The 144,179-nt window shown below is 44.1% G+C and overlaps 2 protein-coding genes across 5 annotated transcripts; one reads left to right on the top strand and one right to left on the bottom strand.

Annotated features, from left to right (window-relative positions):
• Nucleotides 1-26,919: 26,919 nt before the first annotated feature.
• TMEM182 (transmembrane protein 182) lies at nucleotides 26,920-55,287 on the bottom strand. Of its 2 annotated transcripts, none has more exons than XM_029604840.1 (5): nucleotides 54,964-55,287; nucleotides 52,852-52,957; nucleotides 51,061-51,162; nucleotides 39,584-39,721; nucleotides 26,920-27,906 (listed from the first exon to the last, which is right to left on the bottom strand). In XM_029604840.1, the coding sequence occupies exons 1-5, from the start codon at nucleotides 55,102-55,104 to the stop codon at nucleotides 27,683-27,685; spliced, it is 711 nt and encodes a 236-aa protein (XP_029460700.1). In that variant the 5' UTR covers nucleotides 55,105-55,287; the 3' UTR covers nucleotides 26,920-27,682. The 2 variants fall into 2 exon arrangements, with proteins under 2 accessions (XP_029460700.1, XP_029460701.1); XM_029604841.1 differs by lacking the exon at nucleotides 54,964-55,287 and adding an exon at nucleotides 54,775-54,929.
• Nucleotides 55,288-78,181: 22,894 nt separating this feature from the next.
• Nucleotides 78,182-143,779, top strand: MFSD9 (major facilitator superfamily domain containing 9). Of its 3 annotated transcripts, none has more exons than XM_029604837.1 (7): nucleotides 78,389-78,539; nucleotides 80,501-80,626; nucleotides 92,709-92,796; nucleotides 100,543-100,586; nucleotides 109,320-109,449; nucleotides 116,954-117,163; nucleotides 141,983-143,779. In XM_029604837.1, exons 3-7 carry the CDS (start codon nucleotides 92,727-92,729, stop codon nucleotides 142,786-142,788), a joined length of 1,260 nt encoding a protein of 419 aa, XP_029460697.1. In that variant the 5' UTR covers nucleotides 78,389-78,539; nucleotides 80,501-80,626; nucleotides 92,709-92,726; the 3' UTR covers nucleotides 142,789-143,779. The 3 variants fall into 3 exon arrangements, with proteins under 3 accessions (XP_029460696.1, XP_029460697.1, XP_029460695.1); XM_029604835.1 differs by having other exon boundaries at nucleotides 78,426-78,539; nucleotides 80,566-80,626; XM_029604836.1 differs by lacking the exon at nucleotides 80,501-80,626 and having other exon boundaries at nucleotides 78,182-78,539.
• The last annotated feature ends 400 nt before the right edge of the window (nucleotides 143,780-144,179 follow it).

The following is a 144,179-nucleotide window of genomic DNA, read 5'->3' as shown; positions in this document are numbered from 1 at the left end:
CTCTATAACACTGGTTTTACAGCTATGTATGTCATTCTTTTATATATATGTATTTTGGTGACATGTATGTATATGTTGTTTTTGTTGTAAGTACACCTATTTATGTAACACATGTATGTGTATCATAATTCAAATTTTAAATTGTAAAATTATATTTTTTGCCCTTAATAGCCCCTGAGGCAGCTCCTGTGGAGCAAAACTTGGCCAGAGTCGGGCTCATTCCAATAAAGGCTGTTTTATACCGATCACTTCGTGTCTCTTCGCTTATCAGCAATTTGGATCGGCTTCCGATTTGTTTTCTAGAAAAGTGCAAATATACTTGCAACAACGCGGGATATGGAAGCTGCCCCCCTGAATGGATGGTTCAAATACAGCTTATGCCAGGGCTTCTCAAACCTGTCCTGCTGGCCCCATAACCACTTAAATTTTCAGGATAACTCCATTAAATATACATGACATAAATTTGCATATCGCAGCTGGCGCGAACAAAAGTATGCTGGATTTTATAAGATACGCGCGATTTCGGAGCGGCCTCGGAGGGAACTTTCCTTCGCCCTCCCCCCACCTTTCCCTCCCTTCCCCTACCTAACCCACCCCCCGGCCCTATCTAAACCCCCCCCCCCTTACCTTTGTTGGCAGATTTATGCCTGCTGAAAGCAGACGTAAATCTGCGCGCACCAGCGCATTGCTGGCACGCCATCACCCGATCCAGGGGCTGGTCCGGAGGCCTCGACCACGCCCCGGGCCAGCACCACGCCCCCAGGCCGGCGCCACGCCCCTGGGCCCGCCCTCGAAATGCCGCATCACGCCCTGAAACGCCGCGTCATTCTGCAATGCCCCCCGACATGCCCCCGACATGACCCTTTTACAAAGCCCCGGGACTTATGCGCGTCCCGGGGCTCTGCGTGCGCTGGCGGCCTATGCAAAATAGGCGCGCCGGTGCGCGAGAGCCCTGCTCGCGTAAATCCGGCCGGATTTATGCTCGCAGGGCATTTAAAATCCGCCCCTCAGTATGCTAGTGCCTGCAATATTATCCTGCCTTGTGCAGTATTCAGTGATCATGCAGATTATGTCTTTATTTGTTGCCAACATTTCCTCTGATGATGCCTAGTATGATGATCTAATCAATATTTAATATAATTATGGGGGTTATTTTCCAAGCTAAGATAGACCCTTATGGTGGCGGTAAGATTTAAATTAAGGGGATGGGGAGGAGTCGGGGCAGAGTTAGGGAGGGAATTATGGTAATCGGCAGTGGCACCGCTGCCAGCGATAATGTTTTGAACATTATCGCCAACAATAGCATGGGGAATAGCACCACCTTTTACGGTGGCACTATGCCCACGATAGCTTGCAGCCGGCTGCACCGCGGCAGGTAAAACCGCACAGCTGTGGTGCAGCCAGCTGCAGGCTATCGCCCAACAACCCTCTGCTTCGCCCCACCCGCCCTTCTGTAGTGCAGGGTTCAACATTCAACCTGGAATGATGAATCCTAGCCTATGTTTGTTTGATAAGGTGGAACATCATTATATTACATTACTTTATGTCCACTCACAAGGATACATTTGGGAAAAGATTTTTAAACAACATCCATGCCTGATGTAAACTATTAACCTTTGCAGTTGTGCTTTCAGTTTTTTCTTAACCATTTTCCTTCTTTTTATCATAGCCTGCTCTTTGAAAGTTAAATGCTATCGCAGTAGATTTCCTTAGTGTCCTCCCTCCAGGTATCAAGTCAAGTTTGTTCACATTATGATCACTATTTTCCAAGTGGCCCCCAACACTGTTACCTCTTGCACCAAATCTAAAATAGCTCCCCCTCTTGTCAGTTCTTGTATCAGCTGCTCCATGAAGCAGTCATTTATTTCATTTAGAAACTTTATCTCCTTAGCATGTCCTGATGTGACAGTTACCTAGTCAATATTGGGCCAATTGATATCACCCATTATTAATATGTTGCTAATATTCTGCATCAAGCCATGGTAGTGCTCTAGCGTGCGTTAAACAGCATATGTTGCGCTCAGGGGTGGACCCTTGGCCTGGGGCAGGGATGGAATGGCTCCTGAAAGGGAACAGGAGGTAACTGGCCCCAGGGGGCGGAGCACTGGAGGAGACAGAGGCTAGGATGAGCTTCACCACTGGAAGCCCGAGGTCCCCCGGGAGGAGCCCATAGGGATCCGGGCCGCTTGGACTTAGGTGGGCCTCACAGAGTCTCCTAGGAGTATGGAAGTCCGGCGTGCCCACCGACAGAAGGAGCGCAGTCGGGTTCAAGCTGGAGCAGGGAGAACCAGTACAGAGTTGGTGATGTCAAGGCGAGGAACAGAGCCAGAATCTGGAGGCGAGGTCAGGCAGGCAAAAGGTCAAAGTCCATAGGTCAGTCCAAGGAGTGGTCAACGAGGCAAGGGTCAGATACCGGTCAGACGAAGTCAGAGGCAAACAGAGGTCTTGAGGTAGGCAGGCGAGCAGGTCAGGAGCAGGCTGAGGTCTTGAGGCAGGCGGCAGACAGAAGAGCGGGTCTGGAGCAAGCTGAGGTCTTGAGGCAGGTGGCAGACAGGCAAGTCAGCAACTAGATGAGGTCGTAGACAGGCGGCAGGCAGGCAGGTAGGTCAGGAACTAGCAGAGATCGTAGACAGGTAGGTCAGGCACTAGCTGAGGTTGTAGACAGGCAGCAGGCAGGCAGGCAGGTCAGAAGCAAGCCGAGGTCAGTACCAGAAAGTCAGTCCGAGGGTACTACCTGGGTAGACAGACAGACAGACGAACACAGGAACAGGCAAGACTCAGGAACGTGGATGCAGAAACAAGTCAGGAACGGAAATGGAACAGAAGGATCCTGGAACGAGACTAGTAACAAGCAGGAACAAGCGCAGAGACAATCTAGCAAACAAGCCGACCCGATTGCCAAGGCAAGGAAGTGGAGGCAGGAACTTCCTTATATTTTAGATCAATCAGGGCGTGCTGTGGAACTTGTAGGGCTCCCTCGGCCCTACAAGTGTCTAGGTGGTCCGCGCGCGCGTGTAGGGGCATGGCTAGCATGGCAGGAGACGCCAAACCTCGGTGTGAGGCCTGGCATGCAGAGGAAGGCCCGACGACCGCCGCCACGGGACGCCCGGGGCCTAGCTGGGCTAGAAACTACCGCGAGGGAGGTTGTCCCGGGACCCGCTGAGGAACTATGCAGGTGAGCGGTCCCGTGCACGGGACTTCCGCGGGCAGGGTGCGTAACAGCTTATATCGCACGAAATGCATGAAAGTTTGCACGTCCCTGCCCAGGTTCCCTCCTCTTCCTTGCATGCAATTTGCATGCATGAATAATGCAAATGCATGCAAAGAAGGTGAATACTTGGCAATAGTATACAAATATTTTATAACCAAGAAGATGTTCAGCCACAATAAAATACCTACACCTTTTTTAAAAGTGGTAAATAAATATGAGGCGGGAGGCCCAGGACCCTAATGCAGGTCTCGAGGCTCCCACCTCACATTTAAAGAACCGTTAAAATTTTTAAAAGGTGCGCAGCCAAATGGAGAGGTTGAGTGGTGATCAGGGCTGACCCCTGGCTCAACCTGGAGCCACCACTTGAGGGGGCCCTGACTTCCCCAAAGTGAAAAAAATACAAAAATGAGCTGCACGGTGACAGCCCGGGCCCGATCCTCAAGATCCAATATAAGACATTGATGGCCCCAGGTCCTTAACCCCCTTCCCCTGTAACCGTCTCTTTTTAGTCAGTAAGGAGGTCCAGACAACTGATCCGTAAAGATAGACTTTTATTGCCAGCAAGATGCAGCTAAGACAAAGGCTCAGTACAACTGCATGCCCCTCCCCTCCAGGAGCAGACTCTTATGCACTTTACAGTTCTTATCTTTTACACATGCGTTCTAAGCATTGCTGAGCAAGCATATTCCGGCTGAAGGGGCTACTGACCCCCTCCCTAGACACCCTGGAACTTTCGTGAAACTTCTGCCATGTTCTGCAGGAGAGGCTGCTGGGACTTGCAGTTCTGGAAAGGAATTTGCGAGTCTGCAGTAATACAGCCCATCACATAATACATCCATTGTTCTAATCTAGGTTACAGCAGTGAAAGCTTATCAGAGAATAAGAACAGCGAAGCCAAAAAAAAATGAAAATGTGCAATGTGCTGACAGAGTTTCTCAATGTCCTAATTACAGCTGTATTGCAGACTGTAAGTAAACCCGTCATGAAGCAGGGAATTCTGGTACATGAAGTCCTTTGTCAGGTTGAAGCGTTCAGACCCCTTCATTCCCCCCTTTGATACTTATCATTCTTTATGAAAAGTATCACACCATCACAACGCAACTGTGGAGCTGAAAGAAACAGAAACAAGAAAAATTAGCAATTTGAGTTCTCAGGGGGCCCTAATTTCCCAAACAGTCCGATGGTTTCTTCACGGGTTTGAGACGGATGGGCCCTATTGGCTCCACCCCCCTTTGTAGCCCGAACTTGTCATGTATGGGAAGATGGCCCAGGATAAAACATGAGGATGGTTAAACAGGTTCTATAGGCTCAGAGGAATACATGTACAGTGACAGGAGCTGCGTGGCTGTTTTGCGTTCAGCAATGTCCTTCATCACCTGACGAAGGCGGTTTGAGCAAGAAAGGAATAATTCAGGGTCCTAAAAGACAAAACAGAATTAAACTGGCTGGGATAACAAATAATCTCTTAAATCCACCGATCATGGAAAACCAACCACGGAATCCATTGGTCCAGTCCCAAGCACTATTCCACTGCTGGACAGGGACGTGTGCCATCTTGACCATGCGATCAGTGATGTCTTGGATAACCTTGTTTTGGTCATCTACCTGTAAACAACAATTGGAGAGGTTAAATGTTCCACAAACCCTCCTTCCTGGGCCAGAGGATAATCTAAAACCAATCTATTCTGGTACACTGCAGTCATAATTTTGGTATTTTGTTTTGCCCAGAGTTTAAGAGCGAAAGCAGTCGTTGGTGATGAGCTCCAGGACTGCCTGAAGCCTGATGATTCGATGCAATTAATACTGCTTGGAAGGGTTCCCGAGTTGCCCCTTTTTGCTGCTTCATCTGCTCTCTGATTTCCTTGACAATAGGGTTTGATTTCCTGGTGTGTGCTTTGCAATGCATTACAGCCACCTTGCGAGGTAGCCAAACTGCATCTAGTAATTCACGTACTTCTGATGCATTGTTCAATTTTTTTTCCCTCTATAATGCTCCATGCACTTGAATTGTAAGGAAGGCATATTTAGAGTCTGTATAGATATTTACAGTTTGTCCTTCTGCCAACTGCAGAGCTCGAGTAAGGGCAATTAGTTCAGCTTTTTGTGCAGACGTTCCTGGGGGAAGAGGTTGAGCCTCAACGATTTCATCTTCGGATACAACAGCATATCCAGCAGAACGTATCTCATAAATGATTTGGCTGCTCCCATCAGTGAATAAAGTCCAAGCTCCTTACCAGGGTTGATCCCTCAGGTCTGGTCTACTGGAATGTATTGTAGTCATGACTTCTTCACAATCATGGGCAACTGGTTCAGGTGCCGGCATAAGAGTGGCCGGGTTCAAGTTTTTGCTGTCTTGTATTTGAATTTCAGGAGTTTCACATAACAGAGCTTGATACTTTACAAGACGTGAATTAGTCATCCATTTTGGCCCATGAGTTTCTAGTAGTCCTTGGATAGTATGAGGAGTTGTTACTTGTAAAGTTTGTCCAAATGTTAGCTTAACAGCTTCGGGTATCAGTAGACATGCAGCAGCAATGCTTCGGAGGCATCCCGACCATCCTTTTGACACATTGTCCATTCCTTTTGACAGATATGCAACAGGTCGTTCCCATGAGCCTAAGGTTTGAGTCAATACCCCAATGGCCATTCCTTTCTTTTCATCGACGAATAGATGGAATGGTTTCATTACATCTGGCAATCCTAAAACAGGTGGTTCAATTAAGGCTTCTTTTAATTGACGTAAGCTTGCTAGCTCGTGTCCTTCCCATTGGAAGGGTTGAGATTCTGCCTCTTTACCCCGCAGTTTGTCGTACAGGGGTTGGGCAATAACTGCATAGTTAGCAATCCACAGCCTACAGTATCCTGCAGCTCCAAGGAACGCCCGGAGCTCTTTCTTGCAAGTGGGTACAGGTTGATCTCTTATAGAACTGGTGCGAGAAATCCCCAGACATCGGGTTCCTCCACGTATTTGGAAGCCTAAATACTCTACTTCCAATTCACAGATTTGCGCTTTCTTTTTACTTGCACGATACCCTTTTGAGTACAACGTCTTTAGCAGCTGAAGAGTGGATACCGCACATTCGAGGTACGTCTCTCGAAACAACAGAAGGTCATCCACTTATTGTATGACTGGCCCATACTTTACTTGATACATCTTTAAATCTTTTGCCAGTTGCTCACCGAACAGCGTAGGTGAGTGACTAAACCCTTGAGGCAACCGAGTCCATGTGTACTGCTGCTTTACTCCAGTATCTGCATCTTCCCATGTGAAAGCAAAAATCTTTTGACATTCCTCCGCCACCGGGACGGAGAAGAAGGCATCTTTGAGATCAATGACACTGTACCACTTTGATGCAGGAGAGACTTGAGCCAGGATTGAGTACGGATTTGGGACGAGGGCTACTAGATCTGCTACTTGACTATTCACTTTTCTTAAGTCTTGTACTGGTCGATAGTCATTTGATCCAGGCTTCTTTACTGGCAACAGAGGGGTGTTCCAAGCAGATCGGATTCGCCGGAGAATGCCCAAATCATACAGTCTCTGCAGATGTATCTGGATTCCTTGCCTGGCCATATATGGAATGGGGTATTGAGGTTGATTAATCACCTGTGCATTCTGTTTCATCTCTATCCATATGGGGGTAGTGTCGATAGCTATTCCTCCCGGGTTCTGTTCGGACCATACTTGGGGTACACTATCCATCAGTTGTCTTCGTTTTTGTTGAGGGGGGTGTTGTTTTCATATCGATGTTCGATGGTTCGTTCGACTATGGGAAGATGTAGTCTCCATTCTTCTTGGAGGGGACAGATGAGTATCACTGGATGGTCCCCGAAGGAGGCTTTAACTTCCCCTGTTGGTTGAAATCTCAATGTGGTCTGAGGCTTACACAGCAGGTTCCATCCGATAAGGGATACCATGGTCCCTCCTACTTGTATACTTCATTCTTTCTGCAGAGGGGCAGTGAGTACCTGACCTGAGGCACCCACTATAGAAACAGTCTCTTTCGTCGGGGGGGCCGATTGGTGCAGTCATGACAGATCGTTGGCCTCTGAGTCCAACAGGCCCCTGATTTTTGTTGTGTTACCTCGTGGATCTCCACCAGAGGGTCAGTGGGGATTCTTCCCTCCCGGTCTCTTCAGGCTGTATGCTCCTTGTCGCCTCCCCCGCCATCTGCCAGTGGGGGTTGTCCGATCTCCTTCCTCCTCGGCCCCTTTGTGTCGGTGCAGGTCCATTTTTGTCGTTAGTATTCACTGCAGGGCTCCCGTATTTCTTTTGCCATTCTTCACAGTCTCTCTTCCAATGGCCTTCATTTTTGCAGTACGCACACTGATTCTTTCCCAAAGGGGGGGGTCTTGTTCCCCCTCCTCTTCGCGGTCTGCCATTGTCTTGGCTCCTTCCCGTCCGCGTGTCCTCGAGAGCGGCGGCTAACAGTCACTTTCTCCTTCATGTCTCTACTTGCTTCTCTCTTTTCTCTTCCACTTCTCTATTTCCACATACCTGGTCTGCTATAGCTTTTAACTGGCTGAGGCTCATGCCCTCAAAGCCTTCGGCCTTCTGCAGCTTCTTTCAGATGTCGGGTCTCTATTATTAAGTTCCTGGTTGCAGGGACGGGCCCTTTTCTTCTCTTCCTGATCCCTGTTCCCATACATCTCAAAATACGATGAGTCATTAGTGAGAAGTTCCAACACTGCTTGTAGTCGGATAATACGATTTAACATATAGATTGGAGTTCTATATCCATAAGAACCATCTTCAGCCCAAGTGGCAGGGCCAGAAGCTGCAAAACATTGCTTCCTTCATACTTGTAAGTTTGGCATTGGGTTAATTCAATAAAGTCAACCTGGATCTGCAGGCAAGGATCCAGGGGGGGGCGCTTTAGGTGTGCAGGAGTGATGATCAAACCCTTGGAAGCCTTGTATCAATTACATTGCAAACACTAAGAACATATGGTAATAGCCAGAGCCCAGCCCCCACCAGTGGTCAAAGAACATAATTGCAATATATATATATATATATATATGTGTGTGTGTGTGTGTGTGTGGGCCACTACTTTATCATTTGGGCCGACTCATATTTGCTCTTGTTCCTAATCTTGCATAGTGGCCCCTTCTCTTGCCCACAACTTCCAATAATCCTTATCTTGCGCCTGCCACTGAATCAAAATTTTTAATATTAAGTCTTTGTTTTCTCCGGTTTTTTTTTTTTTTTTTTTTTTCCTCTGGCTCGATTCCCTCCTCTCTCCTGTAATTATCTCTGCCGTTAACCCTTAACTGCCATCAAGTTCTAAACTTCAACACCAGTAAATGCATTCTCCAGCAATCAAATCAGTATTTTAACTTAACACTGTACATTAATTTGTTGTATAGTAGTCTTGTGCAGCATCTGTAAACCAAAATCTCTTCTTATTAGGGTTTAAAACAATTAAAACAATTAAAAAAATCCCTGGTACATGTGCTTGCAATTCACAGATAGCAGTTACATACATTACAATCCTTAATTAATAATGGGGACTTCCAGTTCCCCATTTTGTGCGCCTGAGCCACCATTACGAGGGCGGCTCCCTCCACTAACTTCTTTGCCCACGACGGAGGATTCTCAATGACTGCAATCCAAGCAGTTATGTACGGTATATCCTCAGGGCAACCCGGATTCCCTTCTTCACTAACTATTTTCTGGACCCTCGTGGCCGTTTGGAAATCGAAAGTTCCTACTGGAGGCCAATTTACACACAAACTGGGCCACCTATGGGTGCATCGTTGAATCATTCCTGGTTTAGTACATTTATGTCTATCGAACACTTCAAATTAGGGTCCCAGGCCTCGTGGACTGGGTCTGATCCCTGGATCTTGCTCTAGTCACATGGCTGGGGCAAGTCAGGTTGGTGCCATTTTGGAAATTGGCACCAACCAGGCAGGATGTATCCCAGCCCTGACATGGGACCCTCTACAAATTATAAAGGTTTGGGGGATGTGGGAGGGGGTCAGGTGGTGAGGGTGGTGTGCTGGAGGCAGGAGTGAGGACCTAGACCCTCTAAATACCCCCCTGCAATAGTGGGATCCCTCCCGCCATTGTTAGCTTCCCTAATTTCTATTAGCATTTCATCGTCTTTCTGTTGTAGTTCATCCTCACTGCTATTCTATTCCCTTTTCACATGGAATTTCTATCCATAAAGATTCTACTGTGTATTTCCTTTTCTACAAAACTTTTATCCAGTTTGATTCTACCCGCATTTTGTTTGCATCCCTGCCCTAAAAAAGCCTCCTCGTTTTCATACCTCCAAAATGACATATATTGTAAAATGCCTGTATGTACTTACAGATGTTTTAAGGGGAGCAGTTTTCACCCAGGGCAGTGCCGATCCCTGTGACTTTCTTAATCAAAAAGGCAGGTAATAAATCCAAAAAGTAATAGCTACAAAAATAATGTAAGGATACTGGTACAGAAAGTGGAAGAGAATTTCTAAAGGTAAAGGATTCAGTGGGAACTTTCAGTTCTGCTTCTTTTGACAGGAATAATACTATCAGCTCCTGCAGAATAGAAATCCCTTTGTTCTACTGTTAAAAGCAGTAGTAGGAGTGTTGCAAGTTAATCCACATTATTTCTTTCCTTAAATGAAGCACTGATCTTGAAAAGTTATCTAATAGTGGTATTATCGTTTGGTTTGTTTGCTTGTTTTAAATCATCTTATTTCAAGGGCAGATTCTGAGGATTTCTGCCTTCTTTTGAGCCACCGTAGGCTCAGGCCTATTTGCCTCCTACGCTGTTAGGGCAAAATCAGAGGGAAGAGATAGGAAACAAAGCCATAGGTCATATGATAGCCAGTGGCAGCATTTGCAGACATTTCTCATAGCATCTGGCCCAGGAGATCAGTTCCCAGTCTTCTGTTTTGCAACTGTGTAATTGGGGCCTGCTAACTGTGAAATCTCAGCAGCAAAAGTGCCACATGAAAAGATAAGAGAGCATTTTTTTTTTAATGGGAAATTGCAGCTTGCTCGAAGTCTGCTTTTGATTGTTTGCCATGCCACTGAGATTTCTAAAGACCCATTAACTGACTGTACAGTAGCTCCGCTCTTTGAAAGGGCTTCCAGCACGAAGCTTCCCGAGGATATGAACCCCCTCTTGTGGTAGCAAAAAAATATGACAACATGTAAATTTGCTATTTCTTGAGATCTACTTATTGGAGCCTCTGCACATAAAGCATTGCACAAGGAATTCGTGCCAGCTTAAAAATGTAAATCAAAGTAAATAATACTCTTTTCTTTATTTCCATCCTCAAAATGGTATCACCACCTTTGCCGATAGGTCTGCAGGGTCTCCAGAATGATTTGAAGAGACTTACACTCTGTGGCGCTAGCTGCATGAATATAAATATCTTTATCTATGTAATTTGTGATGAATAATACATTATTATTTTATTTATATTTTTTCAGCATTGGCTGTAAAATTAAAAAAAAAAAAAATCATCATTTTTCAAGGCCTTGGGAGCCCTGCTTTTGTTCAAGTGAGCCTTTCACCTCAGGAAAAGGAGCCAGAGGATCCCCAACGGGTGCATCAACAAGAATGAGCCGCCCTCATGTGAGCTCTCAGAGCCTGCTTTTGGTTTTTTTACTACTGAAAGCCTGATCAAATTGCCAATTTCTGATGTGACTGCTTTAGCAAAGTCTTTTATTTCTTGAGCACCAATACTTTTGCATCAAGTGTCTCCTTAGTGCTAAATCATTAAAACACTTTGGGTCCTGAAGATAATTCTTTCCTCCTCTAGAGCAGTGGTTCTCAACAGGTGTGTCAGGACACACTGGTGTGTCGTGTGGTCCTGGGAGGTGCGTCGCAGACCCAGCAGAAGGCTGCTCTTTCCTCATCGGTCTGGACAGGAGTTGGCCGATTTCTCCTTTGTTGGGTATGAGAGGAAGCAGCTCTTGCTTCCTTATCCTCTTCCTGGCCCAGGGGGGAGATTATTCCCTTCTCTTTCACCCAGATCAGAGCGAGATACTTGCCAGGTTCTTATGGCCTGGATTGGCCCAGATTCTTATGGCCTGGATTGGCCCAGATCAGAGCGAGATACTTGCCAGGTTCTTATGGCCTGGATTGGCCACTGTTGGAAACAGGATGCTGGGCTTGATGGACCCTTGGTCTGACCCAGTATGGCATTTTCTTATGTTCTTATGTTCTTATGTTCTTATGAGATATCACCAACTCCTGTTCATACGAGTCCAGCCGGACACCAATTTTATCTTCCTCTGCCTGGCCTGGCAGTGAGGCTGCTGATGCTCTCTTCACCCCAGGGAGCCTGGACATGAAAGCAGGAGCATGAGGGAGAGAGGTGCCTGCTCTATAGATCCACTGCCAACTTCTGCTGCATCATCTTCTTCCTCTCATCAATGCTTCTTGCCCTCATCTTCTGCTGGTAAAGCGGGAGGGAGTCTGGATTGGACTGAAGCTTTTATGCTGGCTGGGAGCCAGGAGGAGGGGGAAATGTGCTGGGCAGAAAGGTGAGGGAAGACAGGGGGTCAGGAGTCTGCTGGGTAGCAAGAGGTGGGGGGTTGCTGGATAGGGAGATGTAGAGAAAGGAGGGGCTGGGAGCTGCTGGACAGGGAGAAGAGATGGAAGTGGAGAGATGGAGTTGGGCCTGCTGAGTTGGGGGAGAAGGGAGGTCAGGGATGATGAGCAGGAAGGGGTGGGAAAGAGATGGACAGAGGGATGCTTGGTAGGGAAAGGGAGAGGGAAGGACAGGGAGAGTTGAGCAGGGGAGAGAGGCAGCACAGGGAAGAGGATGCAGGGGTGGGGGGTGTCGGTAATGTTCGGGGATGTGAGCATGTGAAAGGATGACTGAGTAGTTGGGAGAAGTGAGGGTTGATGGGGGCATGGAGGGGAGTGACAGGGTACAAGGGCCAGACTATGTCAGTTTTGAGAATATGCATTTCTTCTCTCTTTGAACTTTGCTTAGTGTGGGAGGAAATATATTTCTGTTTCTAGTTCTCCAGGTTTACACTGCATGCAGAAGGTCTTGGGGTTTCCATTCCAGGTTTTGTTTCCACATTTGTAATTTGTGGTCTTTTATTCTATATTTGGTGAAGGCAGATCTGTCTCTATTCTCTGTGTATGTGACTGAGATGAAGTACTTTACTAGAGGTTTTGTTGCGCTGGAGGTGGACCCTTGGCCTGGTGCAGGATTGGTACGGCCCTCTGGTTGGACCCAGAGAGCGTCTGCCACCAGGAGGCGGAGCACACAAGGAGACAGAGACTAACTGGAGCTTCACCAATAACAGTCCGGGGTTTCTGCAGGTTGAGCCCTTGGGTACCCGGACCGCCTGGACTTAGTTGGGCCTCAGATGATCTCCCAGAAAGGAAGCAGAGAGGTGTGCCCACCACGAGCAAGGGTGCGTGACTAACGCAGATAGGCTGGACAAGACCCGAACTGGAAGCTCCGGAGATCTCAGGGAGGTCACAGTTCAGGAAGGTCCTCCGGGCAAAACAGGCAGCACCTGCGGGTCTAATCGGGTGGAAGCCGCGAGTGGATTCCCAGCAGGCTGGTCTGGTAGTCACAATAGGCCAGAAGAGAGTGTCCGAGTGAAGCGTAAGGGTCAGAGCCAGAGTATCAGTCCAGAAGTAGTCAGCCAAAGCAAGGGTCAATACCAAGGTCAGTCCGAGCGTAGTCAAGGCAAGCGAGGGTCAGTTCCAGGCAGGAGACAGGGGAATGGTCAGGCAGGCAGAGGTCAGTTCAAGGCAGCAGACAGGTGTTGCATCCGTCGGTCGCAGATGGTTGCGACTGCTCTGCCTTACCTCTTTTTCTCCCCTTTCATTCTCCTTGGGCAAGATGGCTGCCTCTGGTGCCAAGTGCTGAGGGCCTGGCGTTTCCAAACCAGCATGGGCGTCCCCATCCGCCATGTTCACTCCCGTAGCCTGCTAGGGCTCGAGCGCGCACATTTCCTATGCTCAAATACACATCATGGCAGGAACCTCGGGGGCGGCCCCACCACATGACGTCAGTGCCTCCGGGTATATCTAGCCTCCGCCTCCGCTACCACCTTGAGTTAGCAAAGACTTTGTTTCGCTACTCTGACTGCTCAAAGCTGCATGCTTAGATGCCGCTTTCACGCTAAGGGCCTCGCTCCTGTAAGAAGCTCTAGACACTCGCTCCTCAGGGGTCTCTGGCTTCCAACTTCCCTTCGGGGCTCCTCGCTCTCGGGGGTCTTCTCTCTCTATTCTACATTTCAAGATATTGGACCTTGGGTACTCGGTCCTCGAGGGCCTATCTACCTATTATCCTGCACCATGGACAGTCGGTCCCACCATTCTACCACCAGGAAGACGCCTTCATTCTGTGAGTACCTCTACGATCCGGCACTCCAACTCCACACACCAGCCGCGGCGTTACCCGCACTGCGGGCTCCACCTTTCATGAACATCTGGGTGAGACTATACTTCTGAGCCTGTTGAATGAACTGGCACTTCGTGGATCAGTGCAATATCTACCTGCTTTCACCATCTATCTACAGCAGTACAATAAAGACTCTAGCCATACTGTGTCTGCTATCTGAGTCAGCCTATTGCATTGGTTCCCCACGGGGCTCCTCCCCATGGGCGGAATCATCTCCATTGTGACCAAGGGTCCACAATGCCACAAGCACAACAACAGGAGAATGGTCAGGCAGGCAGAGGTCAGTTCCAGGCAGCAGGCAAAAGAATGGTCAGGCAGGCAGAGGTCAGTACCAGAGGTCAGTCTGAAGGGGTACTACCTGGGAAGGACGCAGGAACACACGGAGACTCAGAAACAGGAAGACGATGGAACGAGGAGAACCTGGAACAAGGAGATACTGGAACAAGGAACACTGGAACACCGAGTAGGCAAACAAATAACACCACTGTGTTGACCCGATTGCCAAGGCAAGGTCCTGGGGGACAGAGCCTTGCTTTTATATGAGGTTTACGTGACGTCATTGGCCTGTGCCGTGGAGCTGGTTCCCGCCCTTGGCCATTTAAAGGGCGGGCGGTCCGCACATGTGCGTCTAGGGGCGGGGCCAGTGCTGGAGAGGACGCCGCACCCTGGCATGGAGCTAGGCATGATGTGGAGGGCCTGGGAGATGCCACCGCAGAGCGCCGCGGACGGGAGGCACTTGCAGAGGCAGCGGGAGAGGACAGCCCGGGCCCCGACAGTGCAGGAGCAAAGTGAGCAGGCCCGGGCACGAGCTTAGTGCAGACGGGACATGCAACAGTACTCCCTCTTCTAGGCCTGGGTTTCTCAGGATGGTCGCGGTGGAAGTCCTGGAGTAATGTCTTGCCCAGAATGTGGTGGGAGGTCTCCCAGGACTTTTCTTCCAGTCCGAAGCCCTCCCACGACAGAAGGTACACCCAGTGGCCTCGTCAGTGATGTACATCCAGGACCTCCTTGACTTGCAGGGTATGCTCTGTTTCTGGTGCGTGTTGCATAGGTGGAGGAGGCTTTCGAGAAGGCCAGGACAGAACCAAGGGCTTAAGTAACGACACGTGGAATGTGTTGTGAATTCCCATGGATGCTGGAAGTTGAAGTTGATAGGTGACTGCTCCTATGCGTTGGACAATGGGGAAAGGTCCAATAACCTTGGGGGCTAGCCGTTGGGATGGCAATCGTAGCCGGATGTGCTTGGTACTGAGCCAGACTTTCTGACCCGGCTGGAACAGGGGTGTAGTCCGACAAAGTGTATCTGTGAAGTGTTTGGCCCGGTCAGTGGCTTGGCAGAGTCTCTCCCTTACTTGTTCCAGAGCTGGCGTATGGTTTGTGCTGTAGATTGGGCTGCAGGTAAGGGTACACTAAGTGAAACCGGCAGAGGTAGGCATGGTTGACGGCCGAAGACCACTGTAAAGGGTGAAACCTCCGTGGCAGAGGCAATGTGAGTATTATGGGATAGTTCTGCCCATGGCAGGAGGTCAGCCCAGTTATCTTGTTGGTCGTTGACATACGATCGTAGGAAGGTTTTCAAAGAGCGATTGGTCCTTTCGGCCTGGCCATTTGCTTGTGGATGGTAGGCTGATGTTAAGTTTAATGTTATATTGAACTTTTTACATAGAGACCTCCGATATTTAGCAGCAAATTGGGGACCACGATTGGAGATGATATCTTGTGGTAGTCCATGTAAGTGAAATACGTGGGTCAAGAAGAGTCGAGCTAACTCTGGAGCCGACGGAAGTAAGGGGACAAAGTGGCCCATTTTTGAAAAACGGTCAGTGATGACCAAGATTATAATATTTCCTTTTGAAGGAGGCAGATCCACGATGAAATCTGTGGAGAGACTTGACCAGGGTTCGGTGGGCGCAGGGGGTGGCTGGAGAAGCCCCCATGGGTGGCCAGTCAGGGGTTTTTGCTGTGCGCACACCAGACAGGAGTCCACATATTCACAGGAGTCCTTTACCATACCGGGCCACCAATAGTGCCTTCGGAGCATCTTGAGAGTCCGAGCTCGGCCGGGGTGGCCGGCTAGTTTGGAGTCGTGAGCCAGCAGAGCATATGTTTACGGAAACGGCGGGGGACCACCTTTTTTCCGGCTGGTACCGTGGTACTGTGGCCCTGTCCTGGGGGACAGGGCCTCGATTTTATATGAGGTTTACGTGATGTCATCAGGCTGCGCTGCGGAGCTAGTTCCCACCCTTGGCCTTTTAAAGGGCCCAGCAGTCCGCGCGCATGCGCCTAGGGGCAGGGCCGGCGCCGGAGAGGACGCTGCACCCCAGCGTGGAGCCAGGCCCAACATGAAGGGCCTGGGAGACGCCGCCGCAGAGTATCGGCGGACGGGAGGCACTTGCAGCAGCAGCAGGAGAGAACGGCTCGGGGCCCAACAGCGCAGGAGCAAGGTGAGCAGGCCCAGGCACGGGCCTAGCCTGGATGGGACTCACAACAGGTTTGTATCAGACTTATTTGTTGTACTTTCTCAATATTATATTGCACTGGTGATGAACTGCTACGTTTTCATGGGTAGGACTATTGCTGTTTTATTTCTTGGAGTTATTGCTGCTGAAGTATGGCAGATTTGATAAACATGGGCAGAGTGGGGTTTGTTTGTATTATTTTACAATACCAAAAACTCACAAAGCCCAACTTGTCCTCTCTTCAACAAATCAAAATATAACAAACAGAGGACACTATATTTTTTCTTCTTTATGTACACTGGTGTTCGATATTTTCCATTAGGCTAAACCATAAATTGGTGACAGCCTTACTAGTCAATATACTGTTTTTAATTTTTAATTTTTTTTATTTTACTTCAGTAATTTGAAATTCTCTAGTTTTGCTTATTGACCATCCGTAAATGGTATCCCTCAACCAATCACGTTTAAATGATATGCTTAAATCAGCTCTCTCTTATACGGTCTCCATCAATCACCTATGTTAACAATATTTTATACTTAGATATTTGAGTGGGAGGGTTTCCTCTCCTTGTAAAGTCCATTCAGTATTGCGAAATTGGAACCGTCAGCCCGACACTGGCAGTGTTTCAACCATCCCGTCTTCATCAGTGACTGAGAGAGAATTTTGTTGACTTGAACCCTTTCAAAACGCCATGTCTGGTACTGACCTCTGCCTGCCTGACCAATGGACATGGCGTTATGAAAGGGTTCAAGTCAACAAAAATCTCATCATCGCCAGCATTGTGTTGAGCCATTCGGACTGAATGAAAAAGTTGAATGGTATTCTCTAATTTGACAACATGGTAATGTCCTAACATTACAAAATGGCCCTTCTATGACGTATTTACCCATTTTTGGACATACGTACCTCCAGCATAGACATCACATCTGCCTGTCAATCTTGAAGGCCGGTGAAATTTCCCTTTATAAATGGCAGGGTTTTTCAGCGGCTGCTTGTCATTGACGGACCCATCTGATACAGCAGGTAGACTTTCCACACCGCGTATGTAAATCCAAGTCAAAGACTTTAGATAATAGCACAATTAATAACATCGTATAATATGTTATTTCAAGGCTATGGCTCTTTTCCTTTCTTTCTAGCATTAACGAAGCTCCGGTCTTTATGGTGTATTGACCGTTCCACATAGATCAAGTAAGTGTCTTTCCGAACCTCATGTGCCACCATACTAAGAAGTTATTTATTATTTAAAAGGTATTTGATGCACATTTTTATAGGTTGTCCACAAGTCTCATTTTGCCAGCATCAAGCGTTTTTGTTTCCCTGAAGAAGGAGCGTCCTCGGAAACATTGCAGTATCGGACAGAACAAGTCTTTTCATCATAAAGTCCGGCCCGACCTGATTGTGGACTGCGCATTGACTGTCAACATTAGGACTATTTAGTTCAACCAGAAGGTGGGCTCTAGCCTATTATACAGATAAGTGCACGATAGCTTCATATTGAAGAATCTTCAACTCTTATAGTGACCAATGATTAAAAAAACCCTAGTGCTTTCTAGAGTGTACAGCAAGGCATAAACCAGGGAATGGTTATTTACCCTTTCATACAACACTAGGCAATATGGCAGGAACAAATTTAGGATGTTGTCACTTCTAGGCACTATGGGTACATTCAATCCCCTCCTCTTCCTCCTTCCTTCCCCCTCCCACCTCACCAACCACCACCTAATGTAAGAGTAGGTGGTGGTTGGGGGAGGGGGGGGGGGTAGCAGAGGGCTGTTCTCTCCTGCACACAAGAAGGGAGTCACCTCACCGCCTGGGCCTCAGTCATGGTAATGCTGCCACATTTTGCACATCCTACACTAACCACCAGCCTAAAGAGAAAAGGCTGATCAGCACAGGGAACCTCCTCCTCCCTCCTTACTCCAAAACAAAATGGTACTTCAGGGACCTTGATCCACCCCACTTTTGCCCCTAAAACAAAACAGGCCTCTAAGCCCCTCATTTCCAAACCTGCCTCCATGAAACACCAACAGGCCTCCGGGTTCCTTTCTGCCTTACCCACCTCATAACACTTAGAATTAATAGGACAGCTGTAGAAAAAAAACAAAATAAGACAGTGATCCACCCTCTCTCCCAACAGCCAATATGAAAGAAAAGTGTCTTTGAGCTCTAATCTATTCTCCCTCCCACTTGACAGCCACAGGGTAAATGAACTTAAATATAGGGGAAAATAATTCATTTTGTTTTTTAATTTTGTTATGGGGGAAGGTTTCCAAGAATTAAGTTGTGTTTAATGTTTATTTAAAGGTTCTCCAATCTTTGCAAAAATGAAATGTCTTTTTTAAAATGTGGCACCCCCTGTGGGTTGATCACTAGATGTCAACCAGTCCCTATCTTAACAATTAGCTAGAAGGAATACCATGTTACAGCTACTCCTCTGTGAGGTAGCTGAGTGGGTGGACCCTGGATGTAACCAGAGACTAGGACAGTGATGGCAAACGCCAGTCCTTGAGTGCCACAAACAGGCCAGGTTTTCAGGATACCTACAATGAATATGCATGCAAAGCTATCTCATGTATGTGTTCACCATCACTGGACTAGGACTAGCTGAGGAGAGAGTAGGGAATTAGAGGACAGAGGGGACCTAGAGGAATGGGTCCCCTTTTAGTGAGGCCTACAGTTTTACCCAAAATACCTTTGGGGAAACACCTACCTGTGCACTCCCTGCCAGGTTAGGTATCAATATAGAGAAATCAAGAGACTTTAAAAAAAGTTGGACTGCATTAAGGTCTATTTTGTCTGGGTTACAGCCTGGAGCTTCGATGAAAGATTACCTCCCTGGATTCAGAGGCCAGGTCACTGAGCCTTGTTCAGGTCACTGAGCCTTGTTCAGGTCACTCCTCAAGAGCTAAGGAGGGGCTGCAGGGACAGTGGGATCTGGAGATATTTGAATTGACAGTGAAATACCCCATTTAAGGTGAGAGGAGGCTGTTGGCTACCTTTTCTCTCTTCTGGGAGGTTCAGAAGAAGAAGGAAAACCACAAATAAGAGACTGAAGAGCATCAGTGAAGACCCTCTACAGGATCTTCTAATGGGACCCAAGCACAGGTTGGGTCACTGTGTGAAATCTGCTGGATCCAGGTAGGACTGTGAAAATTCAAAGTGAATCTGCTGCAGTATGAGTCCCTTCAGGAGTAGGGGGCCACTAAACTCTTACTCAAAGGGAGTCAGGAATTTCCCAGGAACCCAAAGTTCAGCACTTGCACAGAGAGTGAAAGGAAGTTCATTCATCTGGACATTGATAACCTTTTACCAAAATCAGTCAACGTTATGTTTTGAACATCCAGCCCTGTGTCCCGCAGTTTTGTCCTATCCAGCATCAGAAATTACACTACCCAGCTGCACACAAGAAGGGAGTCACCTCACCACCTGGGCCACAAGCACCTGCTTTCCCCCCTAGACCCTAGACCCGTGGCAAAGGAAGATAGCCCTGAGAAATATAAACTTGTTTGTGTGCCCTTTGATGTGATGTCCCTCAAAAGAAAAGGGCTACATAAAATTCCTCAAAAATGGAATTAAAAAAAGAAATGGGGGCCTTCCAAGGTCTCTGTAAAGCCCATCCCTCCCACCCAAAAAAAATGCCGGGGCCAGGATCCTCACTAGTCCTCACTTACCCGGTCTGGAGAGAATCCAATGTCAATGCCTTGGCCTTACATAGGAAGAACAAAATGACTTCGGCCTAGGTCCCATGCTATGGCCCGGCTTGAAGGCCTGGTCTCCATGCTGAGGCCTTGGCCTAGGCCAGGCCCAACACCAGAACCCAACCCAGAGGTCCTAATAACTGGACCTCAGCCCTGACCTAGGCCCGATGCTGGGGATCGGGCTAAGCCCAAGCTCGAATCTGAAGGCAAGGCCTCGACACCTGGGCCTTAGCCTGAGGCCCAGGCCCAATGCCAGGGCCCAACCCCTGGGCTTCAGCCTATGCAGAGGCTCGACACTGGGTTTTAGCCCAGAGGCCTGATCCCAACAGTGGGGCCTTGGCCTCAGCCTAGGCCCAGGCCAGAGTCCAGACCATTAAGGTCCTCTTCCTTCTTTTTCTCTTCTTAAAATGACGTCGTCTGCTATTTTGTTTCCAACGAATGTACACCCCTAATAAGTGCACCCTAAGCACAGAACCAAGGCCTCTCTCCTGACAGATTTTATTTAAAACATACCCTCAAGCCTGATTCCGCCTCCTAAAATTCAAAACAATTGGATAGTTGATCCCCCTCCTCCTTGATTGAAAATCTATTGCTCCCCCCCCCCCCCCCCCGGCCCCCTCACCACCAGAATTCCTTACAATCTCAAGCTAAGCCAACAAGAAGAATCAGTTTTACCTCCAAATAGCTTGGCATCCAGCACCAGCATTGATTCGACAATGCCTAGTGTTTCTTGTATTTTCAGAGAATGCTGGATTGGCCACTGTTGGAAACAGGATGCTGGGCTTGATGGACCCTTGGTCTGACCCAGTATGGCATTTTCTTATGTTCTTAAATTTGCAGATGATACAAAATTATTTAGAGTAGTTAAATCACAAGCAGACTGTGATACATTGCAGGAGGACCTTGCAAGACTGGAAGATTGGGCATCCAAATGGCAGATGAAATTTAATGTGGACAAGTGCAAGGTGTTGCACATAGGGAAAAATAACCGTTGCTGTAGTTACACGATGTTAGGTTCAATATTAGGAGCTACCACCCAGGAAAAAGATCTCGGCATCATAGTGGATAATACTTTAAAATCGTTAGCTCAGTGTGCTGCAGCAGTCAAAAAAGCAAACAGAATGTTAGGAATCATTAGGAAGGGAATGGTTAATAAAACGGAAAATGTCATAATGCTTCTATGGCTCCATGCTGAGACCTCACCTTGAATACTGTGTACAATTCTGGTCGCCGCATCTCAAAAAAGATATAATTGCAATGGAGAAGGTACAGAGAAGAGCAACCAAAATGATAAAGGGGATGGAACAGCTTCCCTATGAGGATAGGCTGAAGAGATTAGGGCTGTTCAGCTTGGAGAAGAGACGGCTGAAAGGGGATATGATAGAGGTCTTTAAGATCATGAGAGGTCTTTAACGAGTAGATGTGACTCGGTTATTTTCACTTTCGAATAATAGAAGGACTAGGGGGCATTCCATTAAGTTAGCAAGTAGCACATTTAAGACTAATCGGAGAAAATTCTTTTTCACTCAACGCACAATAAAGCTCTGGAATTTGTTGCCAGAGAATGTGGTTAGTGCAGTTAGTGTAGCTGGGTTCAAAAAAGGTTTGGATAAGTTCTTGGAGGAGAAGTCCATTAATGGCTATTAATCAATTTTACTTAGGGAATAGCCACTGCTATTAATTACATCAGTAGCATGGGATCTTCTTAGTGTTTGGGTAATTGCCAGGTTCTTGTGGCCTGGTTTTGGCCTCTGTTGGAAACAGGATGCTGGGCTTGATGGACCCTTGGTCTGACCCAGCATGGCAATTTCTTATGTTCTTAAGATGTGTCCTTCTGCTGGTTCAGTATGAGAAGTTTAGAGGATTCTTGGGGTGAGAGTCTGGAGGGAGGGTATTGGAGGGGCAATATTTTTTAGATCAGAGGGAGAGAAGAGGATCAGCCATCCAGCTGTTTTTAAACTTTGGGAGAGCGGATTGGGCTTGGGTGGCACTTATACATGAAGAGACCCCCCTTAGGAGATTTAGAGCTAGGTGAGCTTGTAGGAGTGGAGCAAACCATTAGTTACAGCATCCCTGTGTGGTGACTGCTGTGCTAGGGCTCCTGCTTGCTAAGCACAGGCAAAGTGATAGATCAGTGTGGCATTTTGAGTTGGTAGCCTAAGGAAAAGGCACTGCTCTTTTTTTGTTGTTTCTCCTATTCCTGGTGGGCTAGGCCTCAATCCCTGGTGTCCCAGGATAGGAAAGAGGTAGTATTCTTCTCTCATCCACAACCAGGCTTGTGAGCTTACCTCATGCTTTTTGCAGTTTGTTTAAGAAATTTTAGATTTTTGTTTTTGTTGTTTTTATGTGTACTCTAGTCCTGGCTCAGGGACCGACATCCCCCTAAGCTCTGGGAAAGATTAAGATGAGAGATTTGCTGACCCCATGTCACACTCAGGGGATGGACAGTGGTGGCTCTGGTCTATTGCGGCAATGAAGACACATCAGGCAGTATTCATGGCAAGAAGGGAAGTGAAGAGAAGGGCTGACCACTCCCATGGGTCCCTTTTTATTGTACATACATCCATAGCATACAAATGTGCCATCACATCATTGGCTCCCCTCTCCATAGCATACAGACGTGTCATTACATCATTGGCTCCCCTCTCCATAGCATAGCATACAGGGGGTGTGTACAGATCATTTCATTGGCTGCTGAAGCTTATACCATATATGTGTCTGTCTTTTGCCTGCATCTGAATACGTGGCAGCTAGGTATCCTCTCCTTAGGCAGTGAGGGTTAATTATAAGCTAGAGATTTAAGATGAGCTAGTTTTGCTGCATTCAGTGCAAAGGTCAGAGAGAAGGGAAGTTAGAGTTAACCACTGACATGGCCTGCTGGCAAAGCTCATAATTCCCCACACTGGTCGGAGAGACTGAGTAGTTTTGTAAAAATTTCTTTGCTACCACCTTTCCTGCCCAAGAAAAAAGGGGAAAGGAGAAGAGTTCTATTCTAGTTGCAGTCTTTGAGCTGTCACCTGAAAAATCCCATTTTTACCATCTGGAAAGGAGAACTAAGAATAAGAAGTTTTTTCCCATTTGGAAACAGCCCCCCCCCCCCCCCCCCCCCCCTAGTCTCTGCCCTGGGAGAATTTTCATGAACATCTGAACCTAATGTACTGTTTAGGAAGGGAATTTCTACTACAACAAGGAGAATCCTGCCCACCCGGGATGCTTACCCAGATCATTTCACAATACCAATACTGAGGAACACTTTCACACATAGATATTTGGAGACAGATACTAAGCAGTTCTGAGAACTAGACACGGAGACAATGCAAGGACTGGACTCTGGTATAGGCAGGCCTGGAGATTGGAACAGACAGCAAAAAAGGCAGACTGGGGCAGGACTTAGACAATGGAAACACTGAACAAATAACACAGAAGCTCGAAGGCAGCATGGCTAGGAACAGACAGAATAGGCCCGAAGGCCCCAAGGCAGGATACAAGAGAAAATAGGCCAGTTGGCCTCAAGACAGGAAACAAGGCAGGATAGGCCCGAAGGCCTCAAGGCAAGTCACGGCAGAAGGACCATAGCCACAAGGCAAGGCATGACAAAAACAAGGGTCAGGTCACGGAGCCAGAAGTGACAGCATGAGAAGACAAGGAGCTTCTAGCAATGCAGGGTTACATAGGGCTGGGACTTGGGCATGGCAAGGGCAGTAAGGAGGACCCTGACAAGACTAGTGATGAGGCATACTAAGGGCCTCTGATGGTGGGGAGCCATCATGAAGGTAGGATAAGTCTGTATATCAGGCAAAATCCTAATATTAGGATTTCTATTGCAACACCTAGATTTGGATGACTAGCACCAAAAGTCAGTGCTAGCTGCCTAGTTTTCTTCCCCAACTCTAACCTCACCTTTAGGCCTGCCCAGAATATAAATGCCAAAATGTAGCCACCTGGTGAATTTTATGTGGTTCAATGTAGCCACTCAGCCTAGTACATTTTCAGAACCTTTCATCTAGCCAGCTAAGTCCTCACTCAGCTGGCTAGATTCCTTGGAAAAAAAAATCATCCTATAGAAGCTTTTAACCATGTGGGGGTTTTTGAATAGACAGAGATGACAACATTTTAGACTATTCTTGTTCTTTTTTGCCCTTGTGGGAAAAAGGCTATTGGTATATTGCAGTTCCAGACAAGCTGAAGGAAGAATGAAGAGAATCAGCAAATGCGCTTTAAATCTAAATGTATGACTGATGACACTTTAGTCACAGTTGTGGCACAAGCATGCGACAGAACGAATGCAACTAGATTAGGGCTAGGCATTCTTGTACAGCACCCTCACTGAAAGGAATTTAATGGGAACATTTGAACAAGTGCCTGCAAGAAGGTTAGATTGCAAATTTACACGAGCCATTGGATAATCACTAGTCAAAAGCATTATGAAGGAAATATTCAAATAGCCCAAGTAATTATTTCGGACCCACGGACCTTGTAGCTAATTTTCATAACAGAAACCAGGCAGGTAATTAACTTTTAAAAGCTGTCTGCAAGGTTCATGGGATAAATGAACAGGACTTTGCCCCTGTAATTTAGGCGGACAAAAGTCAGTTGTACAGTAACATACATAGATGATGTTTCTCTAAGCCTCCCTTCCCTGCCCTGGGGAATGCCTCTACTCAAACCAGATTAAAGTTACGTGCACTGTGAAAGCCCGGATAAAAAGACCCAGGCCGATTACTATTCACTGATAAATATCATGATGTGCTTCAGAAAATATTCCCTGTTCATACACTTTGTGACATTTATTGAAAGACAGCAGAAAATAATCTGACTGCAGTTATGTTTTATAAAAGGCCTGCTAAAAATAATAATTGTACATATTTTCTTTTTATTTGGAGGACTTGTAGGTTTCTAGGCCAGTTGAGGCCCGCTTCGACCTTATCCACTGCCATTTCTGTGCGCCTATGTTTCACGCAGATGAGAGCTTTGTATTCTCCTCACCTCCTTCAACTATAGCCTAGCACTACGGCAGCAACCTGACAGACATGAAGTGAGCCTCCCTTCAGAACCTGGCATATGGGTGCCCTTGATTTGGCCAGAATTTGACACTGTATTAGCCACAATGCTCCGTCAAAGTATTATCATTTTCCAGATTTTGGAAACATGCATGTAGAAGTCCACAATCAGCCTGATAAACCTATCTGGCTAACTTTGCCCATATCTTCAGCAGGGTGGAATAATATATCCGGCTATCTGAATGTTAGCCAGATAAGTTTATCCAGCTAACTTGATAACCCTGTGGTGCGACCAGCATTAGCCAAATAAGTTATCCAGAGAAGACCTCTGGCCCGCCCCTGGAATCCGGCTAGAATTTAGCCCGATAAGTGGCCAAATTTTCATTTAGCCACATAGCATTTTATGTTATTTTTTTCTTTAGTTATTAATGAAAGTTACATAATTGAATTAAATGTTAATTCTTAGTATTGCTATGACTGGAGCAGAGCTATCTGAAACAAAAATTCATGGAAACTTAATAAGGGAACAGGAAAGACCTTGGAAATCTTTCAATCCTATGAGCTGATGAACTTAATGGAACAGAAACTTGTATTCCCATTGTATCTTATAAACGTTCACTTTTCTCCTGGCTTTTTATTACTCAAAAAATTATAAAGCCTCTGTGCCCATTAAAACTGCTTTGGGGGCTGAAACCACCCAACCCATGAGAATGTTCACTCTTATTATAAGGAATCATCTTCTCCACATGCAAGAAACACAGGGGCGGATTTTAAGAGCCCTGCGCGCCGGTGCACCTATTTTACATAGGCCTACCGGCGCGCGCAGAGCCCCGGGACTCGCATAAGTCCCAGGGTTTCCCGAGGGGGGCGTGTCGGGGGCGTGTTGGGGGGCGGACCCGATCCACGCGGCATTTTCGGGGCGGGGCGTAGAGTTTCGGGGGCGGTCCGGGGGCGTGACAGGGGCTATCAGTGCCATTGGCCAGCCTCTGTCACATGGTAGGAGCAATGAATGGCCAGCACCATCTTAAAAATGGTGCAGGCCATCCATTGCTCCTACCATGTGACAGGGCTGACCAATGGCACCGATAGTCCCTGTCAAACGGTAAGGGCAAAGGGCCATCGGAGCCATTTTGATTAGTGGCAGCCGATGGCCTGAGAGGTAGAGATCGCTCCCAGGACCCCGCTGGACCACCAGGGTCTTTCGATAAGTCTTGGGGGGGGGGGGGTCGAGCAAGTCTTGGGGGGTCGGGGGGGGGGGGGGTTGCAATTAATTAAATTTGAAGGATTTGGGTGGGTTTGGGGGGTTTTTTTATGTGCCTTTTCTCCTCCCCCCCTGAAATACAATAAGAAAACTACACAAAATGTCATGGGTTTTCTTATCGTTTTGTTGCCCCCCAAAACACAACAAAATAGGAAATATCGTCTCTATTTCCTATTTCATTGCAAACAAATGCACATCCCTATTAATTAGGTGGAAAGTCTGGGTGAACTGGAGATGGGGAAGTTCAGGGTGAAGAGCTAGGAGGGTCTCGATGACCTGGAGAAGGACTGGGTGAACTGGTGGAAGTAGCGGCAAAATTGGTGATTTCAGCTACACATGCATGTTGTAAAATATATTGACTTCAGTGTATAAATCAGGGTTTTACATGAGCTTGTTATATTTTTTTGCGTGTAAAATATACGTGCACATGTTTATAAAATAGGTAGGAAAGGTACATACTTTCAATGCATTGCAGGTATTCTTGCATAACCAATCATATGTGTTTATGTTGGGGTGGGGGGGGTAGATATACATGTATTTTATAACTTGTGCTTACCTGAAACACCAGGGCCTGATTTACATGCTTAAAATTGGGGTTTCCATGTGTAAATGCTCTTTACCCAAGTAAGTGGGCTTTTGAAAATTGCTACGATAGTATCTTACATTTACACACATGTCCTTTGAAAATTACACTCACAGGTTATAAAATACTCTAGTAGATCTCTGTGCAGCTATATACGCGCATGTATGGGGACATGCAGAATTCTAGGAAAGTTATCCTCAAAGTCCTTGGATTTTCTTTCCAGACTTTGAGAGCTGCTGTTGGTTCCAGAAGAGTCGGCAAGGATAGTCTCTAAAATATTTTCAATGCACAATAAATGTGTATAAAATGTGTTTACATAGGAAATCAATCAAAACATATTTATTTCCTGATAAGTTCTAGGATTTGAGATTGGAAATCACACACCAGCTCGAAACTTGATCATAATGTTGCTTGTTAGGTATGCTGTTGCAGATCACAGACTTGTCAGCAGGTAACAAGTAAATACAGTGCAGCACAATCTGTTTCCATAATCTGCCCAATTTGCAAGTAATAACATGGAAGATATATGCAAGTAAAGAAGCTATTGCATAAAAAACCATTTTCACTGAATCAGTAGTCATGGACTCATCTTCCATAGTGTTCTGTTCCTGAATTGACATAAGATATGACATGAACAACTGTGGTCTATTTATAAGCTCAGAAGCTAAGGCAAGAGGTGCTCTGAGGGAGAGAACCGGCATAGGGAGAGAATGAATTGCTCTTGGCTGCTTGGCTTCCTCCGGCAACAATGATCATCCTCCACAAAATATACAAAATATAAATAGGCTTTAAACATTTTGACCAATGTTATAGATAAGGGTGAAGAGGACTGGGAAGACAGATTACTGCGCATTCTGTTCATATACAGATATATGCCAATGATTCAAAAAATAAGTGAAAGAATTTGATAGGAGAGAATGCCTCCCTTTTCCCAAGAAGTTACTGTGCCCTGTACAACTTTTTCCATCTACGGTCATTCGAAGAAAATATCAATTCTAGAATTATACAGAAAATATGCCGCAGTTGCAGTGTACAAAAAAATTCTGTCCCAAATAATATATTTTAAATATAGGAGCGGCTTTTGTGCTTAGCTAGTGTAAATCTGAATGGTACGTCCCACTAGCAGGAAAAGCATCCCTGCAAACAAAGAGAAAAATATTCCGATGGGAGCGAGTATGAAGGACCAGCCATAGCGGACGTACACAGTAAAGTCTGGGCAATCTTCTTTTCTGGAATTCATGTAGTTGTCCAGATCAGCCATTCCCTGGACCCAAATGACATACATCACTACCACCAGCGAGTACAAGATGCCTGAATGAAAAAGAAGATATCAGTTAGCTTTCTGGCAAGGCTTTTAAATCCGCTTTTCAATTGGCTATACCTTCGTTTCATTAGAAAACCGTTGTGGTGCAGGGTACTTTGTAAAATAATTTAATATCACGACATATTTATATGAGGTTCCATATTCCAAATACGACTTTTTTTGCCTTTGTGTGGTTTTTTGGATTGGGTTCTTTAGTCCCTTGCTAATATTATTTATCTCGTACAGCACTGTGATAGGGTGCAGTAACATAGGAAAGACAACGAATAACCAAGTTAGACTGCTTTCTTTTATTAACTCAGCTTAGGGCCTCCTCCTCCTTCACTCAGTGCTAAAGCCAGAAAGTTTACAGATTCAAATCTTGAAATTTCTCAATGGAAAAATGAACTGCGGTATCGCTGAAGTAATAGAAGATCCTCATTTTTGCCTTCTGTTTCCCGACACAATTGTGTCATGTGCCAATCTGCTCTTACTTTGTCACATTTCACACGTAAATTGTATAATCTGACTTTCCCCAGTTTATCTGGGTTAGTTGAGAACTGTTTAGACTCATTTGTGCAACATTGTTAATGAAAGTGCCCCTTTAAAATCTCATATTCCAAAAGCTAACAAGAAAACCCCATGTTTCTCTGAAGCAGTTAGAGATCTGAGGCAATCCAACAAGAAATTAGAAACATGTTTGAGCAAATTGCACTTGGTTGCAGATAGGGATATTTATAAACAACAATTAGTTTCTTATAATAAGAAAAGAAGAGAGCTGAAAAGATCTTGTTTATTCAACCAAGTTGTCCGGTTCAATCAACAGGTCATATGAACTTTTTCAGATTGTTAAATTTCTCAGATTCATCTAAAAGTAAACCCAGAGAGCTTTCTTCTGCGGTACATGAACTTTCAAAGGTCAATTCTTTCACTCTCTACCCTGATTCTAAGATTGATTCAATTAAAAGTTCATTTTCTGCAATTTCTAATATTCAGCCTGGATACAGAGAAAATCAAACAGTGGTAGATCCTTTTGAAGGAATCGTCCTCCAATGGTCTTTCCACCTTTAAGGAGGAAGGACATACCCTGATGTCAACATCCTTCTCTTTCTGTCTCCCTCTCAGTCCGATGCAATACCGTGCACTCATGCTAGCGCACAGGTTAACCCACGGTTGGACGTGTGTTTTGGACGTGCGTCCATAACCCTTGATGCAATAAGGGAATCAGCGCATCCAAAATGCTTGCCCAAACCAGGGCATATCTAATAGCGTTCATCGCTTGTAAATGCCTTGTTGATGAGGTTATGAGCTAATACCCCCGATGTTAAAAATAACCGTGTACCCGACGTACACATTTTAACCCTCAAAAATTAATGCCAGCCCCGGAACTGGCATCAAGTTTTGAGGAGGCCCAAAAGTTGAAAAGAAAAGCAGAAAATACTGCTTTTCTGTAGTTCCTCTGACTTAACATATTAAGTCGGAGGAACCACAGAAAGTAGCAACTTGAAAAAAATTTTTAAAACAATGTCGTGACAGTGGTCGGGTTAGGGAAACAGACATTCATAAACTTGAACCCCTGTTTTCCAAACCCACACACAGCCATTTTTCCTGGGCTCCTGATGCCCAGGAGGTGCTAGGGACACACAATTTCCCCTAGTGCCTCCTTTTTAATGCAGCGGCTCATTTGCCTACTGCATCGCATACCTGGGAGAGAGGGATAGGCGCATGTTAGGAAAGTGGGCGCCTAATTTTGAGTGCCCGTTTTTCCTGCACAGATATTGCATCGGCCTGTCTATCTTTGAAAGATTTACCAAATTTACTTTCCTCTACTTTCAAATGACTCCCCCCTGTATTAATTAAAGGACAGTGGGCATTTTAGCTTCACATTTATGATCTGTTATCAATTTCTCCTTAGAGGAAGACGTTTTTCCCTCACAATTAAAGGAGGCAGTGGTGGCTCCAATCTTGACAAGAGGCTACTCAGACTATTCTGGCTTCTCTGGTCTATCTCCCATCTTCCTTTTGTGGGTAAACTAATTAAGAAGATAGCTCATTGATCAACTGGATAATTCAGAAGCAAACTGGATTTCGCACCAGGTATAGTATAGAAAATGCCTTAGTAGTTATTATGAACTACATTTAAAAAAATCATGATCTAGGACAAGACCGTATAGTAATCTCTTTAGATTTGTCATCTGCTTTTTATACCATAGATCAAGATATCCTGTTCTCTTGCTTAAAGGCCATTGATGTAGAAGACATTGTATATTCTCGATTTACCTATTTTCTTCAAGGGAGAACACAAGTTCGTTGGGGCAATAGTTTTTCCCTACTTTGGAACCTGATGTCTCGTGTTCCACAAGGATCTTCCCTATTTCCTGTACTGGACAATATTTATATGTTGCCCTTGACATACATAATTGGAAAAATAGGCCCGCACTTTTCAATGTATGCAGATGATATCCAGATTTCTTGCTTACTGGGGGCAAACCATGATGAGACTGTGTCCAACCTAAATAACTGTCTTCAAAAAAAGCAATCATTGGTTAACTGGAAATATGCTGAAATTAAGCCATGACAAAGGCTGTTATAAGGTTGTGGCGCCTAACTATGTTATAGTTGTGCTCTCAAATTCTAATTGGATCTCATGCCATTTCTCTAAAAGACATAGTAAACATTTAGGGAGTCTGGTTGGATACGAATATAACAATGGAAAGACATATTAATAATATTAAAAAATCTTACCTATTTCATCTCTAGAATATTTGTAATATGCACCCATATTTGGAAAAAGAAAATTTGCATATGCTAGTGCAAGCAGTGATTTCTTCTTGACTTGCGTGAGAGCAAGCAATGAATTCTTTACTGGTAGTGTTGTCTATATCCCAGATTCATAGATTGCAGCAAGTTTTGTTTGAGGGACTAATCTTTATAATAATGGCCAACCTGTACAAGTTCTCCTCCCTGGCTTCCAAGCTCTTATAGAATAAATTTTAAGGGCTTGATTATTATTTACATGCTTAAAACTGGGTTTTACATGTGTAAATGTACTTTACCCATGTTAAGTGTCTTTTGAAAATTGCTACAGTATATGCTATTGAATTGTCAAAAAGGGGTAGATTTTAAAAGGTGCGCGCACGCGTCCATGTGCACATGGTTCCTGGCGCATGCACATGGACGCGTGGATTTTATAACATGTGCCCCCACACATGCATGTTATAAAATCCTGGGCTGCATGCACATGCGCGCTGGATTTTATAATCCACGCACGCATGAGCGGGTGGCATGCGCAGGGGGGTGGATTTCAGCAAATTACGCACGGCGATGCAATTGGGCCTCCCCCAGTTCCCTCCCAGTCCGTTCCAATTAAGGAACGAACTGGGAGGGAACTTCCTACCTTCCTGCCTAATCTTCCTTCCCTTTCCCCTCTTCATCCCGACCCCTACCACTTACCTAACAAAGAATTTTTTAATTTTTTTACTTACTGCTCCGTCAGCGCAGAAGCAACTTGAGGGCCAGATTTTAAAAGCTCTATGCACGTAAATCCAGTGAATTTACGCTCGTAGAGTGCCTTTCGCGTGCCGGGCCTATTTTCAAAAGGCACAGCAACGCGTGTAAAGCCCCGGGACGTGTGTATGTCCCGGGACTTTCCTAAAGGGGCAGTCCAGGGGTGGGGTGAGGGCAGGGCCAGAGGCCTCTGACACAGCGGCCATTTGCCGCTGTGTCGGAGGATCGCATGCTGGCAGGCTGCCGGTGCGCGTAACCTGCGCTTGCCTCCAGGCAGGCGCAAAAGGTATGATACAAATTTGGGGGGGTTAGAGTAGGGCTGGGGGAGGAAAGGTTAGGGGAAGGGGTGGGAAATTTAGGTTAGGAGGACTAGAAGTTCCCTCACAGGCTGCTCCGATTTCGGAGTTGCCTGGGAGGGAATGGGGGAAAGCAACGCGGCTCAGCGCGCGCAAGGTGCACAATTGTGCACCCCTTGCGCACGCCGACCCCCAATTTTATAACATGCTCGCTCCTGCACACGCATATTATAAAATCGGGCGTGCATGTGTGCGTGCCAGGTAGCGCGTGCACATGTACGCTCGCACGCAGCTTTTAAAGTCTACCCGTGAGCGCGCTAGCCGGCTGCCGGCTCACGCTCCCCTGAACAACGGCTAATGGACGCAGCCCCAGCTGGCCTCCGTCCCACCCTGCCCCACTCCTTCCCACCCAGAACATGCCCCCGGCTGACTCTTTTTTCAGGGCCTGGCACTTGTGTGTGTATTGGCACTTACACGCAAGGCTGGGCACTTTTGAAAATGCACACGGCACATGCAGGGGCTGGCCACGCACATAAGTGCTGATTTTAATGCCATGGCCATTTTAAAATTCGACCATTAATGAGGGGTTAATGGCTTTTGGAAATTGCTAGAATAGTATGATATATTTATGCGCGTAACTCCTTTCAAAATTTACCTGTAAGGTTCTATGTTTGATTTTTTTGTACTTTCCATATACCTGCCGTGCCTTATCTTTCAGCATGTGTTCATTATTACCGATCTTCAAGGGCTTTTTTCCTCTCAAATGCTTAAATATGGTTGACCCTTCAGTCGTCACTAGATGGCCCTAGGTCTCTTACCGTCAGGACTAATAACAACTTAGTGGAAATCTCCATTCCTTTTCAGTCTCACCAATGAGCTGACTGAGATTGGCTATCCCAAGGGCATAAGGTGGAGCTAAAGGTACAGAGAACGCTGTCATTTTGGTTTGGTTCTAGAAGATTTAGGATCTATTTCTCCTTTCACCCTGCTGAATTTGGGCCTACTAACCCAACTTGGTATTTTTCCTGTGTTCAGAGGAGATTCCTCATCAAACACTCCCTGTCTGAAAGGGTCTGCCTCATGTTTGGAAGACAAAGAGATTTTTGGAACCTTTTAATCAAATTATAGAATGGTTTTCTCGTTCTGGGGAACATCCTATGCTTTGGGAGAGAGACAAGTCCCAATCCTGAGGAACAGGGGCTAGAGACCTGTGAACTATCCCTCATCTCCCTAGAGAAAGCAAAGCAGTGACAGCACTACCCAGCGTGGGATTTTTGGATTTTGAGTGATTTGGGTTTTTCCCCTTTTTTGTTAGTGTGGAAGTTTCTTCTCACCCACACAGAATTGGAGTTGGAGAATTTTGATCAAGACTGAAAACATCAGACTTCTTCTTCTGAGAAGTCACACAGCGTGGAAAGAGTTACAGGATTGAAACATCAAGATCTGGAGACTCCCAACCGGCTCTCCACCCCAAAGGGACCAGGTCCCAGGCTGTGGGCAAGAGATAGGACTTTGGACTCAGGTAGGACCTTTTCGTGCTTTGGGGTTCCCCAATAGGATTCCTCCGAAGGTTTGGGGCTTGTACACTGATCAGTAAAAAGTGGCAAGTTCCCCCTCAGGACTTGGAGAGAAGGATAAAGGCTAATCCTCAGAGAGACTATGCAAATAGATCAAATGTACAGTTTCAGTTGTGAGAAGTATTCCGGACTAAGATCATCAGTAAATTTTATTTAAACACCCAGTCTGTCCCTGAGGAAAGTTCCATAATAGAAAGATATATTCCCACTTAAGCAGAAACACTCCATCACCTGGGCCAAGAAGGATTTCCTTCTCCCCACCCCCCCCCCCCCCCCCCCCAGGATCTGAAACGAGAGGGAATAATACGAAAAGAATAACCCCAAATACTTGCATCCATCAAACCTCTTCTCAAGAAACCTAACTTGGACCCCAAAGACCCCAACAGCTACCGTCCAATCTCCAATCTTCCTTTCATTGCCAAGGTGATGGAGAACCTAGTAAACATCCAACTATCGGAATACATAGAAGAACACAATATTCTATTCCCTACTCAAATCGGTTTCAGAAAAGCTTCAAGTACCGAATCCCTACTCATCTCTCTAACGGACCTTACCTTGGGCCTTGACAAAGGACAGGCCTTCCTACTGATCCTATTGGATCTATCAGCAGCATTCGACACTGTAAACCACGCCACACTACTAAACCAACTGGCAAACATCGGTATTGCAGGATCAGCACTAACATGGTTCAAAACTTACCTTACCTTGGGCCTTGACAAAGGACAGGCCTTCCTACTGATCCTATTGGATCTATCAGCAGCATTCGACACTGTAAACCACGCCACACTACTAAACCAACTGGCAAACATCGGTATTGCAGGATCAGCACTAACATGGTTCAAAACTTTCTTAGAGAACAGAGGTTTCAAAGTTAGAATCCTCAACAAAGAATCCCATAGATACCCATCTTCACAAGGAGTTCCTCAGGGTTCTTCTCTCTCACCAACACTTTTCAACTTATACCTTCTCCCGCTCTGCCAACTGCTAAATAAATTGAACCTAAAACACTTTATATTTGCAGATGACGTCCAGATTGTGATCCCCCTCAAAGATTCCATCACTAAAACCCTAGAACTTTGGGAAAACTGTTTTCAAGAAATTAATGACCTCCTATCCAGCTTAAATTTAATTCTTAACCAATCAAAAAGTGAATTCATACTAATCTCTCCAGATAATTGCAAAATCACTACAAACCCGCCAGCCAATTTGCAAATCACAAAAGTAAGAGATCTAGGAGTCTCTCTAGACAACCGGCTAAATCTAAAATCATTCATTAATCAAACAACTAAGGACTGCTTCCACAAACTACACGTATTGAAAAGAATAAAACCCCTATTTCATTTCCATGATTATAGAACAGTGCTCCAAGCAATAATCTTTGCTAAAATAGATTACTGCAACGCTATCTTACTAGGCCTCCCATCATCCCATACTAAACCGCTCCAAATGATTCAGAACACGGCAGCAAGAATCCTAACAAACAAGAGAAGAAGAGATCACATTACGCCAGTCCTTAAAGACCTGCACTGGTTGCCAATCCACTACAGAATAATCCATAAATCTCTCACTACAATCTACAAAAGTATTCATGGACTGGCTCCACTCCATCTACAAATAGAACTCAAAAAACACTCCTCCAACAGACCCATCAGAGAAACATACAGAGAATATCTACAGGTACCACATGCCAATACCACCCAACATATAACATTGAGAGACCGGGCCTTCTCTACAGCAGGCCCACCACTATGGAACTCAATCCCCTTAGAATTACGACAGGAACCATGTCTACCAACCTTCAGAAAAAGACTTAAAACATGGCTGTTCAAGAAAGCCTTTCCGGACCCTTACTGATTCTCCTACACTAAATACAACAAGACTGATCATCTTCCGTTAAACTAATATAGTCATTAACAACCACCGCAAAGTTCTACCTCTTGTTAAACTTCTATCTTCCTCTTCTTTTACTCCCAGTTAGAATCATCCCTGTTTTATTGTAACTTCTTCTTCTGAGCACTTGTTATAATTTGTTATAATTTGTTATAAGTTGTAATGTATACATTCAAGTTATAGTTATGTACTGCCCACCCCTTGTTTTATGTAAACCGACATGATACGAACTCCGTGAATGCCGGTATAGAAAAATCACAAAATAAATAAATAAATAAATAAATAAATAAACAAATACTTTTATGGCCCTAGGAGAAACAACAACTCCCCCATTAAAGGGTGAGATAAAAATTTCAGATAATGTTAAATTGGTTTCTTCTCAACACAGAGCATTTTCTTGCATTGGTATCTTGCATATGGAATTCCTCATCTCATGCTTTCAGATCACTGGATGATTTCTCTGTTTTCCACAAACACTGCAAAACCTGACTGATTTGTGTTCTTTATTTTAACTTTAAGTTATATCTTATTTGTTTGTTTTATGTTATTGTTTATGTTAACTCTGTACACTGCTTTGTAGCCTTTTGAGAGAGGTGCTTATGAAGTATTGAAATAAATAAATGTAACCCCTGGGTGGGACGGATCATTTTACTTGCATCCAGGGACATATAAGAGAAAGAAAAGAAATGGAGCCTTTAATGAAAGCAGCACCCCTTCACTGTCTCTCAGTCTCCCCTTCACCCTACCAGATAGCTTTACTTTCTAAGTCCCAGGATTCCAGTGTGGGGACGGACAATAGTTCTTGTATCCTGCTTTTTTGCAAGACCAGCCTGTCCTTGGTACACAGCACTGATAATTAACATTGGCTCTGCATCCAGTAAACACACAGAAGAATGGTGGTTTCTACCTTCTTTACTGATAGCTGATTAGATGACTGAATAGAATTTACACCTTCAATTCGTTTCTTGGTTAACGTCAATAAATAGGCCAGCAGAAAGATTTAATAAACTTATGACTCTGCTTCTTTAGCAAAGTCTCTACTTTTACTGGAAGCATTTAATTTACACTGAATGCCTTCTTCCTCCCAATTACTCCAAACTCTCCAAAATTATCAGATTGAATTTGGTTCAATCCTCCTTCAAAATCAAATTGCCTCATTAGCTCTTCCCACTGAAGGTGGTTAGAACAACATCCCCAGTAATGTATCAGAACTTAGTCCCAGATTTCTTACTCTTCTTAAATTCTCTTGAATCAGTCAAATCCTTAGGCAGCAACGCGTAGGCACCTTACTCTCCCTTTAGTTAATACTCCATATAGCAGTAACAAAGTTCTTGTTACCTTTACTTTCTGTCCTTTAGTTTCCTTCCTTTAATATTATTGGCTGGGATCCTCTTCTCCAGCTGCATTCCTCCACACTTCTGGTTCTTTCAAGATGAAAAAAACTCCACTCTCACAAAGGTTTGGTTACTGAGTCCTGGCTACCAAGGGCCATCAGTTCCAAGTGGAACAAAAATAGTCTTTGAACCCAAAAAGGGGAAAAAAAGCAATCACAAAGTAGGAAGGGTAGAATAAAACTTCCTTGCCTCAGAGGAGACAGTGTAAAAAGAAAGTTACTTAAAAAATATAGGGCCTCGTTTTCTAAAGTATCGCAGGCCTGCGGTACTTTAGAAAAATGTGGTAATGAGGGGCGGGGGGGGTCCTGCGCTAGCCGGCCGCGATCGCACTTCCGCGGTGCGATCGCTGCCAGCATCGCGCCCAATAACTGCACCATAGAAGGTGTAGTTATTGGGCTCGAAATAGGCAGCGAAAAGGCTCCTTACCTTTTCGCTGTCCGCGCCATCCTCGCAAAGTTGGCCCCGGTGACGCCCCGACTCCTCCTCTTCCAGAACCGACTCCGCCCCGATGTAGGTAGCGCAGGCATGCGATAGCCTTAGACAATAAGGCCCATAATTCCTCTGCATCAGGTCACTGTCAGGTTTATCCTCTGAAGGAGAGATAGCGCACTGCAGGTCTTCCTTACCCAAGATCCAGCCTTAAACACAGGGATGCTCCAATCCACTGCAACAAGGGGAACTGGCACTCACAGGATTCTCAAAAATTGGCTTAAAAGCATCCAAAGCAAGAACAAAGGCTGGGAAAAAATGGGAAAACTTCCTTACTCTGTTCCCATAACTCAGGAAAAAAAATTAGCAAGCAGGAGACAGAGGACTCCTGTCAGGTTGAACTGTAACAAAAAATCCATGAGGATTGATGGTGCTTTGGGATGATAAACGACAGCTAAGTCACACCATCTGTAGTTCCCACATGGAGGAGCAAAACCCAAACCTCTCTCACTAATTTCTACACAGAACCTCCCCAATCAATTGGTACACTCCTTTTAGTTAGGGAAACCAAAGGTTCCCTACATAAAAAAAAAAAAAAATCTGTTTTAGCCTGGCTCATTTCATTATTTCACACAATTTTGAAAATCGTAAGCACGGGTCACCTATTTTGAGACTGCAGAGAAGTCAGGAGCAAACAGCTATTTGGGAAGGTCAGCGAAGAAAATATTTGCTTTTCAACGCCAGAAGCAGGAGATGCATGGATGGTTGCAGGGTAATGAATTCAAGTGTGGCTGGCAGGAAGGACAGAGAGAACTAAACAGGCTGACTTGGTCATTTGGTCTTTTTGTTAGCTTCTACCATGTTACCATGTTACTATAACAATCTTGATCAGTTTTATAGAAATCGTAAAACAGGAAGAGCCATCAGGTTGTTATAGAAAGGGACTGAAAACAATGGAAACCAGCATTCAAATCCTTATGACCCTGGGCCAGTCAATTTATCTCCCATTACCTCAAGAACTCTCTTAGATGATAAGCTCTTTGGGACAGGGAAATACATAACTGGGAAAATGTTCTAAACCACCGTGAGTTAAAATTGAAAAGGTGGTCTAAAAATAAATTATTTATTTATGTTTGAATCAGAACCAATTTCTTTTAAGAGAGGCAACTGTGAGCATGGTTTTCTTTTATGTTGACCTTTCATATTTCATTCCCACCAAATGCTAAACACAGTTTAATGAAGAGGTTGATAAGCTATCAAATTCCATACATGTGACCATGCTGGCCTTTCATTTTAAATTATTGGAAATGTCAATTTTTTTTTTAAATAATATGCTAATATATATTTTGATGGTTTTCTTTTGAGGTTCTTAGTGTCATCTTCAGTAATTATAATTGATATTTACAAGAAAGTAATCACATAATTTTTAAACGTAAGGTATGAGGGGCTGAAATTAGAAAAAAAACAAACAGATTTCTGATGAAAGGAATTGCTCTTCCATGGTTATTAAAGTCTTTTTCAAGGCAGCACCATCTTGGAAAGGTTCCTGCTTGCACTATGTTATGCCAAAATTAGTGAAAACACTTACAATATGCCAAGACCCTAACAAGTTGTTGACATTTGATAAAAAATGCATATCATTTAATTAAGCAATGCAACATTGGAAAAACTGGAGACATGGAAGAATTATAAATGCAAACTTTGAGCTCAATATGAGAGTCCTTAGCTTCAATCGTTTGTTCTGCTTTTCAATTTATTATCTTTTTTTTTTTCTTGGCAGAATGTCATATTGCCTAGAGCTCAAAGTTAAGAAGCTGGATACCCTGGTTTGATTTTTTTTTCCTTCCTACTCAATTTGGTGTGTCATCTCGAGCAAATTACTAAAGCTCTCAGTGTCCAATATTAGATGAAGTTCTTTGGGGAATGGATATTCTTGTCATATGTGCTATCCTGCACAATGCTGCATAAACCTATGTAATACTACCTAAATGCTACATACATTTCATAAACCTACATTGTGCATACAAAAATTCATTAGTAAATATGGTACTTCCTAAAAGCCCAATCAAGAGAGATGTCTTAGCTATGCAGAAATTGCCAACTGGCCAAATCTGTTGGACAATCCTGTTGGACAATATAGGATTTTCTTATGCATAAATTAACCTGAAATAAGATTGGAGAGTAAATAATATAATTACTGGAGCAGCTATGCTCAGTGTATTTTAATTTTATTACTCCAAACATTTTGCTAAGCCTTGCTGAGAATGTTAATGAAAGTATTTTAATTCTTCGGTTTTGCTTGTGCATTTATTGAAAGCTACAAGATCTAATTATTCTCCATTGCAGGTCCTGGATCCATCAACCCAAGTTAAATTTTGTGTATTTCAAGGGAGGAGAAAACAGTCCTCTGAAGTACTTTACACTTGTAAAGTGTCCTTAATTGTTTACATTCTAGTTTAACATGTAAAGAAAACAGAGGACAAACATCTGGAAGCAGTTATAATAAGGGATTTTTTTTTTCATTTTTTTGGCTATGAGAAAAAAAATGTTATTTCATCTGCATCTTGGGGACTTGGGAAACATATGTTCACCTACCAGCAGTGATGAAAAAGACTCCGCCCACTTTGTAAAGTTTCTGACTGGCAAAAGGAGCTGCACAGATTATGAGAAAACCGGCCGCCAGAATAGTGACCACACCCAGCAGCATGAAAATGGACCAGAAACCACGATAAACTAGAAATTCACAGGGGAACAAAAAAAATATATAATCAGCTTTAAATTGCACAGAAGAGCAAAAAAAAAAGGTTTAGGTTTTTTCTTTTCTTATTATATAGCCTGAGCATGTCTACTAAATATATCAACCAGATGTATTAAGTTAGAAGTAAACCCCAGGTTTTATCCGGAAAGCATGAAATAAAAGATGCAATATTGAATTGAATCAAGACCCCTGTCAAAATATTGTGCATACATAATGGAATTCTATTCAGTATGACCCAAAGGTAGTCAATCAGTTTGGTGAATAAAAATAATCATAAACCATGTTAGAAGTGTCTTAGAGACCTTGTATATCTAGGGGAAAAATGGAAAAAAACCTCCTTTATATGGGGTTTTAGATCGATCCAAAGGAAGAAGAAGCATGAACCTTGCACATTCGCAAGTAACACAAGACGCTGGTGCAGGATAAATCTTAAACCACCAATTCCAGGTGTGTTTTAATGGTAATTCCAAATAACAAAGAATAGTATTATTTATAATGGCAACTCCATGAATTCAAATATAGGGATTTTGAACAGGTCCCCCGACACGGTCCCGTGTTTCGCTAGGCTGCATCGGGAGGGACCCAGGGTACATTCAAATCTAAAGGGTAAAAACAAATCTGAATCAGAATAATGGTGACAATGGCTAACTAGTGAAAAACCTTTTCAAACATGTACATACCTCTGAAGTGATACCCGGAGCGCTCAGGATCTCACAGATGTGGGATATTTAAACATAGGAAAAAGGCGCGAACGCGGCAGCTCTCGCGAGAGCTGTCAAAGCCTCCAAATCTCGGCAGATCCGTCCCTACAGTGGCCACAAGCAGACCTCGAACTCGGAGGATGAGACTAATAACTGTATATTACCCTTTTCAATTATGGGGGGAGCCATCACCTCGATGATAAGACGACACTGGGCAGCCCAGGCACTCACGGACCTTTTACACAGTCCGCTGCGTTTCACTTTTAAACGCGGTAAAAATCTGCGAGATCGACTGGTTCATTCATCTTCACCTATTGACTTAGTATACAGCCAGGGTACACACAGTCCGTGTGGCCACTGCACTATGTGCAGCCACACGGAAAGAACATCATCTTTTGTACATCCTATTACTGGGCGTCTGTTTCAATTACGGGCGTTATCTGATTGCCTCACTAAAGGCGTGGTGTATATTGTGAAATGTCCTTGCCCTCTACTCTATGTGGGAAAAACCACGCGTATGTTAAAAACTCGTATGATAGAACATTGTTCTAACATTCGCTTACATAGAGTAGATGAGCCTCTAGTCTCCCACTGGATAGAATGCGGCCATGCCATCTCTGATCTCTACTTCACGGTCATCGAGGTGGTGGGCCGCCCTCCCTGGGTGGGGACTTCCCCTCGATCCTGGGGCGTAGGGAGCAGAAATGGATTTTTATGCTTAACACGGTGGTCCCTGATGGTCTTAATGGAGTAATTGAGTGGAATCTTTTCTATTGAGGTCTGCTTCTGGCCACTGTAGGGACGGATCTGCCGAGATTTGGAGGCTTTGACAGCTCTTGCGAGAGCTGCCGCGTTCGCGCCTTTTTCCTATGTTTAAATATCCCACATCTGTGAGAGCCTGCGTGCTCCGGGTATCACTTCAGAGGTATGTACATGTTTGAAAAGGTTTTTCACTAGTTAGCCATTGTCACCATTATTCTGATTCAGATTTGTTTTTACCCTTTAGATTTGAATGTACCCTGGGTGCCTCCGGATGCAGCCTAGCGAAACACGGGACCGTGTCGGGGGACCTGTTCAAAATCCCTATATTTGAATTCATGGAGTTGCCATTATAAAATAATACTATTCTTTGTTATTTGGAATTGCCATTAAAACACACCTGGAATTGGTGGTTTAAGATTTATCCTGCACCAGCGTCTTGTGTTTTAGATCGATCCCCATTCTGAATCATGAGCTTCATTAAAATATACATAACCCTCATTAACCCTTTGCTGATGTGCAGATATACACTCCTGCATTCATCAACATCTGGAATAGAATGGAGGACTTGTGACATATATCCTTGACATTGGAACAGAACAGAATTTTCCCACTGATAGAAAAAAAAGTGAAAACATGGCTATTTTCTCAGTATTGAAGATTCTAATTCTCTTTTAATAGACCAAATATTGTCTGTGATTATTCTGTTGGATGGTATGCAATTTGATGGAGATGAGGAATGGAACAGACAGTGGTATGATGTAAATGTATGGGATAAGATGTGGTTGATGACCGTAGGTTTAGTTATGGATGTACATTTGTTTCAAACGAAACTGCAAAACACGACAAATAAGGCTAATTTGTATCATTCGGGGAGCCCTGAAATGAATCAGGGCCCCCCAAATGAAACAAATCTTATTTGTTTCATTTTGTTTTAAACTGATGATTTGGGCCTACGTCTAGGCCCAAAGCAGGGGCCTTGCCTAGGGCATAGGCTATAGCCCAAAGCAGAGGTGGCAGCCTACGCCCAAGTCCGATGCCGGGGTCTCAGAAGAGGCAAGGGCCGACTCCAGGGCCTCAGCCGAGATGCTCAAAAAAAGCCAAAAACTTACCTTATTTGTCGGGTGCTCAATGAAAGCTAGGTCCCACTGCCAGGGACTAGGCCCAGATCCAGGCCTGATATCGAGACCTGACCCGAAGGCAGGGTCCTGATGCTGGGGTCTAGGCCTAGGTCTGAGCCAAGACCCATGACTGAGGCTGGGTCCCAATGCCGGGGCCTTGGCCCGGACCCAGATCCGAATAATGGCCAGGTCCAGAAGCCAGGTCCTGATGCCTGGGCCTCGGCCCAGACTTAGACCTGATACCACGACCTGACCCAAAGGCCGGGTCTCAATATCTAGACCTAGGCTGGGGCCAGGATCCAGGCCCCATGCTGCAACCCGACCTGAAGGCCAGGTCCTGATGCCAGGGCCTCAGTCTAGAAGCTATGACCTGATGACTGGGCCTTGGCCCAGGATCAGGCACAGGCCTCGGAACCCAGGTTATGAAGCCTCTTCATTCTTCAGCACTTGCAAGCCAAATGATGCCATCCATTAGGGTGCAAGTGAAGAAAAACAAAGAGAACCAAGCTGAGGGCCAGATGTTGGGACCTGGCCGAGGTCCTGGCATCAAGGCTGGGTACGGGTCAAGGCCCCAGCATCAGGACCCAGACTACAGGTCAGATCGTGGCATCAGGCCTGGGTTCAGGCCCTGGCCTAGGTCGAGGCCCCAGCCATCAGGACCTAATCTCTGGGTTGGGTTGCGGTGTTGGGCCTTGGTCCGGGCCGAGGCCCTGTATAGGAAACTAGCTTTTGGTTCGTGTCTGGCCTGGGTTTGAGCCGAGGCTTTGGTGTTGGGACCTGGTTTCCTGGCTGGTTCTCGGCATCGGGCCTGGGTCTGGACTCCAACCTAGGCTAAGTCCCCAATTTCGGAACCCGGTCTCCAGGTCATTGGGGCATTGGGCCTGGGTTCAGGCCAAGGCCCCAGTGTCAGAACCTAGCCTCTGGATCATGGCATCTGGCCTGGGTTTGGGCTAGGCCCCAGCATTGGGACCCTGTCTCGTCTGGGTAGCGGCATTGGGCTTGGGTTCAAGCCCTAACCCAGGCCAAGGCCCCAGTGTCAGGACCTGGCCTCGGGCCTGGATATGGGCTGACCAGCCCCTGGGTCAGGCCGAAGCCTTGGCCTTAAGTAGGACAAGGTTGCAGTGACATACTGTGCCCTCAGACTACACAAGGCTGAGATTTTGGCCTGGCCTAGGCCGAAGCCAGTGGATCCCCTCCAGATCGGGTAAGTGGGATGGAGGGGATCCCGGCCTAGACATTTTTTTGGGAAGGTGCGCAGGAGGCCCCCTGGAGGCCTCATTTTCATTTTTTGGCCCTATTTCTTTTTTTTTTTTAATTGATTTGCTTTTTTCTCATAAATGAAAACGAATGAAACAATCCATGAACTGAAATTCATGGGAAAAAACTCCCAAAAATGAACTGAAAATGAAAACTAATTTTTTTCCTCCTGCAAATCCCTATTAGGTGATCATCTTTGCTAAACGGTATATTTTACTGCACTTTTATATTTTTTAATATTTTTATTATGGTTTGCATTATTGATATATGAATTTTATTTGCATTTTATTTGATTTGCATTATTTTAATTTGAACACCATCTTGGGTGTCCCTCAGCGGCCAGAAAGGTGGTTAATAGAAATTTTTAAATAAATATACAGAGAACAGGAAAAAATCCTAACCTAGCTTCTTTGAACGCTTTATTTTGCCCTCATTCCCTTAGGAGTGAATTTTCAAAGGAATTGCATGCATAAATGTAGCATATATCATAGCAACTTTCAAAAGCTCACTTACACATGCAATGTCCACTTATGTGTGTAAACCTTTTGAAAATTCAGCCAGATGGAGTGACACAGGTAAAGGTAGCAATTTTCAAAAGCTCATTTATGTGCGTAAAACCCAGGTTATGCTCTTAAATCCTTTTGAAAATGATCTCCTTAGGGCTTAGCTTTGAAAATCTATCTACTGTGCAGCAATTGTGCATGTAAGTGGACAAGCAAAGATGAATGCATCCAGGAGCTGCACAATTTATGAAATACAGCATATTTCTACCCTGTCAGCCGCTGACGCCGCTAGACCCATCTTTGCGGCAGAAACGCCGCTGCCATGCTGCCCTTCTGTGACTCTCCATAGGCACAAGGAGGCAAGGCTGGATGAAGCAAGAAGTTTTCCATCTCTAGGAAAATGTTTTGTTTTTTTTATCAAAACTCCAATGCTGGCAGGGAAAGCTGCAGGATTTAAAGTAAAGGGCTCCCGTATATTCTGAATTTCTCCATCTCTTTAAAAAGGATATTTTATTCAGTAAACCACCAAAGTATGCAGGTACTGCTGCAGGATTTAAAGTAAATAGCAACCAAGTGTTCTGAAGTACTACATCTGTAGAAAAATGTTTTGTTTTTTTTTAGTCAGCAAAACACCAAAGCATTCAGGGACCTGCTGTACTCTCATGTGGTTGTTTACCTGGAAGATATTCTAGTCTTCTCAAAGTCATTATCTGAGCACAGACATCAAGTGAAAAAGGTCCTCCAAGGACTCCGTGAGCACCACCTCTACGCTAAGTTAGAGAAATGTACCTTTGAACAAGGAGAACTTCCCGTCTTAGGATATATTATTTCTCAATAGGCAAAATATAGTACAGTGAAAGCCCAAATCCCAATCATGAACAAAAATAATCAAAACGGTAGGCAAGAAACTTTCCAATTGTCCTTATCTTGATGTTCAGTCATTTTTATTGAGCTCTGTGGCCTACAAACAAGCTACCATCAATCCTTGTGAATCCATGATGTCTTCCATGTCTAATTACTGAAACCTGCCATTCCTTCTAGGCCGGGGAAGATCACCTCTCCAGACCCCTAAAGTTGTCACAGAAGAGGACACGCAATTCAAGGTCCAAGAGATTTTGGACTCCGGTAGAATATGGAACCATAGCCTGGAAAAATTATGGACCAGAGGAAAATTCCTGGGGGAAACCTCCATTTGAAATTACCCTAATATAACTGTGCTTAAGTAAGTCAATTAGGAAAAACCAGTACTTCTTATACCGACAGGCCTTCTTTCAAAATAATAGGATCTAATATCAAATTAGGTGTATGAATTGGTATACATTTTGCCAACCTTTGTTCGTTGGTTCCTTTCCACTGCCCTTGGGCTCAGCTTATGGACCACCACTTATTTTTCCCCATAGATTTGTTGACCAGAACAGAAGTTGCTGCCCCTGTATAACATCTTCCTCACTTCATTTAGCTCACCTATAAAGGGAAATACATGGACATGGAATGTGTTCCCTAGTGTCCACAGCAGTGCGTAGTATCTTTCTGTTCCGTTTTTGTATACATAACATTTTACATAATTGCAATGGTTTGCTGATAGTTGATCTACCCTATCAATGAGATGATAAATGCGTAGTTAATTGGGTATGATTGGCTTTCTATCACAGATGTGATGATATATTTTTCTTTCTTCTTTCCATGTTTTGTTTTGTTTTTTACACGCACACAAATGAAACAAACACTTTCTTGTTGGTATGGGACTCTACCCAACAAACCATTCTTTACCCCCTGAGCCACACTGATGAGTTGTGTGGAAGCAAATCACACAGAAAATTGCTACTAGTACTGCTAATGACATTATTTTGGGATGATAAACCACTACTGACAGTCCGGCTCAGCATGAGTTTTGGTTGATTTCTTTCCCTGATGCCCTCTGGAACAACCTGCAATGCTGAAGATGATGATGATAATGATGAATGAAAGTTTCTGAACGTTTTGATACCAGTGTAGTTGCCTCATTGCTTTTCCTCCTTTGTTTGACTTGCATATCTTGGGTATCTTGCTCAATGCACTTGTTAACTTTTCTCTAGCATCTTTTCACATTATTCTCCTTTTTAAACATGAAAGTCTAATATATTCCTCCATGTTTCATGGCTGTTATTTGAGGGTCTGTATGCAAGAATTAATAACAGGCCGTCGGCCATGTATAACAGGTGAAGTTTGTTTGTATTCTCACTTTCAACTTCCATTTCAAATCACAGATCCCTAACTTAATAAAGTGATAATAATTTCACAATTATTTAAATTAAAATTATTTATCAAAATGACAGCCCTAAGACGTCTTCAAAAATTTGAGGTGAATTTTCAAAAGTTTACATGGGTAAAAATTAGCATGTATGCGCTTAAGTAGCCTCTAGTCACGTCTTCTGTATTTTATAAAAGTCACAAATCCGTGCATATTTTCACTTTCAGGCGCACATATGCTCACATAAAAAAGGGGAGGTCTGGGGGGTTCTGGAGAGGGGCCAACACTTATGCCCACAGAGGTTGTTGCGTCTGCCGAGCTCGCGACCGGCCCTCCTCATCCAGCCCACCGCCCTGCCGGGGGCGGGTTCTGGCCTCCCTGTGATGTAGAGGGAGCGTCTCCAACGCTTCCCTCCTCTTCTGGCCCTGCTTGCCACCAACAGGCCTGAGACATGGCTCTCTAGTTTATTTAAAGGGCCCGCGGCACCCTAAGGCTACCGACCCTTTCCTGTGATCTCATCTGCCTGGGCCTATATTAGGCGAGCCCAGACAGTCAGGGCACACCTTGGCAACAGGTCTCCACGTTCCTCGGCTCCTGCTTGTGTTCCTGATAGTCCCGTTCCTGTATTCTTGCTTCTGACCGGCTAGACCTCTGCTTGTACCTGACCTCCGAGATTCGCTGCCTGCCAAGACCTCTGCTTGTACCTGACCTCCGAGATTCGCTGCCTAACAAGACCCCTGTTTGTACCTGACCTTCAAGATTCGCTGCCTGCCAGACCTCAGCCTGTTTTCTACCTCCAGCTATGTCATCTGCCCAGCCTTGCCAGCTCCTGCCTTCTACTCATCTCCGCCTGCTAAGAGCTACACCTGCACCCAGACCCTGTCTCCTGAGGCCCCACGTAAGTCCAGCCGGACCCGGTACCCAAGGCCTCAACCTGAGGGGAACATGGGCTGATAGTGGTGAAGCATCAATGGGGTCTCAGGCTTTCCATTAGCCTTGTCTGCCAATGGTGGAGACCTGTGGGGGCTCCTCCCCACAGGTGATACCAACTTCTCCTTGGCAAAGGATCCACGCTCCATAACAGAGTCAATTTTAAAAGCATTGCTTGCGCAAAAATACCCATATACAGTCATATGTGGGCCTCACGAGAGTAACGCGGATTGTGATTTGTGTGCGTGAATGCGTGTACGTGTGCAAAAAATAAAGGGTAGAAAAGGGGCGTTCTGTGGTGGGGCCAACACACACACATGTAGCTCTGTATTTTAAAACCAGAGGTGGCAGCACGTGGCAGCTTGTTATCTGCGTAACTTTACTGCTGCTCCCGATGAGCAGCAATTCTGCAGATCTCGCGTTTTAGGGCTTACAAGAGAGGATGAGGGGTCCAGGTCAACTGTGAGGAATGTAGGATGGAAAAACCAGAGGGGTCTGAAAGTCTTCATTGACTAATTAGAAAAACTGGGAATGTCCCTTACGCGAGCATGTTTTAAAATCCACTTACGCGTTGAAACCGACCAAGTCCTGTGGGAAATATGTAAAGTAGGTTTCCTCGAGTAACATCTTAAAATTAAGAGCATATTTACACATGGTAGACATATTTTAAGTCATACATGCGAAAGTGCACGCGTGATTTAAAATTACAGCGATCTCCACTTGCATGCCAATATTTGCGAGTATGGGCGAGTACGTCTTTTAAAAAAGCAACTAAAGTTGCTTTTTTAAAAGACACAAATATTTGCCAAGCCACTCAAATCTTTTATGTCTGTTAATTATCTTGTGTAAGTGATATTAAACATGTTTATTTTGTAGTACCGACTGGGCAGGAGGTCCGGAGGAATTCAGGCTGAAGAACCAGGAAATTCTTGATGACCTGGAAAAGGACTGGGCAACCTGGTGAATAAACTGGTCAACTGGTTCATTTCCTTGTTGCACGCATGTTTTAAAATTCACCGACTTACGCGAGTATGTTCTACTCTACTTACACACGTATATTTTTAAAATAGGTAGGAAAAGTACATGCATTCAAGTTCATTGATATTTGTGGATTCAATGCATCGCATGTATTTGCATGTAAGCATACATACGTGCGTTTATTGCGCGGTAAGAATATGCATATTTTATCACATGCGTGTATGTGATACCTGCGGGTTATAAAATATCATGGTAAAACTACAAGTGGCCACATACACATGTATATTCTGCTGTGAGTAATTGTTTGAAACTTATTCTCCCTAGGTAGTAAAAATACATAATTGACGCCACCTAAAATTCAACCCAACACAATTCATGTTTCAATCTCTCTAGATCTGTCACATGCAATTTCTTCAGTAATTTCCACTTTTGGAGACGGTCACATATTGAGGCCACTGCCATAATTAGGGATGTGCATTCGTTTAGAATGAATTAGGAAAGTTCAACGAAATTGCCTAATTTGTCCTGGTTCGGGAGACCCGAATCCTGAAACAGATTTTCCCCGAAATTCGGGAAAAATCCGTTTTTCGGGTTAGCGTTGGGGGAGTGGCACATTTATTTAAAAAAAAAACCCCAAACCCAACCCAACCCTTTAAATTTACTTAATTACAACCCCCCACCATCCCGATCCCCCTCCCCCAAGACTTACTGAAAGCCCTAGTGGTCCAGCGGGGGTCCTGGGAGCGATCTTCTGCTCTCGGGCCGTCGGACCTGCCAGGAATCAAAATGGTGCCGGTGGCCCTTTGCTCTTACCATGTGACAGGGGCTACTGGTGCCATTGGTCGGCCCCTATCACATGGTAGGAGCAATGGACGGCTGGCACCATCTTTGAAAATGGCACGGGCCATCCATTACTCCTTCCATGTGTCAGGGGCCGACCAATGGCACCGTTAGACCCTGTCACATGGTAAGAGCAAAGAGCCACCGGCGCCATTCTGATTACTGGCAGCTGATGGCCCGAGAAGGAGAGATCACTCCTGGGACTCCGCTGGACCACCAGGGCTTTTAGTAAGTCTTGGGGAGGGGATTGAGATGGTGGAGGGGGGTTGAAATTAAGTAAATTTGAAGGGTTGGGGTGGATTTTTTTTTTTTTTCGATTCGTTTTGCAGAAAAAAATAAAAAGAACCATAGGAAAACAAATTTTCCCACAAAGCGCCCGATAGCGTAAAACAAAGCACATCTCTAGTAATTATAGGCATCAGGCTCCACTTTGTGTATACATGTGAAAGTCTTCAAAAGTGGAAATTGCTCATGAAGTTCACTTTGACAATGACCCAGGAGATTGAAACATTTTGGGCTGTATTTTGATGGCCTCCGGATAAGTATATTCAGTATAGATTTTTAAAGTTATTAATACTTTATTAATTTGGGATTCTTTGATTTAAAATGTAGACAGACAGTGCTCCTTCAAATCTGAATATAAATATTCTATCGCTCTGTCTAGTTACTTACTTTCTCTACCTATTTTACAAACATATGCGTGTATCTTTTACATGCAAAAGAAATATAAGAAATACCCAAAGGTAGGCGCTAATTTCTCCGGGCACCCAAAGGTAGGCGCCTACCCAAAGGTAGGCGCTAATTTCTCCAGACACCGGAAAAGTGCACAGAAAAGCAGTAAAAACTGCTTTTCTGTGCACCCTCCGACTTACTATCATGGCGATAGTAAGTCGGAGGTCCCAAAAGTTAAAAAAAGTAAAAAAAAAATTGAAATAGGCCCGTGGCTCGCAGGTCGAAAACTGGACACTCAATTTTGCCGGCGTCCGGTTTCCCAACCCATGGCTGTCAGCGGGCTCGAGAATCGACGCCGGCAAAATTGAGTGTCGGCTGTCAAACCCGCTGACAGCTGCCTCTCCTGTCAAAAAAGAGGCGCTAGGGACGCGCTAGTGTCCCTAGCGCTTCTTTTTACCACCGGCCCTAATTAAAATAAATTAAAATACTGTATCGCGCGCACAAGAGAGTGGCCTGTGCGCGAGCTGGGAGAGCGGGCACTCGCCCGCTCTCCCACTTTTTTACTTTATCGGCCCGTTAGCTAGCTAGATCTCTTTGAAAACAGAACTCAAAGCATCATGCTGGCTCTACCTTCTGCATGACTCAAACGTCATTTTTTGAGCTCTGCCAAATTCATTTATGGACACCCCGAATATCTCCTTCTGATGGTGTATGTGTGTGTGTATAGATTGTACAGGAAAGAGGGGCCCCAGACAAGCAGCATGATCCCAGGGACACAGATAGGGAACAGTCAATAAAGAAAGGCAGGAAAAAAAAAAAAAGATTGAGGGTCTCTGAGAGGATCTTGGTGGAGAAGGGAGGGAACACCAGGGTTTTCAGGGGGGTGCATGCTGAGGACAACTGCTAGCTTCAAAAAGTAGAGCCAGAGAGTCGACAGGCTTAGCTTGACCCTAGGCATTAGGGAGAAAAACAGTGTAAAGTTTAGGTAGCGCTCTGACAGAGCTAGGATTCATTTTGCATTGTCACGGTTGTTTTCTTTCTGCGTGAGTGTGTTAACCTCTGCAGAAAATGAATCCTTTTCAGAAAGATGGCGGTATGGTTAGGCTGTGTTCTGCTCGCTCGGAATAGTAATGGCTGGTTCAGAAGACTTAACCCTTCGAACAACTATTACTTCTAGTAGGAACACACAAAAAAAGTAAGCTTGTTAAACATTTACACAGAAAAGTGCAAGAGAAGAAAACATGTTATTCCAACCTGAATCCTTTTTGTCTTGTAATTTTAAGGTTGCACAGATACTTTCAGCCAAGAAAATGTAATACTTACTGACTGCACTCTCATAAGTTGAAGAGGAATTATGGTTTTCTCTGTTTATCGGAAATGGTGAGAGATAGGCATGGGTGCAGTTCTTAGAAGGCGATTGGTTTGCTAGACAAAAAAAAAAGTAAAACATGAAAATTGTTTAATATTTGTAAAACGATGAATATTCTTTGCTTTCAGCACATTCTGAAAATATGATAGTGCATTACCTGTCCTTTATTCCACATTACTAGTATGAAACAGAACAATGTGCCAACCCCCCTTCCTTGTTTACAGCAGATACAGCATTTTGGGAGCAATTTTCAAATAACCCGCATCATTGCAAAAGATTCAGGCACTTCAGTGCACTGCACATACATTTCAGTTATTTGTTTCACAGAGAAACTATCTGGGTAGTTTCCCTATGAAAATCAGTGAAAAATGGACCTGCTAAAAGGGCCCAGCATACTTTGCCCCGGGGCAGCTGAGAAGGGTAAATTATCACGCACATTTTTTAAAAAAATGTCATAGGTGCACACTGCCCCAGGAATGCCTCCTTGCAATCCAAACTGCGGGTATGCTTTTAGCCGGGCAGAGGGGAGCAGTCTTCGGACGTGGCAATCTAGGCGCATTCATCTGTTTCTGTGCAGCTAGATTATTTGGAAGCTTGCCCTCCACATGTTATAAACTGGAATCAATCCACGCTTGAATCTACTTTGACCTGGCATTTGCCTACCATATTTAGGTAAACTGAAAAGCTCTATGAGTGACTCTCATTATTCATTTTAAACACAGTATATACATAACTTAATGAAAATTACTTTAATAAACATATGTAAGGTGCACTTATTTTCCTACCACTGACTTGCATTTTGACCCTGCATGAATATGCAGTAGAAACATTAAGGGGTGGATTTTAAAACATGCTCACGTTGTTCACGTGTGCGCTCGGTTCCCGGTGCACGCACATGGATGCGCTGATTTTATAACATGCGCACGCCAGCGTGCGCAAGTTATAAAATCAGATGGCCGCGTGCGCATGCGTGCAAGATTTTAACCTCTGCGCACACATGTGCAGGCAGCACGCGCAGGGGGAGGTGCAAATTTTTGCTAACTACACGTGGCCACACAATCGAGTATCCTCCAGTTCCCTCCCAGTACGCTCCAATTAAGGAACGAACTGGGAGGGAACTTCCCTATCCCCCTACCTAAACCCCCTCCCTCTTCCCCTCTCCTCCCCACCCCCTAAATCCTTCCTATCGACTTATGTTTCTATTGTTTTATGACTTACTGCTCCCTTGGAGCTGAAGTAGTTTGCGGGTGCCGGCCTGGCTGCCGGGATGCACTTTTCCGGGACAGCGGCTAATGGCCACTGTCCAGGCTGTCCCGCCCCACCCTTCCCCACCCAGGCCATGCCCCCCGGCCTGCTCCTTTTTCAGGGTCCGGCACTTGTGCGCATATCGGGATTTATGCCCATGGTCAGGTTCTTTTGAAAATGCACGCAGCGCGCAAAGGGCCTGGCCACACGCGCAAGTCTTATGAGTCTTCGAACAAAGAATACTGCTTTAGTAATATCGAAAAGCCAAGCGAATTAACTCATTTCAATATAGTTCTGTAAGTTCCCCTCCAATTTCTTTTTCCTGGGCCACTGGTTTAGCATTAATATCCTGGATAATACCCTAAAAAGAACCCCACATTTAGCAAGGAACATGAAAGGCAGTAACAAAATTAAACGTGACACTGGGACCGGGGGCGAGAGGATCTTCAGGGAGGGGACGCAGCGTACCCGGGCTGCGGAGGATTAAGACGCTCACTTACTGAACCAAAAGTTCCACATGCTCTTTGCGCTCTCTCCCATAAAGCCCTCAAACCAGCACCTCCAAAAGAATCCTTCGTGGTGGAAGGCGATGGGCACGATTGCTTCCTGTGTGAAAATCACAGAAAAAAAAATAAAATTAAAAAAAAAAACGTAACTTTGCGGCTTCAACAAACCGTTCTTGCCGTGTCCACTGCTCGTTCTGGGATATATATATATATATATATATATATATACACATAGGTATATACTTGGAATTTCATTGTGTGCTTCAAAGCTGTGACACACTATTTCATTGTTTTTAACCTTTTCATTTTTTTCTCTTTCCTTAAAAAGCCATCTGCTGTTCCTTGTCAAAAGGTACACTTTAACATTTACGCACAATAGGAACTGACAGATTACCCCCATGGGGGGTGCCCACGTTGCTTTTACCACGCTGCATAAAAAGAGCCGAATTTAATGTTTTTGTTCTAGAAAATGGCACATTCTAAATTAAACGACTCAATTATTTTCATATAACTTCTAATTATGATTAGCAGGTAGAGGTAGGCAGGCAAACTCGTTCTTTCCATATCATGGAAAGTAAACGAAGCACGGTTGAAAGAAACAGTTTTAATATTTCCATGAGTTCACGTCTCGTGAGGGGGGGGGGGGGGGTTGTGTGGTCATATATTTTCTGTTTGTTTTTCCTAACAAGAGATTGTTTATTTAACAAGAGAAATCCTAGGAAAAGTTGGGCCAGATGGCATTTTAAACCCTTTTTAGGCTTTCCAACATATGGAATGTTGGAAGGAATTGTAGAAAAGGGATCGATGGCCGTCCATCTGTCTGTCCATCTGTACAGCATGAGAATTCTCCAAAAAAAAGAGGATGGATATTCCCCAAATCCGGCATGCAGGAACAAAATGTGAGACGGTTTTGAAAATCAGAAACATCAGATCAGTATTTTCAAAGAAATGAACACTCCTCTCCCCCCCCAACTCCCCCCAAAAAGCTCTAATGCTTTCTATGGAGGGAAAAAAAAAATCCCCATTGTTTTCTATAGGAAATGGTTAGAAGTTGTTGGAAGTGTTAAAATGCTGGCCATCCTCTATCCAAATGTCTGTCCCACTTCCACTCTTCCTTTTCCACAGAACAACATAGGCAGAGAGAGAGAGGGAAAATACATGAAACAACTGGCAAAAATGACACTTCCAAATTATACACACACACACCCCCACACACACTTAGACCCCCACACATTCCCCATACCACACATATGCCCACAGACCCAAGCATCCAGGCCCCTCTCGCGTACCCCAAACTACATAGACCTAAATACACTCCCCCCACACCCATAATATCCTCCCATACACTTATACATATTTCTCATATTCCTAACACCCACCCACTCACAGCACACCCACAACACACGCACACCAATACTGTCCCCAGAGAGGCAGGAAAAATAACTCAGTTTCTCAGTTCATCCTCCCCCCCCCCCCCACAACAAACACACACCCATATATATGCACACACTTGCAGCACCCCATTTACAAAGACACAACTCTGTTACACATTACCTCTTCACAGAACATCCCCACACACAAACCCACCCAGGCACAGCCATCCATCCCCAACACACGTTGCCATACCTTACACATCCCTACTTACATTCCTTCCACATCTACCTATAAACCCGTACCCCAAAACCAGACACCTTTGTAAACAGAAAGCCCCCATGCACATCCTCCCACACAAACAACTCCACACCTACCAACACCCTCCGCACATACAATTTCTTACAACCGCTGTTTACAAATACACACCCCCACAGCCCCTCCACATACCCCAAACTACCTACCCCCCCTCCAAATCCACTCCTCCTCCACATACGCACGCACCTCCACCCATTATACACATACACAGATACCCCCCATACTCACATCCCTTGGCTTGTACAAATCTATGCAGTAAAATATTCCTGGAGCCATGCTTCTGCATGATTCCCCTAATCGTTTATGTTGTAGATCATTGTTTCTTCACTTAAGACTATTTTAAACTTCAGTCCAGGAGGATTTCCCGTGTTTGATCACCTAAAGCAACTGCATGAAATAATTATGCTCCATACGAACCTCGCTATCGCTCTGGTTTGATGAACATTTCTTAACTTCTGTGGCGAGAAGCCAGTAATCTGTTCCAAAGGCCAACAGAAAAAGCAAAATCCCCAGAGCACCAAATAAACCTCCGAAAAACATCCCAATGCTCAGCTTCATAATTCAATGTTGGGCTTCAGTGGAGAGAAAACAATCCCTCGGTATGGGGTAAGAATTTAGTGGTCTCTGGTCCAAAAAGAAATTGCCTTCTTTCCCCTGTTTTCAGGCTGAGGGCTGAGCTGGGTTGCCTGCACTTCTCTGCACTTGACACATTTCAGCCCAGCAGGTGGACATGTCCTTCTATTTTAAGCCGTTGATTGAGGGGGCTTTGCTGTGTTCTCTTTCAGGGTGCGGCCAGTCAAAAATAACTGACCTTCCACTAAGCAAGCAGCCGTCTAGAAATTGTTTTACAGTCGATTCCTCAACAGGGGGGGTGGGAGTAATATGAAGTACTACTCCCCTTTTTGCCACTAGCAGAAGGATCTAACTACTGCCTTAGGCTAGTCATGATCGAAAACTCAAATCAAGAGCTATACATTTCAGGAAGCTGCTTTAAGACTACTCCTGGATTTACTTTTTTTTTTTTTTTTTTAAGCGTATGTTCGTATGCATCTTTCAGCTTTCCTAATCCTCTCCTGCCAAAAAATCTCGTCAAACTCACTTCCTGTTCAACCCTCGTTATGCACAGTTTTGACGTCTTCTCTGTTTACCCCAATAACTCCTGTCGTATATAAGTCAAGTACAGCACAATGCCTCTGTCACCAATTGACAAAAGCAGCCTCCTCCCAACAGCTTTCCAGAGATGACATTTTACATCCCCAGTAGGTTCCACCCTACGAGTCGTGCGAAATTCAGCTCTCGCAACCAGGTGCCGGAAATGGCTAAGGGAGGAAATGAATTAGCCTTGCACTTGGCTGTACAGCACTATGGTATCCTTCGATGAGTGCGAGCCCTAAAGGGCGACGGTCAAAACAGCGAGCCCAAACGGGTGCCCCCTAAAAGCAGGAGTCTCAAAGCTTCGGCTCATGGGCCGAATCCAACCCGCAGAGTTCATTTTTCTCGCCATCGTACTTTTCCTACTCATTGCTGGATGTGGCTTGCAGGGGGTGGGGGGGGGGGGGAGATTTTGATTTGTTTTCACAAAAACAGCAAGCCTGGTGGGGTTTCCCAGGCCCCTCCAGCGAAGGAGGGCCTGGCAGGGTGCCAAGCCATGCTGGGGCAGACAAAAACAGAAGGAAGTGGCAGGAGCAGTTCCAATTGCTCCTGCCACTTTCTGAATCGGGGGGGGGGGGGGGGGGGGGGAGGGAGGTCCAGAAATATACACGTGGCAGTTTCAGTGGCCGTGGCGAACATTGACGTGAGAGGCCGGGTCACAGAAACCCCCCGAAGCTGCTGCAAGTGGGAGCATCCAGAGAACGTGAGGGATGGAGAAATAAGTGGTGGGGTAGGAGAGCTCCTGCGAACTCTTACCGCCGCTGGTGACTGCCGACGAAGTCCGAGTGGGGGGGACATTGAGACCTGCGATGAACCCAGAACTACCGGATGCCAAGGGGAAGAATTATGAAACATTTAATCCGGGCCAGTGAAAATAAATAAATAAATAACAGAGGCCCTGCCAGTGAAGAAGAGGATGTGGCAAAGTCTGCAAAAACAACTCACTGCTAGTACTCCTGCAGCAAGGGATGTGAGAGGAGAGGGGGGCGAGGGAAATGAAGGTAGGAGAGGGGGAAGGAGAGGGGAGGGAGGAGAGGAGAGAAGAGGGAAGGGGGAGAAGGAAAGGGGTGTGGGAGTGTGCCACAGACCCACTCACCTACCCCACAATTTACCCACCTATACCTCTCGCAGGGCAGATGTTGGGGAAGTGAGGAAGCAGGAGATACACCTCTAGGAACCGTGGCCTCAGCATTTGAAATCACTGAAAGGCTTGTCCCCTTCCTGTCTCTCTGGCTCTCTGGATGACTTCAAATGTCCTACCGTATGTGTCTCTTCTCTTGAAATGTTTGGGGACCCCTGCAATAAAGTGATAGAAGACCTGCACAGAGCTGCCATAGATATTCATACTTATTCCAGTGCAGATTTTCATTGATAAAAAAAAAAAAAAAAAAAGGTATTGGGTTTGGGCCAGCAGCGGACTCCACTTTACACTTTGCAGTGTAGAAAAGGAAAAAGAAGATTTGCTGCAGTTCAAAACGGTTCTAGGTGTTGCGCGTCCTGGCCGCGTGGGTGCCGCGGCCGGGCCTGCTCACCTCGGGCTGCCCTCAACTAGCTCCGGTCTCACTGCTGCTGCCAGCTCCCGCCGTCCCTGTCACTCACCGCGGCCCTCTCCGGCTTCCTCCATGCCGCAGGCCTCGCAGGGGAGCTCCAGTCGGGGCTCCGCGTCTTCAGCCGCTTCGACCCCGCCCCAGGGCGCATGAGGCCGACATCGCGACCATTAAAGGGCCCAAGTGTGGGAAACCCGACTTGGACACAAAGTAATGACATCACATAGTTATTCTATAAATAGCGAGGTCCTGCCCTCAGGACCTCGCCTTGGCAATCGGGTTGACACCGTGGTGGGTTAGTTTGCCTAATCCTGTGTTCCAGCATTTCCTTGTTCCAGTGTCTCCTTGTTCCAGCAACTCCGTGTGTTCCAGCAACTCCGTGTGTTCCAGCGTTCCTGTGTTCCTTCCTGTGTCCTTCCTCAGGTAGTACCTTCTCGGACTGATCTCTGGTACTGACCTCGGCCTGTCTGACTACTCTCTTCGTCTGCTGCCTGGAACTGACCCTCGCTTGCCTTGACTATGCTCAGTCTGACCTTGGTATTGACCCCTGCTTTGGCTGAGCCCTTTGGGACGGATACTCTGGTTTTGACCCTTGCGCTTCTCTCGGACACTCTCTTCTGGTCTACTGTGACTATCAGACCGACCTGCTGGGATTCCAGCTGGGGCCTTCACCCGACTAGACCCGCAGGTGCTGCCTGTCTCGCCCAGAGGGCCTTCCTGAACTGTTACCTCCCTGCGGTCTTTGGAGCTTCCAGTTCGGGTCTGGTCCATCCTCTCTGCATCAGCCGCGCACCCTTGCTCGTGGTGGGCACACCCCTCCGCTACCTCTCCGGGAGACCATCTGAGGCCCACCTAAGACCAGGCGGCCCAGAAAACTAAGAGCTCAACCTGAGGGAACCCCGGGTTGCTGTTGGTGAAGCTCCAGCGAGCCTCTGTCTCCTCCTGTGCTCCGCCTCCTGGTGGCAAGCGCTCTCTGGGTCCGACCAGAGGGCCGTACCAATCCTGCACTAGGCCACCTCCAGCGCAACACTAGGTCAGTAATGTGGCAGAAAATCAGCACTGCCGAGGGCCAAATTGAAAGATCAAGCAGACTTGTGATAAAACATCCACACTGTCTGCAATTCACTTTAGGTCAAATATACTAAAAGGTGAATTTTCAAAACGTTAGTGCTTAAAAATTAGTATATACATGCATGAGAAGCCTGCATTCATATTTTATAAAAGTTGAAACTCCGTGCGCGTGCACATATACGCGTGTAAAGAGAGCTGATCTGCTCCAGCCTCTCACCATGATTCGACAAGGATTCCCCCTGAGAACTGACTCGTATTTGTAGCAGCGAAAGACGAGACAAAACTATCTCCACCCTGGACAATAAGGGCTGCTCCATGGAATCTCTGCCTCCCCCTAGGGATCCCAAAGTCACTAGAACTGGCTTAGCTAATTCCACATTCCTCACGCCCAGGTTTTGGTTCTCCAGTCCCAAATTAAGGGAAACTCCAGGCAACACTGACACACCAACTCCTTCTCTCATCCGGATGGTCTTACTCGCAGACAGGAGAATTTCTGACCGAGAGCCTCTGCAGCAATGCTATTCCCATCTTACAGGAACCTGGAATTTGTTCATAAAACCCTAAGTTTGAGTTTGCGGGAAAATTAAATTGACAAAAATGGAACCACAACTACCTGAAATGGACTGAACTTACTTCCAGGGTTTGGATTTCAATGAGATGAAGGGACTGCATGAATCTGTGACTGTCTGAAGAAGCCAGTTACTTAGGGGCTGGATTTAGCCAGCCACAGAGGGGAAACTGTTCCTGTCCGGTAGGCAGAACATTTTGAGTCCAGTCTACTACAAAAATTGCTGAACCAGTTCCACTAAGAACCTGGTAACCGAAGAGGGGCTTGGAACCCACTCAACAGACCCGTTTCCCCCCCCCCACCCCCCCACCAGTTACACATCTTTTGTCTAAGGCTTTAATTTCCTGCAATTTCAGAAACTAAAGCATCTCCAAAAAATAATTGTCAGGCAGGTAAAAGTACATACCTAAGGCCTCTGTGCGCATACATTTACCTGCAGTGAGAAGAGATGTTCCTGGCACTGGGTTGGAAAGGGGTTTGCATTTACATGCATATTTTTCAATTTTCAAAAGACACAGCTAGGTTTTCTTGGGTACTTGTCAGGTTCTTGTGGCCTGGTTTTGGCCTCTGTTGGAAACAGGATGCTGGGCTTGATGGACCCTTGGTCTGACCCAGCGTGGCATGATCTTATGTTCTTAAAACTACCCACACAAATCAGCAGGTGTAAAGGTGTGGGTGTATTTCCTGGGATCATTTTCAAAGTGAAAGTATGCATATCACTTTGAAAACTGGTGCACAATCTGCAGGTAGTTGACGTTACAGCAATGCAGGCAGTTACAAAATCACCCCCGTAATCCTTAGTGAAAGACATATCTGTTGGACAGCATTAACTTGCTGTTAGAAAGTGTCAGTTAAAGCCTTATGATCACTCATCATCAAGTCCAAAGCTTGAGAACTTGATTTACTTTCAGACACAAGCAAAGGCAGAGTAGGCAGCTGTCTATGGGCAGATGCTCCGGGGGTGGCTGTTCTGCCTGTGCTGGCACCACTGGCACAGTGCCAGCCGTCCCACTACGGAAACTTTTGTCACTGGAGGCCTTCTCACTGTAGACGGGACCCTATCTAGGCTGGCCACAACTATGGAGGACGCCATCTTCCCTGGACCATTCCCAACGGAACAATAAGCCACTTATGTGGGCGTAAAGAGACAGTTTGAGGCTGGTAACTAATATGCCCAGATGGTGTCGAGAGGAATGAAATACTTGCTTCTTCATGACTACTCCAGCCCATTGCTGCCATGGATAGCCCTGCAGGGAGCCGGCTCCACCCGTCCTTCTCCTGCTGTCCAGCTCTGATTCTATTCCTCCTTCCCTTGGCAGCGCCCACAGGGAGCCACCACCCTGCATCTAGGTCTGTGCTGCGTGCCTGCTGTGAGGCCCTCTCTAACCACAGGGTCCAGTGTGATTGCACCAATCATGCCAGTCTAAAGAGGACCAGGATTATCCATTCCTTTTCACCATGCAGTGAAATTTAATATAAGGCTCTGCAGGACATAGATTTTAATTTTAGTTTATTTTGATGCATGGGGGGAGGGGTGGTGGGTTTTGGCCAAATTCTGTTTTGTTGGGATTTTTTTCCGTTTGTGTTTTATTTATTTTGGGAAACAACACACACTATTTTCAGATGCGCATGCTATTTGCAGTAGGCACACGTTATTTCCCAAAATACAAAAACTCTAAGGTTTTTCGGTGCCACTGGGGATTTGTTTTGTTTAAAATGAACCCACACTGAAAGTGGTTTGGATTTCTTATTCGTTTTTAACGAATGCACATCCCTAACAAGATAATTTTAGTGATCACTGGGTGACTGGCTACAGCCATGAATCAAAAGTTTTTGATTTACAAGATAATTTAAATGTTCTGTAGCTCTAAAAAATAAATTGAATATTCAAATAAAATTTGATGAAGCTGGACAAATAATGTTTGATGCAAGGTGATTGCATCAAACAGGTTAGGGACTTGGAAAGACGGCGTAAGAACAGTTTTAATATCCAGGACACTAGTGGCTTAATCTCAACTTGTCCCTGATTAGCAATCAACGGTTTTGAGAATATCAAATATCAGCAGCACACTGTGTAAACGTAGTCAGTAAATTTGCAAACCATTACACAGTATGCATAATACACTATGTTCAAGGAATTCAGCAAACAGAAAACGTTACACATTATGGGGAAAGTTTTCAAGCAAGACATGGAGCTTGCAGGTCATGGATGCAAAGTTTCCATCTGAAAATACGGGGCTTGTGGGGATCACAGATTTAAAAGTACCTGTAGAACTGGCCCTTGCTTTACAGCAGATGCAAATTACGCATCCTAAAGCATCTACAGGGATTTTGAAATGAAATCCTTGTATGTCACTTGCCTTCCCACCTCCCACCGGTCCCTATTTACCATGGGAAGAATAATGCACAGATTTCATTAAACCTTACGCATTCTGGGGGTAATTTGAAAACAGTCGGCCTAAGAAAGCCAGCAAACGTACCCGGGATGCTGTTCTCAAAGCAGACTGATGCACACTTGCAAAGCTATCCCACCCTCACCAGCTGCACCCGCTAAAATGCACCCACAAATGTTCCCTGAAAATGTGGGCACTAAAGTATGTGCAGAAGTCCTGAATCCCTCCCCAATTCCACCCCTAGGAAGACCCCTGCCCAGTCCAGGGAAACTTACACCCAAACACTGCATACACACAGACGTTTGCCCGCATATTGGAAAGGGCAATTTTGTAAACTATGTTAGACAATTGTTGTAACTTTGAAAATTGCCCTTCTTCTGCAGCAATATGCCTGTGCTATTCTCCCTTTATTTAACAATATTTTACTTGTAATGTTTGTTCCTGTTTCCTTTAAGAAAACTGGAAATTTCAAAACAATTTTGTACTTACCTGCTACTTTTGGCAATATGTTGCTATGTCTATTTCAGTTTTAATATTATTTTTTTTTAAAAACCAAAGAAACATTAGCAAGGGTTTTTTTTTTTTTCAAAATACTACTGTACGTTAGCTCTGTATTTAAAAATACTACTACTAATCATTTCTTTAGTGGTACTAGATGTAGGCAGCATTATACAGATACAGAGACAGTACCTGTTACGTGGAGCTTACAATATGGTCATGACGCACAGATAATAAGCGGCTTCAGAAGACAGTTATTATAGAGATTATGGTTAAAATCAACAAGGTTACGATCAGGGACAATCAGAATTTAAGATTTAAAAGTAACCTCAATAAGGTGTGTTTTAGCCAGGCTTAAATAACTCAGGAAGGCTATTCCAGACATAATACAGCCCGGTGAAAAGCATGGAGCAGGGAATTGGTAATGAAGGAGAAAGGCACAGATAAGAGCAACTTGCCCAATGAACAGCGTTTGCAAAGCAGGGTGCAGGGGGAGGTAAGGGAGGAGAGGTATGAATGCATTTGTTGGTGAGCAGATGTTTAAACTGTATCCAACAGCAGATGGGTAGCCAAGGTACAGGGTCATTCTTTAAAATGCGATGTGGCCTCATCGCATGCATTAGGGCGTTATCACACGCGATAACGCCCTACCGTACGCGATTACTACCACATTGCGGCGGTAAGATTAAAATTGGGGAAAGGGGCGGGATCGGGGGCGGGGTTTGGGCAGGGAAAAATGATTTTTCTTCCGGTAGCGCTGCGGGAGATAATGTTTTAGACATGGTGGCGCTATGGGGGGTGATAGCGTGCGCCGCGCCACAACCGCGGTGGGAGAAAACGAACTACCGCAGTGCGGCCGGGTGCATACTATCGCCCCCCCCCCCCGGTCCCTTTTTTTTTTCACGCGTCATCGTTCCTTTCTAATCATCGCGGAATGATGAATCCTCCCTGGTAGTGGCTTGAGAAATGGAGTAATATGGTTACAACCTTAGAGGAAAATAAGTCATGCAGATGAATTTTGAATACTGTAATGGAAATTAATAGTTCGTACCAAGAGCAGGTTGCAGTATTGTAAGTGGGAGGTGATGAGAGAGTGGGTAAAGGTTTTAGTAGCATGCTTGGACAGAAAGGGATGGATTTTTGGTGATGTTACACAGAAACAAACATGCTTTGGTGGTATTTTGAATCTATTCAGAGCAGGCGAAAGAGATCAACAATGACCCAAATGTTGTGGGTAGAGGAGACTGGAAGGATGGCAGTGTTATCCACACATACAAAAAGTTGAGAGGAGTTTGGTTTGGGAGAAAAGATGCTTTGTCTTGGCCACATTAAGTAAAAAGTGGTGTTTGGACATCCAGGTGTAAATATCACCAAGGTCTGAATCAGCAGATTCAGGATCCTGAGACCTGGAATTAGTCTGTTGAGCCACGGCGAAGATGGAAAGGCAGCAGCTCCAATAAGTGATGACTCTTTCTCCAAAATGTTGAGATGCCCCTGAAGAGCTCTGATTGGATCAGGACAGAGCAGAGCCAGGGCCCTGTACAAGGGGATTATCACGTCCCTTTTCTTACTCGATATTCCTCTCTCAATGCAGCCCAGCATTCTTCTGGCTTTGGCTATCTTCGTGTCACACTACTTCGTCGACTTCAGGCCGTTAGACACTATCAAGGTCTCTCTCCTGCTCCATGCACATCAGCCCTTCACCTCCCAACACATATAGTTCTTTCGGTTTACCACACCCCAGATGCATGACTCTGCTTTTCTTGTCATTGAATCCAGGCTGCCATATCTTTGACCATTCTTCCAGCTTCCTTAAATCTCGTCTCATTCTTTGTATTTCTTCCGGTGTGTCAACTCTGTTGTAGGACCCAATGCAAAGTGCAGCTGAGTTATTACTTCCAAGTTCTCCAACCTTAGCAGAACCACATATATATCTTCCTGATAAATTTGGAGGTCTTCAAACTTAATTTAAGGGATTTGTGAATCATTGCAGCTTGCCATGAACCTTGACTTTGCCAGGCAGACTCAGTAAAGGTGGGCCTGATAATCAGTGAAGATCAGAGATGCTCGTTTGTGGGCTATGCCTTTACTAGATGAGAACAGCCCCTTTTAAGTAATCTGCAATGGTTTATTGCTTCCATGTCTCACCTGTTTAGTCTCATAGAGAAAGGTTTACAGAAACAAACCTCATCTACTTTAAACAAGTTGAGCAATGGTACAATATACTTCAGAATTCTGGCAATGGGAAATTGATCTAACCTGGAATAAGCCAACACTCAAGTCACATTTTAGATGGGGAGTGAGGGCACTGTCAAATTATACACATGAAACAGCTAGGACAAACCTTCCTGACGATCTTGGATCTTTCATCATGGTCCACATTCAAACTGAGTGCTGCCTTGCAGAATGCTACCAGGAACAGAATCTAGAATCTGCAGGAGCCTGGCAGGAGAAACTTATAGGACTGGATCCTTTGCCATATTACTAGAAGGTACTCAAAAACTAACCCTAGCTGAAACAGCAAAGCGCCACTGGCAGGGACTATTCTTTTACTTTGGACAAGCTGTCCACTTGCTAACAACTTGTCCAAGAAGACCGAGGAACCGAAAGAAATCAGCAGGCCCAGCTCCATGAGGAGCAAAGCTGGGGCAAGAAATGTGCAGCCTCTCCTCTTAGAAAGCATTGACAGGAATCAGCCCCTGACATTTACTGGCTTCCTTCACTGTGATTTCAAAAAAAAGATAGGGTGGCAGGGTTAAGGAAGGAGAAGAGTAATGAAGTGGGAGCAGATGAAGGCAGCTTTGTGGAGAACTCAAGATTAATCTTGCAAACCTTGTCTTGGAAAATGTTAGCCATAGTGTGGGCAGAGCCAAAGGACGTTGGGGGGCAAGAGGCAGAGGCAGTACGAGGAGGGGGGATATGTGTGGCAAAAAGATGGCAGGTTTGGAGGCAAGAGTGGTTGTTACATGGGTATAGCAGGCATGCTAGAGGAATGCAATAGCAGATTGGAAGCAGATGAGCATGAATTGGAAATGTATGAAGTCAGCATGGGATTTTAGCCAAAGACTCTCTGGCATATGAGGCTGTGTCTTTGGTGATAGCTTCTATTTAAAAAGAATTCTGTTTTAGATTTTACATGTAGTACTATGATAGTGTGAACTTAATATTATTGCTCACATGAAGTGCCTGCAGTGATATCTGTCAAGCGAATGCCATATGTTAAGGCAGCAGCGTAAACCAGAACAAAGAACTAGAGCATTTTAGGAACATAATGGCAGTGGGTGTGAAGAGAGCTCTAATAAACAAGGAAGAGGTTCCACATGGAACTAATGGAGCCTACTTTCCAGGAAGTGTGTGCACATATGTCCGTGTGTATACATGGATTCGGACAACAATACCCCTGTCAGGATACTCTTGGACGTGACATATTCTGAAAATCTGTAGGGAATGGGTGTTATAGGTTCACTCCATGTTTGTAGTAAAAACACAAGGCCATATATATAAATGTAAATTTCCATACTGTACAATAAACGCTGCTGAGTTCTATTATGCTGATGTAACATGTTACCTTAAAATTATAAAGAAAACAAAAAAACAAAAACAAAACACAAAACACAAGGCCAGAGTCCCCCGAGTAACTCCACCTGGGTCGAGCCTTTATCCCTGTTTTATTGTAACTTTTCGTTCCTTCTGGTTATTGTTAATGTTATGATACTTAAGTTCCCTGTAAACCGATATGATATGACCTGTATCATGAATGTCGGTATAAAAAAGCATTAATTAATTAATTAATTAATTAATTAATTAAATTATCCCAAGATACAAAGTGAAGCCAGTATCTTGCAGGCTCCCTTCCTGACAGTATTTGCTAAATAAAGCACTTCATGCCATACTCACACCCTATCAGCACAACCGTAGATACCAGGATAAGCAGTGTTTTATCACTAATGCTAAGTTACACTCCAGAAAGTACTGCAGCAAAAATGATAAACAAATATATCAAAAATAATAGTTGTACTAATGTAGTACAAATACTTTAACAATTATTAAGAGGGCAGATGAAGTTCAGGATTTTCTCTCTCTGTCTGTCCCCTCTCCCCCCATACCTCTTTGTACCCTTTTCATCTGCATATCTGAAAGCATGTTTCGAAGACATATGCAATTTTCCAACACTTGGTTCAGAGAGAGAAAGCAACTGGTTTTCTCTTGTAGCTCTAACTTCTTCACCACAGGGTCTGTGCATATGTAGTTTACTTCTTCCTTTCCCACACTTCTTATACAGTCATGTGAAGCAGAGATGAAAACACAGTTCAATGAGGCCTACTTTCTGAATACATCCTATGACAGCTTGTAAGTATTAGGCCAAGCAATCCCATTACAATGACATCATATAATGAATTTATTGGGGTGGAGAAGGTAGAAGACACAAACTCACATACACACACAGACATCATGATATGGTGATCTCATAAGTCTACTTTTTTTCCTTTGGGAAGTAGGCTAACACTCATATTGTTTCATTTCTTTGGGGAATGCCATGCTGTTTGCTGGTGAACATATAGGCTCGTTATTCTTCTCTACTGAAGGTCTTATAAAAAATATTAATGAAATTTTCAGATTTCAAGGACATCACATTCAGAATGTAACTGCATAGGATACATGCACCACTTTTGATTCTGGAGCACCTTACTGTATTGACACCATTCTCAGGATTTGCTTACTTTTTAGTGCTCTGTCTCATGTAACTAAAAGCATGCTTGCTACAAGAACATTTCATACAGATGTTTATGAAAATAGATGTTCGTTATTCAGTGTACCAGGTTTCTAACGCATACCAGAAATAAAGGTCAACAAACAATTCAGACTAATTTAATATTAACTTTTTATTGGACCAATTTAATGCATTTGTGACTAGCTTTTAAGAGCTAGGTTCCTTTCCTCAGGTCAATGAAAAAGGAGTTGTGGGTGCTTTTGCTTCCAAAATACAAGCCAATTGTTCATTGCAATGGAGGTATGGTAGTGTTTGTTTTTAAAGTTGTGAAGTGTTGTAAAAAGGATGGGGGTGAGGATTGATGTGTTTGCAGTGAGATGATGAAGCTGAGGGAGACAGACGGCAGAATTTATACCTACAGGAGCATTATGTGAAAGAGTAACAAATACTTCAAATTTGCTCTCTCTTCAAACATTACAAGGGGTTATATAAATATACCATATATATATATTAATTATATATATGCATATATTTATTTATTATTTATTTATTTAAAAGTTACAATGTGAATTGGAAATAAATCATTACATTTACCAATTAATATTATTTACAAACTATGTTACCGACCCTCAAATGGCATCTATGTAAATTAAGATACGTTAGCTTCTTTTTATGTGCCTTAATGTAAACCGTTGTGACGGTTCCCACCAAATGACGGTATAGAAAAATGTTAAAATAAATAAATAATTAAATATACCACGCACTTGTGCACTTACATGTCCGTCTAGGCGGTTTACAAACTTACGTACATAATAAAAACAATAAGAAACTTACATACATAGTAAAGCAAAATAAAACAGACTTGTTGATCTTAGCAAATATCAGAGTGATGTTGAGTTAGGTTCAGATACATATAACATAGAAATGTAGCGCCATTAAATAGTCAAATCCATTTCATTATATACTAGATCACTTTTAATACATTGAATTACTTTTCTGTAGAGAGAACAATTTTTAAAGCCATTTATGCCAGTAAATAGCAATTTATGCAAGTAAACTGGATTGTCTGAAATTGCCGTCCTTCAATACGGCGAAAAGTATACACTTAGTTCTACAATGCACGTATGTTTATAGCCACATTTATGGAACATGTTCCTGGAGGCATTTTGAGCGGGATCGGAAATATCAAACTGGTAGATTGTATTTTCAAATCTACGCACACGCTATCTCTGTTATGATCGGCGGCCTATGAGTTACCCCACGGACCGCTTCCACCTCTAGGCCTAGTCCCGGTGCATGCCGCAGGACACCGGTAGTGATTTGGTCCTGCGCTTCTCCCATTCTTCTTCTTATGCGCGCGTGTGCTCGGCATCGTTTAATTTAAAGGGCCTGAGGCGGAAAGAGCCGCCCCCCTCAGCCTAAGGGTCCACGCCTGCAACAATTTCCCAGAGATCCTACCCACACAGACAAAAAAAAAGCAGAGGCGGATGTCTGTGGATTCAATTCAAATGCTCCAAAACTCTCATGCTTTTCGAGAGCAGTGTGGTGCTCTCAAAAATCTGGAGAGTTTCTGAACATTTGCACCGAAGGGAAATCAGCATATTGATGATTTGTTGGAAGCTATGAAAGATTTGGGCATGTTGACTTGTTTCGCTGTGTTTATGAGTAGAAACAGTTTTACAAAATTGTAAAAATAACTGCAAGTTAAAAACTGATTTGATTAGAAGTACCCGTTATTCTAATTTGTGCATACAAGTGATCCTGCATGCTTCACATGTAGGATGAGTCTCGTTTCACCCAAAAATGTTAGGCCGAGATTTGCTAAGCTACATTATTTATTGATTTATTTATTTACATTTTTCCATTCTCTCTTTATTAAATTTTTATACATATTACAAAGTAAATTATACACTTTGCAGTTGCAGTACAATAGCTTGACATAACACTTTGATATTCCTCAATCTGAACTAGATAATACAAGCACCAAGAAATAATATCATATCTCCGTTCATGCCATTGCTAAAACATCATAGAGGCAATACTTGCAAGAGGTTTCTGTGTAGAATTAAGTAGGGGAAATTTCAAGAAATATTCTAACAATAACATTTGCATAAGATTCGGCCTTTATTCTTATTTACCTCCATTAACATTTCCTACACTCAGAACCTGTTGTTTTGCTTTTCGGCACTTCAAAGCCTGCATCAAAGTGGATTACATTCACTATAGGTATTTCCCTTTCCCTTTCCCCACAGGGCTTACAATCTAGCCCCAGGATTCATCATTCCGCTATAAATACCGCGGAATGATGGTCCACGGGAAAAAAAGGGGGAGGGGTGGTGAAAGCATGCAGCCGGCCGCATCACAGTGGTTCGTTTTCTCCCACCGCGGTTGCAGCCGGCCCGCACACCTTCGCCCCCATATTACCACAGGTAAAGGTGGTGTTATTTCCCGCGGTGCTGCCAGCGATAATGTGGAAAACATTATCGCCCGTAGCGCTGCCGGGCCAGAACCTCCCCTAAAACCTGCCCACACTCCTCTCCTTCTCCTGATTTAATATGTACCGCCACGGTGCGGCCGGTATCGCATGCGTTAGGGCTTTATCACATGCGATAAGGCCCTAATGCACACGATAATGGACATCACAGTTTAAAGAATGACCCTGTAATTTTGAGGCGATAGAGAGTTCTTGCCCAAGGTCCTTATTGCTATAAAGCATGATAAACAGAGTTTAACATGCTTTAAATGCTGATTATCACATGACATTGTCAAAGATTTCCCCCTCCTATGGAAATTAGCTGCTTTGCATTCATTTGCATGCATAAAACTGCTAATGCATAGGCAATTCAATGCACATAAAATAATGCAGTTGACTTTGGAAAAATTAAGCCACGTTATTTTACAACATTTCAGAGAGGTACAGCTATTTGACCCCCAGAAGGCCTGTTAAAGAGACAGGCCTCCAAAAAACTGCACCCCCCCCAAAAAAAAATTTGCAAAAATGTTCACTTGGGTCTTGGTAGACCACTGCCCACCCCAAAGCCAACTGCTGAGGTGGCCCTACAATAAAAAAAAGTTTTTTAAAAGAATTGTGTGGTGATGCCTTGCCCCTCCACAAACCCTCATCTTTTTTAAAGTAACCCCTTCCGTCCCAACTGAAGAACCCCTCAGTAATAATCCCCCTCTCCAGGTGCCCCCACAACCTCCCTCCCCAGGACCCCCTTCCAAAAAAATAAGTTTGATAGTCTAGAACAGGGTTTCTCCCTCTCACTTGCTTCAAAATAATTCCCTAGTGGTCTAGGTACCCCCTCACTCTGGATCCCCTCCCCCACTCCTGAAGCATTGGTGGTGCAATAGGGGCCAGGAGTGCTCTCTTTGTCTGGGCCCTGTCAATGCTATTTTCCAAGATGACAGTGATGGCCTTTGCCCTTCTACACGATAGGGACAAAGGCCAGTCAGAGCGTTGACTGAGCCCAGAGCTAGGTGGAGTTTGGGAGTGAGGGCCCTAGCCACAAATCGCGAAGACTGGGATAGTATTCACCCAAGAGTTGCGAGAGATCCCTTGCAGACCTGCTGCTGGCAATCTCTAACCTACCACTGAAATCTCCACTGTACTTGATGAAACCAGAAGGGTAAATGATGTAATGCCAATTTCTTTGTAAAAGGATTGAAGGGGGCATCCAGGAAACTACCCACAAATGAGTCTGATGTTAGTCCTGAGTTAAATGGTGGAATGCATTCCTTATGAGCTTGGAAAAGTCGCTTCACCCTCAATTGCCTCAGGTACAAACGTAGGGCCTCATGTGCCAAGCATTTTTCCCATGGGGCAAAAAGCCTTAGTAAATCAGGCCCTTTGGGGCCTGATTTACTAAGTATTTAACCGACCTCTGGGGACGGTTAAATACTTACAGTACCTGAATGTATTCTGTTCTGAATGTCTGAGAGGTGGAATATAAATCAAGTAAATAATCCAAATTATTGGCATATGGATAAACATTTTATTTATTTATTTATTTAAAAACTTTTATATACCGGTATTAGTATGCATACATCATACCGGTTTACAATGTAACTTTAAAGGTAGAAATTACAATGAACAGGGAGGGCGAACAAGGAGGAGTATACAAAGAGCAGGAGGTGGAGGAATTAAAGCAATAAATAAAAACATCGGCTTAATAGGGAAGAGGTAAATAGCAGAGTATCCCAGGGGTCCATACTGATCTGTTGCTTAATATATTCATTAATGATCTGGAAAAGAGAACAATGAGAGATGTAAACAAATTGGGGAAGAACGTGCAGAAGAGGCCCTTTCCATTGGCCCCGGTTGATGACATCTGGTTCCCTGTTCTGCTGGATACCCTTCTCTGACATCATTGGGAGGTTGCCCGAGATATAAATCATCAGGATGCAGCAGCTCCATTTGGGGAGAAAACACAGAAGAGGCTGCTTCCATTGGCCCTGCTTGATGACAGCTGGTTCCCTGCTCTGTCAGATGCCTTTCACTGACATCACTGGGAGGCTGCCCAAGGTATAAATTAATAGGATGCAGTGGCCTACTGCCACCGAAGCCACATAGCAAAGGGGCATGGCCCTAAGCTTAGATTTGTGTGCCTATTTATCATGCTTTCCTAAGAGAGTCTTTGGACATTTTTGGAAAAAAGAGGAAAGGTACTGAGTGGCCTTCCCCATCTGGGACCTCTTTCACACCTCTTGCTTCCCAATCAACTTTGGAGGCCTTCATTTTTCAAATGTCAACTGCAATGGGCCTTAATGAACTAGGAGCTACGGGCTTCATTCCAGGTGAGACATCGGTCTCCTTAAATAATGACAGCCTGTTTCCATCAAAGTAGGAATCCTGACTCAGTTGGGAACTGAGATCAGGAATGTGACAACTTGAATAGTGTTGCGCCCGTTGGTCGCAGACGGCTGCGACCTTTGCTGCTCACCTCTTTTTGCACTGCAGCTCCAAGTCTATGGAGGATGGCCACCTCGGCTTCTGCACGCCGCCCTCCATGGTGTTCCCGGGTCGACGCTGACACTCCCGGCAGCCATCTTACTTCTGGGGTGACCTAGGTCACTCTCGTGCGCCTGCCCCCATCTTAACCTCGTCATGGCGGGAACCACGGGGCGTCCCCACTGCATGACATTACTGCCTACGTGTATATAATCTCATCGGGCCAGCATACCATCGAGTTAGCAAGGATTCCTGTCCTGCTCAATTCCACCATTCTGGGACTTTGCTTTGCTGTTCCTGCGCTCCTGTCTGAGTGTTCTAGGTACCCACTCCTCGGGGCCTTGCCGCACTTAGGGCTATCCACTCCTCGGAGAGCCATCTCTACTTGCCTCACTTCTCTAACCCAGTAAGTCTCTTCCTGATTCCACAGACGACCCTTTAGTGCTCCTGTACCTCAGGTCTCTATGGAGCCTACCTTTACAGCTGGCTACTCTGTTCAGAGTGAGAACTGGATCTGTGCTACAACTTCCTCCTTCTTCTCTGTGTGGATTCTCAGGTTACCCCGCTCTGCGGACCACTACCGGATCCACCCTGTCTTGGGCAAACATCTACCACCAGCCTCTGGCCTACCCCACTCTACGGACCACTACCAGAGACAGCCTGCACGTCTTTATGAGAGAAGGTATTCCCTGGGTTATCCCGCACCGCAGACCACTACCGGGACAACCTACACAAGCTTATAGGTCATCTACTCTGGACTGAGTCTATTAACCTGCTCCTCGGATATCTTGCTGTATAATAAAACTACTGCCTCTGGTGTCCATCACTGCTGAGACCCTGCCTGTCGTGATAAGTCCCCACAGAGCTCCTCCCTGTGGGTGGAGTCAGCTCTTGCCACGGCTCAAGGGCCCACTAATTAGTTCTAAACCCACAGAATGTAACAAATAGATTCCCCTTTACCTCTTCATGATGGGGTATTCCCTACAGTTGGAGGTTTGGTGTCATCTACTCCTAAAAATCAGGATGAGAAATCTCAACCTTTGAGGGTAAAATCTGCCGAAATAACTCTAATGTATTGTGGACAGCTGTCACTAATTTGGAGAAATCTTTTTCCCTTAGAATCGATATTGGGTTCTTTGGCAGGACTGACCACCCAGGTCAATGAGCACACTCAAATAATCAAGGAGCAGGGTGAACAGCTATTGGAAATTAGGGATGAATGTTCTAGGATACACAAGAATAATGTGGTTATTATCAAAGACAATCGAGTATTACATCAAAGGATTGAAAATTCAGGTAAATATACCAGAAGGCTGAATTTGAGATTTTTTTAATTTTCCTACATGATTCCTCCAATGGAGATGCTGAGGAAATTCTATTTAGACTTCTTGAAAGTATCTAGGATTCTTTCAGGTTTCTTAGAATGGTCTGATTCTGTAAATACCAATACTCAAGAAACAGATAAACATTAGAAGCTAAGGCCATTTTTCTGGCTTAGAGATACTCAGTTTTTAGGACAAAAGATCTCCTTGTTTCTGGATGTTGTTAGGGAAACACAATGTAGGAAACTGTTCCTACATTTGCTAGATTTGGGGGCCACATTCCACCTGAAATTTCCATGCAAGTTCATTGTGAAATTTCAAGGAAGTAGATACATGATTTTTGATCCCAAGATTAAATTCAAAACCCTCTGCTACATCTTCAAATGTGTGAGCAAACAGGCCCTGGCGTATCTCACCTGTCTCCTTGCCTCTTCTACACCCTGGCTAGAGAGCTCTGATCCTCACACAAGGCCCTTCCTTTCTCCCCGTCCCTGACTTCTGCCAAATTGCACTGCACAAGACTGAGCTCCCAAGACCTGGAATGAGGTTCCTTTACTCATCCACCAAGAACCAATCTACCTCGCTTTTCAGAAAAAAAGCCAAGGAAAGGCTATTCAACCAGGCCTCTCCCCAGCCGGCTCATTAGGAATATTATTTTACCCACACTTGGTCCTTATGCCATACAATGGCCTTCGGTATTAACTACATTAACCATAGATATGCAAATTCATATCAAGTCAGTTGTCAAATCTTCTTTTTATAAACTGTCTCCATAAAGCCTTTACCTGAACTTATGGCCTTCAGAAGTGTTCTTCAATCTTTAGTACTTACAGGACTTGACTATTGCAATTCTCTATCGGTCTGCCCCAATCATCTATCCGACCACTCCAACTGGTACAGAATGTAGCTGCTCGTTTATTATTTGATAATTACATGACCATATTACTCCGGTTTTATTTTCTTTGCATTGGCTACCCATACAATGGAGAGTTCAATATAAAATGTCATCTACTTTACATAATCTTATTTAAAACAATAAAAGTCTATGGTTTCTAGCTATCATTCACTTTTACATTCCTGTTCATAATCTTAGATCAGAAAATCAATTCTTACTATAGGTCCCGTCACCCAGGATCACCAGGCTGGCAATAACTCATGAAAGAGCTTTTTCCATCACAGGACCCATTATATGGAATTCTATTCTTTTATCTTTAAGATCATTATTATCTACTAAAGAATTTTAAAAAGCCTTAAAATCCTATTTAAGCAAACATTTAAAGATTTATGTGAAATGTAATATGGAAAACTGCTGACTTTGTGGGATTCACTTTTTACCTCATTTAAGGCCACTGTATTCAGTTAGAGTATTTTATTTTATTTTAACATTTAATGCATATATCATAATTGCATTTTTACATTATTTTATCTACATTGTTAGTCATTATTTATTATAAATGTTTTATTTGTAACTTGCCACGAACATTAGAGGGTGCAAATGATAAATCATTTAAAATAAATAAATAAATAAATGTTATCCTTGTCAAAGTCTTAATTTCTGTAATCAGGTTTAACACCAAACCTGGCAAAAAACAGAATATCAAATGTTCGTAAAGAAATAAAAAATTCGGCTTGAAAGATTTCTGCAAAATAAGATTGCTCCAGTTAGTATGAATACTGTCGCTAAGGGGCGGATTTTCAGAGCCCTGCTCGCCTAAATCCGCCCAAATCCGGGCGGATTTAGGCGAGCAGGGCCCTGCGCGCCAGTGAGCCTATTTTACATAGGCCTACCGGCGCGCGCAGAGCCCCGGGACTCGCGTAAGTCCCGGGGTTTTCGGAGGGGGGCGTGTCGGGGGCGGGACCGAGCGCTGCGGCATTTTCGGGGCGTGTCGACAGCGTTTTGGGGGCGGGTACGGGGCGTGGCTACGGCCCGGGGCGGTCGGGGGGGCGTGGCCGCACCCTCCGTACCCGCCCCCAGGTCGCGTCCCGGCGCGCAAGAGGCCCGCTGGCGCGCGGGGATTTACGCCTCCCGGAGGGGGGGGCTTAGACAGGGCCGGGTGGGTGGGTTAGGTAGGGGAAGGGAGGGGAAGGTGAGGGGAGGGCAAAAGGAAGTTCCCTCCGAGGCCGCTCCGATTTCGGAGCGGCCTCGGAGGGAACGGGGGTAGGCTGTGCGGCTCGGCGCGCGCCGGCTATACAAAATCAATAGCCTTGCGCGCGCCGATCCAGGTTTTTAGCAGATACGCGCGGCTCCGCGCGTATCTACTAAAATCCAGCTTACTTTTGCTTGCGCCTGATGCGCCAGCAAAAGTAGGCCAATTCGCGCTATTTGAAAATCTACCCCATAATTGGGATCAGGCCTTAAAGAATGCTGTGTCAGTACTCCAAACTTTTATATTCTGAGGCACTGACATACAGACATAAGGGGAAAAGCACAGGGCGGCTTCTACAGCCAAGTAAAGAAAAGCACAGGGCGGCTTCTACAGCCAAGAAAAGAACATCAAGCAGCATTGTATGAATTATCAAGAAGGCTCCTCACCCAGTAAAAATGTTGCTGGCAGTAATTTATGGGTTTGACGATTGCTTGATTGATAGTAAATATTACTATCATAAAGCTAGGGGGTAACTACATGGAGCGGCAGATACTACCATAAGAAGCTTGCTGGGCAGACTGGGTGGGCCATCTGGTCCTTTAATGCCGTCATTACTATGTTACTATGCATGTTTTCTTTTTAGATTCTCCTCCATTAATATGGTCTACATAGCAGTGATCCTAACTTTTGTTTTGTATATTTTGTTGGTTCCGATTATTGTGATTTTCCTTAACCAAGAATCCCTTGAGTGTATAAATTTGAAATTAATAAAGAGATCATGAAACAAAAATTTTCAGATGATAAATTATTCAAAGCAGTTAAAACATTAGCAGGCTGTGAGGAATTATAGAAGGACCTTACGAGGCTAGGGAAGTGCGCATTTAAATGGCAGATAAAATGTAATGTGGAAATATGCAAAGTGATGCATCTGGGGAAAATAATCCCAGCTATATGTACATAATCCTGAGTTTCACATTAGAAGTCACCACTCAGGAAAAGGGCCTTAAGAGTCCTTATGGACAATGCATTGAAATCCTCTGCTCAGTGTGTGGCGGTGATAAAAAAAAAACCAAAAACCACAAAACACAAATGAAGAAATTATTCTGAAAAGAATAGAACATAAAACGGAGACATAGTGCCTCTCTATAGATCTATGGTGCGACCACATATTGATTATTGTCTGAAGTTTTAGTCATCCTCAAGTCAAACAAGATATAGCATAAAAAGAAAAGGTACAGAGAAGGGCAACAAAAATGATAGAGGCAAGGCTAGTGCTAGGGTACTATGCACCCTAGGTGAACCTTCAATCTCATGCTGTACACCTGCCTATGAGGAGGACCTCTGGAACAACATCTCCTCTCTTGCGTCAGTCAGCATTCACCTCTCTTCTTCTGGTGTCCTGTATCCCCCTCCCTTTGCCCCCATTCACAGCTTTTTTCTATCCCCCCCCCTGTCCAGCATCTCTCCTCTCTTTTTTTGCACCCCCTCCAGCATCCTTCTCCTTTTCACTCCCTACTCAGAATAGTATCCTCCCAATGTTTTTGCCCACTTTTAACAGTGCCCAGAATTCTCTTCCACCCCACCCTCATTACTCAGCACCCTCTCTCCACAAACCCAACAGCCACCCAGCTTCTTTTCTGTCTCCCCCCCCCCCCCCCCCCCATACATCTATCCATTACCTTCTCTCTACTGGTGCCAAGTCTTAAAAGTGGATAGGTGACACCTGAAGGATTTTGCCACTCTCCCTCAAAACATTTTGACACCCTAGGGCAACCACCTAATTCACAAAATAATTCACTGGCCCTGGATAAAAGATATGGAACAGCTCCCTTGTTAAGAAAAGCTAACAGTTTAGGGCTTGATGTTGGAAATGATGAATGTTTTTAAAAAAATCATACAAAGTAAAAGAAGTTAATAAGCAACAGCTATTTACTCTTGCAAATAGTACTAGAACTAGGGGTTCCTTCATGAAACTAAACTGGTACCAGATTTAAAACAAATTTAAGAAAGCATTTCTTCAATCAATGCACAATTAAGCTGTGAAAATTGCAGCTGGAAGATGTAGTCAAGACTAGGGATGTGAATCGTTTTTTGACGATTTAAAATATCGTCCGATATATTTTAAATCGTCAAAAATCGTTAGAGCCGTGATACAATAACAATTCCCCCGATTTATTGTTAAAAAATCGTAAATCGGGGGAAGGGGGAGGGGAAGGGGCGGGCGGGAAAACCGGCACACTAAAACAACCCTAAAACCCACCCCGACCCTTTAAAATAAATCCCCCTCCCTCCCGAACCCCCCCAAAATGCCTTAAATTACCTGGGGTCCAGAGGAACAGTCCCGGTGTGATCTTTCACTCTCGGACCTCCGTGCGTTGTAGAAATGGCGCCGGCGCTACCTTTAACCTGGGCAAAGGTAGCGCCGGCGCCATTTTGTTTTTTTGTCCCCCGACGGCAGGAGCGTAGGAGATCTCTCCCGGACCCCCAGGGACTTTTGGCCAGCTTGGGGGGGCCTCCTGACCCCCACAAGACTTGCCAAAAGTCCAGCGGGGGTCCGGAACGATCTCCTACCGTGAATCGTTTTTCCGTACGGAAAAACGATTCGACTGCAGGAGGTCGTTCCGGACCCCCAGGGACTTTTGGCCAGCTTGGGGGGGGCCTCCTGACCCCCACAAGACTTGCCAAAAGTCCAGCGGGGGTCCGGAACGACCTCCTGCAGTCGAATCGTGTTGCCATACGGCCGGCGCCATTGCAAAATGGTGCCGGCCGTACGGTTTTCGATTTACACGATATTTAAAAAACCCAAACTGCGACGATCCGATTCCCTCCCCCTCCCAGCCGAAATCGATCGTTAAGACGATCGATCACACGATTCACATCTCTAGTCAAGACTAATATTATAGCTAGCTTTTCTTTTTTTAAGCGTTTGGACAAGTTATTGAAGGTCTGGACCGTTAGCTATGGATTACCACTTGCAGACCTGAGCAACAGGGATTGGCTTCTTTTTATTTCCAAAGGACGCGGATTGGCCAGTGTCACAACAGTGACGTGAATAAATAGGTCTGCATTTTTTTCCTTTCTTCCCATCAGGGAGAGATATACAGCATTATTGGTCAGTTTTTTTTTTTGTCTCTATAGACACAAAAAGGGAAGTAAAGCCTTTAATGCATCTAGTCCTATATGCAGTTTAATGAGGGTATTTAAAGTGAACAAAGGTTCCAAAGAAGTTGAAGCAGCCAGAAGTGCAGTTTCAAGGGGGGAAAAAAAATGTCTTCTAAGCGAGTCTTGGCAAGGCTAGCAGCTTCGTGAGCCTCTTGCTCGCCGTCCCAAGGCTGGGTGGCTTGCACTCTACGCCTTTTGCATTGCGCCCCCGAGGATCAGAGGCGCCGACCAGCGCGACGGAGCACGAGCATCACTGCGCGCCGGCAGCGATCGCTCGAGTTGTGCGTCACCGCGCGGCCCAGCCAATCAGCCGCCGCCCCCTCAGCCTTCTGGCGGAACCGGAGCTGGCGGCCGGACAGTAATGCGCAGGCGCGCGGGGGTTCCGGGCTGGCGTTCTGCTCTGTGTCGCTCGGGGCTCGCCCCGGGGCCGGGCGGATGGAGAATGGCAGCTCCCCCGCCGCCCGGGTCCCTCTGCTGGCGGCAGGCAGACGGAATCGCTTCCTGGTCTGCCTGCACCTGGTGGGCTTCCTGGTGAGTGAAGCTAAACTTTGCTGCAGATGTGCTACATGTAGGATTCAGTTTCTATTTATGGTGCTTTTCTTTATTTTTATAGGGAAGTTCCTCATAATTTCATGCGCCTGAATTATGAGTTTGAGGTCAGATGCAGAGGTATTGAGATGAGTATTTATTATGCGATGCATAGGTAAAAAAAAAACGTGGAGGGTGACATCAGATTACTATTGATCTTGAAGAGCAAGTTTCTTTGTAAATATCATTAATTCATGCATGCCACTAGTTGTGAGCTGTATGTCAAGGCCTAAAAATGACTCAAATATGACCACTGGTACTCAGAGGTTAAAGGAGTTGTGTTCTTTGTTGTGTTTCGTCTGATGATGGATAATTGATGGGTAACAACAAAGTAGGTAAAAAGCATGAGAATTGAAAATTATTTTTTTAAAATGTATTTCTTTTTATTCCTCCCTTTTTTTTTTTAATGCATTTCCCATCCCAGATGATATCCTCGGGTGACACTTCCTTGCTCTCACTGGCCTAAAAAGCTGGAGGGAAATTTCTTGCAAGATGCTTATGTCTACAGCTGTCTTTTTGCCTCCCCAAGATGGATCCTGATGCTTCTGTAGTGCATCTAATCCCCTTTTCTTGCTATTTGACAGAAAACTGAAATTCAGTTTCCTGTGTCATAAGGTTGCAGTCTGGGTCATATGACCTGCCTAATACTATGGTTTTTAAGGCATGAGCTGGATATTGTGCATCTAGAACAGTATAACACAAGGACCAGTTCAGCTATTTGGAGTTATGGCCTTCAGCACTACATTTCTCAACTTGCAAAACATCCATATCCATGTTTTCTTGAGGGAGAGGCATTACATAGGTAAGAAAAGAACATAGATACCCCATCCTCTTTGCTCTCGCCCCCATGAACTGCATTCATTGGGCAATTTGACTTCCACTCCATGCTTCCCACATTGCTGCTCCGTCTCCATGGAACATAGTGCTATTCAAAGTTGTGAATGAGGGAAAACCACTAGTTAAGACTATTTTACGATTGTATCATCCTTTGCACACTTTGCACTTGCACAATCATAGAAATATATGGTAGTATCTGCTGTGCTGTGCAGTTACCCCCATGTTTCTCTTAAGGTTAGCAAATGCTGCTCTGTGCAGTTATCCCCAAACCTTTTGCGTGACATGTTTTTGCTTATGGGGCTTGGCCATGGAAGCAGACCTGTGTTTTCCCTTATGTCTGCGCATCACTACCCCAGATTGTAAAAAAAAAAAAAAAGTCAGGACTCGTCTTGGTTTTCTCTGACTCCAATTCCTCTTTTGTGTTCCCCCTGTGCCCCCCCCCCTGTCGAAACAGAGAGTGATGTTGCATCAAAAGCATCGAGGTTTATTGGTTAAGGGTAGTAATCCCAAGTCTTCTGTTAAGGATAGTAACTGCTGCACCGTGCAGTATACCCCCATGCTTATCAGTTCCCCACACCATAAAAATCGGGGCCCTCGTTGATTGCTGTCTGATCAAGATTTGCTTGTAATTCCCACTGTTAAAGATGCAAAGTTAATTTCAGTTCGAAGGTGGGCATTTTCTATGGTTGATCCCACATTATGGCATGCTCTCTCAGCAGATTTACATGCTACAACTGATGTGAAGGTCTTCCATAAGAAAATGAAGCATTTATACAGGCTTTTGCTTAATAATGACTTGTAACTGCTAAATATTTTATTGTGTATGGTTTTGTTGCATGATTTTTTTTAATTGTTTTATTGTTCCTCGCTTAGGATGGTATTTTACTGTGATAAGTGGGTTATAAAACATTTTTAAATAGACTTCCTGATTTGGTAGGTCATGTTCCCTCTCTGGCCATATTCAAGTGCTATTAAAAAAAAAAACAAACCCCAAAAAACCCTCACCTTTTTGAGGTTGCTTTAAATCTGTACAATAATTTTACTTCTGGGAGAATTCTGTGTTGCAGTTATGCAGAATTTGAACAGAATTCCCTTCCTGTGTAGAATTCTACATTTGCCCCGTAGGCACCAGGAAGCAGCAGCAGTGGAGACCTGTACAGGCCAGAGGAGAAGGAATTGCATCAGTGTTAGCTGTAAGTGAGAGAGGAGCAGTGGTGGGGTTGGCCTGCGTAGAATGGAAGAGAATTGGGAGAGTTGGCATTGGCTCACAGAGGCTGGAAGAGATGAACATATGTTGGTTTTGGTCTGTGCAGCTCGAGCAAAGGAGGAAAGCAGTAGGTGGGTGGATCTGGTGAAGTCTAAATAAACGGGGTAAACAGTGAGCCTGGGGGATGGTAGAACTGGTGGTCTTGCTAAAGTGGGGGTCGCAGAGGGAGATAAAGCCTGGGGGCATCTTGCCGGAGGGAGGGAACAGAACTGGCATAGGGAAAGCAGCTGAGTTAAGGAGCCTTGTTTGGGGGGGGGGGGAAGTAGTGAGTGTACTGGGGGATTGATCTAAGGGGGAGGTGAGATCAAGCATGGGGAAGGGATTCAAGCCATGTGGAAGAGAGCTGGGGACTGTTATTGAATCTGTGGGAGGAGAGAGAAGTCTGGTGGGGCTGGGCCTTACGATGGGGAAAAATCTGCAAAAAATAAATTTGCATCTTTTGAATTATAATTTTCTGTAGTGCATTATACATTTTTACTCAAACAGTGGTTATATAGTGTTATCTGAACAACTAGTTTGTAGAACTGTACAATATTCTGTACAGGACTTTAACATTTTTGCACAGAATTCCCCCAGAAGTAAATATAGATGCTTCCCGCAGATTCTTTGTCATGTACACGGTCTGTCTTGGCTAGATTGTAAGCTCCAGGAGCAGGGACTGCCTTTAGTATGTATCAGTGCAGCACTGCATATGTTCAGTAGTGCTTTAGCAGTTGTTAGTAGTAACGGCTGAGAAGAAGGATTCATGAAAGACAATGGATATTTCTACTGCCATGCATATAACTGTACGTACGATTTCTTTATTACCTGCATATGTACTCTGTATGATTTTTTTTCTATATGTTGCAATGTATGATGGACCAGCTTCTTGATACTGTTGGATCTGGCCGCTGCTTTTGATGATGTCGATCATGTAATTTTACTTCAGGCTGGTATTGAAGGCACAATCCAAAACTGGTTTAGTGTCTTCCTAGTGAATAGACAACAGAGGGTCTCCAAAGATTTCCATACATCTGAACACTGGAATTTTCATTATCAAATACCCCAGGGGTTGCCATTGTCCTTGCTCTGTCTGTCTTACCTTTTTATTTTTTTCTTTAACAGCCTTTGGGTGACATTATCAGTTGTTTTTGAGCTTTCAGAAACAAAAGAAATATACACATAAGAATATCAATCCTTTGATATAGTATTTTTTGAAAAGGAAATACAATAGGCTAGGGGCGGATATTAGGGAGATAAAAAGTAAAACCTTAAAAAGAAACAGACTTAACGTGGATATAGCAACAGGTTTTGTTTTGGATCTTTAAACTTAGAAGTTGCCAGGAGACAAAGAAGAAATACTCCTGGAATTAATAAGAGATTTCAGTTGTTCAGGAAGAAAAAAAAACCCAAAACATTCATTCTGAGAGCGGATAATACATTTACCTGGGTATCTTAACACGAAGGAAAACCCCAAAGATATTATCTGCGATCTTAAAGCAGGAAAATCACGTCTCCTTTCTTGAGTAACGCAGGCAAAGTCCAGAAAAATACGGACTACCTGACCGTGAAAAGAAACAGATATGCTTAAAATATCTTTTCATGACTTCGCTTACTTCCTGTTCAGAAATGAAGGAGACGAGAAGGGTAGAGCGATCATAAATCTGTCTTAGAATCTTCTAGAAATTGAGACAGGTTTTCAATAGCATCAGGACGATTTTCTTGAGAAAGTCTCTTTTAGTTGAAACCGGCAGAAAGGGAACATCTTGCTAATACAAGGAGTTTCCCCAGCTTCATACTTTTAGTATTTCAAGAAAATAATTCTGCAAAGTGTAGTATGGGTCTTCCCCCCCCCCCCCCCCCCCACCACCTTGAGAAAGTTCAAGAAGTGAAGGTTTAAATGAGAGGTCTAGAACAAGTAAATGTGAATCTGGTTATTTACACTTTATTTATTTAATTCTTTTATATACCGACCTTCATGACGGGTGTCATATCAAATCGGTTTACATGGAACGAAAGGGAAAACATTCTTATCAACCGATTAACAATAAAATAATCAGAGGAGGTAAAAAGTTACATATAACAAGGAGATCAAACTTGGGAATTGGAGAAAGAAGGACAGAGAGATAGCAAAACCCTTTAATCACAATGGTTATGTAAATTGTAAGGAAGGCTTGAGATGTAGAGTATCTAAAGTGAAAAGATTAAGGGAAAGCTTGGCTAAATAGCCAGGTTTTAAGTTTTTTTTTCGAAATCTTTGCAGACAGGGTTCCTGCCTGAGGTCCGGTGGTAAATTGTTCCAGATAGTGGGTCCTGCTATCGAGAATGCTCGTTCTTTGGTTGCGGTGAGGCGTGAAGTTTTGTTAGGAGGCACTTGAAGAGATCCTTTGTATGATTCTCTGATGGGTCTGGCAGAGGAGTGGAGTTTGAGGGGGAACTGGAGATCCAACGGGTATTGTTTGTGGATCGTTTTGTGAATTATGGTGAGGGATTTGTGTAAGATTCTATAGTTAATTGGTAGCCAATGTAAGTTCTTTAAGATGGGGGAGATGTGATCTCTGCGGTTTGTATTAGACAAGACTCTAGCTGCTGCATTCTGGAGCATCTGTAAGGGTTTTATAGAGGAGAGTGGAAGCCCAGAAGGAGTGAGTTGCAGTAGTCAATCTTGGCAAAGAGCGTGGCTTGGAGGACTGTCCTGAAGTCATGGAAAAACAGGAGCGGTTTGAGTCTTTTTAGGACTTGCAGTTTGTAGAAGCCGTCCTTTATCGTGTTGTTAATGTATTTCTTTAAATTTAAGCGATTGTCAAGGATTACTCCGAGGTCTCTAGCGTGAGAGATTTGGGTTGTATGAGAGAGCTGAAGCGAGGAGTCTGAATGGTCGGTTGAAATGATGAGTAGTTCGGTCTTGGATGTATTTAGAACTAGATTCAGATTGTTGAGGAGTTGGTTAATGGATTGAAGGCAATTTTCCCAGTAAATGAGTGTCTTTGAGAGTGACTCTTTTATGGGGATTAATATCTGAACATCATCTGCGTAGAGATAATGTGTTAATCTTAGGTTGGTAAGCAGTTGACAAAGGGGGAGGAGGTAGATGTTAAATAGGGTGGGGGACAAGGAGGAACCTTGAGGAACTCCTACTGATGATTTAATACTGGATGATTCTTTGTTGTTAATTTTGACTTTGTAAGTTCTGTTGCTTAGGAATGAATTAAACCAGCTGTGTACAGCACCTGAAATACCGATGTCTGAGAGACGGCTTAGCAGAGTGGAGTGATTCACCGTATCAAATGCTGCCGAGATGTCAAGAAGAGCTAACAGGAATGCTTGACCTTTGTCTAGTCCTAAGATGATGTGATCCGTAAGGGAGAGGAGGAGGGTTTCTGTGCTGTAGGATTTGCGAAACCCATATTGATTAGGATGGAGAATATTATGATCGACTAGGAAATCCGAGAGTTGGGAATTGACCACTTTTTCAGTGATTTTTGCAACAAAAGGAAGGTTGGAGATTGGGCGGAAATTAGAGAGATCTTGAGTGTCTAGATTGGGTTTCTTCAGAAGAGGTTTGAGTGATGCAGATTTTAAAGAGTCAGGATATATTCCTTGCGATAAGGTGCAGTTTATGATGTCTGCCAAGGGACTAGCTATGGTGTCTGGGATATGAAGGAGGAGTTTTGTAGGTATATTGTCTGAAGGGTGGCTTGATGGTTTCAGTTTCTTTAGGAGGGTTAGGATCTCCTTAGATGAGATGGGTTCGAAGGTATCAAATTTGGCTCCAGTGATGGTTGGTTTGGCAGCAGAAGTCTGTTGTGTGGAAGTGTTAGGGGGCAGCAGTGCTAAGGTGTTTGTTATTTTTTTTTTGAAAGAAAAGAGCAAGTTCTTCTGCTTTGCTTTGTGCCTCTTCCTCTGGTATAGGTGGGGCATTGGTTTTCGTGAGCTGAGAGACGTATGTGAATAGAGCTTTTGCGTCAAATTGGAACTCATGGATTCTACTGGCGAAAAAGATTTTTTTTGATCGTAGTATGAGGTTTCTATATCGGTGGAGCTGGTCTTTGTAGATAGATAAGGTAGTGGGGCTGGGAGCTTTGCGCCATTGGTGTTCCTTAAGTCTAAGGTCTCGTTTAGATTTTTTAAGTTCTGGCGAGAACCAAGGTTGTTTTGCTTTCCGATCCGGGTTGATTGTTCTTACAGCTGCAGGACATAGTTTATTGGCTATACCCTCCGTGATGTTCTGCCAAGAGCGTATAGCTGCATTAGGGTTGGTTATGTCCAAGTTTGAGAATTCTTTAGATAAGTGTTCGCTGAGGGTGTCAGAAGGGCATGATTTCCGGAAGTGGATGGTAGAATAGGGTTGCGGTTGTTTAGAGCAAGTTTTAATTGATAGTGAGGTGGATACAAGAGTATGGTCTGACCATGGGACTGGGGTGCAGTCAGGGGGGGAAGAATATGAAATACCGGAGTTGATGAAGAGGAGGTCCAATGTATGGCCAGCTTTGTGTGTAGGTTTGTCTATGATTTGTTCAAAACCCATGGCTCTAAGGGTGGTAAGAAAAGCTTCACAATTGGCTGAGGGAGGAGAAGCGTCAACGTGGAGGTTGAAGTCTCCCAGGATCATAGCAGGGGAATCCGTGTTTATATATTTCGTGATGGCTTCTATGAGCGGAGAGAAGTTCGAATCCAGCAGTCCGGGGGGGGGGCATAGACTAAAAGGATTTGGAGCTGGTTAGATTTGATAAAGCCTAGTTCTAATTTGGAGGGAGAAATCTTGATTGGGTGGTTAGAGAGGTTAAGGGTTTTTTTTGCTGCTAACAGAAGACCACCTCCTCTTTTTTTTCTGTCTGGGGATAGAGAAAATGTCATAACTGTGAGTAGGTAATTGATTTATGATTTTTCGGATAATAGAAGGACTAGGGGGCATTCCATGAAGTTAGCAAGTAGCTCATTTAAAACTAATCGGAGAAAGTTATTTTTCACTCAACGCACGATAAAGCTCTGGAATTTGTTGCCAGAGGATGTGGTTAGTGCAGTTAGTGTAGCTAGGTTCAAAAAAGGTTTGGATAAGTTCTTGGAGGAGAAGTCCATTACCTGCTATTAATTAAGTTTACTTAGGGAATAGCCACTGCTATTAATTGCATCAGTAGCATGGGATCTTCTTAGTGTTTGGGTAATTGCCAGGTTCTTGTGGCCTGGTTTTGGCCTCTGTTGGAAACAGGATGCTGGGCTTGATGGACCCACGGTCTGACCCAGCATGGCAATTTCTTATGTTCTTATGTTGTATAATTCTTCAGATATTCTATCCTACGAGAAGCATTGCCTAATTCTTTGATCATTTTTATAATACAGGATTGAGTCTTAGAAACAGTCATCTCCATAGTCTCAGTTTGAGATTTAAGAACATTGATTTGACCATCAAATTTAATAAGATCAAACTTAACAATGTTACGGATTTGAATCCTCTACCAAGCTCACCTTTTAATCCTCCTCCAGTTGTTGCAGGGGTATCTTTGATCCCACAAAGGCAGGTTCAAAATATGAGAGGAATCCTAAACTCTGACTTTACAGTGGAGAGTCAGATTACATCTGTGACCAGAAAGGCCTTTCTGAATCTTCATCTGGATAAACAGTTCAAACCTTTTTTGCTTCAGTCTGAGTTTAGAATCCTAATGCAGTCTGTAGTCTTTTTCCTTCCTTGACTATTGCAGTGCAGTTTATTTGCGACTTCCTATTTAAAACATAGAAATGACGGCAGAAGAAGGCCCATCCAGTCTGCCCAGCAAGCTTTCACACTTATTTTTCTCATATCTGTTACTCTGACCGCAGAGGTCAGGGCCCTTATTGGTAACTTTTTGGTTCTAATTTCCTTCCACCCCCATCAGTTGATGTAGAGAGCAGTGCTGGAGCTGCATCAATATGAAGTATCAAACCTAATTGGTTTGGGGTAGTAACCGCCGCAATAAGCAAGCTACTCCCACGTTTATTCGTTTGCTCAGCCTGTGCAATTTAGTCCTTGTTGGTTGTTTTGGATATAAATCCTCTTTTCTTCATTCCCCCTGCCATTGAATCAGAGAGCTGCTTGGATATGCGTTGAAAGTGAAGTTTCAGGCTAACTTGGTTTGGGGTAGTAACCTCCGGAACAAGCAAGCAACTCCCAATTGTTCACTATGCTGCAGCCAGGAAAATCACTGTCCCTCGTCGGTATAGGACAGGGCCATCCCCTTCCTGATTTCATTGCACTGGTTACCGCTCAGACTAAGAATAATCTGTAAGGGTCTTATTCTGGCATTTAAATTCATGAGAGGTAATGGATCAGCTTGACTGGTACTACCCTCCTCCCAGTCAAGTTAAGGTGCCTCTCTTAAGGCTTTGTCAAAAAATTAAAAAGAGGAACGGCACATCTTCAGTGGAATGCAGACCTTGATGCTTCTGGAAGTAAAAACAGAGCTGAACTATCAGTCATTAGGCAAAGTTCCAAGACTGGCTCATAATCTGATCCACCTTTTAAAAACTCATTGAAAACTGCACTTTGAACAGGACTGCTGGAACGTTAGCTATTGGTATAGTGGGGCTATAGTATGGGTGAGTGCACTGTCAGAAGCAAACATGAGATATACCTTAATGATTAGCGTATTTTTTGATGTATAAGGGCACTGTTATATAAGTCACAGCCCTCTATAAAGAGCAATTTTTACAAAGAGTCTGTACATAAGTTGCACTTTTATATAAGATGCACCTGCGTTTCTCCTTGCAGGGCTCTGTTAAGAGAGAGAGAGAAGCAATTTATAGAGAAAACAGCACATAAGGTGCACCAGGGTATAAGATGCGCTGATGGAAATTAAAAAAAAAAAAAAAAAAAAAAAAAGCGACCTATATACCGGAAAATATGGCAGTTAAAAAAAATATGGGTAGAACTGGTATAGCGCTAGAGAATCACGGATCCTTGTCGTGAGTTAATCAAAGAAATGTTAACAAGTAGCTAGTCTCGCTCTAAGTATTCGGGAATACTTAGAGCGAGGTTTCGGTCCCCCCCCCCCCCCCGACACGGACCGTGTTTCTCCACGTGGGCTGCATCGGGAGGGACAGAGGCCCGGAGAACACTGTCAGCAAATCCCAAATGAGAGAAATCAATGAGCAAATATAACCAAGGATCCACCGTACATAACAGAACAAGACACCGTAGAGCAGGCATTTCTGCTTACATATGCCAAAAAATATCATGCAAAGCAAAACAAAATCCACTTAAAATTTTAACGTAAAGCAACAAATAATAGCATCTTTAAAACATGGATGTGTAAAATTGATATTACATAAAAATAAAAAATATGTGACTATGGTAAAATGTGTGTATCAAATGGAGAGCGGGGAGAGCAAGGAATGAAAGGGGACAATGGAAAGTAGGGGGGCAAAAGGGGGAGGGGAAGAGAAAACAGGGGTAAAAAAGGGAGAGGGGCAGGGGAAGAAAGGAGGGGGAGGGGGGGAGAACATAAGAACTTGCCATACTGGGTCAGACCAAGGGTCCATCAAGCCCAGCATCCTGTTTCCAACAGTGGCCAATCCAGGCCATAAGAACCTGGCAAGTACCCAAACACTAAGTCTATTCCATGTAACCATTGCTAATGGCAGTGGCTATTCTCTAAGTGAACTTAATAGCAGGTAATGGACTTCTCCTCCAAGAACTTATCCAATCCTTTTTTAAACACAGCTATACTAACTGCACTAACCACATCCTCTGGCAACAAATTCCAGAGTTTAATTGTGCGTTGAGTAAAAAAGAACTTTCTCTGATTAGTTTTAAATGTGCCCCATGCTAACTTCATGGAGTGCCCCCTAGTCCTTCTATTATCCGAAAGAGTAAATAACCGATTCACATCTACCCGTTCTAGACTTCTCATGACTTTAAACACCTCTATCATATCCCCCCCTCAGCCGTCTCTTCTCCAAGCTGAACAGCCCTAACCTCTTCGGCCTTTCCTCATAGGGGAGCTGTTCCATTCACCTTATCATTTTGGTTGCCCTTCTCTGTACCTTCTCCATCGCAACTATATCTTTTTTGGGATGTGGCGACCAGAATTGTACACAGTATTCAAGGTGCGGTCTCACCATGGAGCGATACAGAGGCATTATGATATTTTCTGTTTTATTAACCATTCCTTTCCTAATAATTCCTAATGTTGTTTGCTTTTTTGACTGCTGCAGCACACTGAGCTGACTATTTATTTCTTCCTGGGTTAATATTTATTTATTTAAATCTTTTTCTATACCGTTGTTAATGTGGGTACCGTCACAATGGTTTACAATCAAGGCACATAAAATTAATGATACTAAAATCCGACAGTTTATACAGGTGCCATAAGGTTCGGTAACATAGTTTGTAATCACTGTTAATTGTTAAATGTGATAAATCATATCCAGGTCTCTTTATATCTCTATAAGGGAGGAGGAATAGCCTAGTGGTTAGAGCAGTGGACTATGAACCAGGAGACCAAGGTTCAAGTCCTGCTGTTGCTCCTTGTGACCTTGGGCAAGTCACTTTACCCTACATTGCCTCAGGTACAAAAACTTAGATTGTAAGCCCTCTGGGGATAGAGAAATACCTACAGTACCTGAATGTAAACCGGTGTGATATCTCAATTGAGATGAATGTCGGTATATAAAAAAAAAAAATATTTAAATAAATAAATATATCGGTTTTGAGTACAAAACTATTTTCTATAATTGTAACTTATCCTTTAGTGATGAGCTATCTATTAAAAATTACACACTTAGGGCCTTATTTTCCAAACGTATCGCACGCAGTAAGGGACGTTTTGCACGCAAAACGTCCCTTTTCGCGTGCTATACCAAAATCGGGGAGGAGTTGGGGCGTCACCGGGGCCGACTCCGCGACGACGGTGCGCACAGCGAAAAAGTAAGTGCCTTTTCACTGCCTATTTAGCTCCCAATAGCTACATCTCCTATGGTGGCGCTATTGGGTGTGAAACTGGCAGCGATCGCACCGCTTTTAGAGATATATGATGTTTTAAGCTTAGTTCTGTGTCGATTATTACTCCTATTCCGTACTTTGCTAGTATTATTTGTTGGTTGCTATTGAGTGTGATTGGGCTCTGTGTGATCTCCATATTTTTTTTTTTCGTTCTAGATGTAGGAATTCCCTATGTTTTATTTTTTATTTATTTGTGTTTTTCTATACCGGCATTCACGGCAGTTCGTATCATGTCGGTTTACATAAAACAAGGGGGTGAGCAATACATTATAACGTACATAGCTAAAACGTAAGAGTATACATTACAAAAGTATAACAAGTGCGTAGAAGAAAAAGTTACAATAAAACAGGGGTTATTCTAACTGGGATTAGAGTTAGAGGAGAGATAAAAAGTTTAACAAGAAGTAAAACATTGTAGTGATTGGTTGGTATTGTCTGTTTCAGTTTAATAGAAGATGCTCAATGTTGCTGCATTTGATGGAAGTGAATCATTAAGGGTCCGGAAATGCTTTCATGAACAGCCATGTTTTAAGTCTCTTCCTGAAGGTTGGAAGACATGGTTCCTGTCGTAATTCTAAGGGGATTGAGTTCCATAGTGGGGGACCTGCTGTGGAGAAGGCCCGATCTCTCAATGTTATATGTTGGGTGGTATTGTTGTGAGGTACTTGTAGATATTCTCTATATGCTTCTCTGATGGGTCTGTTGGAGGAATGTTTTTTGAGAGCTATTTGTAGATGGAGTGGAGCCAGTCCATGGATATTTTTGTAGATTGTGGTGAGGGACTTATGAATTATTCTGTAGTGGATTGGTAACCAGTGAAGGTCTTTGAGGACTGGTGTAATGTGATCTCTTCTCCTTTTGTTTGTTAGAATTCTTGCTGCCGTGTTCTGTATCATTTGGAGAGGTTTAGTGTGGGATGATGGGAGGCCTAGAAGGATAGAGTTGCAGTAATCAATTTTCGCAAATATTATTGCTTGGAGCACTGTTCTATAATCATGGAAATGAAATAGGGGTTTTATTCTTTTTAATACGTGCAGTTTGTGGAAGCAGTCTTTGGTTGTTTGGTTGATAAACGATTTTAAATTTAGCCGGTTGTCTATAGAAACTCCTAAATCTCTTACTTTTGAGATTTGCAAGTTGGCTGGCGGGTTTGTAGTGATTTTGCAATTATCTGGAGAGATTAGCATGAATTCGCTTTTTGATTGGTTTAGAATAAGATTTAAGCTGGATAAGAGATCGTTAATTTCTTGAAAACAGTTTTCCCAAAGTTCTAGAGCTTTAGTGATGGATTCTTTGATGGGGATCACAATCTGGACATCGTCGGCGAATATGAAGTGTTTTAGGTTCAATTTGTTTAGCAGTTGGCAAAGCGGGAGAAGGTATAAGTTGAAAAGTGTTGGTGAGAGAGAGGAACCCTGAGGAACTCCTTGTGAAGATGGGTATCTGGGGGATTCTTTGTTGTGGATTTTAACTTTGAAACCTCTGTTTTCTAAGAATGTCTTGAACCATGTTAGTGCTGATCCTGCAATACCGATGTTCGCCAGTTGGCGTGGTTAACAGTATCGAAAGCTGCCGATAGATCCAATAAAATCAGTAGGAAGGCCTGTCCTTTGTCGAGGCCCAGTATAATGTAGTCAGTCAGTGAGATTAGAAGGGATTCTGTGCTTGAAGCTTTTCTGAAACCGAATTGAGTAGGGAATAGAATTTTGTGTTCTTCTATGTATTCAGATAGTTGTGTGTTAACTAGTTTCTCCATCACCTTGGCAATGAAAGGCAGATTGGAGATTGGACGGAAGTTGTTAGGATCTTTGGGGTCCAAGTTAGGCTTCTTGAGGAGCGGTTTAATGGATGCTAGTTTGAGGTCGTCTGGATAGAAACCCTGGGTGAATGAGCAGTTTATGATGTCCGCTAGGGTTTTGGTTATGGTGTCCGGGATTAGCAGTAGTAGTTTAGATGGGATCTGGTCTAGTGGATGAGATGAGGGTTTCATTTTCTTAAGAAGTGTTTGGATCTCTGAGGAAGTGGTGAGTTCAAGAGACTGGAGGGAGATGTCTTTATTATGGAGTGCATAATTGCTGGCTGGTGTGCCTGTATTAGGCTTTAATTGTGTTAGCAGGTTTGTGATTTTCTTACTGAAGAAGAATGCCAGCTCATCAGCTTTTGTTTGAGCTTGGTTAGGTGGTATGTCAGGAAGTTAATGTTAATTACTAACTCCATTTGGTTTAGTAGCTGTTTGTATGTCATTTGGTTTAGTAGCTGTTTGGTATGTCAGGAAGTTAATGTTAATTACTAACTCCATTTGGTTTAGTAGCTGTTTGATGATATCTAGATATTAGCTATGTTTAATGTTCTCAATTGTGTCGTCAATGGGTAATATTAATTGTATATCGTCAGCATATATATATAGTGTGTGATTCCCAGACCAGCTAGCAGGTGGCATAATGGTAACAGGTATATGTTGAAAAGTGAAGCAGATAGTGTGGATCCCTGTGGTACTCCTGTTTGCAGGTTTATTTTTTTCAGACGTCGTGCCATGGAGTGATGTTTTCTGGCTGTTTCGGGTTTTTGTTTTTGATTGGTGATTTGGAATCCAAACAAAAAAAGGCCTTCGGTTGTCTTAGCTTTGACATAGGATATGGAAGAGCTGCAGATGGCACCAGACCTTTGTAGCGGGAGTGAAGTCGACTTTGAGCTTTTTTTCTCAGTTTCTATTTGCTGTTAGGATATAATCCACTTGTCTGGATTGGTCTGGCAGGACTTAAGGAAAAAAAAATTGTTAAATTTTCTAACTTCCTTTGTATTTTGCCTATGCAGAAAGTCAAATGTCAGATTAACTTTAGTATTACTTTTTTTCAATATACACCAGCAACAAGTTAAAAAAAATTCTCAGAATAATTTATTTTTTTAAATTAAAAACTGCAGGAAATTATTAGGTTCAAAAGCAGACAAATTTTGCAAGTCCATGTTTGTCTTTATTGTTTACAAGTTTCAGCATCTTTATATACCCACTTTCTTTTTCTTTTTTTTTTTTGTTCTCGCTGCCCTATTTCAGGATCTTTTTGGTGTGAGCATGGTAGTTCCTTTATTTAATCACCACATCAAATCTCTTGGAGCAAGCTCAACAGTTGCAGGAATGATAGGTGAGTACAAACTGTGGTGAGAGTGGAGTACCAGTGCTCCCGAAATGAATTTGTTAATATATATGTATGTATATATTTATTTTTTTAAATAGTTTCTTTCCATAACTGTGCCTTTGTCTCCTAGCTGCCATGCAAGAACCCTGCACCCTGAAATATGTTCAGCTCTGTGGTGTGCATGCTGTTTCCCTGAATAGGTTGCCTTGTATTTTTAAGACTCCGCAATCCTCACCCAACCTTTTTTTTTTTTTTGTCAATGTATAAGCTCCTGCCTCAATCCCCTGGAATGTAACAATGTCGCCAAGTTGCAAAGAGGCAACACTTCCAAATATGCATGGACAGGGGATCTCCTTAGAAAGCTGCAGTCATCGTGCTACTTAAACATTAGCACCCACATCAATGGGCATCCTAATCACCTTTGCTGCCAGGTATCCTGAACCCAGCTGGATTGCTTCTGATGATACAGCGATAGCATTTATCTGGTATTTGTTCAAGGATGCTGTTAGAATTTTTTATCCTTCTTTTTTACGTTGGAAATTTTTCAAAAGAACTTCCGCACATAAAACGCTGTTTTTGTGCCCAGCAGAGGCTTTCTGTTAAGTTGCCCACCCAGTATACAGGTAGACTTGCACCCGTCTGTCATGTGCATGTGTAGGTTTATCCAGATAGAGCTGGGTCAGAAGGGTTTGGACTTACACCATATGTTAGAAAATCCAGCTGCATGTCTGTAACTTATTTTTTTTTTCCCCAGTAAAAATGTTGTCTGTGCTAAATAGCAGGTATAACTCGTGCAGGGTAGATTTGGTGGGATAATTTTCAAAGTGTACTTATGTGGATAGGTTTGCTTTGAAAAATGGTATAATTTAGATGCGTGTTTTGCTGACTTTCTTATGTAGGCTGTCTGAAATGTACCCTCCCTATGCCTAATCCGTTGCATTGGTGGCTAGATCCAGCAGACTGGCTGTCATTTAATATCTTGTGGCTGCTGATTGGGTGGCTTTATACATTTTCAAATGTGTGCCACAACTTTTCTATCCACTTAGATGGCAAAGTTCTTAGAAGAAGGGAATCCTGTCTCTCACCCAGTGTATAATTTGCATGAATCATTTATTGTACCATTGCATTGTGATAACTTATTGATATGTTTTACAGTGCAACATACCCTGTCCGTGCTATATCGAAATAGTAATTCCCCGCCTTATCTCCTGTGCGGGCTACTCCCTTTTAGAGTTAGTGCAAATTGTATTTGGCAAGTCAATAACCATAGTGACCTCTGAGTGGTTTCCTATCTTTTTGTTATATTAAGACAAGATTATTACTTCTTCCTTCAACTCAGCTTTCTGTATTTTTGGGATCCTAAAGTCCAAACCGCTTCTTTCCAGAGTAGTCACTGCTGCTCCCCAGCGTCACCCATGCTTCTCGTTACTATCACTTGCCTTGTGTCGGTGACCATTCTCTCCCAAATCGCTGCAAATGTAGTGCATTTTTGTGAAAGATGATCTTCTGTCTTCTTCTTATTTTCAGTTTTACATTGAAGATACTATAATTTAATATAGGGTATATAATGCACCTTGCATTATGTGCTCAAAGCACTGGAAGGCATTAGAATATGAACAGCAGCAATGCAAACTTTCTCACACTGCACCCACCGCCTGACGCCACGTTTTCTGGTGCAGCTGCCTTTAGGAGAGAAGTCAGAGTAGGCTCAGTTTCTTGCCTGTTCAGTTTTTTGACTTCTGCTCAGACTGCCAGCTGGCCTCCCAGCTGTAACGGTACGGACATACCCCGGTGATTCATTCAACGGGACCTGCAGACAGGCACTGGGATGGTAACAGCTGGCGATCAGTTCTGGCCTCAGTGCGATTTGAATCAGCAGGGTTCAGATGAAAGGTTCTGGCTTTGGGCACGGAGCCATTCATCACTTGAAGTAATGTCTTTTTCCATGGCAGCATAACGCACTGATATTAATAGTTTTGGGGCACGCAGTTGTGGCTGTCTGACAGATTGTTTTTTGTCATTGCACTTAATGCCCTGTTTCCACTTTGTCCTTCTACACCAATCCAGTCTGCTCATGAGGGTTATTTCCCCCTACCAGCAGTGGAGACAGTGAACCATTTTGTTTTTCCCAGTGTGGCATTCTCACTGGCGCTTAAAGGTGGGGCAGCTCTGTGGAATTCCAGTCTCTTCTGCCTCCAGCAGATGGAAGGATAACTAGTGGTACAGCGGGATCTGGATCAGCTCTGAAACGGACTTGGGCCAGGCCTCTAGCTTAAGTCAGCAGGGCGAGCCCATCTCATCAGCTCCCAGTCCCTCCCCTCCATTTTCCACCCAGAGACCTTCAATTCAATTTTTTTTTTTTAAAGAGTAATAGAAGAGAGCCCTGGCAGTATTTGACCTCTGCTGGGTGAGCAAAGGAACTGGCCTTCGTAGCCCAACTAGGCAGTGGGGGAGATGGCGCGTTAAATGGCCTGGCAGTCTTGTAAGTACCTCTCTCTGGGGGAGAGAGGGGTGACTTGAGGAGGCTGGCGAGTGGCAGTGGCCGTTAGGGCTCTTACACTTGGCCTATGTTCAGGCAGGTGAAATCCCGGGGGAGGGGAACGTCATGGGATGGTGCTTCGGGGGCCATGATTTATTTTTCAGCGGGAGCTGAGCCACACCCACAGGCAGGGGCTGAGCTTCCATTGCATGCAGAAGGTGGACAAAGTTTGGGCACATGGGCTGGGGTGAGAGAATTTGGTGTCTGGTTCTCCGCTTAACTCTGATCTCACTGGAGGGGGTGGGGGGGGGGAGGGGTGCTGAGGCTCACCCAATCCTGGTTCTGGTTGGGAATTATTTTTCATTCGGGTCCCTTCTGCCTCTTCTAAGGATGCAGTGGATTTTTTTTCCAGAGTTCTACTTCCTCCACCAGATGTTCTGTGCTATTAAAAGACCTAGAGGGACGCTCAAACCCCCCCCCCCCTCTTGCTGAGGATAATCAAGTGCCGCATGCACTTCAGATATCTCCCAAGTGCTGTAGGAGAGCATCTGAGTCACTGTTCCTGTTTGGAAGGAAGATCAGGAGGCTCCTGGAAGGCACTTTGACTTTGACTTCCAGGTCAGGATCCTCCTGACCTGGAAGGCACTTTGACTCCGTAAGCTGTGCTTCTCTGAAGGGAGTTCCAGCCTGATAGGGAGGATGACTGTGTCACTCGCCTTTTCCATAGGGAGGATATAGCCGGTTTGATTGATCAGGTGGTTTCTTGTCTCCGCTTAGAGGACACCCCTGTTTGGGATCCCCTTATCAAAAAGTGGTGCTCAGGTTCACAAAGGCATTTCCATTCCACTCTGAAGAGGAGCTAGTTCTAGCTGAGTGGGAATCCTTGGAATCAGGTCCTAGGGATGGGGGGTTAAGAGTTTACAGAAGCTATATCTTCTTCCTTTAGGAGCAGTTCAGCATCTTTTTCTACTTCCTAAAGTGGACACTTTTTGGTTACAGCGGTCACTAGACATACCACAATTCTGGTAGAAAGGATTACTTTTCCTGAAGGGACCCTCAAGCGTTTGTTTAGTACTTTGGCTCTAGCGGTCCAAATTGCCATTTGTTCGGCTATGGTGGTTAGGGCGCTGTTATGCTGAATTCAACGGCTTTCGAAGAGTAAAGTGGTGGCTCTCATGGAATCAGCTGATGCCTTCTGTATGATCTTCTGTGGAGTTCTTCAGGATCAGAGTCCTTATCTGTCGCTGCCAAGAGGGTGCTGTGGCTTTGCAACTGGGCAGCAGGTTCCTGGTCCGTCTCGCTTCCGGAAGCTGCCTTTCAAGGGTATGCTGCTTCTTGGGGAAGACCTGGAAAGGTGGTTCAGAGTCTTTGGTGACCGAAAACCTAAAAGTTTTCTGGAATATAAAGGGCGGCCTTTTCATAGGCTGGACAGAGGTGAGCTTAATTCTGGGACTCCAGGAGTGTTAGAGCTGGTAAGAAATCCTTTGCTTATTCCTTTTGTGGTTTGTACTCTTCAAGGGACAGGAACCAGTTGTTTCAGGGTTTTCAAAAGGCCTGATGCAATAGGCTCCTCTGGTTCAAGCCGCACCTCACAATGAGTTGTGGGTTCACACTCTGTTAACTCCCGTAGGCGCTCACCTTCAATGATTTTTACCAGGACTGGCCCAAATAACTTCAGATCAATGGGTATTGGATGTGATTAATCACAGCTATGCCCTGGAGCTGTTCATTCCTGTTTCTGACAGCTTTATGGGCTTCTCCCTTTCCATCTGCGGCCAAACAGCATGTGATCAATGAGACTTTGATATGGCTTCAGCTGCTGAGAGCGATAGGCCCAGTCTTGGCCATTATTCCATTTACTTTGTGGCATCAAAGAAGGGAAGGTTCCCTCTAGCCCATCCCGGAACTAAAAGGGGTAATCCGCAGTCTATATGGGTTTCTCATTTCCGCATGGAGAGACTCCGCTCCATTCTCATGGCTGTGCGGCAGGGAGAATATCTGTACTCTCTGGATCTGTTGGAGGCTTACCTTCATGTTTCCATCAGGAAAGTGGATCAGAGGAATCTGTGTTTTTGCATTATGTAGGAACGTTTTTGGCTTCAGGCCCTTCCCTTCAATCTGGCAGCAGTGCCACAGGTCTTCACCAAAATTATGGTGGTTGTGGCAGCCTTTCTGAGATGAGAAAGCAAAATTCTTCCAGAAAGCCATTCATGTGTCCACCTGGGTGGTCCAGGTCTTAAAAGGCTTTGGCTGGGTGGTTAGTTTTGTAAAGAGCAAACTTCAGTCCCTGCAGTATTTTGGGGAGTGCTTCAATACACAGAGGAAAGGGCAAACAAGTTGATCCAACAGGTGTGGAGTTCAATCTCTCTTCCCTCTCTGAGGGCTTGGAATTATCTCCAGCATTTTTGTTCTATGGTAGTGATTTTAGTTCTGTCCATGGGCCAGAGCGCATACGATGACCTTTTTCTTCTGTCTGATTTAGTCTCCACAGTCGCAGGATTCCAATGTCAGACTGACTCTGCCGCATTCAATAAAGAGACACTCTTCACTGGTAAATGCTGCCCCTGCACCTGTTGTGGGGGTTGGTCTAGTGACACCTTTGTGGATCCTAGCCACAGCAGATGAGTCTGACCAGCTGGGGGGCTTATTGCTTGGATCAAGTGGTTCAAAGAATTTGATTACAGAAGAAGGCATCCTGGTTGATTAACAAGTTGAAGACTAGGGCAATCATCTTGGCCCTTTATCATTTTCTTCCAGTGTTTCAAGGCAAGGCAGTCTTGACTTCTCTGACAATGCGGTGGCCAATGTTAAGACAGGAAGGTACCAGGAGTCGGGGGAGAGATGGATTTACTCTTTCCTGAGCAGAGGAGAATCTTTAGCTGTTGTGACATTGCGGGTCAAGAGAATGTACAGGCGAATTACCTCAGTAGAAATCTTCTAAATTCTGGGAAGTGGCAACTCAGCCAGGAAGCCTTCTACTTAATAGCTGCCTGAGGTCTTTCTCACATGGATCTAATGGCGACTCACAGGAGCACCAAGCTTTGTCAGTTCTTCTGCTGTCGAAAGGAGCCCAGTGCTGCAGGTATCCACACATTGATTCAACCTTGGCCTGCGGGACAGCTTCTTTACATCTTCCCCCCCCATGGCCTCTCATCGGCAGAGTTCTTCGCAGGATGAAGTTGGAAAGCAGTCAGGTCATTCTAGTGATTTCAGATTGGCTTAGAAAACCTTGGTTTGCAGATTTGATAAAACAGGTCAATCGTCCTCTGTCTGCTGCCTGTTACAGGATCTAAATTCCAAGGAAGATCTGGCTCCATCTTTTTCTTACAGCCTGGCTTTTGAGAGGAAACATGTGCTGAAGAAGGATTCTTACTCTTCAGTGATTTCTGTGCTGTCGAAGGCTCAAAAGACTTTCACCTCTCTGGCTTATAACCAGGTTTGGTGTATGTTCGAAGCCTTTTGTGAGGATCAGTTGGTGTTTGTTTTCTTGGTGTGTTGATATCCCCCTGTGTTCTAGCCTTTCTGCAGCGGGGCTTGGATAAGGGGATTAGCCCTAAATTCTGTAAAAGAAAAAGGTTGCAGCCCTGTCTTATTACTGAAGTACAATTGCTGGTGTCCTGGAGGCAGCTTATCCGGATGTGTGTCTGATTCTTCAGGACATTGTTAAATTATGTCCCCCTTTTAGGCTTTTGGTTCCTCAGTGGGATCTTAGTCTAGTGCTGAGGGCCTTGGTGTCTCCTCTTTTTGAGCCATTGAGGCTTTTGACATGTAAATCTTTCCATAAAGGCTGTTTTTCTCATAGCAATGTCCTCCGTTCATCATATTTCAGAGATTCAGGCTTTTGTCTTGTTGGGATCCTTTTCTGACCATTTCTTGGATGTAGTTATGTTCTGTCCAGTGCCTCCCTCCCTTCCTTCCAAAGGTGGTATTCACATTTCATATCAACCAGATTGTGATTCTTCCAACTTTTTCATGGGAGTAGGGTTGGAGCAAGTGCTGTGTGTCCTTGAGATGGTTGGATGACTGCAGGGTTCTGCTGCAGTATTTGGATGTAATTAATGGCTTTCGTAAGATGAACAGACTTCATCTTACTGCGTAACGGTGAGATGGCTTCCAAAGCTATGTTGGCTCGATGGATCAAGGATACGATTGTTTCAACCTATGTGCTCAGGGGTAGGAAAACCCCTGAACTGCTCCATGTGCACTCTGAGAACGCAGTCTGTTTCCTGGGCATAAATGGTCATAGTGGTGCCCATGGACACTTGTAAAACAGCGACTTGGTCATCTTTGCATGCCTCTGTGAAACATTACCGACCGGATGTTTTGGCTACGGATGACGCTGGCCTATGAAGTTGATGTACTCAAAAGTGGCCATTGTTCCTTCCCTTCCTGATTGGTGGGGCTTTGCTATTTCCCACATGTGTGGACTGGACTTGGTGTAACAGGACAAAGTGAAGTGAGAAATTTTTATTATATTAGCCCTGCTATACCACTCCATGACCCATTTGAGAAGTAGAGCCTTCTTTCCTCCAGTGATTATGATCTGTTTCAGGCTTGCTGTTGAGAGACGTTGTCTTCCTCCTGTCCTCCTATTGTTGAGCAGTTGTTTTTCATATACAGCCCTGAGGCAGGTGTGGAGACTGGTGGTGAGGATTTGCTTCTTAACATTGTTTTCTTTTACTGGGTTTCTAAAATCTAGATTGCCTTAGTTTAACTTTGGGGCTTTGTCAGGATATTGTATTTCCATAGAGCCACATCACCTCTGAGTGCTAGTGGTGATGTCATGCCGGGAAAAAGCTGTGTTCTCCACCTCAATCTGCTTATAGGGGGACATAACCCACATTTATGGGCTGGACTGGGGCAGCAGAACTAATGTTAAGAAAATATCTCCATACAGCATTTCATTATTTCAATTCATCAGTCTTTTTACTATTAATTGTTAATTACAGTACATGTATTGCAAAACAAAACTATTTTCTTTCTTATTTTCAGCATTGGAGATGCCATTTTAGTGGCGGTTGTTGAGGCATAGTGCTATGCAGCTCAATCCCTTTATCCATCCTTGAGCAAGTTACTTAATCACCCTGTGATAACATTTTAAAATTATAAGCTTTTAAAGGCAAAGACATCATGCATGGTGAATTATCATCTAATAGTTTTCAACCCTTGCTTTCCTCTATTTTAGCTGAGCATTGAATGTAAATGGTTTCAGAAGATCTTTCTCTTTCGTCACTTTAGGTTTCATTTATGCTCCTTTCCTGTTTTGATTGTAGGATCAGTCTATGGAATCCTTCAGCTTTTCTCCAGCCCATTAGTGGTAAGTGATACAATTCAGAAGCACTACAATCTGCCAGTCTAAAGCAAAAAAAAAGGTGTTTTCTATAGCATATCTTATGAATAACCTAACTTGCAGCATTATCGCACACATTCTTGAAAAAGGAGGCCTTGTCTTGAAAAATAGGGTGTTCCAAACTGTCTGGAATCTTATTTCAGTTGCATCAGCCTCTCAAAACACTTCCTGGTTTCAGAAGATGACATCGATTGGTTAACCAAGACGCAGCTGAGATCTGGACTCTTGCTTTGCAACGTGGAAACTCACTTCTATCTCTGTGTCCCTTAAGCAGCTGTAGAGTTACAGCTGTCCAGTTTGTAAATCACTAAGTCAATGTGAATTTCTTTATTCCTGGAATATCTCGCAAAGCACACAGACCAAAATATCACTCCTGGTTTGAACAGGCATTTCATACTTGCAGCTGTTAACAAGCAAATTGGTGCAAGTGGTCCTGAAAATGCCTGGACAATATAACTAATGAGATTTACAGACCCTTTTAAGTTTCTTTTGAGTAATAACTTTGCAATTTGATTTGAATAGGATATTTGTTTAGTATGAGTTTGGGAGAAGGGGGATTTTTTCAATAGAGTTATAAAAGACAAGCAAGTTACTGTGCCACGAAATTGTCAAACCCAAATCTCTTCCTAACTGACGTGTTAAAACTGGATGCCAGTTGATATCCACCATAAGGCTTGCATTTAGACAAGGTCATATCTGTTTTCACAAGTTTTATTTTTAAACCTTATCAAGTCAATGCAATGCTATGTGCTGGCCGCAGCGCACGGCCCAACACGCGACTGGACGCATGTGCATAACTCCCGATGCAAAACAGGAGTTGGTGCATCCAAAACGCGTTGTCCAATAGAGTGCGTAGCTAATAGCGCTCATCACATGAAAATTAATGTTGATGAGGCTATTAGCTATTCCCACCCCCCATGCAAAAAAAATAAAGTGTGCCTGATGTGTACATTTTTACTCTCAAAAAATTGGCGCCTGTCCCAGAGCAGGTGTTAAGTTTTGGGGAGCCCAAAAAGTGTCCAGAAAAGCAGAAAATACTGCTCCTGATGCTGGATGCTTTACCTCCTTTCAGAGGAGCTCACCTTTTTCCAAGTCCCTTTATTTTTCATGTCAAACTTTCTAGGCCTTTCCATATTATTGGACTCACTAAAAAAAATGTGTAAATGTAAAAGCTATGCTCTCTTTATCTGGTCAGTACAGGACGAGCTGAGGATGAATATTGCCTGAATTGTAGACTGTTTTCAAGGCTGTAGAATAGTAAAATAAAATCGATTAGTAAGGAGAGAGAAGAGGGGTCATGTGTTTGGAGAAGTACAAAAAAGCTGAGGGACACAAATATCAGAATTTACAGCTATAGGACGACTATCTGGTTATGAGTGAAGACGTCAGTGCCCCTATTAGGTCTATTTTTGCTTGTTCAAAGAATTTTGATACTTTTTTCTGTTTCAGATGTCTCATGTCCCATGAGTAGTTTTTGAAGTTCCATTTTAATATCTGATCATAAGATCTGTGGTGGATGGTCTGGAAAAATATTCTCTCATAACTTGCTTTTCTCTTATGAAGCGTCGTTTTGTGCCCGTGAAGGTTTATTCTCATCTCCAACTTCCGACCCACTTCATCCATGTAGCATCCCTGGATGGAAAATTTCTCTGGGGGTTAAGTAGGATGCCAGTATTCACATATGGGTTTCATCAGATGTTTTTCTTCAACATTCTAGAAATTTTGAGCACTCCCTTCTGGCAGTGGGCAGAATGCTGTACTTCCACGCGTCCACACTGGCCCCCTTCAGTCTCTTAATTAATTAATTAATTAAAATTTGTACTCATGAACCTGTTCTGCCTCCTGCCTGCCAAGGAATATTTTGCTCCCAAGAGTGCAAAATCTGTTCTTCGCAGGGCCCTGCAGTCCTCTGTTTTCCCCCTTTAGTGATCTTTAGGTGGGTTTTAAGTTTGTTCTTCTTTTTCAATGGCTTCACCTGTCATCGAAGTGGAATCGGTTGCAATTTTTCTAACATTAAGTAGTCTTAACTTAGCGTCTTTAATTTTTTGATCAATGTCTCAGAAAGAAAAGAGAGCCAGTGGCTTTGACAAGTTTCACCCTGTGCAAAAATGCATGTCTATTACGAATCCCCCAAAATAGATGTCTCTTGCCTGGGGGACAACTATGACATCTGGAGTGTCCATATGCATGGCCCATCAGATTCGGCATCAGAGGCACCAACACTGAGAGACTGGGGAGCTGCATTGACCTCTGGTAGTGCATTGAAATGGGGGGGGGGGGGGGGGGGGGGGGGGGAAAGAGGGTGAATTGATTCTCTTTGAATTTGCATCAGCCAGGACCAGAGACACAGGCACTCACCTGAAGAGAGCAAAGGATTCAGCATGTTCGGTACCAGCACTGTGCAGCTCTGTAACATGCATTGGACAAATGCCAAGAACCATTGGCATTGGTTTCCATCAGTCCTCAATGGTGGGAGCAAGGACATTCTGGTAACAGCCTTGAATTCCCGAAGTGTTCTCAAGAGGAGGAGAGCTCATCCTCCTTGCATTCCTGGGATTCACATCATTCTGCAGTGGTGCAGGTGTTGGACACCTCCTGGTGTTCCAGGAAGATGTGGCCTCTTCTCCTGGCTCCCAGGCTGTGTTGGCATTGGTAGGTGTTGAGGAGGAGCTGTATAGGAAAATCAGAAAATCCTGGATTATAAGATGTAAAACATTGGTGCATCATTGTCTCAGCAGTCAAATCTCCAGCCCCTGCTGGAATCCCTCTTGACATCTGGTGAAAGGGTTTCGATGCCAGTTCCTGAAGGGGAATCAATATCAAGGACCACTGCCTTGATGATGATCTCCAGCTCAGAGGGGAAGGAATGTTTGCCAAGATTCAAAAGTTCATCAGGGTTTAGGTCTCCATAGACAAATGCTGTCCTCTCTCTGGCCTTATCTGCTAGCCAGTTGAAGTCGAGATCCATATGCCTGACATACCATTTTGACTGAAACTTGGAAAATCATGGGATATGTTAATGGATCTGAGGTCTTCTCTGAACAGGAGGGATCAATGGATCTTCCCTTGGACCTTAGACACCTATCCTTTTCATGAACCCAGAATATGTGAGTGTGAAGGTAGTTGCAACACAGCTTCCTCAAAACAGCATATTGCCTGCTGGACAAGATTGTGCAGTGGGGAAAACACATGATCCCGTCAACCTTTTCTGTTATTGACATGGCATTGGGAGTCTCTGCAGTGAGCATTGGTGCCCACAGATTTGCCTTCATACTCCAACCTACTACAGGATGTCCAGGACAGTTTCACTGATGTGCCTTTCAATGGGGAGAATTTCTTTGGAGATAAGGTAATGGAAGCAGTGGCTCAAATTAAAGACCACTGTACGACCCTTCAGATCCTCTCTACTGCCATTCCAAATCTTTCTCCTCAACCAGGAAGTTTGATTGGGGTGCCAAGAAGGCATTTCTAGCCTCAGAAAATACATTTTTCTGTGCCCTCCTCAGCCCCATCAGCAGCAAGGATCTTACTCTTGATCCAGACAACAAAGGGCCTAAAATCCAGCATCCTAGCCAAAACCTGGGGTGGGGTTTTGACTAGATTGGGGAGAGCCTAGCTGGGATCCCAGTATCTGTGCCAGAGGACCTTCCTGTCAGAAGGAGGCTAAGGCTTTATGTAAACTGTTGTTCCTGAATAACTCCAGACACACGGGAATTCGGCATAGTTTGAAAAGGATATAGTTTTCACCTATTGGATGTTCTACAAAATTGCCCACCAAAACTTGCTTGATCAGTGTCTCAGTATTGAGGAATTACTGGAAAAGGAACTCTCCTCCTCCTTAGAGGCTAATGCAATCAAGCTTATTCCACCAAGGAAGAGAGGGTGGGGATTTTAGTACTTCCCTTGTTTTCTTTGAGATCAGAACTCCATCCCATCCTAGAGAAGTACCCATTGAGGGAAAAGTTCAAGATGTTGTCCATTGGCATCCTAATTCCCTTTCTGGAAAAGAAGATTGGCAATACTCTGCAGATCTGAAGGAAGCTTATACCCACGTAGAGAGATTTCCAGGTTTCAGAAAGTATCTTAGATTCGTAACAGGGACCCATCACCCCCAATATTGTGTATTGCCCTTTGGACTGGCATCTGCACAATGTGTATTCACAAAATGTCTTGCAGTCGTGATGGTGCATCTGCACATGTTGGGGGTGTATGTATTTCTCTGCCTAGACAATTGGCTGGTCAAGAGCACATAAGGCAGTGCTACAAAATCCAATTAGCAAAACTTCTGGAGTTGCTAGGGTTCATCATAAATGAAAAAGTCTCACTTGAACCCATCATCTTGGTTTAGAATTTATAGGCGTGCTACTTGACATGACTTGGGCGAGAGCCATTCTGCCACAAGAGAGAATTACCACATTGATATCCACAATGGAGAGGATATGAATGTCAGCAGGCATCAGCATGTCATATGTTGATGTTTGGCCTCCTGGCATCAACATCTTACTCCATTGGCACATTTTCACATGAGAAGAATCCAATGGACCCTCAGACTGCAGTAGATCCAGCCACTCGTGATCTTAAAGATAACATCTGCATCATCCAGTCTCTGAAGGACTTTGTCTTGGTGGCTGATTGTAAATTGGCCAGGGGAATATCCTTCCAGATTCCTCCAGTGCAAATTGTTTTAACATGATTAGCAGAAAAAAGGAGGTGATATTGTCCTTGGTGAAGCCTCATTTGGAATAGTGTATACAGTTCTGGAGACAACATCTTAAAAAGGATATAAACCAGTTGGAGTTGGTCCAGAGGGAGGCTGCTAAAATGACCACTAGTCTTCATTCTAAAGCATATGGGGATAGACTTAAAAATCTAAACATGTATACCCTGAAGGAAAAGTGGGATTGAGAAGATATATTAGACATTTAAATATCTCCAAGTTTCTATGCAGAGGAGGTGGACCAATTTCAAAGAAAAGGAGGGGACATGGGATGAGGTGAAAGGGGTAGACTTGGGAGTAATCTAAGGAAATATTTCTTTATAGCGTGGCTGTTTTGATGTGGAGAAGAGCCTCCCACTGGATTAAAGAAGGCATGGGATAAATCGGAGGATCTCTGGGGGCATGGTAGGGATGGTAAAACTGAGTAGCTAGGCAGACTTGACAGGCTGTAATGGTCTTTCTTCCATCATATTCCTGTGTAACCATGGATGTGTCCAACTTGGGCTGGGGAAGCCCAATTAGTGGGACTTTGCTCAGAGGGCCTTTAGTCTGCTCAGGAAAATCTTCATCAGATAAAACATCCTAGAGCTAAGGACCAATAGTTTTCAGAAATCAGCCAACTCCATTATCCTTGTCCAGACAGACAATCAAGTAGTGATGTTCTACATCAATGAGCAGGGAGGAATGGGATCATACTTCCTGCGTCAGGAGACTGTCTAGCTATTTGGCTGGGCCATTTTTCAGGGATTGGTCCTCAGAGCCACATACCTGGTGGGGAAGGAGAATGTCCTGGCTGACACAGTCTGATCCTGGAACCCCAGAGATGGTTCCTGGATAGTAGGATAGCAAACCAGATATTCAGCGAGTGGGCACACCTGTGCTAGATCTGTTTTATCCCCTCTGAACAAAAAGGTCCCACTCTTCTGCTCCAGAAGGGCGTCTCAAAGTAGACTAACCGAAGGTGCCTTTGCCCTAAATTGGGATCTGGGTTTACTGTACATAGTGGCAATGGCCATATTGAAAATCAGAAGAAGTCATGGAACTATGTTTCTCATAATTCCCTATTGGCCAAGACAGATTTGGTTTCCATTTCTGCAGAAGATGTTCATCAGTAATCCAGTCATGCTGGGGAATTCACCAACTCTCGTCACTCAAGATCGGTGGCTGTTGAGCCATCCCAGCATCAAGTCCCTAACCCTCACAGCCTGGATGTTGAGAGGGTAGCTCTTCAACCTTTGGATATTCCTCAGGATGTGTCCCATATTCTTCTGGCTTCCAGAAATGATTCTATGAGGAGTTCCTAAAGGTTAAAGTAGAGGAGGTTTACCTGTTAGTATGAGAGAGAGGCCTTAGATCCTTTTCTCCTGCTCCACAACAAAAACTGCTTGATTACTTTCTACATCTTTCCAAGACAGCTCTTAAGACCAGCTCTTAGGGATCACCTCAGTGCAATTGGTACTTACCACCACCATGTAGAAGCTAAACCCGTCTCTGTACAGCCTTTAGTTGTCCAACCATTGCAGGCCTTTCTTTTCTTGAAGCTTTCCATCAAGTTTCCCGCTGTATTATGAGGCCTTAAATGTGGTATTGATCTTGTTAATGAAAGCTCCCTTTGAGCCTATATATTCCTGTGAGCTGACCTGGAAGGTCGTATTTTTGATAGTGGTCACTTGGGCTCTTGAGTCTGTGAGCTCCAGGCCCTAGTGAATTATCCATTTGATACCAAGATTTTTCGCATAGGCTGGTTCAGCTCATGCATCCTACGTTTCTGCCTAACGTAGCACCAGACTTCCACCTTAACCAGCAGTCATCCTTCTAACAATCTTTTGCAGGCCACATGTCCACAAAGGTGGCAAAGCACTATGCAGTTTGGACTGTAACACATCCTTGGCCTTCTTTCTGGAGCTGACTGAAGCTCTTAGAAAGTCCACTCAGCATTTTTTGTTGTCTTTTGACACCAACAAAAATGGAATTGCTGTTTCCCAGCATTCCCTTTCTAGTTGGCAGCAGATTGCATCTCCTTCTGTTACTGCCTAGGCATGCCTGAATCTGGTGGGTCATGCGAAGGCCAATAGTGTCACATCCATGACAATGTCAGTAGTCCACTTGAGATCAGCCTTCATGGAGGAAATCTGCAAAGCTGTGTTGTGGAGTTCTCTTCACACATTCACATTCAGTGTTATTGTAGGAACAATGTTAGAAGTGACCGAGATCACCTTGTACACGCGATCCTGGCATAGAATGCGTTTTAGTAAGGTACAGGGTGGGTGGGAGCATGAAGGACAGAGTTTGGCGGGGATGGGGGAGGGGGCAGTCCAGCACAGACCCATCTTATTATTTTTTTTTTTTTTTTGTTTTCTAAATACTTGGTGGGAGAGCTTGGCCCAGCAGGGCACTTGTTATTTTTTACATTGACGAGACCTAGAATTCTGGCCCGAGGCACATGCACCACTTATTTTATTTATTTATTTTTTTAACAGGCCATTGCCAGTTAAGGATAAAAGTTATCCAGCTAACTTTAATCAGATAACTATTTTTAAACCTAATTGGCAATATTCAAAATACGGCTTGCTAGGTTTAAAGTTACCTGGCTAAAGGTAGCCAGATAACTTCATTCAGGGATAGTCAGCAGGACGTTTATCTTGCTGAATATCCAGAATAACTTATGTGGCTGACTTTAGCCAGATAGGTTGGAGGTTTTTTTTTTTGTATTATTATTATCTTAAATGTCTTTCCCAGGTGGATAACTGTAAGATCCTGATGTGTATTGATTGTAATTTGCACTGTGGTAGCTGTAAAGTATTTTATGCCATTTTCCTCATTTTGAATGTTTGAAGCTCTCTTCTCACAAGCTTGTCCTTCAGATTAGATGGCTACCACTTGCCAGAAAGCTGTAGAATGAGACACAGGTGGTATTTCTTTCACTGATTCATCCTTTTGTAGCACAGGCTTGGCTTTCTAGCTCTGGATTGTTACTTCAAGGGATACCCTAACTCTCTTTAAAACCACTCGTAAATGATAACTGATATTTTGAAATGCCGTAAGTAGCTTGACCTGTTGTGGTGCTATCCTGGTGCCCAAAGCAATCCCCACGGCCTGTAAATAAATGCTATTGAAGCTGAGGTAGCTGTGGGTGAGAATGAAATTCATTAATAGCTTCTGGAATGTACTGGTGATCCAGGATGAGATATCTTTAGAAATCTGTGGCATGAAGCTGTGCCATCTTCATGGGGGAATGTTGTAGTTTTGTATCTAAAGTGACATATGTGGAGGTGGTTGTTTTTTGTTTTGTTTTCTTCTTTACTAAGATTGAGCCTTTCTGGAATTGGGCAGCTTCTGGTTCCCTAATTGTTCTGTAGATAGTCTGACGTGAAAGTTCCTCTCCTCCGGGGGACTTCTGACATCCACAGTCCTTCTGTTTTGTAGTCAACCTGGACCAGCTCTTCTACCCTGCTTGTAAAATAGCCTCAACTATAAGAAGGGAGCAGCATGAATTAAGAATAAACTAGTTTTACTTGCCCCTGCAGTGCCAGAAGTGTTATCTTTTAACCTCTTGCATGTCTTCTGTCATTTTAATCAGTGTTTCTCGTGCCAGTCCCGGGGTACCACCTCCTTTCCTCCCACCCATCCAGTCTAAATTTCAGGACCTCCCCAATAAATATGCACGAGATTTGCATGTAAAGGAGGCAGTGCTTGCAGATCTCTTGCATGCATATTAATGGTGCATATCCAAAGAATCAGACTGGCTAAGAGGGATCTGCTGGTAAATCTGGACAGGTGGCTCTAGTTCAGGTTTTACCTCACTGCATGCTTAGGTTTATAGGTCTTTTAAAAAATAAATAAATAAATTAATAAGAATGCCAAGATCATTTTATGCAATGGGGTAAAACCACTTTGAAATGTATCTATTTTAAATTTTGTTTGTTTTGGTCAAAATTGTATCTAAACAAAACGAACCCTTCTGTGTGTGTCTTCCTCTTCAGGGCAGTTGGAGTGATGTGGTGGGAAGGCGATACTCCCTTCTTGCATGCATTCTCTTAAGTGCATTGGGTTATGCTCTCCTAGGTTTATCTACGAACATGTTTTGGTATGCTGTCGCTAGGGTCCCTGTCGGTAAGTAGCTGGCAAACCGAACTGTATTGTGTTTTTTGGTTTGTGGTTTTTTTTTTGTATTGATAGCTAGAAAAAATGAAAATACTAAGATATTTTTATCAGTTTGTATTTGTTAAATATCTACACTGAAGACGCATTACAAAACGTTCATTTAAAATTTAGTATTTTTAGTATTTCCACACTGGATAACTTACTAAGAGGCCAGGACTCTGCTTGTAAAATCCATTTTCTGTCCAAGGAAATTTAACTTTTTTAAATAACTAGAGAAGGTTTTACATTTTGTGCTTTTTTTTTTATTTTTATTTATTTTTATTTTTTTGCAGTCCCATGTTTATTCGCTGCCTTACTGACTATTAAAAGCACAAACACACACTAAATAATATTCCCCAATAGTTAACTTCGCCCCAATACTTTTAAAAAAAGAAAATTTCCCAAGCAAAACTTATTGATTCCTTTCAGCCACCAGCAAGGTGATCCTCTCCTCTCAGTGCTCCCACGCACTATTGCACATGTTACTTGTAATAGTAATATTGTGTGTTTATTTTATTTTATTACTTTTTATTTTGTGTTCTAGCCTCTGCTGCCCGCCCCTGGGAATATCTTTAGTTGTGTGGGCATGACACCTCCCCATTCTAAATCACATAGCTGGTTATGAAGAGGGAGAGGAATCTTGGAGAAAGGGAGAAGAGAGGAAGAGTAGAACTTTGATGGGGGGCAGGCAAACAGACCAGGCATGCAAATGCCTTTAAAAAAAAAAAAAAAAAAAAACAGGTTGCAGCCAGTGCCACCTTTAAATTTTTTCAAAATGGGGAAAGAAGTAAGTTCAAAAAAGTTCCAGGTCAGCTATTTTTCCCTCTCTCTCTCATACATAAATACATCCAGCTTCATTTCTCCACTCCTCCTCTTCCACCCACACACACATATATACACATTTGCCCAACCAATCCCCACTTTCATCCCTCGCTAGTTGATTCCCACTTTCACCCCAGCCCTTTTTCACCCTTTCCTTTTCCCCTCTCTTGGCTCATCTCAAGACTGTCCCTTCTCTCAGAGCCTCTCCCCAAGCTACTCTACTGTTTCTCCTTCCTCTGGCCCTCTCCTGTCACCATGTCCCTTCCCTCTAATCCTCATCTCTTCCCTTTTCCCCTCAGTGATCTCCCCTTCATGCTGATCTTGCAGGCAGGAACAGGAGGAAAGGAATGGTGGGCGGTGTCGGAGTGGATGGTGGCTTTTCCATGAAGTCACATTAAATAGTGGCATTTCTTTCCACCTGAGTGTTTACTGAATGATAATGCTGTTTCTCACTACAGGAGAATCGCATACAGTAGAAGTACTTTGCCAGCCCCCTGTGTGATGGGTGGGTTTTGGTCCCTTGTGTGGTGAAGGCAGGAGTTGTATAGTTATGATTATGGATATTGTATGATATTTTACAATTTTGTCGATGGGGTCATTGCTCACATTGCCCCTGTGAGTGGTACAATTCAGGTCACAAAGTTTGAAATTTTTTATGATGGAATTGGTTTATGATGATGATATTTTTCTTCGACAAGGAAAAATGCTGTGTGAATATGTACAGTTATTGGATATGTTTGGCCTTATCGATTTTCTTCAACACATGATAGCAGTTATCTAACTATTCCAACGCTAGGTTCATTTCTGTGCTGGTTGCAGAAGCCATGTTGAATAGATCTGCTTCATAGGTAGTATCTTGGATGCAAAAGATTGGATGACTGTGACATTGTATGTGGTTATTTTTCTTGTATTGTGTTATATTGACAAGGTGTGTGGGGAAAAATGGTTCCCCTACTGGGACCCCATTTTTGTCTTGTGGGGAGAGGGTATAACCCTGCCTGGGGTTGCTAAAAAAGGAGCACAAGTTCTGGAGTATTCTCTCTCCCAGGAGAGTTCAATAAGAGTGCAAAGAGCTGGTGTTATCGGTGTTCTGCAAGGTTTGTTTCCTTCCTTCCCTTTGAAGAATGGGTGTGGGTGAGCAGGGCCAGCTCAAGGACAATCAGCTGCTTGAGACGAATGAGATGGTGTCCCCGTCCCCCCCCACTCCAATCCAAAGGGGGGGGATCTCCTTGGAGTCTAGGCATTTTGGTGATTTGAAAGGCTAAAGTCCCGCTGGGCGGGGAACTCTCCAGAGGCTGCTCGATCTCAATACCATAGTTCCCCTTCCCCTCGTGGAGCGGGGGCAGGGGAGGTACTCGGTGTACTTCGTGGATCCCAAGGAAGGCATTTTTCACCCTATCTTAGATTTGTAGAAGCTTAACCGGTGCCTTCAGATCCCCAGGTTCCGCATGGAAATATTGCGAATGGTGGTTTCTGCAGTGCGCAAAGGAGAGTTTCTCGTATCCTTAGACCTCACTGAAGCATATCTGCACATCCCGCTCAGACGGGATCATCAGAAGTTTCTGCGATTCATGGTTTTGGGGCAGTATTTCGAGTGCTACCGTTCGGCCTTGCAGTGGCGCCTCGCACCTTTTACCAAGGTCATGGTGGTGGTGGCGGCTGCCCTTTGTAAGAATGGGATTCTGGTTCACCCATACCTGGACGACTGGTTGATTCAAGTGAAGTCGAGGGAGGACTGCGAGAGATCAATCCAGACGGTGATGTTCACCTTGCGCGCGCTCGGCCGGCTGGATCATAAACGTGCAGAAGAGTCACTTGGAGCCCACTCAGTTTCTGGTGTACTTGGGAGCGCGCTTCGATGCTTGGCAGGGTCTTGGCTGTGGAATGCGTGACAAAGTTGCAATCTCAGGTCAAGGGCCTCAATCTGAGGAAGATCCCAGCAGTCTGGCACCACTTGCAAGTTCTGGGGTCCATGACCTCCACTTTGGACCTGATTCCCTGGGCCTTCGCTCACTTGCGGCCTTTGCAGCATGATCTGTTGTCCAGGTGGAGCTGGACAACAGAGCTTCATTACTCTCAACTCCACTGTTTAAGTAGTTATCCGGCTAACTACATAGCTGATTAAATCAGGGGCAGTCCAGGGTGGTGCAGAGTTAACTGGATATTGCATTATCCACCTATTTGGCTACCTTTCAGGTAGCATGGTATATTCAGAAGTGTACCTGCGCCACTGAATATCTGGTACAAGTTAGCTAATTTAGGCAGACACTCCATGACTGAATGTTGTCCCCATATAATGTAATACCAGACTCGCCACAACATGCGTGACCCTCAATCCCTTTCTGATATGTCGTGTCACTCTCCTGATGTACCTGACCAATGGAAGTAGCTGAAGGAAGAATACTTAATGTTCTCCTACCATGATTATTGCTCACCCTCTCTCACACTTAAAACACCATATTGCCTTTTTTAGATATACTCAAAGCTGATTACATAGCAAGCAATGGGGGAAAATAGCACTCTCATGCAGCGACTGTAAGACTCTACAAACATCTGTAAGGACCACAGCGACATGCATTATATCTAAAGACTAAGCGAAATATAAACATAAGTCGTAGAAAGCAAAGCAACTGAGAAAGGGAACATTTTACTTATTTGAAATGGGATGTCCCACACATGGAACGTGCTCAAGTATTTCTTAAAAAAAAAAATAATGATCAAGCACCGCACTACAAAGAGAAGCTAAGTATACAGCATACAGGAAGGCATCCTAAAAATAGGTTTCAGTTACAAATCAGGTGAATCTCATCAAAATGTTGAGGGCTTGAGGATCGGGCCCAGTCAAAAACTAGGCCCAGGCTTATTGAGGCATCGTCGGCTGACTTCCAGGAGAGAGAAGAGCGGATGGTGACAATTCTGCTGAAATTGGTGGAAGGGGCATCTCTGGAAATAGGAGTGCTTAAAAGCAAAGAAAGGATGCCTAGAAGAAAATGCTGTCCAGTCCCTCTCAAAATGATCTGGCCAGCCAACAGTCTGCTCCTTAATTTGGATGACTGTTTTTATGAGTTTGTCTCCGACACATCAGTCCGTTTCTCATGCATGATCTCATGCAAACTGTTTATTCTCAAACAAGTCATTTGGCATGCTCCAATAGCAGTTGACAAAAATATAACAGCAGTATCAAATAGTTCACATACAGAGTGGAGTAGATAAACCTCACATTCTGCTGTGTCCTGAAACAACAGTATAGAGTCCTTGCTCAAAGGCTTGTACGTTGGGGAAAATCCTAGTCTTCCCGTTTCAGCGCAGATTCCACGGACTTCAGCGCATGGGTCTTTGTGTTTGCAGATGCTGATGCCAATGCCTTACCCAGCTTATCCATGAACTTGGAATAGAAGTCTTCTAGTGAAGAAGAATGCTCTGGTGGGTTGGAGGAAATCCCCATAGACCCTTCAGACTGGAGAGGGGAGGGAACACTAGCCCAGGACCCTAGAGATGATGGTGATTGAGGCTGGGTCCTTAGTCTTCTTAGAAGGGAATATTCCTGGGGCGAGCTGCAAACTGTGGGGTCTCAGACTCCCTCTTCAGGCTGGCTAGACTTTGCAGCAAGGGATGATTGGGGACTCTCATAGGAGCTCCGGTGGTGAGGAAGCAAGAGGGACTCCCTCTTGAGATAACAAATCTGGCATTCTGGACAGGAAAGACTGAAAGACAAAATTTCTTGTCCCTATCTGCCTGCGAGGCAGAATAAGTGTTCACCATTTCGTTACCTGGTCTATGGGCTCTGTGTCCTCAGACCAGGAATTGGGGAAGAGACAACTTTCAAAACTAGTATAGGTTCATCTTGCTGAGCAGAATTCCCTTATTTTGCAGTTGTAAAAGTATCCCTTCCATATTCTCTCTCTCTCTCTCTCTCTCTCTCTCTCTCTCTCCTCGCCAGACTCCTTTCATTCTGCTCTTCCACTCTCTCTCCCCCCCCCCCCCCCCCTCTCCAGGCTCAATCTGTTCATCTCACACCAGCCCTCCATTCCCAGAGTTTGATTCTTTTCTCATACAGCCTTTTAAACAGGCTCGCTATTTCACACACACCGTCGCACAGGCTCCAAATCTCACCCACATACACTCAGTGTTGATGTCGTCAACTGCAGGCTGGTCTCCCAGACCTCTCTCATATTCACTGCTTCTTGGTCACAAGTGGAATGGGCTTCCATTGTCTACAGCCGCAAACTGGTTGGGCTCTGCTCACAGCTACCAAGCCTTTTCTAATTCTGCGCAAACTTTGCACCGCACAGTGGCACAGAATTCCCTCAAGAGTAAGGGACCTGTATGTGAGTCAAAGCTGAGCTGGTCTAAAAAAAAGTGCATAGAGGGGGTTATTCATTTTTTCCTGAGATATGTAGGACTTCGAAGACCTTTTTTTAACAGGATGCAATGATTTTTATTTGCTAAATGATATAAATTACTTTCTGCCAGGAATGTTTTTTTACATCCTGAATTTGAGTGAATAAGGTTCTATTGGGCCAATATTCAAAAGATCAGTTAGGTGCCTAGATCTGCCTAAATGAAAATTCACCCTGCTCAGCACCATTAGGACTGTTTTATGGCTTATAGACTTTGATGCTAGATAGTATATCCAGAGTATAGTACTTATGTATTGTATTATCAGAATTTGTATAGCACATACCAGATGTACATAGTGTTGTACAGAGACACATAGTGGACTGTCCCTAGATTAACAAAACACACATAATGTGGTCATTTTTGTATTTTTATTAGGTACATGGGCTTTAGCTAGCACCTGCTTTTAATATGCATTAAACATGGCCATTAATGCCAACACAATTTAGTACGTAGACCTGAAGTATATGTTACATTTACACCCTGCTTTGGGCAGTCCTTCGTTTGCTAAGATGGAGTATAAATGTGACATGCGAAAATGAAGTCTATACAATGTTATTGCAAAATTAATCCAATTGAATGAAACTTCAAAATTATCGACATTTCAGCCCTCTTCTTATGTGTAATTTTTTATTATAAAAATATGTATAAAAAATGGCAACATGTTTAAAATACCATGTTCTTTTGAATGTAAGCATACATTTTTTTTTACTGAAAAACACACAAAACTACATTCTTAACATATACGTTCATAATTTTTTCTTTGAGACTAAACAACACTCAAGGTACAGTTCTTTACATATACACTCATAAAATGCAAGCCTTCACATATTTTACTTAAGAAGATCTTACAAAAAAAACGCTATGAGGTCCATATTCCACAGCCATTTAGACAGATAACGTAATAGTTACTGATTTAAATGGCTTACCCCCACTATATTCAGCCTTTATCTGGCTGAAGTCTAGCTTGCTAATAAGTTAGGTAGCTAGAATTTAGCCGGATAAGTTAGGAGTGGTCCAAAGACGTAACTGGGAGGAGTTGAGTTAGCCGGCTAAATTTGGTCATCCAAGAGCTGTCCTAAAGTTAGCCAGCTAACTAACTAAGGCCTAGATTCATCATTCTGCAATATTTATAGCAGAATGATGGCCCGGGAACAAAAAGGGAAATGGGGGGGTGGGAGGCGATAGTATGCAGCTGGCACATCGCGGCGGTGCGGTTTTTGCTGGCTGCCCCCATAGCGCCACAGGAAAAAGTATAGTTATTTCCTGCGGTGCTGCCAGGACATAATTACGCCCACACTCCCGCCAACACTCTCTCCCCTTCCCTTAATTTGAATAGTATTGCCACAGTGCGGGCGGTATCGCGTGCGGTACGGCGCTATCGCACGCGAAAAGACCACATTACAGCTTGATGAATGATCCGGTAAGATAGCTTCCTGTGTTCTGTAGTGTGGCTGCACTGTTGAATATGCCTCCAAAGTTAGCCGGCTAAGTTTAGCCGGCTACCTTTGCTATCCGGACTGTGTCTGAATATAGACCTCTATATATCTGTTTACATAAATCCTTCACATACATTCCTTAGATGTTATAATTACGTACATATTACACTTACCATAATGATAAAAATCTATTCTTGTATCCTTAGTTGTTGTTTATGGGTATTTAGAAGGATAGCATTCTTATTATGGTCCCTGTTGAAGATCCCTATGTTGGCGATTCACCCTCTGTATGGCTTCATCAGCCTGACAAAGGACTTCACAAAATCTGACCCCTTAATTTTATAAACAACACCTCAGGACCTCAACCCTTACATGAAGGATGTGTACATATGCAATCAAAATAATCTCATTACACCCGATTCATAATCGCTATCTCTGACAGACCTGCTTCCTTTAGCCATTATTCTTCACAGGGGCATAATGTCTACTTCTTTCTCTAATAAGGCATTTTTTGATATGTAGAACTTTGAGTGGTGTTCAGTCTCAGAGAAAATTATGAATGTATATGTGAAGAATTGAGCTTTGAGTGTTCAGTTTTCAGAAATAAATGTTTTGCTTATATTCAAAAACATGGTGTGTTAAAACATTTTGCCATTTTTGATATGTGAATATTTTGATGACTAAAATTCATTATAAAAAGAGTTCTGCAATTTTGATAACTTTGAAGTTTTATTCAGTTATAATTGTAACTTAACATGAATGACTTTTTTAATACCTTTAGTAAGATAGCAAAATCTTCTGTTCTTTTATTGCAGGTATCTTCAAACATACCCTGTCCATCTCGAAAGCCCTTCTCTCAGACCTGGTGTCCGAGAAGGATCGCCCTCTTATAATGGGGAAGTTTAATGCAGCTGCCAATATGGGTTTTATTCTGGGCCCTATGGTTGGTGGCTACCTTACAGAATTAGAGGGTGGTTTTTATCTGGCATCTTTCATCTGTTCTTCAATATTTATTTTAAATGCTGGTAAGTCTTTAGTGTGTTTAAGTGGCAGTGCAAGATAGATTTTGAAATGATCCATACCAAGAATGTTGGTTAAGTTAAATTTTTTTTTTATTTTTTAAGGGCCTGATTTATTAACTCCTTTCTTCCTCTTCCGTTCTTTATTCTGTTGGGAGGAAAAAAAAAGATTAGTGAATCAGCACCTAAAAGAATAGAGATGAACTGAGTCTGTCTGTAGGTGGTAATGTAGGTGGAGCATTAAAAATAATCTCTAACCAGTTCTGTAGTACACAAGAAAAGATTTCTGACCCTAGATATGAAATCCCTTAATCAGCACTTTTTCATTGCCTTAGTGACATCACAAGGTCCGTTAATCTGCTTTTCATCCAGAAGCATTTCAGAAACTCTTTTGACATTATTTAATATTGCATCCATAATAGGTCCCCTTGGTAAAACACTCCATAATATCTCCATTCGTTATGCAAAGAATCCCTTTTATCTATACAAGCAGGATGAATCGGCCACACAAGTAGGTGACATCTTCTGCCAATGCTAATATGGATTGTTTCTTAGCAAGCTGTAGAAAAGTCTCTAAAGCTTTACTTGACATGCATAGGACTCTGTCTTGCTTCTGCGAGGGTCTCTGTCAATCCTTGTTACGTTGCAGATCTAGTTGGATGTGTTTCATCTGTTTCTTTCTGAGGGAATCTTTCTATTGGATTTTTGTCTCTCTGTCAGCTTCCTTCCACCTTTTTCCTCAAGAATAGTTCTTTTTTCATTGACAGGTCCTAAGTCTTGGAAATTTTCAATTAATGTGATGCGACTTCTTGAGCAACCATGAAAGGCCCTCCCTTTTCATGACAATTGTCATTTTATATTGTTTCAGGTGGTTTTTTTTTTCTCTGTGGCACAAAACAAAGGCATTGACTTCTAGTGGTACCTGACATTCACTCAGAAGATGTGTATCACTGACAATCACATTGCATAAGATGCCTGAACCTCGAGCCTGATGTCCCTAACCGTGATATCTGCTGAAAGATTTTTCTTAGGGCCGTTGAGCTCCAAAGATTAATATTATGTGACATGTTCAGTTGAACCCCAAAAACAAAGATAACCACATCAGCTTCCTAGAATTAAGGTCGATGATGACTGCTATAAGGGCTATCAGAGATCGGATGGCCAACAACATTATCCTGATATGAACAATCAGGTAATTCATTTTTTTGTCTGAACAAGCAGAGAAGAGCAGGATCACTCCTGTGTTGGAAAATTGTCCAGTTATGGAACTGGGCCATCTGTCTCATGGGGCAAGTCTAACAACAGCATATCTGACAGGGCAAGAGAACATCCTAGCAAACACGTTTGGTTGAATCATAGATAGCAATGAGTGGTCTCTGAATCAGTATTGAACAACATAGCTTGATTGGGCAGCATCTGTGATAGATTTCTTCACAACTTCTCTGAACAGGAAGTTTTAAAGTTTCTATTCCAGGAAAGGATCAAAGGGCAGACTAGTGTCTGACACTTTCACTCTTTATCGGAAGAGACATCTTCCATATGCATATCCTATGATATGCGAGCTGCTTAAAAATCTGGAGAGACCAAGAACTTATGATCTTCATGGTTTCTTTGTAGCCAAGACAGTTTCGGTTTCTGCACTTTTGGGATTTTCTATCAGAAAGCTAATCCAGTTAGGGTATTCTCCAACTCTGATCACACAGAATCGGTGGAATGCTGTTTCATCCAGATTCTTTCCGCCTGGATGTTGAGTGCAAAATGGTTTGTTATATTGGTTTCTCTGAGGTCTCATCTCCTTGTGGCTTCTAAGAAGGAATCCACAAGATGAATGTGTGGTCTAAATGGAAGAGATTCACCATCTGGTGTGAAGGCAAGGCCTAAGGTCCCTCCATATAAGAATTGCTGTATTAATTTCTCAAAACCGTTGCACCTGAGTGCAACTGATGTTTATCACCACCGTGCTGAGAGGAACTTCAGCTCTGTACAGCCTTATTAATTTTTTAATTTATGTGATGCTTGTTACTATTGAAGCCTCCTATGAAGCCACCTGAACTGACATGGGCACTCAGTGTGGTGCTTACCCAATTGATGAAAGCCTGTTTGAGCCTCTAGATTCTTATGACCTCAGATACCTGAGCTGGAAGCTGATATTTATGGTGGCGGTCACTTCCGCTTGCAGAGTCTGTAAAATCGAGGTCCTTGTGACTTATCTAATTTATATTAAGATTCACCATAATGGGATGAATGAGCAGCACCTCCCTAAGTTCCTGCCTAAGGAAGTGTCAGATTTCCACCTTAACCGGTCAATCATCCTTCAAACTTTTTTTTTTTTTTCTAGGTCCTATGCACACAAAGGTGAACAGGTCTTGCACAGTTTGAATTTGAAATAAGCTGATGCCTTTTGCCTGGAGCAGGCCAAAGACCTTAGCAGATCCACTCTACGTTTTGTTTCATTTGATTCAAACAGGCCTGGATTTGCTGTAAACCAGCATATTTATTGCATCTCCTTTTGTTATGCCCAAGGAGGTCTGAGACTAGAGAGGCTTATAAAGGCTCGTAATTCTCAGTCACGACTGTCATTTGCCATCTGAAATTGGAGATATGAAAGATTGCAACATAGACTTTTTTGCCCACTTATTTACTTCTCATTATTGTTTGGACATTGATTCTCAATGCAACAAGCTTTGGTCAGTCGGTCTTCCAGGGTCTCTTTGAGGGGTAGAATCTAACTCCTTCCCCCAGGGCCCATTTTTTATTATTTTGAGTTACCTTGTGCTTAAAACAAAAAACCTGAGGACTTACCCTGAAAAAATAGTTGCCTCAGCTGTTGGTAGTCTGTAATCTCCATCCCTTCCCCCTTCTTTTTTTCCCTCCGTTTTGTTTTGTTAGAAAACAGCTAGAGGTTGGATTCCCACTTATGTGGCTGATTCATCCTGCTTGTCTATGTTAAACTACATTTCTTATCCATAATTAAGAGAATAGGATACTCTGCCACAGATTTTCTATTGGTGTTGGTTTCTTTGTAAAGCACAGAGGACATCCTACATGATAACAGCAGGGCAGGAACTCCCTTGTATGTCAAGTAAAGCTTTCCTGGGTTTTCTATAGATTGCTAAGAAATGCTCCATTAATTTAAAAAAAAACAAAAAAAACAAAACCCACACAAATTCGGAAACTTAATAAACTAGTGTGTGAAAAGTGGAAATCCCTCATATAGGTGCTATTTTTATGCCATTTGATAAACCAAACAGGCGACTACACACATGCGTCACCAAAGTAATTCTGCAACCTTTGAATTAAATCATTGGGCTCCACTTTTTCTTAAAAAAAATTCAATGACATTAATCTTTAACATGTCACAATGCCACAACTTAATGCGCTCTTGTCTTGAAAAGCTGTGGTACTTTATCCACTCAAGATGAAAACAACGGACTCTCGTTTAGTTGGTTTCATAGCACACGGCATTAAGCTGTGGCATTGTGATATGTTAAAGATTAATGTCATTGAATTTTTTAAGAAAAAGTGGAGCCCAATGATTGAATTCAGAGGTTGCAGAATCACTTCAGTGACGCATGTGTGTAGTCATCTTAAATAAGTGAATGCAGTTTGGTTTATATATATATATATATATATATATATATATATATATATATATATATGTGTGTGTGTGTGTGTGTGTTCCACACACTAGTTTATGTAGTTTCCGAATTTGTGTGGGTTTTTTTTTTTCATTAATTGATTCATCAAATTTACCATACAATTCTTCAATTTTTGTATTTTGTATTGTCAAGAAATGCTCCATGTCAGATGATATATATACTAGAACAGCGATTCTCAACCAGTGTGTCGCCAAGCACCGGCAAGTGTGTCGCGGCTCCCGGTGTCCCACTGCCCCACTTGTGCTCCTCTTCTCCCCAGGGGCGGGGCCAAAGAGCGGAGAGACCCTGTGCGCCGCCACCGGAGGTCACTCCGGAGGTGGCTGGAGAGACGTTGCGCACTGCTGGAGGCCAGGCTTATTGGGCCAAACAATGAGAAGAGGCTGCATGTGAGCTTGTGTGTGTATGAGTGGCAGCTTTGTGTGTCTGTGGTAGAATGGGTGCATAAATGCGGGAGTGGCAGCTTTGTGTGTCTGTGGTAGAATGGGTGCATAAATGCGGGAGTGGCAGCTTTGTGTGTCTGTGGTAGAATGGGTGCATAAATGCGGGAGTGGCAGCTTTGTGTGTCTGTGGTAGAATGGGTGCATAAATGCGGGAGTGGCAGCTTTGTGTGTCTGTGGTAGAATGGGTGCATAAATGCGGGAGTGGCAGCTTTGTGTGTCTGTGGTAGAATGGGTGCATAAATGCGGGAGTGGCAGCTTTGTGTGTCTGTGGTAGAATGGGTGCATAAATGCGGGAGTGGCAGCTTTGTGTGTCTGTGGTAGAATGGGTGCATAAATGCGGGAGTGGCAGCTTTGTGTGTCTGTGGTAGAATGGGTGCATAAATGCGGGAGTGGCAGCTTTGTGTGTCTGTGGTAGAATGGGTGCATAAATGCGGGAGTGGCAGCTTTGTGTGTCTGTGGTAGAATGGGTGCATAAATGCGGGAGTGGCAGCTTTGTGTGTCTGGTAGAATGGGTGCATAAATGCGGGAGTGGCAGCTTTGTGTGTCTGTGGTAGAATGGGTGCATAAATGCGGGAGTGGCAGCTTTGTGTGTCTGTGGTAGAATGGGTGCATAGATGCGGGAGTGGCAGCTTTGTGTGTCTGTGGTAGAATGGGTGCATAGATGCGGGAGTGGCAGCTTTGTGTGTCTGTGGTAGAATGGGTGCATAGATGCGGGAGTGGCAGCTTTGTGTGTGCCTGTGGTAGAATGGGTGCATAGATGCGGGAGTGGCAGCTTTGTGTGTGCCTGTGGTAGAATGGGTGCATAGATGCGGGAGTGGCAGCTTTGTGTGTGCCTGTGGTAGAATAGGTGCGGGAGTGACAGCTTTGTGTGCCTGTGGTAGAATGGGTGCCTTGGTGCATGATTGGCAGCTTTGTGTGTGTGTGGTAGAATGGGTGCGTAGGTGCGGGAGTGGCAGCTTTGTGTGTGTGTAGTAGAATGGGTGCCTTGGTGCATGATTGGCAGCTTTGTGTGTGTGTGGTAGAATGGGTGCGTAGGTGCGGGAGTGGCAGCTTTGTGTGTGTGTAGTAGAATGGGTGCCTTGGGTGCGTGAGTGGCAGCTTTGTGGGTTGTGTTAGAATGGGAGCAAGAGCATTGGGGCTGAAGAGCAGACTGAGTGTGTGATTCAGTGTGTGATTGAGAGAGAGACTGGTCAGAGGTGATGTGTTTCTGTGAGCGAGAGACAGACTGGTCAGGGAGGTGACTTGTGTGTGTTTGAGGAAGAGGACTGTGAGGACATAGCTTCAGCAGCCACTTGCTGCTTCTGGTGAGTGCTATTGATCTGCAAGGGAAAGGAGTAGGAGAGTTGCTGGAGAGGATAAGTAAAAGTGGCTTTTTAAGTTTATTTTTCTTGATTGCCATTTTAATTACTGGGTATTATGTGATGTGTCTGCTGTTTTGAAATATTTTATTGATATTTGGACAATTTTAAATACTTTTTATGAGTTTTTAATTGTTGGATGTTCTGTTCATCAGCTGTTTTGTAACATTTATTAGTATAGCTTTAGTTATTTGTGTGGGGATTTATAGCAGCTTGGCTTGTTCTGTTTTCCTAATAGGAGGTGTATTAGTGTTTAGGGCCTGGTTTAATAGTTGTATTTCTTAGACAGGATTGTTACTGTTTGAGTGTGTTCCATTATACAGGTGTAACTTTGTGCGGGTTAGTTTGTGTGCATTATTATGTTAGGTGCTATATTTCTCTTTCCATTTCTCTAGGTTTGCACTGCATGCAGAGTGGCTTTTTTGGTTTTCCATCCCAGTTTCTGTCTCCATATTTATAATTTATGGTCTTTTTGTACTTGGTGAAGGTCAGTTCTGGGTGTGTGACCGAGGTGAGGTATTTCACTAGCATGTAGGCATTTGTATCAATCTTATTTGTTGTGTTTTCTCAATAGGACATGCATTAGTGGTAAATTACTGTCTTTTAATAAGGAGGGGTATTGTGCCTGCCAGTAAATGGAGTTTGTTTTGTTTTTACTGAGATGTCATCAGCAACAGAATATCATTTTTTTTTTTTTTTTTTTTGTATGGTGAGTTGTATGGGTAATGCCCTAGTTCTGCTCTGCACCCACTGTTGGGAGTCAAGGGGGTTACTTAGGATGCAGAGTGTATATTTACGTTTAGCCCTGTGATGGTCACATGTTCAGTGTGTCACGCATGTGAGAACCATCTGTCAGGTGTGTCCCGGCCGAAAAAAGGTTGAGAACCACTGTACTAGAGAAATCAGACAGTGTAGATTGCGGAGAACAGATTTATTTTCCTTAGTGACCACCATATAATTCCTAAAACTGCAAAGTGAAATTTACAGTGTACTATGTGGCAAATATGAGGTATAATCATCAGTAAGCCATGCAAGTATTGTTTTGAAAATAGAGGTCTGTACTCAGACAGTCTGTATAGCAAACCTAGCCAGATAAACTTATCTAGCTATCTTTGGATTATATTCCATGGTGCAGTCACACTATTGAATATAGCTGGCTATCTAAGGCCTAGATTTATCAAAATGCTACCATTGTAAACCGGTACGATAAGACCTTCGTCTTGAGTATCAGTATAGTAAAATAATTTAAATAAATAAATATAGCAGAAATAGCGTCCGCAAAAAAAAAAAAAAAAAAAAGAGGGGGGGGTGCCATGGTTAGGCACATTTGATTAATCCACCGCAGGTGTGTTACTGACCAAAAAGGTTTTTTCCCGTTGATAGCAGGGCTGAATTAGTCATGCTGTCATGGGAACTGTCCATCAGGGCCCGGGAGGCGGAGCTTCCAAAGTAGAGTTCAGAGCTTTGCTCTGTGTGGCTGCACGTGCCTTCCAGCACAGAAAAACAGAATCTCCTCAGTCTGTTTTTTCCATACATGGAGCTTCTTCTCCTCAGTATTTTGTCGAGAAAATGTCCAGAAGATCAGACCCGAGACAGTCTGGATTCAAACCCTGCAAGTATGGGAAGATCATGTCCATCGTTGTTACCAAATCTTGGGGCCGGACCATGACCAGAGCACTGTGGCCGCATGTCTCCTGGAGCCCAGCGGCAGCGGGCTCAGAAGATCCACAATCTTAAAATAGCCTCCGGAGGCTCTTATGCCCCACTGTCAGAGGCCCATTCATCTCCAGGGCCGTCTAAGGAGCATGCCCCAAAGGTAAAGAGAGCTGCGTCAGTCGAGCCACAGGACTGGAGGACAAAAGAGGCTCAAGGCGGCCCAGAGTCTGCGACAGCCCCAGGGCCTAAGGCTTGACTGGATGACTTAGAATCCGTGCATTGATCGCCCCCAGGCTCCTCGATTCACATCTATTGGCATCAACCTGCGACTGCGTCGAAGCATCGACCACTTCCATCACCAGCACTGATGTCAACGCAAGCAAAACCAAGATCGACACACCAATAATCGAAACCGAAGCACCAAAAAGCGACACAAGATGCGCAGAGGACTAAGGCGAAGCCGATGCATGCAGCGCTGACATTGCATGCATCCACGCACGAACGAAACAGACTAGGGACCTACTGGCGCATCCCCACAGGATTTGTTCCAGTTGACGCAGACGTCAAGCAAGTCAAAGCACCCGAGGCACAAGCACTCGTCTACTACCAAAGGAAAGACAAACCAGGTAATTCGACACTCGACGATGGCTACCAGCCAGGAATTTACAGGGCTCTCGAGACTGGCTAATCATGCCTGTATCTAGCCCATATCTGTCGGGTCATTCAACTTCACCAGTGGGTAGGGAGACGCCAGGATCCTCCCCTACAGTCGGAGGAGGAATATGTTCAAATAACCTCACAATCCTCTTCCTCATCGCCCCTATAGGTTTTTTTCTGATCTCTCTTCCAAGCTCTAGACACAGAGATTTGGATGACTGTCTACAGGAGCCATTAACAAAAAAGAAAAAGGTAACAGGGGACTTTCACCCACAAAAGAGACAGTCTGGGGCCCCAGACTCGGATATTTTGCTGGTGGCGCTGCCATCATCAGGTTCTAAACGACCTCCCAAACCGCATATGCCGCCTCAAACTCAACAGGCATTTTCCCAATTATCTTCGGCCCTCTCAGGTTTCTTTGAGATGCTACAGTCTACCTTTCCTCTGCCTCCCTCACCGACAGGTAGTGCATCAGAATTACCGCAGTCAAAGGGACATTCGTCCCCAGAACGCCCAGTACCACTATCACTGAGGGACCCTTCGCCTCAACCACTGGAGCAACATCCTCCTGTGCGAGATTCTCCAGTGTTCGTAGATCCTGACTCACCTCGGACATCTCCAGGCACATCTACAGGATACCCATCGGACCTTCCTGAAGATCCGCCCGAGCCCTATTCTCTGCTGGAGGATTTATCTTGTCCTAAGTTCTTGGAAAAGATGGGATCTATCCTGCACCTGGAAAAACGAAAGATTCCGGATCCAAGGGCAGAGACATTGGGCTTACTGAAAATACTTATTTATTTATTTATTTATTGTTTTTTGTTATACCGAGTTTCATGATAGGTATCACATCAACCCGGTTTACTTGATTTGCCAGCTGAACCCACTTCTTTGCCTTCACATAGAGTGCTGGATTAGGTGCTGGAAAAGTCATGGGAGACACCGTTCACTATTCCTCCAGAAAGACTGATTTAAAATTCAGAATGAAGCAGTCATATTTCTACTTCCTTCCACAACTTCCACATTCATCGCTTGTGGTGGAGTCGGCCATGCAACGAGCAAAGAAATCCAGGTTGCATGCATCAACATCCCCAGGTAAGGAACACCATTACCTGGATAATTTCTCAAAAAAGACGTTCCAAGCTTCTATGCTCTCAGCAGCATCAATTTTATATTGTTCAGTATTTATATGAATGCTTACAAGGCGTGAAAGGTGTACTTCCGGTGGCTGACCAGTCTACAGCGACCATTATCCAACCGGTCCAGGATATGGAAGAGGGCATCAGACACCTCCTTTGCATGGTGTATGAAGCATTCAAGTTCTCGTCACGGACTTCAGCAGCAGCCATAGCTAGAAGAATGTCTTGGCTCCGTGCGAGCGCAATACGCGAAGATGTGCACGACAAGTTAGCAAACTTGCCATGCAAGGGAGATAAGTTATTTGGAGATCGATTCCAGGAGACTGTGTCCAATTTGAAAGAGCAGTCTGTAGCAGTACAGTCGTTGATTCATCCATCTATACGTTCTCCACAAAGGCGTTACTTCCCTCCGCACTGTAGGCAGCAGTACCAACATAGGCCGTTCTGTCAGTATTCAACGTATCAGCCTCCCCTGTACAATCCACTGCAGTGAACTCAACAACAGCTGCTGCAACATAGGAGAAGATGGCCTAGGACTCTACGTACCCAGAGTCAACAACCTCCATCTTCGGCCAAGACACCCCAATCTTTTTAATTGTGTGACCGCCAGCACTGCAACCAACTCTGCCGGGCAGAATAACATCCCACTTCTTAGAGTGGGGAGCCATCACATCAGATCGTTGGGTTCTGGAAATTGCCCAAGAAGGATACCAACTCCAATTTTCAACCAGACCTTGTCTTCCTCATCTACCGACCAGGATTGCAAAAGGCCATCAACACCAGCTAGCGGAAGAAATAACATCCCTGCAACAACAATGGGTGATTCAATTTGTTCCACATCATGCATTGAACAAAGGGTCCTACTCACCATATTTCCTCATTCCCAAGAAGTCAGGGGGCCACCGACCAATTCTGGATCTCCGCGAGTTGAACAAACAACTAATCAAAGAGAAATTCAAGATGGTATCATTAAAAACCATCCTCCCACTTCTTCAACCCAACGATTGGATGTGTTCTATAGATCTGAAGGATGCATATATCCATATACCTATCCACCATACTTCATGGCATTACCTGTCCTTCCAATTCCAGGGCAAGCACTATCAATACAAGGTCCTTCCATTTGGTCTATCAGCAGCCCCCAGAGTCTTTACGAAGTGCATGGCAGTGGTGGTGGCACACCTATGACAACGAGGTATACAAATATTTCCCTATCTCGACAATTGGCTGCGCATAGCTTCGGATCCTGAAACGCTCAACAACCAGCTTCACCAAACGATCCACTGCTTGGACCGCTTGAGACTTGTAATCAATTATCAGAAATCCACTCTGAACCCAACTCAAATTCTCCAATTCATAGGCGCTCATTTGGACACCACAAAGACCAGAGCATTCCTGCCACTGGAAAGGAAACTAGAGATGCAGCACCTCTTGCGGTCTCTCAGACTTATGCAACGCCCCTCAGCACATTAGATACAGTCCTGGAGCACATGGCTGTGGCCCTTTATACAGTACCCAACGCCAGGTTACACATGCGTCATCTGCAGTGGAGATTGAAAAGACAGTGGAAATAGCACTCACAACCTTTAACGAAGAGTCATTCTAACTCCAGACATGCGAAAAAATATAGATTGGTAGCTCAAGGGTACCTTATTCAGTACTCTCCCGCACAACACAGTACTTACCACTGATTCCTCTCGGGCTGGGGAGCACCTACAGACACAAGGTCAATGGTCCTCCCAAGAGTGGAATTTACAGATCAATCTGCTAGAACTCAGAGCAGTACGAAATGCGTTAAACTTTCCTTCCTCAACTTCAAGGTTGTCGAGCCATGGTATATACAGACAATCAGGTAGCAATGTTCTACATAAACAAGCAAGGAGGGTCAGGATCATGGTCCCTAACCAAGGAAACACTGCAGATTTTGGATCATGCGAATCGTCACTCCATACACCTTCAGGCGACCTATCTCCCAGGGGCCACCAATACTCGTGCGGATAGGTTAAGCCACATATTCTACTGTCACGGTCACTGAACCAACAGGTGACGCTAGAGATATTCGCCAAGTGGGGAGTGCCAACGATAGATCTCTTTGCCACAGAAGACAACGCAAAGATCCCTTGTTTCTGCTCGGTGTAGACCAGCCATTGACGGACTGCACAGGGTGCCTTCCTAATTCCTTGGACGGAATCCCTTATGTATGCCTTCCCTCCAATACCTCTCATCACGAAGACTATACAGAAGTGCATATGAGACGTAGCTCAACTGATACTAATAGCACCGGCTTGGCCCAGACAGCCGTGGTACACCTACCTTCTACATCTGTCCATCGAAGACCCAATCTCATTGCCGAATTGAGCAGATCTCTTGTCTCGGGAAGAAGGAACTCTTCTTCACCCAATGCACTCCCCCCCCCCCCCCCCCCCCCCCACTTAACAGCATGGAGATTGAGCGGATCCTCCTAACGGAACAAGGCATCTCAGTATCAGCACAAGAAATAATTGTAGAATCCAGGAAACCATGTACAAGGAGGAATTACGGGTTTAAATGGCAACGATATTCTACCTGGTGCACATCCAAAGGCCTACACCCCTTGGATTGCTCGCCGGAATCCTTACTAGATTACCTGCACACGTTATATACAGCAGGCCTCACGACGTCTTCAATCAGAGTCCACCTCGGCATCATAGCGGCGTATCATAGACCACATAGTGGCCAACCCATATCAGTCCATCCAATGGTATCTCGTTTTCTCAAAGGCTTCTCCCACCTGAGACCACCGATCTCCAAGCCTCCGGTGCCATGGAATCTCAACCTAGTTTTGGAGCAACTAATGCTATCTCCATTCGAACTTATAGACTCTGCCCAAATCAAGTACCTTACATGGAAAGTAGTCTTCCTAATCACAGTAATGTCAGCACGCAGAGTCAGTGAACTCCAGACTTTAGTACATTATAGTCCTTACAATTTTATCATCACAAAGCTGTACTTCGGACCCATCTATCTTTCCTCCCGAAGGTAGTGTCACAGTTCCACTTAAATCAATCCACAGAACTGCCAACATTTTTTCCCACACCTCATCAGAATGACAGGGAAAAATTGTTACACACATTGGACTGTAAAAGAGCATTAGCCTACCTCAAGAGAAGGACACAGTCGGAGTCACAAAAGTCGCAGTTATTCGTATCATTCAACCTGAACACACCGAGCCTTCCTGTAGCTAAGCGAACCATCTCTAGCTGGATTGCACAATGTATTCAATTCTGTTACCAGAAACAGGTTAACTCTGTCTTCTCATCTAAACGCACATCAAGTGAGAACAGTTGCAGCCTCAATGGCACATGTACGACACGTGCAGCCCATAGACACATGCAAGGCGGCAACATGGTTGTCCCTATACACGTTTACGTCCCACTACTGCTTAGATGAGCAGACATCTGATAATGCCAAACTGGGACGAGCCATTCTACAATCTGTATCAACATAATTACATACTCGACTATCCACCAAGACTTGATCACGCAAAAAAGGAAAAAAAAAAAGGACTCAAACAGTACAGCATGATCGGGAACTTAGGACTCCCATGACAGCATGGCTAATTCAGCCCTGCTATCAATGGGGGAAAAGCAAGTTTGCTTACTGTAGTTTCCATAGATAGCAGGATGAATTAGCCATGCTGACCCACCACCTCCCTGGATAGTCAAAATACCAAACTTTTGTTCATACACTGCTTAATTACAGACTGAATCTGTTTTCTGCGCAGGAAGGCACGCGCAGCCGCACAGAGCAAAGCTCTGAACTCTACTTTGGAAGCTCCGCCTCCCGTGCCCTGATGGACAAGTTCCCATGACAGCATGGCTAATTCATCCTGCTATCTACGGAAACACCGTTTACGGTAAGCAAACTTGCTTTTGTCGCACATGCTGTTGAGAGAGAGACTCTGCAGAGACCAATATGTAACTTTACCATTTATTCTACTGTAAGAGAGGGCACTTGTAACTCGGGGTAGAGTAGGTTTGGGGAGGCAGTTTTAAATATACAGAGATATGAACAGCTAAGCTGACATCCCTGAAGATTTTCTGTCATTTGGAATGATAAAGGTAAAATAGTAGTTGATTTTTGCAATGTACGCTCTAGTACAACTTTGCTGTTCGTATCTCTGTATATGTAAAAATGCCCCCCCCCCCCCCTTACAGAGGTATAAATAGTAAAGTAACATATTGGTCTCTCTCCCTCTTCCCCCCCCCCCCCCCGAACTACATGCGTGATAAAACCCTTTTCGGTCAATAACGCACAGAAAAAAGGTGTAGTTATTTCTGGCGTTAAAACCCATGTTGCTGTGTATTACTCTGTTACATTTGACGTTACCATTTACTCCCCCCAAACTCCTCCCATTTGCATAACTAATATGACATTTGCATATTAGCGCACATTGCACTATTTAATGCACGTGTTAAGGCCTTAATGCAAAATGATAAATGACCCTCTTAACTGGTTAGCAGGCTAACTGCAGGACAGCTCTTTGACTCGACCAGACTTAGCCGGCTGTCTCTGAAAATCGGCGTTAAACTGTTACTTAGCCAGCTAACTCCTCCCGATTACGCCCCCGCACCACCCCTTACTTATCCGTCTAAACTCTAGCTGCCTAACTTATCAGCCAGCTAGAATCTCTGTGGATAAATATAGCCAGGGAAAGCCATTTAGGAGTCGATTTAAAAAAAAAAAAAAAAAAAGTTTGTGTGCCAATCTATAACATGCGCGCGCATATTATAAAATCCGATGGCTGTGTACATGTGCAGGTGACTCACAATTCTTGCAGGCGGGGTGGGGGGAATCTATAACCTATGCGTGGTGACACAATCGGGCCTTTCCCAGTCTGCTCCAATTAAGGAGCAGACTGGGAGGGAATTTTCCTATCCCTAATTTTTTTTTTTAATTTTTTTACTTGCTGCTCCTCTGCAGCAGAAGTAATCTGCGCCGGCCGGCTGCTGGCACGCACATTCCCGGGATCGCGGCTAATGGTGCTGTCCCAGCCCTCCCCGCCCATACTGGGCTGCCCCTTTTCCCTTCAGTCGCCACTTCTGCGCGTCCCGGGGCTTACGCACGCAACCCTTTGAAAATGTACTTGTTAGTCTGAAAACCGTTACGTTATCCATCTAAATGACTTTTGAATATGAACCTCAAACACTTCATAGCCACAAAAGTCTCTGATTTAAAAAAAAAAAAAAAATAAATGGTATGCAACACTTGGTAATGTTCAAAGTCCTCCAGAATTTGCATTGGGGTGACAGGACATGGTGACTCGAGCTCAACATTTTATTTCTGCAGAGGAAGAAGATAGGAGAAGCCACTTTTAAGATCAAAGAATAAAAATACAGTCTTCCAAATACCATGAGGGCTTAAAATACCTTTGAAACCTAAATACACCTTCTTCTGAAATTCTATTCAAATATTTGTATTGTCCATGCATTAAAAATTATCAAGGAGATGAGTAGCCTCTGACCCTGTTCTTTCTCCATTTGTACGAGAGGAATTTCTTAGAGAGGGCATATTAAAATGTCATTGCCGGGGAAAACTGGCCAATCAAAATGAAATATGTAAAAAAAAAAAAAAAATTCTGGAAAAAAAAAAGCCTCATAATGGATACTTAAGTTTTTTCATGCAACTCATTTGAAGATTTACTATTCAACCTATAGATCGATTGATGTTGAGGTTTAAGAACAGTTGTAATAGCTCTACCTCTAGAAGATGGCATGACTTGGTCTATGACCATTCATTTGTGATTTGCCAAAACACAGTGCCAATATTTTTTTTTGTGAAGAAAAAACTCTTCTATTAAACCTTGCGCAGAGTGGCCCTATATAAATTCATGGGCAAGTACATTGGATGATAAGACTGGAAGAAGTGCAACTGGTATGATGTGTATTAATGACTAAACCAATATTGGGATGTAACCACCGCTGTCCTGTCAATGCAGTATTTCACAAATCACGTTTATTACATGAAAAACGCCTAGGCGGTAACTCACCCGTACTTGGAACGGGAAGCACTGCACTTACATGTTCCTTTATGTTGGTGCCCCTTAAGGAATAAAAATGTTGAGCAGCAAAAACTGAATGCATAGATAAAATGTGCTAATGTTTCTTAATCACTGCTTCCACCTTGTGGACCAAGCTGGTGAATTTCAAAACGCAAGTGAGATCATCTGAATGCGGTGCTGACTTATACTGCAGAAGCTGATCTCTGTCTTTAAACTTAGCTCTCTTGTATGTCTTTTTAATCGCGTATCTTGGATAACCATGTAATAAAAACCTGTTGGCTAAATCTCTTGATTGTTGACATTTTTCCATGGCTGAGCACAAGCATCTAATATGAAAACATTGACCTACCGGTAAGCCACATTTTAAAGGGACAGGGATGGTGACTCTGGAAGCATAATAATAGATTATTCGATTCTGTGCATTTACGAAATGAAATAGTGAAAATAGAGGTGCATGTCGACTTAATCTGAATGTCCAAAAATGACTTTTTTTTAATAGTATTGCAAAGTAAAATGTAATTGTTTTGCATATTAAGCCATTGATGAAAAGAAAGTAATTGCTGTTCTGTGCCAGTCCGCACAAAAAAAAAATATCATTGATGTATCGACTCCAGAGTTTGATTTGGGGGAAAAAAAGGAGATGGATAAATAAACTCTTCTTCAAATACATGAACATAGAGGTTATGGTACAATGGGAGACCCCATTGCCACACGGATTTTCAGGTAAAAATGCTTTCCAAATGTAAAATAGTTTTCACATAGTAGCAGTTTCAGCTAAATCACAGATAAGATGACTGAATGCTCTGTGGTTTAAGTCTCTGCTTCCAAACAGATTTAAAGGTTCACTTTAAAAGCCCTAGGCGCGCCAAAGCTGGGAGATCTGTGCGTGTTTCAGGCCAGTGCATGCCACGCAGATTTTAAAAAGTGAGCGAGTATGCGTGTATCTCCCAGTATACACACACATCCCAAGGTTCTAAAAGGGGTCTAGGCGGAGCATGGGCAGCACATGGGCATTCCGGGAAGTTAGCTTGAAAATTGCGTGTTTGCCGGGATCCCCTTCTGCGTAACTTTACTTCTGCTATGGATGGCGTGTAAGTATTAAAATAAAAAAAACTTGGGGAGTTAGTGGGGTTTTAAGGGTCGAGGTTAAAAGGGAAGCTAAATAACGGGGAGGGGGGGGGGTTAGGAAATGTTAACTGGGCAAACTGGGAGCGAAGTGGGGAAAAAGCAATTGCGTAAACCCGTGTTGTTTTTAAAATCCCCACACACGCACACACTTACGTGCTAGAGCCGGCATTTGCGCGCACATCCATATAAAACTGTGCGTACAGCCAATTTTATATCACATGCACATGTTATAAATTGGATGTTTCTCTGGGTGTGAGCCGGCATAATCGCATACAGGTTACACCCTTGCGGCTGTTTGAAAGTTACCATCTTAATTGCATGGCTGAAAATTGTGGCGCACAGAGCGATTCAACATCCAACAACTCAAGAAAAGAGTCAGCAAGAATGCTCGATAACCTGATGTAATCATGTTAGCATGTGTACTGAATCCCGGATAAATGAAGCATCAAACATACATTAGGCTGTAGAAAAAGGTCTATGACAGCTAGCGGTTCTAATATAGATCTTTTCCTTGACACTTGAACATAAGGGGGATTTGTGAGGGTCATGTGTATTAGATGCTTGCGCTCAACCATTGAAGAATTTCAACATTGAGTGACTTTTAGTCAACAGGTTTTCATTACATGGTTATCTAATAGGCATACAAGAGAGTTAAGTATGCCAATAGAGATCAGCTTCTACAGATGATCTCACTTGAATTTTGAAATTCACCAACTTGCCCACAAGGTGGCAGCAACGGCTTAAAAATATTGGCACATTTTATCTATGTACTCAGGCTTTGCTACACCACCATGTTTTTCGTATATGAGGGGGCAGCAACTTAAAAACATGTTCTACATGAAGTTCTTCCCATTCCAAGTACAGGACCTGAACCGCCCAGATATTTTTCATGTAATAAATGTGATTTTTGCAATACTGTATTGACAGAGCAGCGACGTATACATCCTAATACTGATTTTGTCATTAACGGAAAACATCGTATGATTTGTACTTCTAGTGTTATTTACAACATCCAGTGTACTTGCCCAATAATTTACGTGGGGCGTAATCAGCACAAAATTAGAAAATGTTTAATAGAAAGTCGGCGCTCTCTCGCCACACAGAAAATGTAGGCACTGATTGTCGAGCATGGTTTGTTAGTGTCCAGTCCGATGAATACAGAACAAGTGGATTGTGCACCTCTACCAGCAGACGGAGACGAAGCAAACTGACATCATAGTATTTATACCCCTGCCGTGACATCAGCCTGCCAATATTCTCCGTCTCCAGCAGATAGTGGCTGTGCATCTCCTCACTGGGAATTGCTTCTTTTTAAGGAGAATTGAGGAAATTAATTTGCTCTGCTCTACTGCGGTGATACCAAATGGTCCCTCCCACAGTTGAGAATCCTGAGGTGATTTCCATGGTCCTTCAGATGAGTGCCTTGGTCCAGTAGCTGGTTTTTCAGCTGGCATGGGCTTAGCTGCTTAAGCAGCTGAAAGGGAGCGGGTGCAGGAAGCCGAGCACAGCGGCGATGACATACGCCCTCTCCCCCTGCAGCCGGAGACCGTCTCTACTCAGCCAGGTAAGGCTGAGCTCTGGTAAGTGTTTTTTTGTTTTTTTTGTTCAAGATTATACAGAGACTTAGATGGAGGTTTTTTGTTGTGTAGGGCTGCCTCCTTCCCCCAGTCTCTGTTTTTGGCGCGCCGTTCTGATGTTCGTCCTGTTCTGTGGGAGGTCGAAGGACGTGGGCAACCTGTCGGGTTGAGCATCCTCCTTAGGCTAGACCCCGCTCCGAGGCTTTTCATTGCACGCAATGTGGTAGGCCGCAACAGCATTTTGTGCGCTTTCTAAGGCTACCCTTTACAGGATTAGCGGTCCAGTGTTTGCATCTAGCTGTGCATCCAGATTGTGTGCCCAGTTTTTGAATGCATAATCGGGCCTTGTAGTCTGTATGTTCACGTTAAGTGCCGCATAGTGGCCGCACTCTTACTTTTGCACACAACTTGTACTGTGCACTTATGTTTTTTGGACACTTAGGGCTGGATTTTAAAAGGGTTACACATGTAACCTTTTTAAAACACCCCTGCGCGCGCCGAGCGCAAGCCCCGGGACACGTATAAGTCCTGGGGCTTGCAAAAAGGGGCGGTCGGGGGCATGGCCAGGGGGCGCAGTTTTGGATCGGGGGTGTGGGGGCGGTCTGGGGGCGTGTCCGAGTGCCCAGATAGCGGCCTGTGTCGGGGCACTCGGCCCAGAGGCAGTAGTAACTTTTCTGATAAAGGTAGGGGGGGGTCTAGATAGGGCCGGGAGGGGAAGGTGGGGGGGGGGGGTGGAGGGAACGAGCAGTGCATACAAGTTGCACAAATGTGCACCCCCTTGCGCGCCGACCCCGGATTTTATAAGATACGCGCGTATCTTATAAAATCCAGCGTACTTATGTTCGCGCGTGCGCTCTCTTTTAAAATGTACCCCTTAATTTTTGGTGCCTAGGTAGGCACCTAGGTGTGTGACGCCTAAGTGTTGGACGCATAATTTTGTGCGCCTAGGTTTAGCGTGCATAAAAAAAACAAAAAACTATCATCCGCATGCCTGCGACCACTGCTCAGCATACTGTCTGCCATAATAGTGCCTGTACCTTGGAAGGCTTAGCGTGCTCCTCCTTGTACTGCTTGTCATATTTGGGCATCTCAGCCAGGAGTGCCCACTAATTTGTGCCAGCAGTGTTTGGAGGCTCAGGGAGACTTGTCTTCCTCTGATTTCACTAAGCGTGGTTGGTTCTTCCCAACCGGATGTGAGTCTAGGTAGACGACTCAGGTGGAGTGCCTGCTTTTGGAACTCCCCTAATTAGTTTGTCAGCAGGGGGAAGGTAGCTCAGTGAGTACTCCTCAGGTACCCCCTGGTCTGGAACTTCTACTTTTTCATGGATAGAATTTTTTTTTCCAGGGGTTGCAAGCCTTTCTTCAGGCGCAGTCTGCAGCCCTGTCCTGTGCTCCCACAGCAGAGGCACAGGTAGGAACTTTGCTTGAACCTTCTGTTAAGTGCCGGTGTACTCCTAGAGCGGCAGCAGGACCTCCGGATCGAGTTCTGGATGGCATGGATGATGACGTCAATTCTGACTCTATTGAGGATGGTGAAATTTCCCATGGATTTGAACCATACAGGACCGTGCTACGGTTCTTTCATAGAAATATACTGCCAGCTCTGATTTCCCAGTCCTTGATAATGCCTGGAGTTCCTGGGGCAGATTCAGTGTGTGAGCCAAAGAGAAATCTGTGATGGAAGCCATTCAAGAATTGATTGCTCTTGAGTGGGGTGCCCCAGAAGCTAATTTCAAAGGGGGTTGGGTGTTAGAAGGCCTGTACCCTCTGGATCCAGTGGCAAGAGAGCACTTACATTTTCTGAAGGTAGATGCAGTTGTGTGTGTGCAGTCTCCAAGTGAACCACTATTCCTGTGGAAGGCAGAGCAGCCTTGAAGGATGCTCATGATAAAAAGATTGAGACTATCCTTCAGCAAGCATTTGAAGCAGTGGCAATGTCCTTGCAGATCACTTCTTTTTGTTCCTTGGTCGCTCGCTCTTGTTTGCTTCTCTCCCAAGAGGTCAATATCCCTGGGTTAAATTTCAGGGCGATTATAGAACCAGCTGCTATCTTGGCAGATGTGGGCTGTGATCTGGTCTGTAATTTAGCTAGTGGTGTGGCTTCAATAGTAGTAGCCAGGCATCAGATGTGGTTCATATATTTGCCTCACCAAGTTGCCTTTTAACTACTCGCTTTTGTTTGGAGCGAGTTGGAGAAACTTGCCAGTGAGTGGGGCGAATCTCCAGTTCCTTGTTTGCCAGAGGATAAGGAGCTGGCGCAGCGCTCCTTTAACATGAGAGGTTTTACTAGATGATCCAAGCGTTTTTGACCCTATAGAGGAGTGATCTTTGACGACTTGACCCTTCGGTAGATCTCAGTCCTTTCGTCCCTGACAACCCAGAAGAGGCACAGGCTTGGGTACTGCAACCTCCTGAGCCTTACATTGAAGGTTTGCCGACCCACCCCCCGGGAAGAGGAGATAGGGGGATGCCTCTCTCTTTTATCAGAGCTGGGTCAAAATCACATCAGATCAGTGGGTCCTGGAGGTGATATGAGAAGGATATGCGATGGAGTTCCGCATTGTTCTTAGGGATGTGTTTATGGAGTCTCCCTGCCACTCCCCGCAGAAGTCGCAGGCAGTGGAGGGTACATTGGTAAGGCTTCTCAGTCTGAGGACTGTGGTCCCAGTGCCCAAGTCTCAAGGAAATTCGGGGTGATATTCCATTTATTTCGTTGTGCCAAAGAAGGAGGGCTCTTTTCATCCCGTCCTGGACCTCAAAGATGTCAGCCTTTCTTTGCAAGTGAAGCATTTTGCATGGAAATTATGCACTCGGTGATAATGGTTGTACAGGTGTGGGAATTTCTGACCTCTCTCCCAACGCTTCCTGTGGTGGTTCGCAGTTCTGGGATGCCACTTTCAGTTTTGGGCACTGCTCTTTGGTCTAGCCACCGCTCCCTGAACTTTTTTCAAGATAATGATAGCTGTTGCAGCAGAGTTGAGAAGGGGTGGAACCCTAGTACATCCTTATTTATTTATTTAACATTTTTTATATACCGAAGTTCTAGTAACAATGTTGCTAATCCTTACTTGGACAACTGGCTGATTCACGCCAAGTCACTGGAAGAGAGCTGCCTGGTGACTCACAAGGTGACTTCCTTGTTGCGGGAACTCAGCGGAGTATTGAATCTGGCCAAAAGCAGGCTTCAGCCTGCTCAGTCGTCAGAATACCTCTGGGTTCAGTTCATGTCAAAGTTGGACAAGGTTTTCCTGCCAGAAGCTCAAATTCAGAAGTTGCTGGCGCAGCTCCCTCTGTTGATGCACACTCTGCGCCCGACCATGTGGTTTTATCTACAGGTACTTGGCTTAATGGTGGTGACCCTGGAAGTGGTGTCATGGGCAAGGGCGCATATGCCCCTCTGCTGTGCTGCCTGCTGTCTCAGTGGAACCCATAGTCTCAGGTCTATTCGATTCAACTTTGTTTGCTGATGGAGGTCTCCTCTTAAATGCAGTGGTGACTGCAGGTGGATCATCTAAGGAAAGGGAGTCTCCCTAGCCCCACTGGACTGGCTAGTACTGACGACAGACATGAGTGTCCTTGGTTGGGGAGCTCACTGTCAAGAACTGACAATGCAAGGACGCTGGAATACAGAATCTCTGGAACATCTCTCAGGCTGGAAGCCAGGTCGGTCCAACTGGAATGTTTACAGTTCGGCAACAGGCTACAAGGTCAATTGGTCCAAATTATGTCTGGCAACTCAATGATTGTGGCAGAAGTGGATATCCAGATGATCTTAGCCTCGCACATAGCAGGAAGAGACAATGTAAGGACTTCTCAGCAAAGAGAGTCTGGATCCAGGAGAGTGGGCATCGTCAGACCCAGCATTTTCAGCTAATTCTGGATTGCTGGGGTCTTCCATTACTAGACCTTCTGGTGACTTTGCGCAATGTGAAAGTTCCGCAATTCTTCAGCCACAGGAGAAATCCCAAATCATTGGGGATCAATGCCCTAGTGCAGGAGTGGCTGGAAGTCAAGTTCCTGTATGCCTTTCCTCCATAGCCCATGTTGGGAAGATTAATTCCAAGGATCGAGCACCACAGAGGGATGGTGCATTTGGTAACTCCAGACTGGCCCAGGAGACCATGGTATGCTGATCTGTGGAGTCTCATGGTGGACTCACCTCTTCGAGTTCCAGCACACAGGTCCGTGTTGCGGCAGGGACCTGTCTTTCACGAAGATCTAACTCTATTTTTGTCTTTCAGTATGGCCCTTGAAAGGGCCTCCATGCTGAAGTGGGGATACTCTGAGGCGGTGATTTCCATCTTACTGACAGCTAGAAAGTTCTCCACTTCCTTGGCTTATGTGAGGGTTTGGAGAGTGTTTGAGGCCTGGTGTGAGGATCAAGGTACTCTTCCTTCCTTGGTCAAGATTCCGTTCATTTGGAATTTTTGCAGGATGGCTTGAAGAAAGGCTTGGCTCTCATTTCCTTAAAGATGCAAGTAGTGGCTCTCATCTGTTTCAGGGGTCAGGTAAATGGTGGTTCCTTGTTGGCTTATCCTGATGTGGCCGTTTTCTGAAAGGAATGAACCATCTTTGTCCTCCCTTGCGGTTTCCGGTGCCCCTTTGGAGTCTTAATTGGTATTGTTTTTCTTGGCAGGCCCTACGTTTAGACCACTGCGTACCCTGTCCTTGAGGTTACTGATCTCAAAAATGGTGTTCCTTGTGGCGGTTTGCTCTGTGGCTAGGGTTTCTGAACTCCAAGCCTTGTTTTGCCATGAGCCATTCCTTCAGGTGACTCCAGGAGTGGTACAGCTGCGTACTGTTCCTTCCTTTTTACTGAAGGTGGTCACTGAGTTTCACTTGAATCAGTCCATCTCCCTGCTGCCTCTGGACAGAGAGAGAGATGCAGAGTATCGTCTATTGCGACCCTTGGATGTCAAAAGACATATTGTTAGGTATATGGAGGTTTCTAAGTCTTTTCAGAAGTCAGATCGCCTATTCTTCATGGAAGTATTAGGCAAGGAGAGCCAGCCTCACAAACTGAGATAGCTCGCTGGATTAAGGAGGTAATCACGGCTGCATTCGTGGATGCTGGGAAGCCGTTGCATTTTCAGATTAGAGCTCATGCCACTAGGGCTCGAGCAGTGTCATAGGCTGACGTTAGATTGTTGTGTGGCAGTATGAATCTATGTAAGAGAATGTGTGTGTCTAGGGGGGAATGGGAGCCTGCATGTGAGGGTGAGAGCCTGTGTGTGTGAGAAAGTGGCAGTCTACATATGAGAGTGAGAACGTGTGTGTGTGTATATATGTATGGGAGTGGGAGCCTGCATGTGAGAACCTGTGCGTCTGTGTGTGAGAGAGCCTGTGTGTGTCTGAGGGGGAATGGGAACCTATGTGTGACACAGCATGTGAGAGTGTGAGCCCGTGTGTGTGAATGAGAGCAAGTAAGAGTGAGAGCTTGTGTGTGTGGGAATGGGAGCTTGAGTGTGAGTGATATCCTGCTTGTGAGAAACATGCAAGAGTGAGATCCTGTGTGAGAGACAGTGTGTGAGCATGCATGTGAGAGTGTGTTTGTATGGAGTAAGAAAAGAAGACAGGAGGAGAGTGAAGAAACAGATAAGAGATCCTGAAAAAGGAATACAGACAAGGGGAAAAAAGACTGGGACCAACCAATTAGAAAAATAAGATCAAACAAAGGTAAAATAAAAATTCTCTTTTAGCAATTGGAATATGCCATCTTTAGGAATGTGCATTTCTTATATATTTGTATTTTGCGTTTTATTCAGTATTTCAGAGTTCACACAGTCTCTGGTTTCTCTGGCTTTCTATTTCAGTTTTGCCTGCCTGTTTCTGTTTCTAATTTGGTCCCTTATTTTGTATTAGGTAAGGGTCTGTCTGTGATGCGCATGTGTGACAGAGGTGCAGTATTTTGACTTGCATGTAGTTTCTCTGTAGGGATTTGTAGCAGTCTGGCTTGTTCTGTATGCCCAGTAGGTGGTGTATTAATGTTCTAGGGCCTCTGTGTGAGAGAGTATTGGCATGTATATGAGAGAGGGAGTGTGTGTGGTGGTATGTGTGTGAGTGAATGAGAGAGATCTCCTATCTCTCCCAATCCATGATAATATCAAGGTGAGTGGAAATCAAAAGGTCCCAGGTATGGAGAGCAGGAGATTTTTTTAAATCCTTATTAATTGTAATTATTGAATATAATTTGATGTTTCTATTGTTTTGGAACTTTTTTTTGGGGGGGGGAATATAAAGAACATTTTTTTAATTATTGGATGTTTTATTCATCATATGTTTTTTGAAATATTTTATTGTTGAAATTAGTTCAAATTTATACAAGTTTTTTTAAATTATTGGATGTTCGTCGGCTGTGTTGACACTTTTTTTTTTTTTTTATTAGCATGGTTTTAATATTATGAATGATAGTTTATATCTCTTGATTTGTGAGGAATAATACAGTTGGGCTTCTGGTTTCCAGTACAGTTTTTGTTGGCATGTTTCTATTTTGTATTTGAGAGTTTTTCTGTATTTTAAAGGTCCAGTTCTTATGTAACTTGAATTCTTGCTGTGAAAATTTATGATAACTTATCAGTGGCTTTTACAGCATTATGGTCCTCTCTTCCTCATTTCTATTTTAAACAGGTTTGCTCTTTATTAATTTCATTTGGATGCAGAAAATGGTTTTTTTGCATTCACATTTCATTGTAACTGCTCTTAGTAGATTATGCGATTTATTTTAAGGGATGGATTTAGCAACCTTAGATTGGGTTGCCGTGAGCATACAGTTGCTAGGCTTTTTGCATTAAAGTAGTGCTCACAGAGTAATGAGGGAGGGTGGACTGTGTTCTAGGACATCTGGCAGATGCAGCTTTTCTGGTACATCCCCAATTTCAGCAGTCACCCTACACTCCTGTACTTCAGTTGTGATGGCTAAGCTATAGAGCGAGCAGGGTGGTTCTTAATTATGTAAAAAAAACATAAATTCTGGCAGCTGTAAATGAAGGGTATCTCCCTTCTTCAACCCCATCATATCGCCCATTGTCATCATTTGCAGTGAGTGGGGTTGAAACAGGTTATGACTGGACACTCAGTTGTGGAAGCAAAGTGTGCCAGTCCATAAATAAATATATACACTACATTGCTTCTTTTTGCTCACTGTATTGTACTTTCCACATTACCGTGACAGGTCTTGTATGGATATTGCCGTGGACAGAAGATACTACAGTCAATAATGTATGTCACCTACATACCACAAACGTCCACACTAACAGGCTGGCGGAAACCAGCTCGGCAAAAGTTAAATGCAGTCCAGATGTTACCCAAACAGCTGATGGGATCCTAACATGCAATACTTCCCCGTCGCCTTGGATCCAAGTTGTGTCGATGTTGAAGAAAATAAAAAATGCAGCCTGCTCTGATCTGTGGGACATATTTTTGATACGCTTCCTAATGGCTCTTGCTATAATGCTATACTATAGCAATTTTGCCCTAGCAATTGATGAGAGATTTGGTGTTAAACCGAAGATCACTGGGTACATCATAGGTTGCAGTAACACTGTTGGAGTACTTGCTGGATTTCTACTAGAACCGTTAACGAGCTTCTATGAGCATAACATGCACACCATGCTGTTGCATTCAAGCATTCTGACCTTTCTCTTAATATTGCTCTATTCTTCAGCATCTACGGTGTGGATCATAGTTTTCTGCTCTACATTTTTGGCCTTTTCAACAACCATTGGGCGAACTTGCATCACGGACCTGGAACTGACTGTGGGTGGGAATCAAGCAAGCGCTACCCTCCTCGGAGCTGGTCAGTCTGTAACGTCAGTAGGACGGATACTTGCACCTCTGCTTTCAGGCGTTGTACAGGAGTTTAGTCCCTGTGGGCCCCCAAGCCTTGGTGCAGGGTTGGCTTTCATGGCTGTACTATTAATGGCTGTAAACAAGTCCCACTATAGCTGTACTGCAAACACTAAGTTGAAGAGAAAGTGATAAACAGTTTTATTAGTCAGCAGGATATAAGTGCAAATATTTGAAACATGACTGGTACAAGTCTGGCAGTCAAATTTACATATTGGTATCAGTGAATGTGTATGTATTCTCCGAGGCATTTCATTAATGTTTTCCTGTCTTCTTTTTTTATTTATTTATTTTTTTTAATGCCTCCCTCCATTTATCTGGCTGTCTGCTCTTCCATCTGACTGTTTTCTGGTACTTTATACAATACTTCACTATGTTAACAGTACCTTTATGTAAATAATCTGATCATAGTTTTCTGACTCCAGTAGACTTGCTTGTTACACGATATGAGCAAATATTAATGCAGTTTATAGTTTTAAGATGAAGCAAAATGTAAATATCTAAATTAAATTTTCTACAGTAGATATTAAAGTTCAAATGTATTCAAGGGAATAGCAGTTCATTAGGAACAAAGACATTCTTAAGATTCTGACTTGTAAGTCACTACTGCCATATGGTGTCTGCAGCGAATTAATGACTAAGAAACATCGAAGGAGAGACTTGGATTATCTACTGTTGGCACAGAGCTTGAATTTCTGAAGGGAAATTAGTAAGAAAAAATGCCTGTATGCACAGTGAGCTGCAACTGTAAAAAAAAAAAAAAAAAAAAAAAAGACAAAGCACCAGTCTTCTGCGAAAGACATGGATGATTTGAGCACTGTCCTTTGTGACAGCCGATGTTATAACAGTAACAAGATGGTCTCTGATTCCCAGTCTACGTGGTGACATATTTGAGTATAGCTGTCATTCTCTCTTCTGCAGTACAATTCATTTTAAACTGAGCACAGTTTTCAAAAAAATAAGATAGTCTATATAAACCATTAACTTGAGTTTTGAAGTGTCAACCACAATGCACAACTCAAAGGGTAGCTATAGTAGCAAAGTAAATATTTGCGGCCAAATATTAAATCCCCTGCACGTCTAAAAAAAAAAAAAAAAACACGGGGCTTACGCGCATGGCTGGGCCCATCCTCGCGCGAAATCCCCGTTACATACCGAAGGGCCTGACCCAGATAAAAGGGTAGCTGGGGGCCGTGGCTACAGGGGCCCAGTACAGTAGCCATTTGCCACTGTGCAGGGGAAGCGCGCACTGGCAACTTAAAAAAGAAAAAAAGTAAGATAAGTTAGATTTAGTGGGTAGGGAAGTTCCCGCCCAGTCTGCTCCTTAATTGGAGCAGACTGGGAGGTAACTAGGGAAGGCCGGGATGCGTCGCACGAAAATTGCATAAGTCCCCCCTCCCCCCTTGCGTGCGGTGCCTGGATTTTATAACATGTGCGCGCATGTTATAAAATTGGTGCGCTGTGAAGCGCATGCACTTGGACGCTTGCGCATAAGTTTAAAAATCTACCCCTTATTGTTCAGC

This window comes from Rhinatrema bivittatum, chromosome 5 (assembly GCF_901001135.1).
Source record: "Rhinatrema bivittatum chromosome 5, aRhiBiv1.1, whole genome shotgun sequence".
Taxonomy (NCBI): domain Eukaryota; kingdom Metazoa; phylum Chordata; class Amphibia; order Gymnophiona; family Rhinatrematidae; genus Rhinatrema; species Rhinatrema bivittatum.
This window is presented reverse-complemented; position numbering and strand designations above follow the sequence as displayed.

What these genes read in the sequence shown, in the direction of transcription:
- MFSD9 (XM_029604835.1), top strand. Translation starts at nt 78,451, where the DNA reads ATGGCAGCTCCCCCGCCGCCCGGGTCCCTCTGCTGGCGGCAGGCAGAC. An exon ending in TGTCGCTAGGGTCCCTGTCG is followed by an intron (nt 109,450 to 116,953) that starts GTAAGTAGCTGG and finishes CTTTTATTGCAG; the next exon opens with GTATCTTCAAACATACCCTG. An exon ending in AATATTTATTTTAAATGCTG is followed by an intron (nt 117,164 to 141,982) that starts GTAAGTCTTTAG and finishes TTACCGTGACAG; the next exon opens with GTCTTGTATGGATATTGCCG.
- TMEM182 (XM_029604840.1), bottom strand. Translation starts at nt 55,104, where the DNA reads ATGAAGCTGAGCATTGGGATGTTTTTCGGAGGTTTATTTGGTGCTCTG. An exon ending in CATGTGGAACTTTTGGTTCA is followed by an intron (nt 51,163 to 52,851) that starts GTAAGTGAGCGT and finishes TTTTTTGTCTAG; the next exon opens with CAAACCAATCGCCTTCTAAG. An exon ending in AGTCTTTTTCATCACTGCTG is followed by an intron (nt 27,907 to 39,583) that starts GTAGGTGAACAT and finishes TTTTTCATTCAG; the next exon opens with GCATCTTGTACTCGCTGGTG.